This window comes from Clarias gariepinus, chromosome 21 (assembly GCF_024256425.1).
Source record: "Clarias gariepinus isolate MV-2021 ecotype Netherlands chromosome 21, CGAR_prim_01v2, whole genome shotgun sequence".
Lineage (NCBI taxonomy): Eukaryota > Metazoa > Chordata > Actinopteri > Siluriformes > Clariidae > Clarias > Clarias gariepinus.
The window spans coordinates 29,353,066-29,497,244 of NC_071120.1; the positions used below are offsets into that span (position 1 = coordinate 29,353,066).

Below are 144,179 nucleotides of genomic sequence, written 5' to 3' on the forward strand. Positions count from 1 at the left end.
TCGTTACTTTTTTACCATTTGTTCTACACATTAGATCTTATTTATTTTTGCCAGAGAAATTTAGCTGGTGGATCTACCAGATGATTGTTAGATGGACCAGATGACCACATACAAACTGGCTGCATAGCGGAAAAAAACCCTTCAGCCGTGGTAGACATTGAATGAAAGCAAACAATGGCGGATGCATCTGTCTCCAATGCTACAACAGAAGAGGATGAACACCCCTGGCCTTAAAGTATACAAAGCATATTTTACTTACAAACAGTGCAAGAGAACAGCTTCATACTGTCATCTTTGTCTGCCAAAACAAACAGACATTTTAGCATATAAAAACTCGACTTCTAACTGAGAGAACATGTCGCGGTTAGTTTACCTGTTTAATGTTGAAATGCTACCATAAATAATTAGCAAATATAAGTTTCTTACATTTGTTCTACTGAACAAAGTTTATGGTAAAGTGAGACCTCTGGTACAGTACATATGCTCTAATATTTTCTATCTTGCCCATTTGGAGGGCAACTGAATATACAGTATATCTTACACTAAAAAATAGTTTACAGCGTTCAAACATATATACTGTATGTTACCTACAGTAGGTATTTGTTTAAAAAGCTTTATGCAAAAATAAAGCTTGTGAAGTTGTGAAAAAAGTGAGATTGGGAAATTTGTTTATTGTTCCTTAATTTGCAATTTTGTTAAGGTGTTTATTTTAATTTATTTTTGTTACGTGGTGTGGTATGGAGAGTCACACCACAAGATGTTACAGTATCCCCAGGACCAACTGGCCCAGGTACGAGGAGTTCCGAGTGTAGCCCAATTGGGTAGCCCATGGGTACCCGCTTAGCCCCAGGGGCCCCAAAGTGGAAATTTGTTCCAATGTGAAATCCAATATGTCTAAGAGGTCCCAAGGGCCCTTGAGTACCAAAACTGTACCAGGGGCCCCAAACTGGAATTTAGTTTTTATGTAATATCTAGTATAACTCCCTTGACCAAAAAAGCTTTATAATGGCAATATAATATGTTTACTGTGGTCTGTGGCAGATGCTGAAGTGAGCTCAGTTGGTTATGGCCCCGGCTTTGGGGAGGTGCTATGGGTGTAGGATTCAGGATGCCATGGCATCCGTGAGCCTCCTGGATAAATCCATTCTTTGGAAAAAGCCGAGATTTTACGCTGAAGGGTTCCGCAATGAGTAGTCAGTCCAACTAGCATTGCTGTAACATTGCCGGGGCCCCAACGCTCGAAATTTATCACGGTGTGAAATTCAGTATGTCAGAGTCGAATAAGTAGATTCACGATGTAGTGCAAGGGCCCCTTTACTTGTAAAGTTTAATACTGTAATTTGCAATTACCAGATGTTTTAGAGGTGACTTCAAATAGACTTGACTGATGAAATATCATCCTCTTCACCTTAATGGTTCCATGAAATTTTTTAGTTTTTGATGAGTGACCTTCCAGGACACTTGCTGTTTCTGCGTTTACGAAGGTCTCCTGGATCTGAGAGGGGGAGAAAAAATCCAAAGAAGAGCTCAACATATTAGTTCTAGTTGCTAATATACTTCTAACTGGAGTAAACTAGGGTGTTCTTACACCAGTAGGGACGTAAACTGCGATCCTTTGATTCTGTGGCGAAAGATGAAAGAATTGTTTAAGCATTTTACTGTTTACACATTGATTCAAAGTACCTGGATTTGTGACATTTACTGTACATTGTTTATCACCAACAATGGCAAAGATACAAATTCTAAACAATATACATGTTTCAGTTTTAATTATTATTACTTTTTTTATACTGTACACACATCTCACTCACATACCTTGGGAGTTTTTAGAGTCCCCGGATTCACTGAAACAATTGCTGCATGCAGTTGGAGATGTGGGGCTGGTCTAGTCTTCTTACCCTGTCAAAATACGGCCCAGTTTTGTGTTTATTGTTAGGGTTAAATCAAACCGACAAATATGGACTGTACCTCTAAATTTACCAGCTCTTACCAAAATTAAAAATGACCCCCTTCAACTGAAACTCACCTTTCTTTGCAGGACTGGATTGTCAACCATTTTTTTCTCGTCCTCGAAATTTATCACGGTGTAGAGAATCTACATTGGAACTATTTGGCTCTCTTGCTTCTCCTCTTTCAAATCATTTTCTAAATAAGCTGGTGTGGGTTTCCCATCATCTTCACTGGAGCTCACTATCAGATAAAAAAAAAGTTAAAATGCATTTTGCTAATTTTGGATGAAAAGATTTAGTAACATTTTGTATAGCACTTATAAATATGTAAAAATATGTCAGGAGCGAAGATCGTGGACTGTGGGGATGGATCCAGATGCAGGCCGTGAGCCCCTTTAGAGCTCCTGTTATGCCGCAGTTGTGAAAGCAAAGGCGTAGGAGTCGAGCAGCGAAATCCATAGCGTTGCAGTAGTGCTGAGGCATGAGACTGACCCGTAGTTGTGAAAGCGGAAGCATTTGATCCGAGCTGTGTAGTCCGTCCATGATGTAATAGTGCAGAGATGTTAAACTGAGCCATGGTCGTGAAAGCGGAAGCGTTAAATCTGAGAAATCTATAATGGGAAATGAGAAAACAAAGCGAGCAGTGTACACTCACCCCTGAAAAGACAAGGGTTTCTGGGGGGCAATGGGAAGTCAGGGTCTGCCCACTTTCGAGATGCCCCGCCAGCCTACTCCTGAGATCCAGCTAAAAGCTTTTATATATATGCTATTGTTTTTAAAAGTGATTGTGCTCTTTTTTTTTTAGATGTTTCTCTGTCAATGGCTAATTTTACTTTCATCACTGGAACCACACAATTTAAGACATGTTTTTTATTCACATCAGTAAGAACAGTAAGATCTTTCGGAAAGACAAAATAGAACCTGGGTCCTACCTGGCAAGTTTGGTGGCCCACTTTGAACACTCACCCCTGAAAGGACAAGGGTTTCTGGGGGAAAATGGGGAGTCAGGGTCTGCCCACTCCTGAGATGCCCCGCCAGCCTAGTCCTGAGATCCAGTTAAAAGCTTTTAAATGCAGCAACTTTAATATCTGCTATTGTTTTTAAAAGTTTAAAAGCTCCTTTTTACATGTCTCTCTGGCGATGGATAATTTTGCTCCCAAACATACATCAGCTAATGTGCATGGTATGGGAGTAATTTTTATTTGATTTAATTTAATTTTACTTACTTTTGGGGGGTAAAAGGTACCTCATCGGGAAATAATCGGGATGTGCGTGCAAAGCTAAGACACGGGCCTCTTGGTGTGCTCTTGCATAGGAAACCAGAGCTTTACATTGGGGCACCTTCATTGTGAGCTGAAGAGGGCCCCTAATGGGGAACAGATGTTGCAGAGTTGTATAGCGAACTGTATATATAGTGGAAGAAACGAATAAGAGAGTTAGTTACTCCGACTAGCTCGGCCGTTATTGCATGATAAATAAAGGTCGTAATTGTTAACTACTTATTCACTGGCTTTTATAGTTAAGGGACTCAAGTTTAAAAGTGGGGTGTTTGAATTATCATATACTGAGCTGTTGGTCTCAATGAACTGCTAAAACTTGAAGTCATATTTAAGGCCTTTGCGATTGTGCAAGAAAGACCAACAAAGGATAATTTTAACTTTATAACTTTAAAAGACCCTTTTACCATTTAACCAGGATATTTATAAATATCTGTTATGAATGTATGCAAGACCCAATATGGTCAAAGCCAACTTGCCCAGACCCATATTGGAAGACCCAATATGTATTTCCTCAGATACTGGGTCAGACCCAACATCTCAGTATAAAACTCAACATCTCAGTATGAAAAACCCAACATGTCCATATTGAGATACTGGATCAGACCTAACATCTCAGTATAAAATCCAACATTTCAAATTCAAATTCAAATTCAAATTTTATTTGTCACATACACAGTACGATATGCAGTGAAATGCTTATACGACTGCTAGTGACCTTAAAGGAAAAGAATAGTAAAAGCTTATACATAAGAAATAATAGGAATGAAGGAAATACTTTAAAAAATAAAATTGACTAGTAAAATATGCTGTACAAAGTAAAATAATAAATAAAAGAAATACTTTAAAAATAAAATTAACTAGTAAAATATGCTGTACAAAGTAAAATATACTGTAATAAGAGAAATACGTTGGAAAATAAGATTATCTCATCTCAGTATGAAAAACCCAACATGTCCGTTAATGGCCCTTTAACCATTTAAGCAGGATAATTATAAATATTTCTTATGAATGTATGCAAGACCCAATATGGTCAAAGCCAACTTGCCCCGACCCATATTGCAAGACCCAATATGTATTTCCTCAGATACTGGGTCAGACCCAACAACTCAGTATAAAAACTCAACATCTGGGGCCAGGGGGTAGCTCAGTGATTAAGGCTCAGTGATTAAGGCATTGGACTACGGTTCGGAAGATCCCAAGTTCAAACCCCACAACCACCAAGTTGCCACCGTTGGGCCCTTGAGCAAGTCAAAGGTCAGACCCAACATCTCAGTATAAAACCCAACATGTCTGTATTGAGATACTGGGTCAGACCCAACAGCTCAGTATAAAACTCATAATGACAATACAAGAGCACATCCATGATCTGTGTCTGACGCCGAATCGAGCATCCTTGGTTTGGGGCCTCTACAAGCCACACCGGCTTCAGTCTAAGAATCAGGATTCTAGATGGCATATTTTTTGTATGAAATGTTGTCTGTATATTTGGAGTAACAAAATAATTTCTCCCTGAGATTATTAAAGCATTTCTGATTCTAAATCTTTAGCAAGTCTAGCAAGTGTGTTTTTAGTATCATTCTAGTATCACTATCACTCATTTAAATTGAAAGCTTTTTATATGTGTTAATACCTTTTGTACCCTTCTGTCATTGTATTCATCATTTTTATTGTTAACAAACAAACCACATTCATTCCCCACACTTTTGAAAAGCTTGCTACGCCCCTGCTCATTTGTAAGTCACTGCTGGTGTAAAATAAAAATCTCTGTTTTATCCCGTTTGTCTTATGTTTCCTTCCTTCACAGAATCCTGTTGACCAGGTCTTGAAATTTTAATTTACTTGAGTTGGATCAACTTAACTTACAACAAAAAAAATTGTTGTACCAACCCTATTCATTTATGTTAACAGTATTAAATTATGTTGGACGCAGCTGTAGTAAATAAGTTAAATAAACCTAATAAAATTAATTTGACTGAACCTAAGAACATTAAGTTGGGCCAACAAAATTGCTTAATGCTAAAAGAAAGCCATTAAATCAGGTGTAAATTCTTTCCATAATTTAATTATGTTTATTCAACGAGTTATTTTTTTGAGCTTTTTAAAAAGGACAGTGTTAGAAATCGTCACTGGTTATGGGTCATTTGGACAATGAATGGCAATGGTGTACAGGACAAAGTAAAAATCCTGCAACAATGCACAACACAAAAGCTGGCAGATGCTGAATCTGTTCCTACTGATGATTCAAGATTCAAAATTCAAAGAAATGTATTAATCCCAGAGGGAAATTGCTCTTGGTTATACAGTTGCTCAGCTTAATTTATTGGAAAGCAAGGAAAGTTAGATTAGGAAAAAAATATATATTGTAGCGTTTTTACATCGGAAAGAATGCTGGAGAGACGAGTGAGCTTATTTGCTGCCCAATGCAATGGCTGGGAGTACTTTATTAGGCACACAGCAGGTATGGCATGAGCAGCACCTTCACTCAGGAACCTACATCCAATTCAGCTTCAGCCTGAACCAGAGCACATTTCACACGTCACACCCCCACACACACAAACAGGGCCGAAGCCACTAACCAAAACACCTTTCCCCAACATGGTGAACACACCGACATCCCCGCAAGGCATGCTGGTCGTCAGCCGCCGCCCCGCCCACGCCACACTGCCCCCACCCGAGCTGTGACCGTCCCTGGTCACCATGACGAACTTTGTTTTGGAGGCGTGGAGGCGGTCGGCGCTGGCGGTGGGAACGCCGGCGTCCTTTGGCAGGTGAGGGATCAACGCGAATATTATCCTGAGGCGGTCCGGCCTCCACAGAGTTCGATGTTTCCTCGGCGTGCGGCTGGTAAGGCGCAAGACGGTCCTGGTGAAGCACACTCGTGCCCGCCCCGCCAACCGCACCCGGTAGAAAACATCGGAGAGCCGAGCAATTACCGTGCCGGGGCCCACCCAGTGAGACACATGCCCGGCCGAAAGCCCCCTCTTCCTTCCGGAGGAACACACCCATACCTGCTCTCCAGCAGCAAAATCTCGCCCCCGGCTGGGAGTGTCCACGCCCATACGCTCCATAGGTGCCCCCACCCGAAAGTCTTGCAGCGGTGCCCGCGAGCGCTGGGTGGGGCCCGTCTGCTTGGCGATGGGCGGATCACGGTTCAGCTGTGACACCGGCGAAGCCACTGCGGGTGACGCAGTAACTCGGCTGCACGCTGGCTCAGACGGCTGATCACCTGAGGCTGAGAGCCTGGAGGACTGCACAGGGAGAACGTTCAGCGTCGAGGGTTCTACGTCGCGACGGCGCTCCACGAGCGCCCACAGTAAGACGCCATCCAGCACACAGTCGACGCAAAGCCCAGCGCGGCTTCCCAAGCGTCCTCCCGGCGCTAGTTTAGCGGCTGCTGGTGTACGCTGTCCCGTGCCTCGGCCTCGCCGCGAAACGTTGGAGAGTTGCTCGTTGCCTAGCCCGACGGGTAGCCCTGTCCCCGGCTAGGTTCACGAACCGAGCGCCACTGAGCTGCGGGGCTACCGCCGATATGGGCTCAGCGCGCTCGGCCTCGCGCAGCGGCAGGTCGCTTTGCCGGCTAACGCCGCACGGAGCTGTATCTTGCTCCGCCGCTTGCACAGCGCCAGCCTCCGCCCTGAGATCCAGCGCCGAGATTTTCTTCTTGCCGCTCTGCGTTGGTTGACATGGTGTGCTTGCGCTAGCTCCGTCAAGAAAGCGATTCTTCTGCGCGAGTAGTCGCTCCGCTACTCGGCGGCCCGCTTGGATTTTCAGAAGGTCCTCCGTTGTGCGCTCGAACCCGTTACTCTCCATCCCACTTCTGACACCAATGTAGCGTTTTTACGCCGGAAAGAATGCTGGAGAGACGAGTGAGCTTATTTGCTGCCCAATGCAAAGGCTGGGAGTACTTTATTAGGCACACAGCAGGTATGGCATGAGCAGCACCTTCACTCAGGAACCTACATCCAATTCAGCTTCAGCCTGAACCAGAGCACATTTCACATTTCACACGTCACACCCCCACACACACAAGCAGGGCCGAAGCCACTAACCAAAACACCTTTCCCCAATATGGTGAACACACCGACATCCCCGCAAGGCATGCTGGTTGTCAGCCGCTGCCCCGCCCACGCCACAATATATTAGACAGGAAAATAAAATTAAAGAAATAAAAATGTAAAAAATAAAGAAAAAAAAACAATAAATAGAAGTAAAATAAAATAGAATTAGCTCTGGCATATAATTTAGATACATATTGCACTAGAACTGTAGTGTAAGTAAAAAGAAGTATTGCACAGGTATATTTATATTTAAGTAATTATAATCGGATATTGCACTAACATTGCACATAGAGCGTGAACAGAAGTGTCAAAGTGTAAAATGTTATTAACCAGTACAACATTAATGTTATTAATGTTATATGATGACACACATGTTTCATAAACACAGACATTGGACAGTGAATTGAAGGAGGAAAATAAGACATGGCCATCATCAGAGAGTACAGCCACAAGCCCCAGATACAAGAGACTCCAATAATAAACACACAGAAGAGAAAAGTTCTCATAAAACAGAACAGTCACTTTATCATGTAGAAGAGTCATCTTCACACACCCAACCGACAGTGAGGTGGAAGACACTTCTTGCAGTAAAAGACTGGCTTCATCTGATGCAGAAATTAATACTTTTCCTAAGCAACACACCACTGACAGTGACGTTGAGCCAAAGAAAAAGAAATCTGAAATTGAAGCAAAAGAAGAAAAAGAAACCAATGGGACTGAGAAATGGAGGAAGATGCCTTACAAATTTATGATTACATTGGACATAAATAAATGGAAAGAAATTGAACCAGAGAAAGGTTCGACTAAACTTAAACAGCCACTTAAACAGCTTCAGAGGGAAAAATCCTTGCTGCAAACTTAAGCTTTCAAATATCAACATGTTAAGCTTGATAATAGCAGAAAAAAACATTCACATTATTTATTTATCTATGGAGTCTGCACATTACCTTCATGCACGGCAAAATACACTTTTCAGATGACAGAGAAACCCAGCATTAAGAGGAAAATCTAAATTACAGTCATCCAAAGAGGAAAGATTGAACACAAAATAAGACAAAAAAAATTTAGACCAGCAACAAACTTATGACGTGGGAAAATTGCACTGTCAGTGCAAAATGGAGTTAGCCAAGAGTACTATCGACGGTTAAAACACACTCCTGCAGCTGAGCTCTAAGCTGGAAACATCACTAGGAGCTTGAAACAAGACTAAGTCATCAGTTATCAAGTGAAAAAGGAATCTCGTCTTCACAATGACATCCTCATCCTGTGCCTGACACAGAACATTCTGAGAGAATGTGACAACAGATTTTATCGTATGCCTGGGTACATACAGCACTTTCAAGTTGACCCCTTTGGAGTTCATTTGTATACAGAAACTGGAATCAGCATCTTGGTTCAACATCTGCGTCGAAAGGGTCCAGTGAGTTTATCTAGATGCAAGAGGAAATGTTGTCACAAAAATACCTGTGTCCTTTACTATTCTCTGACTCTACCAGGAATGGGTCATAACTTACCACCACTTCCAAGTGAAATGCTAACAAATGAACAGTCTATTCCATCCATCACAAACTGGATCATGAAGTTCTTACTCCAGGTTTCACAAATACACAAGGCAACAAATCCATAAAATAGAAACAGACTACAGCTGGGCATTAATGCAAAGTGTCCTCATTGGACTCAACAAAGAACGTGTTGTTAGTTACCTGGAAAGAGCCTTTGACATCTTCAGGAGAAAAAACTAACTTGGAAAGAAATGAGAAATGAGGAAGGTGGATAGAAGCTTCACAGTTCTCCACCTTTGTTCAGCTCATATATTAAAAGCAATTGTACTGGTCAATGGAAGGAAAACAAATGACAAATGACTGAAGCAGTTCATCATTCTCCACACATCACTTACTCACCTGGACACTAGGAAAGGGAATTATGTTAAAATGCTCTTTATCTACTACAGCTCTGCATTCAATACCATAATTCCCTCCACACTCACCACCAAGCTGGAGCACCTGGGACTCAGCTCATCAATGTGTCAGTGGATCTCCAATTTTCTGACTGGCAGACCACAGGCAGTAAGGATGGGCGGTCATGTCTCAGCCTCCCTCACTCTCAGCACTGGAGCCCCCCAGGGTTGTGTTCTGTGCCCCCTGTTGTACTCTTTGTACACCCACGACTGTGTGGCCACTACCAACTCCACCGCCATTATCAAGTTTGCTGACGACACTGTCGTGGTGGGCCTGATCACCAACAATGATGAGTCGGCCTACCTAGAGGAGATTGTAAATCTGGAGAACTGGTGCCAGAGGAACAATCTCCTCCTGAACGTCAGCAAGACAAAGGAGCTGATAGTGGACTTTAGTACAAAGCAGGAGAGGAACTACCAGACCCCCATCATCAACAGGAGCCCAGTGGAGAGAGTGGACAGCTTCCCATACCTCGGTGTTCACATCACGCAGGACCTGTCATGGTCGTGTCACATCAACACCATGGTGAAAAAGGCCCGGCAGCGTCTCTACCACCTCAGACGCTTGAGAGACTTTAGACTGCCCTCTTAGGTGCTCAGGAAATTCTACTCCTGTACCATAGAGAGCATTCTGACTGGAAACAGCACCATGCAGGACAGACGAGCTCTACAGAGGGTGGTGCGATCAGCCGAGCGCATCATCCGCACTGAGCTCCCTGACCTGCACTTGATCTACAGCAAGCGGTGCTGGACCAAGGCCAGGAAGATCGTGAAGGTCCTCAGCCATCCCAACAATGGACTGTTCTCTTTGTTGCGGTCTTGGAAGCGATTCCGGTCCCTAAAGGGCAACACAGAGAGACTGAGGAGGAGCTTCTTCCCGCAGGCGATAAGGTCTCTCAATCACACCACACAGGAGTAATATCTTTTAAACATTGACATTAACTAAACAATCATGGACACATTCATGCAATACATATTTACATATCTAAATCTATTGCACAAGTCACTTTTATAAGTCACTTTATACAATACATGTTTATATCTGCCATTGCACATGACACTTTGCCACTTTAAAACATTTTAATGCCACTCTAAAACATTTTAGAAATTTTTATATATATTCCCCCCCATATTCCTATATTTTGTAATATTTTTATCATGCCCTTATTTGTACAGTTTGTTTATTTTACTAGTTACATTTATTTTCTTTTATATTTCATTTCTTTTTATTAATATTTATTCCTTATATATAGTTTTTATTTGCTTTTTAAGGTCACCGGCGGTCGTACAAGCATTTCACTGCATATCGTACTGTGTATGACTGTGTATGTGACAAATAAAAATTTAATTTGATTTTCGCATTTGCAAGGCTGCAGAACACCGCATCACTTGGAGCAGCAATTAACATTTTCAGACCACTGTGCACAGTTTTGTTAGCAACCCACCTTACAAAGAATCTTGAAGCTCTTTAAGGATCATTGGAAAATCAGCCCAAGAAAATTGTGAAGATTTGGAGAAAATCAGGGTGTGTGTGCTCTATCTGAAACAGATAATCTAAAATCATTTTTTGTGTGTCATGAACACACAATTCTGAGCAGATCTCCATTCTCCATTTTTTTTTTTCAAAAAGGCAGTTGATGAAATCAAGGAAGCTCAGACATTTGCACTAGATCACTATAGGTTTATAGAGGCTGACCCATGCTTTTGCTCTGCAATTGTGAATTCTGTCGTTTCACACTATATGGGAATCATCCCCTTGTGGAGCGGCATGAAATTTGCGGAGATATGCAATTGATGTAGAGGAGACTGTTGAAGAACCATTAATGACAAGGGACACAACCTGCCATGTTGAAAACTGGTTTGGCATTGTCAAACAACAGATAATATTAAAAGAAAGACGATTAAGACCTGGAAATTTTGTTTAAAAGTTGTATCGTTCTATTCTAGGACGGTACAATAAACATATCCTCCAGTAGAATCTGACTGAAGAGTTAATATTAAAGCCCCTTCAGCCAAGACACATCAGTCAGTCTCAGGAGGGATGGTCAAAAAGAGATGTCACAAAACCTCAACATTCAAAATCAAGGTATTTCATAGCTCCATATCATGTTCCTTCTCCATAAGAGCAAAAGGCTGAAAAGTAAGTTATAATTGTTGTCATTGTAGGTAAAGCCTGGTCAGAAGGACTCAACGGCCAAAAGTATTGTCACAGTAGGAGATAGATGGAGTCACACTATTTAACTGCAACAAATAATTGATTTTACATGGTTAGGTATCTGTAGGTGGACTTACTTTGGAGATCTAAACCTACTGAAGTGATTGTCGCAGTTCTGAAATCAGGCGACCAGAAAATGAAATTTAACCTGAGACATAGTGAATTTATGACTTTGAGGCCACATGTGTGGCTAACCGGAGAGGTGAATTCCTGTGAAATACTCAAGAACTTTTTTCCATCCACTTTTAGATAGTTCTGCTCCATAATTACATTTTACATGTTTAAAAAAAGACAACACTGCTAAAAAAAGGATTCTGAAAGATACAACATTAAGTATTTTAAAAAATCTCAGTTTTCAAGCTCAATTAGGTTTGATTTTTATATTTCCCCAACTAAGGACATTGAATGTTACATCAGGAATGCTCAACACTAAGGATAAAGGTGGAAGAATAAACCAACTTAACCACCACAGCTTGAGTTGAATTTTGCATGGCTCAAGGGAACAGATGGCCCGACAAGGTTTCCCCTAAGTAAGTATTTAGGTGCATAACACATACTTTCTGCTTTACTAAATTCCTGTTTTGTTATTGGTTGCCAAAATTATGATTATCAGATTTCATCTGTAAACTTTGATGCCTATGATGGAATAATTGGAGCTCTAAATATTCAAAATATAAACTGGAAGTTTGTGGTGAGTGAAAACGTTGGATCATTTTAATCAAAGATTATCTATTTGAAGTGTTTTACAATTAACGCATATACTGTACATTATTTAGACCTAAATCATGGCCTCCAACATTAAAATTAGTGTTTGTCATTATACACCATGTGTCGAGTTATCTGAGAATTTGCACATCAGCCTCTGATTCAAACTCGAAAAAAGCCATAGTCAACTACAGGGCACATGGAATCAACTCTGGAATCACTTTTAATTCTTGTGTCTGACAGATTTGCAAGTTACACAATAATCATTCAAAGTGGATTCAACTAAGTGAGAGAAGAGCGAGGTCGATAACCTTAAATGAAAGCCAGAAAAGGGGTACCTCACTATCCCTGATAAATAACAGTTACATAACTACTTCTAAAAAACAGCAGTTAAATAAAATGTAAATAAACACAACAGAATTATTTAACTAAGCTTCCAACACAACTAACTAACACATGCTATTCTATTAACCCTTTAAACGACATGTAATACACAACATATTACATTTTTTGTGAATACATTTAAACTTAAACAACAATCACAGCATGACGTAAGTTACTACAGCACTAAAGTATAGTGAATAAATTAAATATCAAGTAACTCAGTCAAGATTCAAGTGATCAGTCCTTTGTATAAGTAAAGAGCGGTATTATCATACCATCAGTGTGTCTGAGATGAGCAGCAGCCGATGCTCTTCCCTGTCTCACATGTTACTGACTGCAGTCTCTTACACGCAAGTTTTTATACACAGACCCTATACTGTTACACCATAGTTACACATCTCCTCTTATACTGAACTTCCAGTCTTGCATAATATTATGCACATTAATCCCTGCTATCCGTTATCTCCCAGATGAGGATGGGTTCCCTGTTGAGTCTGGTTCCTCTCAAGGTTTCTTCCTATTACCATCTCAGGGAGTTTTTCCTTGCCACTGTTGCCGTCGTCCTCAGCTTGTTCATCAGGGACAATCATATCACTTTTAATTCATACACATTCTCATTTTATACAAACTTAATTCTTTTGATTGTGTAAATCTGCTTTGTGACAATGTAAAGGCGCTATACAAATAAAATTGAATTGAAATACCATTTTTACCATTTGTAGGGCATTCAGACTTATAAAGGGAGGAATAAAATGATTTAAAAACTGCACTGATCTTTATGGGATTAGCAGTAATAATAAAAGTAATTTTTAATTTGTGGTATTAGGCGTGAAGCAGCCTGGCGTTTTAGCTGATGTGCTAACAAGGTACTTGATTTATCACCATATTCATAAGTAACAAATATTAGTAGAAGTGAGGTGAGAAGGCGTTGAAGAGGATGAAGAGTGGAAAGGCTGTTGGTCCTAATGACATACCTGTGGAGGTATAAAGGTGTGGAGGTGCTTAGGAGAGGTGGCCATAGAGTTTCTGACTAGTTTGTTTAACAAGATCTTGGATAGTGAGAGGATTCCAGAGGAATGGAGGAGAAGTGTATTGGTGCCAATTTTTAAGAACAAGGGAGATGTGCAAAGCTGTGGCAATTATAGAGGTATAAAGCTAATGAGCCAGACAATTAAGCTGTGGGAAAGAGTGGTGGAAGCTAGGTTAAGGGCAGAGGTGGGCATTTGTGAGCAGCAATATGGTTTTATGCCTAGAAAGAGTACATCAGATGCAGTATTTGCTTTGAGGATGCTGGCGGAGAAGTACAGAGAATGTAACAGGGAGTTGCATTGTGTCTTTGAAGATTTAGAGAAAGGGTATTGATTTTAAGTAGTTCTGGAGATAAAGTCAGAGAGGCCAGATTGAGGTGGTTTGGACATTGAGAATGAGAGATTGGGAATATATCGGTAGAAGGATGCTGAGGTTGGAACTGCCTGGCAGGAAGTCTAGAGGAAGACCAAAGAGGAGATTTATGGATGCAGTGAGAGAGGACATGAAGTTAGTTGGTGTGAGAGAAGAGGATGAAGAGGATAGGGTTAGATGGAGGCAAATGATTAGTTGGGGCGACCCCTGAAAGGGAACAACCGAAAGACAAAGAAGAAGAAGCAGAATCTCTATGTCTACAAGGCCATTATGTAATATGAAATCAACACATTTTGGAGATGGCAGACTTGGACTAGATGCGATTCAAAACTGGATCAGAAACAATTGAAATCTACTATTAGCTAAACTTGGGCCTACATAGAAATTAACCATTTATCTAGAAAGATTTAAAATGATAAAGATTCGAAGTTTTTTCCCCATCATTAAAGCGTAATTACATCTAAATAGCTCTTTATGTTTATTCAGCGGTATGTTGATATCACGTCCCATGTTGCTTAATGCACTGTATAGTATTGACTCTCCCTCGGTTACTAAATGACCAAAACAAGCTCTGTTTCATATCCCACACACAGCGCTCGGCCAGTGCTCACACATCGAGCTCACTGACAGGACTCGCCTTCAGTTCGGACCAGAGTTCTTACAGCGGTGCGACCTGTTTTTGTCCGGTTTTTACACACGACGCGCACGAAATGCGCAGTCCGCCGGCTCGAGCTGCAGGCGCGCGGCGCACGTTTATGGCTACTGCGCGAGAGAGCGGCTGTCTAACTGACCGTGTCGGGCCTCGGAAGAAAGAGGAAAGGGCTTTCTCACTAAACGTGTGCTTGAACGCTTGAGATCTGCAGTCAGGACTCGGATATTCGCAGAGAAATGTCCGGAGAAAACACACTCGCTATCGTGTGACGGAAGCGCAGTCATTCAGCGGCTGCCTGGTTGAGTCTACACCGCTCTCATGTGTGCTTTAAGATCAGAGGGGAGGGAGGTTTCAGTGTTTTACTGCGCGCTCAGGGTTACACTCGTTTATTCTTCTTAGATCCCTGAGAGAGAGAGAGAGATGGCAGAAGTGGCTCCCGCGCCCGCCGCCGCGCCGGCCAAAGCGCCCAAGAAGAAAGCAGCTTCGCTGCCAAAGAGAGCCGGGCCTAGCGTCGGCGAGCTGATCGTCAAAGCGGTTTCCGCGTCCAAGGAAAGGAATGGCGTGTCTCTCGCTGCCGTGAAGAAAGCTCTGGCTGCCGGTGGATACGACGTGGAGAAGAACAAGTCCCGCGTCAAGCTCGCCGTCAACAATCTGGTGAAAAAAGCGGTCTTGGTTCAAACCAAAGGCACCGGCGCGTCTGGCTCTTTCAAGCTGAACAAGAAGCAGACCGAAGCTAAGAAACCCGCGTCCAAAGCGAAGAAGCCGGCCGCCAAAAAGTCCGCGGCGGCGAAGAAGCCCAAGAAGGTAGCGGCCAAGAAACCCGCCGCCGCCGCCAAGAAGTCTCCTAAGAAGGCAAAGAAACCCGCCGCTGCCGCCAAGAAAGTCACCAAGAGCCCCAAGAAGGCGAAAAAGTTGGCGACCCCCAAAAAGGCAGCGAAGAGCCCCAAGAAGGCGAAGACAGTTAAGCCCAAGACTGCCAAGCCCAAAGCATCCAAGGCTGCCAAGCCTAAAGCGCCCAGGGCAAAAAAGGCAGCTCCTAAAAAGAAGTAAACATGTTAAGTTTATTTCTTTCATATTCCCCCTAAACGGCTCTTTTAAGAGCCACCCACGTTGTCATTTAATGAGCAATAATCCACTTTTTTTTGTCAAACTACATGAATAGAATAACCACATAATTAATACTATAAGATTCTAAGGAATCCTGTTATTTTAAGACTTTTCTGAAGTATACACTTTAGTTATGTAAAAGTATATGGAAATGCATGCATGTAAACCGGAGGTATAACAGGCTTTTAATAATGCGTGTGAAAAAGCAAAGGACTGTAAACAAAACATTAGGAGATTCGGTTGTGTGGGACACACTCTCCTTGTAGATGTGGGCTCTGAAATATAACAATTGTTGATTTTCGCTTGCAAGTTTGACATTTTTTTTTCCAAACCTTTGTTCTCTGAATGAAATGATCGTTGTGGATGTTGTTGTGTATTGTGACTGTCATTGTAATCACCAATGTCTTTTCTCAATGAAAAAAAAAAAAAATTTTTAAAAGCATCGAAACTATTTCTGCTATCTTGTGATGAGACAGGGGGCGGGGTTGGAGAGAATTCGACGGCGTGTTAGTGATTGGCGGGTTTGTCACAAAGATTGTAGCCAATGAGGATGCAGCAGTTTAGACTATATTAGAGAGCGTTAGAGAATGCTTGCTTACATTTTCGGTTCTCTTTGAACACGTTGTCGTAGTGAATCATGTCTGGAAGAGGTAAGACCGGTGGAAAGGCTCGTGCTAAGGCCAAGACTCGCTCATCCAGAGCCGGACTGCAGTTCCCCGTGGGCCGAGTCCACAGGCTTCTCCGTAAAGGGAACTACGCTGAGCGCGTTGGTGCCGGCGCTCCGGTCTACTTGGCCGCTGTGCTGGAGTATCTGACTGCTGAGATCCTGGAGTTGGCTGGTAACGCCGCCCGCGACAATAAGAAGACCCGTATCATCCCCCGGCACCTGCAGTTGGCCGTGCGTAACGATGAGGAGCTGAACAAACTGCTCGGCGGAGTGACCATCGCTCAGGGTGGTGTGCTGCCCAACATCCAGGCTGTGCTTCTGCCCAAGAAGACCGAGAAGCCGGCCAAGGCCAAGTAATTTCACCCACTGCTGCGTTTCAGTATCCAAAGGCTCTTTTAAGAGCCACCCACTTCCCCCTTAAAAGTGCCTTTTTCTGATCAGTTCAGAAGCACTATATTTATTTGTCACAGTCATACACAGTACGATATGCAGTGAAATGCTTGGACAACTGCTCGTGACCTAAGAATATGAAATAAATATGAAAAGTAAAATAGAGGGTAAGATTAACTAGGCAAGAATAAAATTAAAAAAATACAAATAAAAGTTAAAAAAATAAAAGCTACACAAAAATACACAATTTAGAAAAAAGATAAAATATGCGGAGAATGCAAAAATACACAGAAAATATATGAAGAATAACTACTAGCATCGGTAATTCTACAATATAATTTCAGTCAATTGAATCGTTTTAGTTAAATATATGAATGTTTTTATCTTTCAAGTCTATTTTAGTTGAGCGGGAATAGAGTGGAACCAATGTTCTCCAGTCAGGGCTTAATTGTGTGCCACACTATATACTTGTCCATGGGAGAGTTGTGTTCGGCAGACAGTAATATTTTGAGCTACAGTGTTGTGCAGAAATGTTTTTCTGGAGACTTTTATGGAATGAATACATGTAAAGATTTAGTTCTTTATTTCCCTTCGAGTTCTTCCGACCAGTGAGGTATGTGATGTTTTACTTAATGTTTAAAGTTACCGAATGCTAGCGGTCCTTACACAAGAGGAATCTGATGGTCAGCAACGACAAAAGGCCTCATGGGGCTTTTAGAATGAGAATAAAATGTGCATGAAATTCGCTACCATGTTTTAACGTTGCATTATAAATGTGATTATTTTGAGATGTATATGTACAAAACAATGTATAACCTTGTAAATAAAATTCGTACATTTTGATTTAAAACGCAAGCAGCGCGCTCGGTTTTGCATAAAGATAATGAGGGAGTTTCAAACCGAGTCGGTGGGAGGGTTAGGGTTAGCAGCTAGCCCCTAGTTAGCAGTAACCCCTAGTTAGCAGCCAATAAAAGAGGAGCCTCGTCACGTTACGGAGTGACGTAACGCGTTGGGACCAGGGACAGGCGGCGCTTTCAAGACGCCCAATCAGCGCAGCCAAGCGTTAGGCTGTAAATAGACCGCGTTACTCGTGTCACTCATTCTGTTTTACTTTGAAGAAGCACAAGCAGCTTGTAAGCGATGGCAAGAACCAAGCAGACCGCGCGTAAATCCACCGGCGGTAAGGCGCCTAGGAAGCAGCTCGCCACTAAAGCTGCCCGTAAGAGCGCGCCGGCTACCGGCGGAGTGAAGAAGCCTCACCGCTACAGGCCCGGCACTGTGGCTCTGAGGGAGATTCGCCGTTATCAGAAGTCTACCGAGCTGCTCATCCGTAAGCTGCCGTTCCAGCGCCTGGTGAGAGAAATCGCTCAGGACTTTAAGACCGACCTGCGCTTTCAGAGCTCGGCTGTCATGGCCCTGCAGGAGGCGAGCGAGGCCTATCTGGTCGGTCTGTTCGAAGACACCAACCTGTGCGCTATTCACGCCAAGAGAGTGACCATCATGCCCAAGGACATTCAGCTGGCCCGCCGTATTCGCGGAGAGCGCGCTTAAGCATTAAACTCCTTCTAATCTACACAAAGGCTCTTTTAAGAGCCACCTCATTATTTCAGAAAAGTCAGCATGTTTCCATATTTTTAATAGGGTTGCGTTTTTCACATTTTTGTACACAAACTGACTGCAGTAAAAAGCTTTCACAATACATTATGTATCTATGATAATTGCCATTTAAAAAGTTTTATAAAGTGATAAAAGGTTCCGGAAGTCAAGTTTATAATAAGCGATTATTAAGACTTAATGCTTGTGTATAGATTCATTTGGTGGTCTGGTATTACACAATTTAAATGAAGTCTTATGTTTTCTTAAAAACATAACATAAAAGCAAGTATGCGTTTCATATCACGCCTTGTTTTGTGTGTTTTGTTATAAACCTTCTTAGTGAAATATAAAAGTGTAGCATCACATTAAGTGATTTTGACACTGACTTGTCACTCTTATGTTAACGGGTCGGTTTTGACCCGTGTCTTTAATCAGCCATATTAGCCTCAAAACAGATATTTCTCATCCAATTTTTTTCCTTACCTCTTGGTTACTTTGTTACACTTCCTTGTCCATTAAAAGAATGTTTTAAATGTTTTTGCTGTGACCTCATGAGCTTTTACTTTAACAGCATACCTCACGTTTCCAATAAAAAAAAAATTAAATGAACCTCAAGAGAATTATTTAAATAAATAAAAGGTTGTTATGGTATCTGACTATTGCTGAGGGGTATTGGAACACATTAGTGATGGGTCGTTCATGAACGTTTTGTTCTTTTTGATTGAATCTTTAATATGACTCAGATTTAACATACTTGTTCATGACCCAGATAAAATCATGGATATTCTGAAAAAGTTGGACACTGTATTCAAACCAGGAATCATTGAAGAAGCCATGGGCTTGACTTTAACTCCTGCTGTGCGTTCCCTCATCTCATCAGCAAGAAAACAGACAATCGGTAAAGACTATTGCAGTAACTTTCCGTACACTATTACTTTATTATATGGGATAAGATTTTAGTATTTTTTAGACTTATGTAGCAACAAATTTACATGATGGGTCATTAATTCATCTTTGTTATTGTCAGAATGGGATAGTGACCTGGCCACTCTGCTTTTGCTCATTCATCTCTTTCCACCTCAACCGGGAGGCAAGAGAGCTGGCAAAATCAGTGCTGCTGATCGCCTTGTGTATCATGTGTGTAAACTGTTTTTGTAGATTCCATGTTCTTATAGGCTTAATTGATTAATGTAATGCCTGTTTATCTGGTTTCTTTATAGTCTTGTAACAGCATTGATGAACATGTTCAGCAAAGAGAAGGACAGCAGCCATCCCTCCTTGCTGTAGGGAGAAGCCAAGACCAGATTGACAACTTTTACGTAGTCCTAGACAAAAATCTCATGCCTGGTGGGGTGGTTTCCTCAGTGCATTCGACGAGCTTTTCAAAGCTCACTTCGTTTTTTAATTTAACATATGACAATGCACTCATGAACTTCTACACCTTCATTCAAACATCCATCTACAAAATTGATGTAGGCAAGACGAGAGAGTCCCAAAGAGTAAAAGAGCTTCGCGCTAAACTACTGAATGACTAATATTTGTAAAGCAGCTGAGAATGCCATCTTGTTCTAAATGCAAAGCATTATATGCATCTAGTCGGTCACTAATTTCACATTAAGGTTCGAGCATGCCTTTTATCCCACTGTAAAATTTAAGTTAATTTGTGGACAAGAAACATGTATGAAACAATTTAGCACTTATTCTGGATTTAGAAAACATTTAGACACTAGTCATCCATCCCAGTACATCTGTGAAAGCACTGTGAATGAAAATAGACCTTTATCTTTTAAAGACAATACATCAGAGACACAATGTACTTTAAGTGATGAGTCTGTATTAGATACTAAGAATCTTGAAAACAGTGGGTCTAGTTTTTCACCAGGTTATGTAAAAAGCATATGTGCAGATATTGTTGCAAAACTACAAGGAAGTGGTGCTTCCACTAATGTAGTATCATCACTTGTTTGTGATTTAGAGGAATTGGTAAACGAGATACACTCTAAGATTCAGCACAGAGTTTTCTGCTTTTCCTGTGATTCTTTAAAGTCAGAAATAGAACACTGTTTAAATGATTTTGAAAACCCATTTGCTTCTTTCAATACAGAGTCTAAAAGAAATAGATACTTTATTGAAAAATAGGGAATTGTTGAACCCGTTGAAATAGTTTTAGGTGTTAGGTATGATAGTAGATGGGACAAAGGAACGGCTACTTATTGCCAGCAGGCGTCGCATCGATTCCAAATTTATACAAAGACTTCAGGGATGGAAGTTATTGTAAAACCCACCCACTGTTCTCTCGATGCACAGATTATTTACAAATTCAGCTTTATTATGTTTTGGCTCAAAACATGGAATTCACAAAGTAGAATGTCTGTATTTTGTTTTGCGAAATTTACCCCCACAGTTTAATTCGTCAGTACTTAACATTCATTCTCGATTGATTCTCGAGCCCTTGCTTTTGGGCCTTAAAACTCTTGACAGTGAAGGAGTGCATTTGCCTAGATCATCTGAAATAACATATGGAACAATATGTCAAATTACAGGCAATAATTTGGGACTTACCTTGAGAACTTGAGAATACCATTCTTGGCTTTACAGAGTCCTTCAGTAGCCACTATTTTTGTCGATTGTGTTTGATAAGTTAATGCTCAAGATGTATTTTGCGAGGATGATCACAGGGTCATAATGCAGGATGAACAAAGTTTCCAAATGCATTGTGAAACTCTTCAATCAGACCCACAGCTTAACAATGTTTATGGGGTCAAAAGAAATTCAACATTAACCACTTTACAGTTTTTTCATGTGTGCAACAATTTTTCCTTTGACATCATGCATGATGTCCTTGAAGGAGTGGCTCAATATGAGCTCAAGTTGTTGTTTGTCTATTTGACTGAACATTGTCTTTCAAAGCAAGAGCTTCTTTTACGTATCAATTCATATGACAATTCTTACATGGAATGTAAAAATCGTCCTAAAGTAAACCACACTGGAAACAGTTTGGGTTTGAATTTAATTTAAACTCTATGCCTTGTACGGAACAGCCCCTTACTGTTTGGGGATGTTGTTCCATTTTCAAATCAAAACTGGAACTCGCTGCTTCTTTTGTTACAAACGATGAACATTATTTTTTCACCAAGCATTACTTATGGAATGACTGCAGTACTTAAGCACTTAATTCATGAACACCATCAACTTTTTAAAATATTGTACCCAGACCGAAATTTAATACCCAAACATAATTTCATGAAACATTACCCATCATGCATTAGGAAAATTTTTCCTCTTTTGCACACTTGGGGTATAAAAAATGTTTGAAGCAAAGCATAAGGATTTCAAAAACTCTAGCCAAAACTATTCTATCATTGGGACACATCATTGGGTATCATTGGGACACATTGACGTTCCAACACAAAGAATATGGTACAATGTCTTTGTTTTGAAGAGTCTGGTGTTGTTGATGAACTGGTTATGTCTCTTTTAATTCCACAGAATGAAAATGTCTGTTGCACTAATTGGGTTAAAATTGATGGTGCAGAACATCGAATCGGTCTTATTTTTGTAATGAGATTCAGCACGAGCTTCCAGTCTTTTCCACACAAATTTTGTTGATGCATGATAGCATGTATTTTCTGGTGAATACTCTGGTAACACTTTCTTTCAATGAGCATTACCATGCCTTTACTCTATGTGATGGAGAAGAGAAAGAAACTGTCATTGAGTTGCAAAGTTTACGTTTTTATAAACCGTTCAATTTTCAGTGTTCATATGGACCAGATGACAGCATGTACAGTATGTGGTGCTTCTCCACTGTTCGATTTAGACTTTTATACTGGATTAGTCTGTGTGTAATTACAGGCAGTAAGTTATTTTTAGGTTATCAGTTTAAGTTGTATTTAGTCTAATGCAACATTTTGTGTTCTGTGGACAGTTGCATAATAATTCTGCTGTGATGAGGCTTGTTTTAAAAGCCCAGATTATTATTTTTTTTGCTCAATAAAAAAAGTAAAATGCGTCTAGATTTGATTTATTACGCTTAACACAAGACAAATTTACCTTCTTTTTTTTTTTTTGGTCCAGAAACGTTACTAAAATGTCACCTTATTGGACTTAAAATTTTCATTCCATTGGATGCAGGCCCAAATGTCAACACTGTTCTGAGTTTGCATTCATCCTTCATATGTATGATGAACCCATAATCAGTGTTAAATCGGCACCATTCAGGGTTTTTTATTCACTCTTTGTAGATATGAATCAAACTTGTATGGTGTTGAAACAACACTAATTAGAGTTAAGTATTTACTCTCCTGACTAACCGTTTCACCTTTAGTAAGAGTTAAAACAACACTATTGAGAGTTTTTTTCCTTAACACTAACAGAGTAGATTGAACAACACTGAGATAGAGTTAAATTCCTTACACTGCAATAGGAGTTAAATTAACACTGGCTAGAGACTGCAAAATTGTTAATTTTAACACTTACAGAGTTTATTCACCACTGGTGAATAGTGTATAGAGCTATTTAGCTGTCCTGGTAGTTAAAGATTTAACCATAGACTGTAAGCTAATGCATTGGTAGAGTTGAGTTTGCTAAACAACCGATTTGCACGAACAGAAGTTATTAGCAAATCGCATATGTGTCAAAAACAATTGTCTTGTATTTTACATGTGATCTACGGAGAAGTTTAATGTACAGTGAACTTTAAAATGAAACTTGGCGGACGCGAGCTGAGCGGCGCGTTGTGACAAATGGCAATACAACCCACAATCTGTGTGAATAAATAATTGTGCTATCTGAATTATAAATACAAGGTTCCTAATTAGAACACTTAAAGCCTCGTATGTCATATTTACGAACCTGAAATGATTGATACCCGAGCCCTGAGATGGGTCGGCTTTAATTTAAAATGTGACGGAGAAAGCCCTCTTAATTCTATTAAAATCTGTTTAAAAACAGTGTCAGCAGAGATTTGTCACTGTTGTGATGTCATTATACATCATGTTCTTAATATTTTGTTATTAGCTATGTAAATTATTAGCCAGAAAAAAATTATTAACGTTTAATAGTTTTTAACTTTTTTTAAGAAATGTTCTACAAAAATTCCATACATTAATGATTTTTCGTCTATATTTCTAGTCAATCCAAATGAATTCATCTTGTGCCATATCTCAGCTGAGTGGTGACAGTCTATTAGTAAGTGTTCAATCGACTCATTATCAGAACAGTTTTTAACAGGACATGTTTCGAACGTAACATTACAATTCAATTTGGCAACACAGCGTACAGCTAGATGACCAACACTGATGAGCCACAACACATCCCTCATGGTCTCACTGATGTTCTTTGTTTGCAATTTTTTATGTGCTCTAGACTTTCATTTGTCATGAGATTTTTTTCCGGCGATGCTGTACAGGTTAAGCAGTATAGAGAACGAATGACTGAATGATAACTTCCCCTGGACTAGGTTGAAAGTGTACACAGATGTTTGTGTTGATCAGATGAACAGGAGGCTTAGCTGCAGTGCTGCTCTAGGTGCCCTAAAGTTATAGTGGACTTGGAAAAGGCACCTAAAGACCACTGATATGCTCCCTGTAATCCCTGCTTTGTTTCTGTGGTCTATATCAGTGTTTACCCTTACACTAATGATGTATGATTAATTGGGCATAAAATATAATCGCTCATTTTATATATTTTTATGGGGGGAAAAAAGTACTTCTCCTTGTACCATCATTACCGTAGAAAGGTATTAAAAATATTATATTACTTGACGTTTGGTATTAGTCCCGCCCCCTCGCCTGGTCTCAAGTAGGTCCTCTGTAGACGAATAAACACGTGATAGCTGCACCGTGAATATCATTCAGCGGTTTAATTCCGTGAAAGCAGCACGATGTCAGGAAGAGGCAAAGGCGGGAAAGGACTCGGGAAGGGAGGCGCTAAGCGTCACCGTAAAGTTCTCCGCGATAACATCCAAGGGATCACCAAGCCCGCTATTCGCCGTCTGGCGCGCCGTGGCGGAGTGAAGCGTATTTCCGGTCTGATCTACGAGGAGACTCGCGGTGTACTCAAGGTGTTTTTGGAGAATGTCATCCGCGACGCCGTCACTTACACCGAGCATGCTAAGAGAAAGACCGTCACCGCCATGGATGTGGTGTACGCGCTGAAACGCCAGGGCCGCACTCTGTATGGCTTCGGCGGTTAAACACGCTAACGACGCAAACACAACGGCTCTTTTAAGAGCCACCCACATCTCCGGCAAAAGACTTTTTATTTCCGTATGTGTGTAAAAGTGAAGTATTTAAGATGTTTAAAAGCCTCATGATATTTATATAAAACGTCTCTATGCAGCGGACGAGCGAATTTGATGTTTATCAGTTAGATATTTACAGCAAATCGGTTAACATTGTTAGTTGGAAGACGATGTGTTGGAGTCTTCAGCTTGTAGGAATAATTAGAAAGCCGTTTTAAAAGCCTTCGAATGCATTTAAAACACCAAAAGACAAAGTATTTAAAGTTTAAATGGTACACACTCTACTTATAAATGTGGACTCTTTTAAACGTTAACGATACAAAGTGGATTTTTTTTTTTTTAATAGTTAAACGATAACGTTTATATACAAATTATATTTACATGGCTTTTCTGATGGTTGAACACGTAATCTACTTACTTTCTGGATGCAATTATTGTAAATATCCTTATTTACTTATTTATTGTAAAAACAATAAATTAACCCGCGACTCTAAAACGGCGGGAAGGGAAGCGAAGCGGAGGGGGGAGGAGTAACAGGAAGAGACTGGTGTGGTAGGAGGTCCCTCACGTGTAGAGGTTTTAAATATAGACCAATCAAAATCCGTTCTTGGCTTGTGCTTAATTAAAATGTGACCTGTACATAAAGGGCCCTCGAGGCAGAGCTGTTCATTCTTCTCTTAGTTTCATCGAGAAATAACAGCACCATGCCTGAGCCTGCCAAGACCGCCCCCAAGAAGGGCTCGAAGAAAGCCGTGACCAAGACCGCCGGCAAAGGAGGCAAGAAGCGCAGAAAGTCCAGGAAGGAGAGCTACGCCATCTACGTGTACAAAGTCCTGAAGCAGGTTCACCCCGACACCGGCATTTCGTCCAAGGCGATGGGGATCATGAATTCGTTCGTCAACGACATCTTCGAGCGCATTGCAGGTGAGTCCTCTCGTCTGGCTCACTACAACAAACGCTCCACCATCACTTCCAGGGAGATCCAGACCGCCGTGCGCCTGTTGCTGCCCGGTGAGTTGGCCAAGCACGCCGTGTCCGAGGGCACCAAGGCCGTGACTAAATACACCAGCTCCAAGTAAAGCGCGTCAACGCCGCCTTCATCAACACAACGGCTCTTTTAAGAGCCACCCATGTTGTCCCTCAAAGAGTGATCTCCCCCCCCCCCCCCTCCCCGGCCACTGAACGTGCGTGTGGTAGAAAAGTTGTCACTCGTTTCAAGCTTTCTTTATGATAACACGTTCAAAGCGGTTTCATAGCAGCTTTTAGTGAAGAAAATATTTTGTAGTTTCACTTTTCAATCAAAATTGGTTCATAATGAAAAGGGAGACATTCATAATTGTTCTCATAATCAAATGAAAAAGGAGTGACATTTCCATTTTTCAATTCTGTGCACATATTTATAAACCAAAATAAAAAAATTTCAGACACTCTTTTAAAATTAGAATTGATTTTCTTTTCTCGTTTATCTTTGAATAAAGAAAGTTCTACAGTTTGAAATGAAAAAAAAAAAAACAGCTGGATTTTCGTTCCCTAAAACCGGAAGAATCTCTCCTTCTGTTGTTAGTGGCAACGTGTCGTCTTCTTGGCGCTACTACATTCACCTGGATGACACAAAACATGAACCACTACATAGTTTTTAGGAATAATAAGAGTGTCATTTAGGGGCGGGGACATGCCGGCTGAAAACTTAAGTTGAATATTTCAGGTAAGAAACGTTTGTTTTTTTAAACGTAACTTTAATATTTACCATGTCATTTTAATTAACGTCAGTTACCGCCAACAAAATGTTACCCGTTAACTTAAATTTTGCTGCTAATTCCAAGTTATCCTTAGCTAGGGTGCAACTTTAATTTGACAGCTTCGTTCACATTTGGTAATTAATGGTAGTCTTTATGTAACTTTAAGTACATGGGCATGGCTAGACCTTCTTTATTGGAGCACATGCCCCAGTCAAATCCCCAACCTGAAATTTAACAAGCTCCTGTATTTAGCAGTGGATTAATTTAGGTTGATAACAGGAATACGTTTTTTTAAAGGTACGATGTCTACGAGACGCAGTTTAATCACGGTGCCTCTAACCATGTATCAGCCCTAATCAACTATCGGGATTGCTGGAAATGAACAATGCCGATGATCTTATTTCGACTCAAGCCATCTTCACTCATGTAATTGAACATCAGAACATGTTTTAGTTCATACAGCACATTAGAACATTTCAAATATTCGACAGACGTTCTAGAGAAAAATAAATAGTTGTAACATGAGTTCTCGGGTGGGTGGGCGCTCTGTGCACCAGTATAGCGCTATGTCTAGAACCGCCCCAGGTTAAGAATGTAACGTGTATATTTGAGTTCTCATAAGGTGATAAGTTATTTACTTTCGTTATAAATGTTACATCTGCACAATATTATGTCATTTAGGTGAGTAAAATGACTCAATGCTTTTTTTCCTACTTTCTCAACCAGATTTCAGCTAACACTGTTTATCTCACTGATGATTCAAATGTGGCCCTGTTCCCTGGAGGAGTCTCTGCTCGGCATGTTTTTATAGTGTTGGGGTTGTACGCATTTTCGTACACATTGACTGCAGTGAAAAGTTTACAGGATAATCATGTATTTATATAATGTTTGACCACATATATTTCAAAAATTTACAAGCTCACTCACTTTTTCTCCCTCTCTCTCTCACACACACACTTGATGTAGGAAAATGATTCCTGGAATATGGCCATGCCATCAGGGAAGATGCTGGATTGAAATTGTAAATGCTTTCATTTTATTTTGAGGTTTATTTCTTTTCTAGGTTTGAATAATGCATTAAAGCGTTCTTAACCCAGACCAGGAATTAAAATTTTAGAAAAGCTAGCCTTGACAACAGAGTTATTCTTAGGTTTCTGGCAATTGGTTTTAGGCCTACATAAAATTTAAGGGAATTAGTCTCAGGGAAAGGGTCAGCACAGGCTCCACTAAATTGTGACAAAAAAGAGGCCGCCACAACGTAAAAATTAGTAACAATTATTACAATAACAAGTAACAATTTGCACAGCTTTTTAAAATTTACTCCATGCCGATGTCAACTTGTAACATGTCCCCAGTCCAAATCTTAAGGTAACTCAACTTGTAATTCAAATATGCAAGTAGTATTGGTTGTAGGTAAAGTAGCTGTAATTTAAAACAATATTACTTTAATATAACTTCTCTGAGGTTGACAACTTTCCATCGACTCAAAAAGTTAAGTCTCCCATTGATGTAGTTTGTTAAAGTGATTTTCTAAAGTTTTTCCAATTAAAACAAATTGGCCTAACAATACTCAGACAATTAAAACATACAGACTGTCATTTTTTTATATATAGTGTGCGTGTGTATAAATAACTGACAGTCGTCAATAATGAACACTATTAAATAAGTCCACTATTCTGTAACTGTGCTGCTTTGCAATATGAGCGTCAGTTAGACATTTGTCCACTAGATGGCAGTACAATGAGCTCTTAAATGAAGCTTCATGAAATGAACCTTTTGGTGAGATTTTCGGCTGGAAAACCTCGACACCTAAATGAGGCATCATCCCACCATCGTTACTACACAGATTTTATACATAAAATGATATCAGCAATCATGTCTTCCTGTGGATAATCCTCTTCTTTCCCTCAAACAGAATATAGTTATCCAACAGCTGACAAATGTGACAAGCAAGCATACCGTAAGCCAAAGAAATAAAAAAGAAAAATACAATGTTAAGGGTCTGTGTATATTTTGGTATTTGAAATTATCATTTAAAGAAGAAAACAAAAAAAAAGGAAAATACACTCTTATTTAACTTGTAATTAAAATAAAACAATAATGGAAAATTGTCCATTTTTCCTTTTGTGCATCAGAAAGGAATAATGCAAGAAAACAAAAACCAGAAACAAATCGTTATTTAATTAGTAAAAAGCTGGAAGTGGAAGAGGTGTGCATCACCTGGCGTCTCCCCCGCAGGCTCGTGCAGCTAACACCAGTCCGGCTGGTAGTGAAAAGTCATGGCTTTAGAACTTTATTTAGACATAATTTTAGAAATGGCAAGACAAGGTTTGTCATCTAAATTTTTGTCTAAACACTTGTCACTGGAATTCGGAGAAGCCAGAGGGTTTTCCGCAAGAAACATTAGAAAATTTTGTGCTGAGAATGTCCCAGGCTGTTGTCGCCTGTCTGACACACACTTTAGAGGTGGCAAAGGCTGTAAACGAGGTAAGACATGTTTGTTGAAAATGTGTGCGCGCACGCTTGTGTTGCGACTGTTGTTTCAGTTTTTATACTGTTCCAAGTAATTAATGATATTAGCACAGTGTCTTCAAGTTTAACATTTTGTACTGAAAGTGACTTATTATTTATTTATTTATTTACTGGTGGGGTCAACACATGCTGCAGAAGGACAAATTTGGTCAGTTTTAAAAAAGGTGCATCGGCCGTATCATGAAGCAAGACGCCAAGTAAGTTATCTTGCTCGTCTTCCTTTAGATATGTTTGATCAAATGTGTTGATTTCATACGTAAGGCCTGTAATAGTCAGTGGTACATGACGTGCTTATAACCTTCAATGACGAAAACATGCCAATAATAGGCTACACTGTAGAAATGCTGATAAACTGATACAGTACGTGTCATTCAGTACAGTCCAGATTATAAGTAGTATTTTAATATTGTGGCTAATGAAAGTGCAACTTGTTGAGTCACTATAAACCAGACATTTCTAATATATAATGAGTCCACATTATGTGAGATGTTTAAACAGTAAACAGCACTTTACTGAAAAACCTGATACCAGAAATACCAGAAGATTTTTATATTGTTATTTTAACTTTTATAAGTCCAATTTTATTTACAGTATATAGAGCAAGATGTCAGTTTGCAGATAGCCTTTTACTACTGGTAATATAAAAAAAATCCCTACTTTCAGTTAAATTTAGGCACTTGGCAGACATTTACAATATTTCATTACACATCTGAGGGTTAACTGCTGCTAGTGGCAACCTGGTGGTTGTGGGGTTTGACCTGGGATCTTCCGTAGTCCAATGCCTTAACAACTGAGCTACCCCTGGCCCTCACTGGCCCTCACACCATCTATTCAATCAGGAAAGACTGCCTTATCTACAGACTTCATCTACAAGGGTAATATTTCTGTACTACTAACAAAAGAAACTGAAATTCTCTCAAATCTATACTTGTAAATAATTCAGACCGTGTTTATTTTTTTTAATCAGAACTACACATCTGAACGGCTTTGGCCTGAGATCAACAATCGTGTCAACTTTCCCTTGAAAACAGCCCTTCTCCAGCTGATGGACCAAGAGAAGATTTATATGGAGGACAGCCTTGTAAGATACTGTGTGTCCAACCTGACTTGTAGGCTGTGTCACATTGGTCTTACAAGCGTGGCATAAGTTTATATATATATATATATATATATATATATATATATATATATATATATATATATATATATATATATACACGTCTTTGCTGGTCAGTTGTCCATGAATAATATATACAGTGCTGTAAAAAGTATTTGCCCCATTTCCCCATTGGATGTGGCAAGTGAAATTAAACTCACCTTTTCAAAAATTGGGACAAATACTTCTTCACAGCATTGTACTCCAAAGAGTATTGATAAAAAAAAGACAAGAAATACAAAATGTGTACTAAAAGGATAAATTTTCACTTGATTCAACTAAACAAAATTCAAATGTGCAACAATGAGTCTCTAAACTGAAACTGATAAATAAAGAACCCCACTGTTGAAAGATTTAATTTGTCATGAATTCAATAAATAAAGTTATTAATTGAATGATTTTACAAATGTAGGAAATAATTTAAATCTGCTTAGATGGATTAAAGCAGTGGTTTCCACCCTTGGTCCTTGAGGATTTCCTGTCCTGCACATTTTCATATTTTCCCTGCTCCCAACACACCTGGTTCAAGTGATCAGGTAACTAACAGCATTCCCTGAAAAGAAATGTGTGATAGAGCAAAAAAACCCCACTAAAATGCATTGAGCAGGGGGTAGGCAGTAGTGAAGAAAAAATAAGTCCTTTTTCCACTGCATATTACTGGCTCAACTCTACTTACAATTATGTTTTTTCTTCATAGCAAAACCAATTGGAATCCCGCCATCACATGCAGCATCACCATGACTATCAATCTAGTAAGTGGATACCATCGATTATCTGCCGCAGAACCAGTAACACTTCGAGAAGTGTTGTTTCAAGTAGAGCTGCACTATTTGGAGAGGGCTATAGTATCCCACTTTTGTACACACTTCTACAAACCACACTGCAAAATGTTTCCTTGATGGTCTGTATCCTGGGGCAGAGAGAAAGACTCTCTGGGTAACGGAAAGATCAGTGAGCTCTTTGATTGCTGCTGTAATAGCTGGCAGATTTTGAGATGCCATCACCAACTCTTCTATTTTGTCACTGACTTCTCCCAAGCCAGCTGTATCATCCTCTTTACGGCTGCTACAACAAAACATGAATGTTTGAATGCAAACCTCAATCTCTTCCTCTTTGTTTCCCTGGAGGCTATTAAAGTCTTGTTCTGGTACAGCAAGACTTTTTCGAGCATTTTGTTTCCAGTATTGTGACCCTAAGAATGAAATGAAGATGTATGTACTGACAATTAAAAAAAGGTGAACTGTTTACAAGCAAATGCCTAAAACAAGGCTTACAGTATGTCACAGGTGTTACACCATCTTTTTGTAACAACCTATGTAATATTTTTTTATTTATTTAAATAAAGGTTTCTGTGACTCGCCTGTTGTACCTTCTGACTCCAAAATGGCATTGCCCTGGGCATCTGTCAAAATTATAGGGTTGTACTTGCCAATGGCAATCCTGGCATCCTATTATTCCCTGAAGGGACGCTTCACCCTCCAGATACAAACCACCACCATTCTACTGGGAATCAACCTCCCACCAACCACCTCAGCAAGGTAAACTGATCTGAAAGACAAAACATGATTTAACAATTATTGGGAGGTTTTGTTATTCTTTCTAACTATTCACATTAGCTATCCATGTGTTGGCCTAGAGATTATTTATGGCCTGTTTTAGTTTTTTCTATTAACTAAATTACAAAAACATTGAAAAGAACAATACTCCTACCTCTGAAATGTTTTGGTGGCCGTGGAGGGGCCAGTAACCCCGCTGTGAAGCAGAACCAGCAAAAGCCGCTGCTGGTGTACGAATAAATGCAAAGCGCTGGCTGGTAGAGCCTACTGGGCTTGAATCCATGTGTTCGCCATGGACCTCATAGTGACCCTTAGGTGTAAGGTCTAATGTACTGAAAACAGCAGAGACTCCTCCAGGGAACAGGGCCACATTTGAATCATCAGTGAGATAAACAGTGTTAGCTGAAATCTGGTTGAGAAAGTAAGAAAAAAAGCATTGAGTCATTTTACTCACCTAAATGACATAATATTGTGCAGATGTAACATTTATTACGAAAGTAAATAACTTATCACCTTATGAGAACTCAAATATACACGTTACATTCTTAACCTGGGGCGGTTCTAGACATAGCGCTATACTGGTGCACAGAGCGCCCACCCACCCGAGAACTCATGTTACAACTATTTATTTTTCTCTAGAACGTCTGTCGAATATTTGAAATGTTCTAATGTGCTGTATGAACTAAAACATGTTCTGATGTTCAATTACATGAGTGAAGATGGCTTGAGTCGAAATAAGATCATCGGCATTGTTCATTTCCAGCAATCCCGATAGTTGATTAGGGCTGATACATGGTTAGAGGCACCGTGATTAAACTGCGTCTCGTAGACATCGTACCTTTAAAAAAAACGTATTCCTGTTATCAACCTAAATTAATCCACTGCTAAATACAGGAGCTTGTTAAATTTCAGGTTGGGGATTTGACTGGGGCATGTGCTCCAATAAAGAAGGTCTAGCCATGCCCATGTACTTAAAGTTACATAAAGACTACCATTAATTACCAAATGTGAACGAAGCTGTCAAATTAAAGTTTGCACCCTAGCTAAGGATAACTTGGAATTAGCAGCAAAATTTAAGTTAACGGGTAACATTTTGTTGGCGGTAACTGACGTTAATTAAAATGACATGGTAAATATTAAAGTTACGTTTAAAAAAACAAACGTTTCTTACCTGAAATATTCAACTTAAGTTTTCAGCCGGCATGTCCCCGTCCCTAAATGACACTCTTATTATTCCTAAAAACTATGTAGTGGTTCATGTTTTGTGTCATCCAGGTGAATGTAGTAGCGCCAAGAAGACGACACGTTGCCACTAACAACAGAAGGAGAGATGCTTCCGGTTTTAGGGAACGAAAATCCAGCTGTTTTTTTTTTTTTTTTTCTCATTTCAAACTGTAGAACTTTCTTTATTCAAAGATAAACGAGAAAAGAAAATCAAGTCTAATTTTAAGAGTGTCTGACATTTTTTTATTTTGGTTTATAAATATGTGCACACAATTGAAAAATGGAAATGTCACTCCTTTTTCATTTGATTATGAGAACAATTATGAATGTCTCCCTTTTCATTATGAACCAATTTTGATTGAAAAGTGAAACTACAAAATATTTTCTTCACTAAAAGCTGCTATGAAACCGCTTTGAACGTGTTATCATAAAGAAAGTTTGAAACGAGTGATAACTTTTCTACCACACACACGTTCAGTGGCCGGGGAAGGGGGGGAGATCACTCTTTGAGGGACAACATGGGTGGCTCTTAAAAGAGCCGTTGTGTTGATGAAGGCGGCGGTGACGCGCTTTACTTGGAGCTGGTGTATTTAGTCACGGCCTTGGTGCCCTCGGACACGGCGTGCTTGGCCAACTCACCGGGCAGCAACAGGCGCACGGCGGTCTGGATCTCCCTGGAAGTGATGGTGGAGCGTTTGTTGTAGTGAGCCAGACGAGAGGACTCACCTGCAATGCGCTCGAAGATGTCGTTGACGAACGAATTCATGATCCCCATCGCCTTGGACGAAATGCCGGTGTCGGGGTGAACCTGCTTCAGGACTTTGTACACGTAGATGGCGTAGCTCTCCTTCCTGGACTTTCTGCGCTTCTTGCCTCCTTTGCCGGCGGTCTTGGTCACGGCTTTCTTCGAGCCCTTCTTGGGGGCGGTCTTGGCAGGCTCAGGCATGGTGCTGTTATTTCTCGATGAGACTAAGAGAAGAATGAACTGCTCTGCCTCGAGGGCCCTTTATGTACAGGTCACATTTTAATTAAGCACAAGCCAAGAACGGATTTTGATTGGTCTATATTTAAAACCTCTACACGTGAGGGACCTCCTACCACACCAGTCTCTTCCTGTTACTCCTCCCCCCTCCGCTTCGCTTCGTGTCCCTTCCCGCCGTTTTAGAGTCGCGGGTTAATTTATTGTTTTTACAATAAATAAGTAAATAAGGATATTTACAATAATTGCATCCAGAAAGTAAGTAGATTACGTGTTCAACCATCAGAAAAGCCATGTAAATATAATTTGTATATAAACGTTATCGTTTAACTATTTAAAAAAAATCCACTTTGTATCGTTAAGAGTCCACATTTATAAGTAGAGTGTGTACCATTTAAACTTTAAATACTTTGTCTTTTGGTGTTTTAAATGCATTCGAAGGCTTTTAAAACGGTTTTCTAATTATTCCTACAAGCTGAAGACTCCAACACATCGTCTTCCAACTAACAATGTTAACCGATTTACTGTAAATATCTAACTGATAAACATCAAATTCGCTCGTCCGCTGCATAGAGACGTTTTATATAAATATCATGAGGCTTTTAAACATGTTAAATACTTCACTTTTACACACATACGGAAATAAAAACTCTTTTGCTGGAGATGTGGGTGGCTCTTAAAAGAGCCGTTGTGTTTGCGTCGTTAGCGTGTTTAACCGCCGAAGCCATACAGAGTGCGGCCCTGGCGTTTCAGCGCGTACACCACATCCATGGCGGTGACGGTCTTTCTCTTAGCATGCTCGGTGTAAGTGACGGCGTCGCGGATGACATTCTCCAAAAACACCTTGAGTACACCGCGAGTCTCCTCGTAGATCAGACCGGAAATACGCTTCACTCCGCCACGGCGCGCCAGACGGCGAATAGCGGGCTTGGTGATTCCCTGGATGTTATCGCGGAGAACTTTACGGTGACGCTTTGCGCCTCCCTTCCCGAGTCCTTTCCCGCCTTTGCCTCTTCCTGACATCGTGCTGCTTTCACGGAATTAAACCGCTGAATGATATTCACGGTGCAGCTATCACGTGTTTATTCGTCTACAGAGGACCTACTTGAGACCAGGCGAGGGGGCGGGACTAATACCAAACGTCAAGTAATATAATATTTTTAATACCTTTCTACGGTAATGATGGTACAAGGAGAAGCACTTTTTTCCCCCCATAAAAATATATAAAATGAGCGATTATATTTTATGCCCAATTAATCATACATCATTAGTGTAAGGGTAAACACTGATATAGACCACAGAAACAAAGCAGGGATTACAGGGAGCATATCAGTGGTCTTTAGGTGCCTTTTCCAAGTCCACTATAACTTTAGGGCACCTAGAGCAGCACTGCAGCTAAGGCTCCTGTTCATCTGATCAACACAAACATCTGTGTACACTTTCAACCTAGTCCAGGGGAAGTTATCATTCAGTCATTCGTTCTCTATACTGCTTAACCTGTACAGCATCGCCGGAAAAAAATCTCATGACAAATGAAAGTCTAGAGCACATAAAAAATTGCAAACAAAGAACATCAGTGAGACCATGAGGGATGTGTTGTGGCTCATCAGTGTTGGTCATCTAGCTGTACGCTGTGTTGCCAAATTGAATTGTAATGTTACGTTCGAAACATGTCCTGTTAAAAACTGTTCTGATAATGAGTCGATTGAACACTTACTAATAGACTGTCACCACTCAGCTGAGATATGGCACAAGATGAATTCATTTGGATTGACTAGAAATATAGACGAAAAATCATTAATGTATGGAATTTTTGTAGAACATTTCTTAAAAAAAGTTAAAAACTATTAAACGTTAATAATTTTTTTCTGGCTAATAATTTACATAGCTAATAACAAAATATTAAGAACATGATGTATAATGACATCACAACAGTGACAAATCTCTGCTGACACTGTTTTTAAACAGATTTTAATAGAATTAAGAGGGCTTTCTCCGTCACATTTTAAATTAAAGCCGACCCATCTCAGGGCTCGGGTATCAATCATTTCAGGTTCGTAAATATGACATACGAGGCTTTAAGTGTTCTAATTAGGAACCTTGTATTTATAATTCAGATAGCACAATTATTTATTCACACAGATTGTGGGTTGTATTGCCATTTGTCACAACGCGCCGCTCAGCTCGCGTCCGCCAAGTTTCATTTTAAAGTTTACTGTACATTAAACTTCTCCGTAGATCACATGTAAAATACAAGACAATTGTTTTTGACACATATGCGATTTGCTAATAACTTCTGTTCGTGCAAATCGGTTGTTTAGCAAACTCAACTCTACCAACGCATTAGCTTACAGTCTATGATTAAATCTTTAACTATCAGGACAGCTAAATAGCTCTATACACTATTCACCAGTGGTGAATAAACTCTGTAAGTGTTAAAATTAACAATTTTGCAGTCTCTAGCCAGTGTTAATTTAACTCCTATTGCAGTGTAAGGAATTTAACTCTATCTCAGTGTTGTTCAATCTACTCTGTTAGTGTTAAGGAAAAAAACTCTCAATAGTGTTGTTTTAACTCTTACTAAAGGTGAAACGGTTAGTCAGGAGAGTAAATACTTAACTCTAATTAGTGTTGTTTCAACACCATACAAGTTTGATTCATATCTACAAAGAGTGAATAAAAAACCCTGAATGGTGCCGATTTAACACTGATTATGGGTTCATCATACATATGAAGGATGAATGCAAACTCAGAACAGTGTTGACATTTGGGCCTGCATCCAATGGAATGAAAATTTTAAGTCCAATAAGGTGACATTTTAGTAACGTTTCTGGACCAAAAAAAAAAAAAGAAGGTAAATTTGTCTCGTGTTAAGCGTAATAAATCAAATCTAGACGCATTTTACTTTTTTTATTGAGCAAAAAAAATAATAATCTGGGCTTTTAAAACAAGCCTCATCACAGCAGAATTATTATGCAACTGTCCACAGAACACAAAATGTTGCATTTGACTAAATACAACTTAAACTGATAACCTAAAAATAACTTACTGCCTGTAATTACACACAGACTAATCCAGTATAAAAGTCTAAATCGAACAGTGGAGAAGCACCACATACTGTACATGCTGTCATCTGGTCCATATGAACACTGAAAATTGAACGGTTTATAAAAACGTAAACTTTGCAACTCAATGACAGTTTCTTTCTCTTCTCCATCACATAGAGTAAAGGCATGGTAATGCTCATTGAAAGAAAGTGTTACCAGAGTATTCACCAGAAAATACATGCTATCATGCATCAACAAAATTTGTGTGGAAAAGACTGGAAGCTCGTGCTGAATCTCATTACAAAAATAAGACCGATTCGATGTTCTGCACCATCAATTTTAACCCAATTAGTGCAACAGACATTTTCATTCTGTGGAATTAAAAGAGACATAACCAGTTCATCAACAACACCAGACTCTTCAAAACAAAGACATTGTACCATATTCTTTGTGTTGGAACGTCAATGTGTCCCAATGATACCCAATGATGTGTCCCAATGATAGAATAGTTTTGGCTAGAGTTTTTGAAATCCTTATGCTTTGCTTCAAGCATTTTTTATACTCCAAGTGTGCAAAAGAGGAAAAATTTTCCTAATGCATGATGGGTAATGTTTCATGAAATTATGTTTGGGTATTAAATTTCGGTCTGGGTACAATATTTTAAAAAGTTGATGGTGTTCATGAATTAAGTGCTTAAGTACTGCAGTCATTCCATAAGTAATGCTTGGTGAAAAAATAATGTTCATCGTTTGTAACAAAAGAAGCAGCGAGTTCCAGTTTTGATTTGAAAATGGAACAACATCCCCAAACAGTAAGGGGCTGTTCCGTACAAGGCATAGAGTTTAAATTAAATTCAAACCCAAACTGTTTCCAGTGTGGTTTACTTTAGGACGATTTTTACATTCCATGTAAGAATTGTCATATGAATTGATACGTAAAAGAAGCTCTTGCTTTGAAAGACAATGTTCAGTCAAATAGACAAACAACAACTTGAGCTCATATTGAGCCACTCCTTCAAGGACATCATGCATGATGTCAAAGGAAAAATTGTTGCACACATGAAAAAACTGTAAAGTGGTTAATGTTGAATTTCTTTTGACCCCATAAACATTGTTAAGCTGTGGGTCTGATTGAAGAGTTTCACAATGCATTTGGAAACTTTGTTCATCCTGCATTATGACCCTGTGATCATCCTCGCAAAATACATCTTGAGCATTAACTTATCAAACACAATCGACAAAAATAGTGGCTACTGAAGGACTCTGTAAAGCCAAGAATGGTATTCTCAAGTTCTCAAGGTAAGTCCCAAATTATTGCCTGTAATTTGACATATTGTTCCATATGTTATTTCAGATGATCTAGGCAAATGCACTCCTTCACTGTCAAGAGTTTTAAGGCCCAAAAGCAAGGGCTCGAGAATCAATCGAGAATGAATGTTAAGTACTGACGAATTAAACTGTGGGGGTAAATTTCGCAAAACAAAATACAGACATTCTACTTTGTGAATTCCATGTTTTGAGCCAAAACATAATAAAGCTGAATTTGTAAATAATCTGTGCATCGAGAGAACAGTGGGTGGGTTTTACAATAACTTCCATCCCTGAAGTCTTTGTATAAATTTGGAATCGATGCGACGCCTGCTGGCAATAAGTAGCCGTTCCTTTGTCCCATCTACTATCATACCTAACACCTAAAACTATTTCAACGGGTTCAACAATTCCCTATTTTTCAATAAAGTATCTATTTCTTTTAGACTCTGTATTGAAAGAAGCAAATGGGTTTTCAAAATCATTTAAACAGTGTTCTATTTCTGACTTTAAAGAATCACAGGAAAAGCAGAAAACTCTGTGCTGAATCTTAGAGTGTATCTCGTTTACCAATTCCTCTAAATCACAAACAAGTGATGATACTACATTAGTGGAAGCACCACTTCCTTGTAGTTTTGCAACAATATCTGCACATATGCTTTTTACATAACCTGGTGAAAAACTAGACCCACTGTTTTCAAGATTCTTAGTATCTAATACAGACTCATCACTTAAAGTACATTGTGTCTCTGATGTATTGTCTTTAAAAGATAAAGGTCTATTTTCATTCACAGTGCTTTCACAGATGTACTGGGATGGATGACTAGTGTCTAAATGTTTTCTAAATCCAGAATAAGTGCTAAATTGTTTCATACATGTTTCTTGTCCACAAATTAACTTAAATTTTACAGTGGGATAAAAGGCATGCTCGAACCTTAATGTGAAATTAGTGACCGACTAGATGCATATAATGCTTTGCATTTAGAACAAGATGGCATTCTCAGCTGCTTTACAAATATTAGTCATTCAGTAGTTTAGCGCGAAGCTCTTTTACTCTTTGGGACTCTCTCGTCTTGCCTACATCAATTTTGTAGATGGATGTTTGAATGAAGGTGTAGAAGTTCATGAGTGCATTGTCATATGTTAAATTAAAAAACGAAGTGAGCTTTGAAAAGCTCGTCGAATGCACTGAGGAAACCACCCCACCAGGCATGAGATTTTTGTCAAGGACTACGTAAAAGTTGTCAATCTGGTCTTGGCTTCTCCCTACAGCAAGGAGGGATGGCTGCCGTCCTTCTCTTTGCTGAACATGTTCATCAATGCTGTTACAAGACTATAAAGAAACCAGATAAACAGGCATTACATTAATCAATTAAGCCTATAAGAACATGGAATCTACAAAAACAGTTTACACACATGATACACAAGGCGATCAGCAGCACTGATTTTGCCAGCTCTCTTGCCTCCCGGTTGAGGTGGAAAGAGATGAATGAGCAAAAGCAGAGTGGCCAGGTCACTATCCCATTCTGACAATAACAAAGATGAATTAATGACCCATCATGTAAATTTGTTGCTACATAAGTCTAAAAAATACTAAAATCTTATCCCATATAATAAAGTAATAGTGTACGGAAAGTTACTGCAATAGTCTTTACCGATTGTCTGTTTTCTTGCTGATGAGATGAGGGAACGCACAGCAGGAGTTAAAGTCAAGCCCATGGCTTCTTCAATGATTCCTGGTTTGAATACAGTGTCCAACTTTTTCAGAATATCCATGGTTTTATCTGGGTCATGAACAAGTATGTTAAATCTGAGTCATATTAAAGATTAAATCAAAAAGAACAAAACGTTCATGAACGACCCATCACTAATGTGTTCCAATACCCCTCAGTAATAGTCAGATACCATAACAACCTTTTATTTATTTAAATAATTCTCTTGAGGTTCATTTAATTTTTTTTTTATTGGAAACGTGAGGTATGCTGTTAAAGTAAAAGCTCATGAGGGCACAGCAAAAACATTTAAAACATTATTTTAATGGACAAGGAAGTGTAACAAAGTAACCAAGAGGTAAGGAAAGAAATTGGACGAGAAATATCTGTTTGAGGGTAATATGGCTGATTAAAGACACGGGTCAAAACCGACCCGTTAACATAAGAGTGACAAGTCAGTGTCAAAATCACTTAATGTGATGCTACACTTTTATATTTCACTGAGAAGGTTTATAACAAAACACACAAAACAAGGCGTGATATGAAACGCATACTTGCTTTTATGTTATGTTTTTAAGAAAACATAAGACTTCATTTAAATTGTGTAATACCAGACCACCAAATGAATCTATACACAAGCATTAAGTCTTAATAATCGCTTATTATAAACTTGACTTCCGGAACCTTTTATCACTTTATAAAACTTTTTAAATGGCAATTATCATAGATACATAATGTATTGTGAAAGCTTTTTACTGCAGTCAGTTTGTGTACAAAAATGTGAAAAACGCAACCCTATTAAAAATATGGAAACATGCTGACTTTTCTGAAATAATGAGGTGGCTCTTAAAAGAGCCTTTGTGTAGATTAGAAGGAGTTTAATGCTTAAGCGCGCTCTCCGCGAATACGGCGGGCCAGCTGAATGTCCTTGGGCATGATGGTCACTCTCTTGGCGTGAATAGCGCACAGGTTGGTGTCTTCGAACAGACCGACCAGATAGGCCTCGCTCGCCTCCTGCAGGGCCATGACAGCCGAGCTCTGAAAGCGCAGGTCGGTCTTAAAGTCCTGAGCGATTTCTCTCACCAGACGCTGGAACGGCAGCTTACGGATGAGCAGTTCGGTAGACTTCTGATAACGGCGAATCTCCCTCAGAGCCACAGTGCCGGGCCTGTAACGGTGAGGCTTCTTCACTCCGCCGGTAGCCGGCGCGCTCTTACGGGCAGCTTTAGTGGCGAGCTGCTTCCTAGGCGCCTTACCGCCGGTGGATTTACGCGCGGTCTGCTTGGTTCTTGCCATCGCTTACAAGCTGCTTGTGCTTCTTCAAAGTAAAACAGAATGAATGACATGAGTAACGCGGTCTATTTACAGCCTAACGCTTGGCTGCGCTGATTGGGCGTCTTGAAAGCGCCGCCTGTCATTGGTCCCAACGCGTTACGTCACTCCGTAACGTGACGAGGCTCCTCTTTTATTGGCTGCTAACTAGGGGTTACTGCTAACTAGGGCCTAGCTGCTAACCCTAACCCTCCCACCGACTCGGTTTGAAACTCCCTCATTATCTTTATGCAAAACCGAGCGCGCTGCTTGCGTTTTAAATCAAAATGTACGAATTTTATTTACAAGGTTATACATTGTTTTGTACATATACATCTCAAAATAATCACATTTATAATGCAACGTTAAAACATGGTAGCGAATTTCATGCACATTTTATTCTCATTCTAAAAGCCCCATGAGGCCTTTTGTCGTTGCTGACCATCAGATTCCTCTTGTGTAAGGACCGCTAGCATTCGGTAACTTTAAACATAAAGTAAAACATCACATACCTCACTGGTCGGAAGAACTCGAAGGGAAATAAAGAACTAAATCTTTACATGTATTCATTCCATAAAAGTCTCCAGAAAAACATTTCTGCACAACACTGTAGCTCAAAATATTACTGTCTGCCGAACACAACTCTCACATGGACAAGTATATAGTGTGGCACACAATTAAGCCCTGACTGGAGAACATTGGTTCCACTCTATTCCCGCTCAACTAAAATAGACTTGAAAGATAAAAACATTCATATATTTAACTAAAACGATTCAATTGACTGAAATTATATTGTAGAATTACTGATGCTAGTAGTTATTCTTCATATATTTTCTGTGTATTTTTGCATTCTCCGCATATTTTATCTTTTTTCTAAATTGTGTATTTTTGTGTACAGTTTTTATTTTTTTAACTTTTATTTGTATTTTTTTATTTTATTCTTCCCTAGTTAATCTTACCCTCTATTTTACTTTTCATATTTATTTCATATTCTTAGGTCACGAGCAGTTGTCCAAGCATTTCACTGCATATCGTACTGTGTATGACTGTGACAAATAAATATAGTGCTTCTGAACTGATCAGAAAAAGGCACTTTTAAGGGGGAAGTGGGTGGCTCTTAAAAGAGCCTTTGGATACTGAAACGCAGCAGTGGGTGAAATTACTTGGCCTTGGCCGGCTTCTCGGTCTTCTTGGGCAGAAGCACAGCCTGGATGTTAGGCAGCACACCACCCTGAGCGATGGTCACTCCGCCGAGCAATTTGTTCAGCTCCTCATCGTTACGCACGGCCAACTGCAGGTGCCGGGGGATGATACGGGTCTTCTTATTGTCGCGGGCGGCGTTACCAGCCAACTCCAGGATCTCAGCAGTCAGATACTCCAGCACAGCGGCCAAGTAGACCGGAGCGCCGGCACCAACGCGCTCAGCGTAGTTCCCTTTACGGAGAAGCCTGTGGACTCGGCCCACGGGGAACTGCAGTCCGGCTCTGGATGAGCGAGTCTTGGCCTTAGCACGAGCCTTTCCACCGGTCTTACCTCTTCCTGACATGATTCACTACGACAACGTGTTCAAAGAGAACCGAAAATGTAGGCAAGCATTCTCTAACGCTCTCTAATATAGTCTAAACTGCTGCATCCTCATTGGCTACAATCTTTGTGACAAACCCGCCAATCACTAACACGCCGTCGAATTCTCTCCAACCCCGCCCCCTGTCTCATCACAAGATAGCAGAAATAGTTTCGATGCTTTTTAAAATATATTTTTTTTTTCATTGAGAAAAGACATTGGTGATTACAATGACAGTCACAATACACAACAACATCCACAACGATCATTTCATTCAGAGAACAAAGGTTTGGAAAAAAAAAATGTCAAACTTGCAAGCGAAAATCAACAATTGTTATATTTCAGAGCCCACATCTACAAGGAGAGTGTGTCCCACACAACCGAATCTCCTAATGTTTTGTTTACAGTCCTTTGCTTTTTCACACGCATTATTAAAAGCCTGTTATACCTCCGGTTTACATGCATGCATTTCCATATACTTTTACATAACTAAAGTGTATACTTCAGAAAAGTCTTAAAATAACAGGATTCCTTAGAATCTTATAGTATTAATTATGTGGTTATTCTATTCATGTAGTTTGACAAAAAAAAGTGGATTATTGCTCATTAAATGACAACGTGGGTGGCTCTTAAAAGAGCCGTTTAGGGGGAATATGAAAGAAATAAACTTAACATGTTTACTTCTTTTTAGGAGCTGCCTTTTTTGCCCTGGGCGCTTTAGGCTTGGCAGCCTTGGATGCTTTGGGCTTGGCAGTCTTGGGCTTAACTGTCTTCGCCTTCTTGGGGCTCTTCGCTGCCTTTTTGGGGGTCGCCAACTTTTTCGCCTTCTTGGGGCTCTTGGTGACTTTCTTGGCGGCAGCGGCGGGTTTCTTTGCCTTCTTAGGAGACTTCTTGGCGGCGGCGGCGGGTTTCTTGGCCGCTACCTTCTTGGGCTTCTTCGCCGCCGCGGGCTTTTTGGCGGCCGGCTTCTTCGCTTTGGACGCGGGTTTTTTAGCTTCGGTCTGCTTCTTGTTCAGCTTGAAAGAGCCAGACGCGCCGGTGCCTTTGGTCTGAACCAAGACCGCTTTTTTCACCAGATTGTTGACGGCGAGCTTGACGCGGGACTTGTTCTTCTCCACGTCGTATCCACCGGCAGCCAGAGCTTTCTTCACGGCAGCGAGAGACACGCCATTCCTTTCCTTGGACGCGGAAACCGCTTTGACGATCAGCTCGCCGACGCTAGGCCCGGCTCTCTTTGGCAGCGAAGCTGCTTTCTTCTTGGGCGCTTTGGCCGGCGCGGCGGCGGGCGCGGGAGCCACTTCTGCCATCTCTCTCTCTCTCTCAGGGATCTAAGAAGAATAAACGAGTGTAACCCTGAGCGCGCAGTAAAACACTGAAACCTCCCTCCCCTCTGATCTTAAAGCACACATGAGAGCGGTGTAGACTCAACCAGGCAGCCGCTGAATGACTGCGCTTCCGTCACACGATAGCGAGTGTGTTTTCTCCGGACATTTCTCTGCGAATATCCGAGTCCTGACTGCAGATCTCAAGCGTTCAAGCACACGTTTAGTGAGAAAGCCCTTTCCTCTTTCTTCCGAGGCCCGACACGGTCAGTTAGACAGCCGCTCTCTCGCGCAGTAGCCATAAACGTGCGCCGCGCGCCTGCAGCTCGAGCCAGCGGACTGCGCATTTCGTGCGCGTCGTGTGTAAAAACCGGACAAAAACAGGTCGCACCGCTGTAAGAACTCTGGTCCGAACTGAAGGCGAGTCCTGTCAGTGAGCTCGATGTGTGAGCACTGGCCGAGCGCTGTGTGTAGGATATGAAACGGAGCTTGTTTTGGTCATTTAGTAACCGAGGGAGAGTCAATACTATACAGTGCATTAAGCAACATGGGACGTGATATCAACATACCGCTGAATAAACATAAAGAGATATTTAGATGTAATTACGCTATAATGATGGGGAAAAAACTAAAAAAGATTTAAACTGATGCCCTGATCACTGCTCCCTATTTCATTGACAGGCAGAATGATCACAGTTATGATATCTATTTTGCTAAGGTTTTTATTTTATGCCAAAATGTCCCATTGTTTATCCCAAAATCTTTCTTTAATTTGTGTTTAAATGTCACTGTTACTCTTCTCCATTAACAGTTTTGTCAATACAGTATTGCACTCCATCTTGTAGATCATCCTGAAAACCTAACATTTAATTTTTTGCCAAATATGTATCATATATTTTATACATGGTTGGTCAATGTATGTCCCATAAATATTCACCTCTAGGGTTTTTCTTTCTCCTCTATGATGATAATAATTGCTCTGTACACTCTTGTAAGCTGGCGACTTAAGTAACTTACGTCCGTGCATAATTTTTGTTTTATTTAAACTGTGGGATCTTTATTTCCCCTTTGTTTTTGTTTTTTTGTTTTTTTTCTTTTTACCTTAGGTTCACTCTCTGAGTCAAGGTCAAAGGTACTGTGAAAGCGTCTTTTGCCTCAGTTAGTTTATATTGCTATGTTAGGATGGAGACTCGATTTGTGTTATGAAACAGAGCTTGTTTTGGCCTGTGTAAAGCACAGCTTAGGGAGAAAGGTTTTGAGAGAGAGAGTGTGTGTGTGTGTTTGTGTGTGTGTGTGTCAGGTGTGGGGGGAGGTTTTGCTTATTTGTTAGACCCTGTAAGTGCAAGAATAAAATGCTAACCGCTAAGCCACGAGCGGCCTAATTAGTGGTGCTTGCAAAGCATCACTATTGTTCTCTTGCAGGCTTATTATTATTTTTCTTATTATTCTTCTTCTTCCGTATGAAAGTTCGGAGTGACTAGTCCCGCACCGTTTGTCGTAGACCCCTGAGTGAGGTGTCAAATCGTGCGGCTTATACGGGAATGGGGTGCTATGACTTTTCTAAGGGGTAAAAAATCCCATTGACTTAACATTGAGACCAACTTTGACGGATTGTAGCGCAGAGAGTGAATTTTGTAGAGACGCCACATTTACCACCTTTGAAGAGGTTTGCAGCCTTTGTCAGAAGATACCATGCCCAAGGGTATAAGTTTTACCCCCGGGGCAAGAGAGGTCCCCAAAGTTGCCCCATAGAATTTGAATGGGGATTTTGGCGATTTATTATATATATTATGCAGGAAATTAGACATAAACTATACATAGTGTATTGCACATTTCCAGAGGCTGTATTGCACACATTGTATATTCGACCTATAGGGTTATATAATCATATTATTGAGAGGATTATATATATGTAACAGTGCAAGTGCAACGAAGTATTTTGAATATGGTTGCTTTACGTCTCAAGAAGCTTCAAGGTGCTTCATGTTGTCTCGGTAGGAAAGAGAGCAGATACAAACTGTTGACTTGAGATTCAGACTGTGTTCCATAAGGATAGAAAAAGAGACATTTAACCTGACAGAAAGTGTTTGTGTGTGTGTGTGTGTGTGTGTGTGTGTGAGAGAGAGAGAGAGAGAGAGAGAGAGAGAGAGTCAGCAGAGTGAGCAGCAAAAATATCAGCTCCTGAACAAACATAAAATTTTAGTTTCAAGTAGAAAATAAAAAAATATCAACTTAAAGCTAAACAACCTAAGGTATGGAGTGATATCCCGGACGATATTCAAAAGGAATTACAATTTGCATTTGCACTTGCGTTCTCATATGTGGACATAATTTAAATGCAATTGCAAACTTTGCATTACCATTTGCTTTTTCGACTTTGCGAGCGCACACTGACTGCCAAATTTCAAATGAAATCCATTAAAAGTCCATTTGCATTTGCCATGTCATATTTAAATAGCAAAATCAATGACCACATTTCCTTTTTTACTTTCTCTGCGTCGCGCGTCAAGCCCCCAAAACTCAAACGCAATCTCTAATCCATTTTCAATTGCATTTCCAACACGTTACACGGAAACCTGTCAATCAGCGTCAGGGGTGGGTCTATACTGTGGGGCGGGATTGTATGGGGAGTGACGTCACTCACAGTCTCCGACCAATAAGGGAGAAATTGAGCGATAGGGGTAAACTGCGGTATGGAGCGATATCCCGGACAGTATTCAAAAGAAATTGCATTTGCAAGTGTGCCATAACTCAAATGCAATTGCAAACTTTGCATTACCGTTTGCTGTTTTGCCTTCGTGAACGCACACTGACTGCCAAATTTCAAATAAAAAAGAAAAGTCCATTTGCATTTCCCATGTCTTACAAGTCATTTTTTATTTTTTTTATTTTTTATTTTTTACAAATCAAACAGGCTTTAAATGAACCAAAATAAAGTAGTACAAGTACATAAGACAGACACAACTGTAAGATATATACATAGTAGTTACCGAATTGGGTTACAAAATCAAGATAAAAAAAAATAAATAAATAAATAATGAAAATAAATAAATAAAATACATTTACATGACTTTGCAAAGGGGTTGTAAAATATTATAAATCATTAAACTCAGTAAAAAAATTAGCTAGTGTAAGAGCCTTATTACTCGAAAGGGTGCACAAAGATGAGGTAATAATTTTAAGATCATTTATGAAATGAGGAAAGGAAGGTGGAGTTTTCAAAAACCTACATTTGTGAATAAAAAATTTACCACAACAAAGAAGGTTGTTAACCAAAAAGTGTTGTGTACAATCTTTTTTAAACACTCCAAACTTAATTTGTTTATAATTTATAAGGTTAATCTGAATATTGACACAGGACATTCTATTTTCTAAATGAGACCAAAACAGCTTTGAATGAATACAGTTGAAGAAAATGTGCTCAGTAGTTTCAATATTACTTTCACAAAATTGACAAGAATTTTCTTCAATATTAAATATTGCACTCTAAAAAATGATTCTGTGGCCTTGTAAATTTCACAGTTATAAAAAAGTTATGTTACCTTAATAAAATCTCTAAAAGTCACATACATGATTGTTTGAGTTAGACAAATCAAAATAAATGCCTAAAAAAACAATTATTAATTTTGTCTTAAATTTACACTATAATTTAAGTTTACTTCACTAGTAAAAATCAGTATTTGACTAACTGAATTATATTTTTAACATGCACTTAATATTTTTTGATACATTTAAATCAAAATATCTGTTAATGGAGTAATTGTACTGATTAGTTTCAAGAACTGCATAATATAAATTATTCCAACTCAATATTCTTTATTTTTAACAACAAAAACTGAATAATTGAGTAAATTGCCCTGTGCAAGTGCTCATGGGAAGTCTGGTGTAACATCAGAGACAAGAAGGCTGTGTGGATGTGAGAATGGACATGAAGCACCTGGAACACTCTGGAACATTCCTTACAAATCCTGGTGAGTAAACAGCTAACACAAGTTACTGTAATAATGACTCTGTCTGCCTGCACACACAACTTTATAGGGTGTGTGTTACTGTTCTAAATCCTGTCACAGCCGAGCTCCAGAGCTAACGATAGCTAGCAACAGGCCAGTCCTGGGGTTCAGTGTGATTTAGCTTGTTTGTTCCAACCACCAAACTGCTCAGCTAAAGCGGCGTTAATACAGACACTTAAACTCTGGTGTAAAAGGAGAGATTTAACACCGAGCAGCAGCGCGTGCATGTCCGGGTTTCTCGGTGTAACCGGCGGCGGTTGTGCCGCAATATTTGAATTTCTCCCGCCAAATGCGGTGATTTTGCGCAGCCTACCGCCATTGTGGAGAGGATATAAAACTAGCGTGTTCAAATAATTACCGCATGTGTACCGGTCCACCTCACACACTGAACCGCGAGTCTGCTCGTTTCACTCCGACACTCTAAGGAGGAAACGCGGACCAAATCCGGTTTAAACAGCAGAAATGAGGTGCAGTGTCCGGGTTCTGGCAGTGTTTTATCCGTTACTGTATATAAGTATTTTTAACATGATTAAACACTGAGCACGCAGCAGCAGATGTTATAAAATAAATGTGCTAAGTACTGTACTAGTAACTAAAGCTATGAAATATAAAGATTTAGTGAAAATACAACATTTCTCTCAGAATTACAATTGGGAGAAAGTAATATGAAATTAAAATATTGAAGTGAAACATTATGTACTGTATGTTCTGATATGTAAGTAAAAGAACCTAAAACTGATTGATTTTGTGTGTGTGTGTGTGTGTGTGTTTGTGTGAAACATGTTATGTATTTTCTATATCTCTTTCACAGCACCAACACCACTAATGAAGAGAAGTTGAATAGAGATAAAACAGGAGGTAAATGTCAACTTTTTAAAATGTTACAGAAGTATTAAATGTGTAACCATTGAATCAAAGATAGAAATAGACTATTAGTCCAAAAAGTATGTATTTAAACAGAAGTACTATTTTACCAGTCTGGTAGACTTTACAGTAACAGTCACACTTGTACTCACTTGTATACTATTGTTTCTTTTTTAGGTGCCAGCATTATGGGATGGCGGTGTAAGCTCTGCACATTTGTCGTATCATCAAAAGGAATTTCGATCATTACCGAGTGAAGCATGGTACTGTTGGTCATGGATATTTAGTGTCCTGTCTTCATTTAGACTGTCATTGCTTCTTTAAGACCTGAGAAGGTCTGCACACACATTTCTATGGATCCCACAGTTTGCAGGAAACTGAAGTGTGAAGGTGTGCAATCTTTCAGATGTAAAATGTGACTCATTAGATTCTAATACAAAAGTCTACTTTCCACATGTTAACTGTATAATACTTGTGGCAGGAGTATTGTTTCTACAACTGTTTACTAATAAGATAAATTCAGCTCTTTGTTTATGATCTTGTTACATGTCATTTGCAAAGTAAACCAGGTTGAGTTTAGACTTCATGTCTTGTCATATTTGGCAAATAAATGTTTAATTAAAATGAAAATGTGTGTATTGTTTCTTTTATTCAGTTAAAATATTTAGTAAATGTAGCACATTTGTTTATTAAATAATAGTATAATTTTAAGTATCTTCTACCTTCCATTTCAATTATATCTACTCAATTATTTTACTCATTTTCACTTTTCATTAACTTCTAATTTTCATTACATTTACTCAATTTTGTACATCATTGTACTAAATATAGTTATTCAGGTCTACTTAATTTTTTTACTGACATGTACTCAATTCATGAAGTATATTTTACATGATTTTTATATTTTTTTATATTTACTCAATATTTTTAAGTGTAAAAATGTTTCACCCAAAAAATTGAGTACAGCACAGTTTTATTTTTTAGAGTGTGACCTAAGGAATTCTTTTGATGGATATATATCATTCATTATTTTAAATTGAAGCTCTTTTACTTTTGGGAAAATTGGAAAAGAGAGGTAACTTATTCTTATCTCTTTTAAATCTGTAGAATCAAATTCCTTAAAAATATGGTGACGTCTAAATCGATTTGGGGAAAGTCTATTAATAAAAACACTTCTTAACAACAAGTTGGTACATTTTTGATCTCTAATAGAATAAGAACCCAAGCACAGAGATGGAAAAGAGAATGTCACAGAATAGTGAGACAGAATTCCTTTGAGAAATAATACCATACTTTTAGGGATGGCATTTACAACTGTATAAAACTCTTTAGGATGACATACAAATCCATGTTTCCGACAGAAGTCATTATAGCTGAGAATGTCACCATGGTTATCCATCATATCCAGTAAAGAAATAATATTATATTTAAACCAATTTTCATAAAATAAAGACTTATTGCGGTGTAAAATAAAACGGTTATTCCAAATACAAGTCTTGTGAGGACTGAAATTGTGAGAAAATGCTAGTTTGCAACACAGCAAAACCTGTTGATGAAAAAGAGACAATTTGAGAGGTAACTTGGACAATTCAAAATCACATTTGACTAAAAAATTGAGACCACCTACTTTCCCAAACACTGAAGATGATATTGTAAACCATATACTGTTTGTGTTGTTAAGAAATGATCTTAGCCACTGAGTTTTTAAAACATTGTTCAATATTTCCAAGTCAATAACATCCAGACCTCCTTCTTCATAACTACGAACCAAGTCATTTTTGTTTATATAGTGATGCTTATTCTTCCAGATAAAATTAAAGATTGTACTGTTATATTCCTTAAGTAAATGAAGAGGGATAGCTAGTGATGAGGCTGGGTAAACAAATCTAGAAAGGAATTCCATTTTAGTTAACAAAATTCTTCCAAAAATTGAGATATCTCTTTGTAACCAACTATTAAGAATTGATTTTGCTTTTAGAAATTTGTTTACAAAATTTTCCTGAATGTTATGATTATTATCTTTAGTAATAGTAATACCCAAGTATTTTACAGAGGTTTTAACTGGGATATTTCATAGGACATCTAATTCGCTGTTATGAATTGCAATTAATTCGCATTTGTTTATGTTTAAATGCAAACCAGAGGCATTGGAGAAGAGATTAACTAGTTTAATAGCTCTATCAACTTGATATTTATCCTTTAAAAAAAGAGTTGTATCGTCCGCCAATTGACTAATAGAAATCTGTCTTCCAAATACCGTGAGTTTATCAAAACTATTGTCATTAATAGTCAAAATAGTGAGCATCTCTACAGCCAAGATGAATAAGAAAGGGGAAATGGGACAGCCTTGCCTAATTCCTTGTGTAATATTAAATCTCTGAGAAGTCCCATGCGATAATGATATAGAGCTATTTATGTCTTTATATAGCATTTTAATTAAAGATATGAAATTGTTACCAAAGCCGTATTTACTAAGAGAATCAAATATGAATTTGTGTTCAATTGTGTCAAACGCTTTTTTTAAAATCCAAAAACAAAATGTAACCATCATCCTCAATCCATTCGTGATAGTCTAAAATATCTAAAACTAATCTGATATTATTATGTATTGATCTACCTTTCATAAATCCAGATTGTGATTCACTTATTATTTGGTCTAATCCTTCCTTTAGTCTATTGGCAAATATGTGAGCTAAAACCTTATAATCGCAGTTAAGAAGAGTGATGGGTCGAAGATTATCTATTTGTCAAGCATCCTTTCCTGGCTTGGGTATAAGAGTAATCAGTCCTTGCTTCATAGTTGAAGCAAGTATATTATTATGAAAACACTCAAGAAAAACATCAAACAATAGATCCCTCAAGTCTTCCCTAAAGAATTTATAAAATTCAGGGGTAAGCCCATCAGGGCCTGGAGATTTTCCTGAGGATAATTTGTCAATAGCTTTGTCAAGTTCTTCAATTTTAATGTCCGCCTCACACAAATCTCTAAAATGTTCGTCAATCTGTGGTATATTAGTATATATTCTGTCAAAAAAATTATTACAATCTGTTTCAGAGAAGGCTGAGCTGTATAAAGTGCTATAAAATTTAAAGATCTCAGAAGAAATTATTTTTGGGCAGTTATTTACATTTCCATTAACAAAAAGAGACTTTATAGCATTTTTTTCCTGTCGCCTTTTTCGAGTCTGCAAAAATAACTATTACTTTTTTCACCTTTCTCTATCCATCTTGCTCTGGATCTCACATAAGCTCCTTTGGCTTTTTGAATATACAAATTATCAATTTTGGATTGTAAAGATAAAATTTTAAGTCTGGTTTCATCATCCATGTCACTTTTGTTACATAGATTATTTAGTTCTCTAGATAATTCTTCCTCCAATTGCGCTCTAGCTTTACTTAAATTTTTGCTGAAATGTATAGAAAATTCCCGAATCTTGTGTTTTAGGTACTCCCATTTACTTGTAAATGAAAAGTGTTCTTTATCTAATTTTGCTCTATTTATCATTGCTCTAATTTGCGAACAAAACTCACTATGCTCTAATAAGTCAGAACTAAGTTTCCAGTAACCCTTGTTTCGCGATTCTCTTTTATTTGAGCAGAAAGACAAGGAGATACAGCAATGATCGGTTAAGGGTGCTGAAGAAATTGAGATGTCTTTGATAAATTCAGTCAAATCAGGGGAGGTTAACCAGTAATCAATCCTAGATTTGGAAATCCCATTTGGTTTGAACCAAGAGAATTGCCTTAGATTTGGATTCCCAGCCCTCCAAACATCCATTACGTTGTTATCTAAACAGAAGTTTAGAAAATGAAGGTTCGGGTGCGAATCACTAAATTTAGGTGGGCAACGGTCTAATGTCTCATCCATTACCATATTGAAATCTCCTCCCATAATAACATTGTCAGTTGGGTATAAACGTTTCAATTCAAATAAAAGATTAGAGATTTCAGCTAATAATTTGTTGTTAGGTTGAATACTGTTGTAGCCATACACAATAAATAAAATAAACAAAACATCACCAATGTTTAAAACAACTGAAATCCAATGACCGTTCGAGTCACTTTTTGACTTTAGTATTTTCCCAGGGAGGTTATTAAATAAAATAGCAACCCCTGCTGACTGTGCAGAGGCATGGCTGAAAACTACTTTGTCACCCCATTGGCTTGTCCAGAATTTAACATCATCAGGCTTTGAATGCGTTTCTTGTAATAATACACAGTGTGCACCTTTGTTTTTACAAAATAGAAAAAAGGCTTTTCTTTTGACAGAGTTACGGAGACCCCTTGCGTTTAAAGAAATACAAGATAAAGATGTCTTCACCGAGAACATCAACTTACTAAACTAAATAAAATAACGTATTATAATAAATGATCAAAAAATTTAAGTAAAAATGTCTAAAGAACACGTGAACAACGTCTGCCTTAAACAAAGCACTGTAACGAAATCCCGCTCAACAGCAAAACATGAAAGAACATCCCACTTACATCTCTCCGTCAAGGAAAGTAGATACAATTAAAGTTATCAGTTAACATTATTGGAGTCAGCTATTTTTGACGATCCGAGTGCCCTCAATATAGCCGTAAGGGCCGCGGTAGTACGCTTTCTTCCCCGCAGCTCTGGCCTCGCTGATCACCGGCCACAGCGCCGCACGAGCCTCTCGATCTCCCTTGGATAAGTCCTCAGTAAACTTTATCCCCTTGGTTTTACAGATGTCCGAAAATTTCGTGGAGCGCCAGAACTCATCTCTGTATTTCCTCATACAAAACTAAATGATCACCTGTCTGGATTTATCCTTTTGCCGTGGGCCAACGCGGTGGACTGTATCCACGATGTCATCAAGCTTGTGCCGCAGGTGAGGAGCTATTTCAGCTAACAATGAGATGACGTCTTCACGGATGGCTTCATCTGCAGCCTCCTTCATTCCAATCACTCGGAGGTTCCATCTTCTTTTGTAGCGTTCAAGCTCTGATGTACGAGTGGTCAGGTCTGCGTGTGATGCGAGAGTAGAGGTGAGTTGTTTATCAAACAGATTCATTTTGGCTTTACAGTCCTTAATTTCCGCCGCGTTGAATTCCACTGCCTTGGATAAGTTTACAATCATCAAACTATTCTCTGTGATCTTACTTTCAATACGACTCAGCTTCCCATCTTGCAAATCAAACCTGGCGACTAAAGCTTCCAGGAGAGCTGCATTGGAAATCTCAAGATCCTCATTACCTTTCAGTTTCTTAGTGGACATCTTAGTTGGAGTGTTTTGTATAGATGAGGGCTCTTTGCGTTTATCCTTGTGGTCGTCACGACCAATTTTCATGGCATATTCGTGTTCGGAATTAGTAGTCGAGGTTGTCATAGCTGTTGCCTTATTTCCTGGAATAACTATTTTTGGGTGGCTTGAAACTTTTTTTGATGACATAATATTGATCCTCTCCGACGAATCAATAGTAAAAGTAACAGTTGGGATGATAACAAATAAAATATAAAGGAAAAATTCAGAAATTGCTGAAGAGCCGAGAAAACTACATGTGCTTAGCTCGCCATCTTGTTGCCCCCTATCTTTACAAGTCATGAGACGGGATTGTGTGGGGAGTGACGTCACTTTTAGTCGCCGACCAAGAGGAGGGAATTTGAGCAATTTTTGTCACTGCAGTGACGTCACTCTCCACACAATCCCGCCCCACAGTATAGACCCGCCCCTGACGCTTCTTAAGTTCTCACTCACCTTCTGCTCAGGATGTAAAGCTTGTGCCATGGAGCTGATTGTTTACATCAGCGTGTTTAACGGTCTAAATGAGATGCTATCCCTTTTAATGACTGACATTTACACCCGGCTCTGCATTTTCCAACACTCCAATAATATTAGCACTGCTACAAAGCTATAAAGCTACTGCTTACTGCTCTAAACAGTAACATCCAATTAATTTCACATACACTATCTGGTATGTGTTGCAAATTCGCAATTATCACGCTATAATTCACTGTATATTCCATCATGATAAGTCCTGGAGCTGCACCGGCATGGTTCTGTGTTCACTGTGTTTCTGGGCTAGTGATGGATCGTTCATGAATGATTCGTTCTTTTTGAACGAGTCTTTAACATGTAAAACACAGACACTCATACCTCCGTAATAAACACGGAGATGTAAGTCCCATCCGAATGCATACATGAAATGACAGACGTCATTAAAAAAAAATTCAAACTCAAACGCCGTTTGAAAAACTAGTCCCGTCCGAATAGGGCTTAAGTCATTTAAAATATTCTTAGTTGTGTTTATGTCTTTGGCAGGCTAGTAATTTCACGCTTGGGAAACAGTAACCTGCTGACAAAGACAAAGTTTAAATAAACTATTTATGAACTAAAACGACAAAGAACTATGGACGAAATGTAAAAACAAACAAACAAACAAACATGATTTGAAATTATGATAAAATAGTAATTCAGGTTTTTTTTCCCGTAATTATATTATGAAATATCATTAACTGAATTGAAGGCTAAAGACCTTTGCTCTTCTGTTTTTTTTAAAGTAAATAATAATAATAATAATACAATAAATAAATAAATAAATAATAATAATAATAATAATATGGTTAGCTAATTAGCAGAAATGTCTAAAGAAGGAATAATGAGTTTTAGGCGGCACTTCATGTTTTGAATGGGTATTGCCTGCCATCTTGTGGCGAAGTTTAGTAAGTGTTTCCTTAAGCACTGTGATCTTGTAGCTCGAGTGTTGGAGGTTCAAACCCTGCTTCAGGTCTATGTGCGGGGAGTTTGCATATATTGCGTAGTCCCCCTGTGCTTGTCGGGTTTTCTCCTGGTATGAGCGTTTCATACCAAAATCGTTACCAAATTGCCCGTATTGTGTGAATATGTGTGTGTTTGTGCGCTCTTGCGGTTTTAATCAAACTTCATTTAAGAAAGGTTTTACACATCACACGACACATATACATGGTTACAAATGCTTTATTTTTACACTGTTAATTACACTGATATGTAACAATGTTTCAACATTTATGCCGTATATGCAAAATTATACAAAGTACTACAGATACTTATATTTCTATCAGGTCTCGCAGATACTTATTTGCAGTTTGGTTGTATGATTTTTTTGGTATAAAATATAATAACGCATTTTATATATCTTAGCCCCGCCTCCTCGCCTGGTCTCAAGTAGGTCCTCTGGAGGCGAATAAATACGTCATCGTTAAACTGTGGGTCACATTCTTTCATTTTACTTTGTAAGAGCAGTGCGATGTCAGGAAGAGGCAAAGGCGGAAAAGGACTCGGGAAGGGAGGCGCTAAGCGTCACCGTAAAGTTCTCCGCGATAACATCCAGGGAATCACCAAGCCCGCTATTCGCCGTCTGGCGCGTCGTGGCGGAGTGAAGCGTATTTCCGGTCTGATCTACGAGGAGACTCGCGGTGTACTCAAGGTGTTTTTGGAGAATGTCATCCGCGACGCCGTCACCTACACCGAGCATGCTAAGAGAAAGACCGTCACCGCCATGGATGTGGTGTACGCTCTGAAACGCCAGGGCCGCACTCTGTATGGCTTCGGCGGTTAAACACGCTAACGACGCAAACACAACGGCTCTTTTAAGAGCCACCCACATCTCCAGCAAAAGAGTTTTTATTTCCAGTTGTGTGTAACAATTTATTTTAAGCTTATTAAACATTGTTTAAAACTTTCATGACACTTGTATATCTGCGGGCAGTTAAAAAACAAGATTTAGACATTTAAAGTTAGGTTCTCTCTTACCCAGTCGGAAGACGATGTGTTGGAGTTCTCACCTTATCGAAATAAGCAGGGCACCGTTTTAAAAAGCCTTCGAATCCGTTTAAAGCATCACAAGACATGAACCGAGCATTTAAAGTTTGTTACACACACAAACACACACGCAAACTAGTTAAAAATGTGGACGCAAAAGGATAACGTTTATTTACAAATTATATGTACAGGATATCTTTTGATGGTCGAACACGTGATATACTTTTTTTCTGGATTAAATTATTGTAAATATCCTGGTTTATTCATTTATTTATTTATTATAAAAACAATAAATTAACCCGCGACTTTAAAAACGGCGGGAAGGGACACGAAGCGAAGCGGAGGGGGGAGGAGTAACAGGAAAAGACTGGTGTGGTAGGAGGTCCCTCACGTGTAGAGGTTTTAAATATAGACCAATCAAAATCCGTTCTTGGCTTGTGCTTAATTACAATGTGACCTGTACATAGAGGGCCCTCGAGGCGGAGCTGTTCATTTTTCTCTCAAACTCATCGAGAAATAACAGCACCATGCCTGAGCCTGCCAAGACCGCCCCCAAGAAGGGCTCGAAGAAAGCCGTGACCAAGACCGCCGGCAAAGGAGGCAAGAAGCGCAGAAAGTCCAGGAAGGAGAGCTACGCCATCTACGTGTACAAAGTCCTGAAGCAGGTTCACCCCGACACCGGCATTTCGTCCAAGGCGATGGGGATCATGAATTCGTTCGTCAACGACATCTTCGAGCGCATTGCCGGTGAGTCCTCTCGTCTGGCTCACTACAACAAACGCTCCACCATCACTTCCAGGGAGATCCAGACCGCCGTGCGCCTGTTGCTGCCCGGTGAGTTGGCCAAGCACGCCGTGTCCGAGGGCACCAAGGCTGTGACTAAATACACCAGCTCCAAGTAAAGCGCGTCACCGCCGCCTTCATCAACACAACGGCTCTTTTAAGAGCCACCCATGTTGTCCCTCAAAGAGTGACTTCCTGCCGTGTAAGTTTGTGTTTCAAAATAATTTTCTAGGAACCTCTTATAAATCATATATTATTTTTAAGCTGCTCTGTTCTAGATCAAGACAGTTTCTAGCTGTACACTAGTGATGGGGAAGTTTGAATCATTTTAGTGACTCGGTTCTTTGAATCTCGTTCATCAAAATGAACAAATCTTTTTTTTGAGTCATTTCGTTCTTTTGATCAGAAAAAATATATAAAATGCGACATTTTCAATAAACAGACCCCCAACACAACTTCATAAATTCAAATTTCAAATTTTATTTGTCACATACACAGCACAAAATGTAGTGAAATGCTTATACGACTGCCATTGGCCCTAAAAGAGGATTAAAGTTTACAAATAAGAAATAAATATGAATAAAAGATATATGATAGAAATTAAATAGAAAAATTAAATTAAACTAGGAAAAATAGAACTAAAAATAAAAATAGAAATGTGCTAGAAAAAATAGAACTAAAAATAAAAATAGAAATATGATGTACATAAAAATAGAAATATACTGTGCAAATTGAAATATACTGTACTGGGTGTGCAAATATGCATAGAACCAAAGTGTCTTTGTGCAGAGGGTATTAAAGTGTCTTTGTGCACTGGTCCAGGATGTAGACGTAAACATGTAGTGTAGTTGTGAAGGTAGGTGTGCAAAGTTATTAAAGTGTCTTTGTGCAATGGTCCAGGATGTAAACGTACAACATGTAGTGTAGATATGAAGGAAGGTGTGCGTGTCATTGTCCATAGTGTTCATGGATGTAAAAAGATTGATAGATTTGATCAATTATGAAAAGATGAGAGATTGCATCGTCCGTGGAACGGTTTGGACGATAAGCAAACTGTAGTGGGTCCAGTGTGTCTGGTAGTGAAGAGATGATGAAGTCTCTGATCAGGCGTTCAAAGCACTTCATCACTACTGCGGTGAGGGCTACAGGGCGATAGAACTCATTAAGAGAAGCAGGTTGAGGTTTCTTTGGGACAGGAACATTAATGGACTCTTTGAAGCTTGTGGGGATAACCGACTGAGATAAAGAGATGTTGAATATCTCAGTGAACACAGGTGCTAGCTGGTCTGCGCAGGCTCTGAGAATACGACCTGAGATGCCGTCTGGTCCTGCTGCTTTCCTGGTGTTCACTCTCTTGAAGGCTCTCCTCACGTCATACACAATTTTGCTATAGTCTCAGTAATTAAATATTACAATGCAACTAAAGACATATGATAAACAGAATAAGCAGCTCACCTGTCATATCTTCCGACCCGAACCATTCGTTCTTTTTTCACGTGACTACCATAGACGCTATGCAGTGCAGTACACAGGAAACAGTATTGAACGAACGGTTTTGCTAATGAGTCCTCGGCTCGAGTCGTTCGTTCTTTTGTCACATGACTCCCATAGACTCTATGCAGTACAGTATTGAACGAACGGTTCTACTAATGAGTCCCCGAGTCGTTCGTTCTTTTGTCACGTGACTCCCATAGACGCAATGCAGTGAAATAGATCAGGTTTTGTTTTTTATATTATTATATTATTATTTATCGTGGTCTAATAAAAAAGCATGCAATAAATTGACAGTAAATGTATCGAGTGTATGTTCTTGTCAATGATGTATACTTTTGCATTTAATAAAAATTATTATACAAATATAATGTACTCAGAAATTATTTTTGTATTTATTATTTATTTATTTTGGAAAATGTGTAAACATGTGCTTGGATTTAATATTAGGTGCAAATTAGTTGCAAATAATAATACTATTAATGACTAAACATTTACTTCATAACGTTTGCTTAATATTTTGTGAAACAAATAGTAAGGGACACAGTCATATAAAATTAAATAACAGATTTGAATACTTATCTACAAATTATTGGGTCAAACAAATGTCACCTAAATACTAATATAAAGTGTTGGGGTCAAACAAACTTCAGGGTGTATCCAGTAAATTTAACTGTCACTCAAAGCTATCTCCAAGGGAACCGCCACCCCTCCCCATCCATCCCCACACTTTTACACTAAATGAAGCACAAAGAAGGGAATCCTTAAAACCTGATTTGACAAGCTCAAGAGAATGGCCACAAGAAAAAGAAGTGACATTTGGACACATTTTCTGGCAACTTCAGCCACAGAGGGTAAGTGTAATTTATGCAAGAAGACTTTTTCCACCAAAGGAGGAAGTACTTCTAATTTAAGGAGAAAAATTATTAGAGAATAAAAAGCTGTTAGCACAACTAAGAACAAAGAGTGGCCCTTTTGCAGCTGGAACGGTTTCCAGCAGCATTGCTTCAGCCAGACCCTCAACTGACTCATCGACCACATCCACACCTGCCAATTTACCCGCAGCACCCACCACCATCCAAAAATCAGTTCGGGAACGGAGACCACATCTTCAAACCTCAATGGGCAGTTTCATAACAAGACCGATGGACCCATTAAGACAGAGCAAACTTGATGAGGCCTTGGTCAAAATGATTGCTCGTGACTTTCAACCATTTTCAGTTGTTGAGGATAAGGGCTTTAAAGAATTTTCAAATCTCCTGGACTCATCATACATTTTACCAAGTAGAAAAACATTGTCAAAAACCATACTGCCTAGGTTGTATGACAAGCTAAGGGCAGAAATAAAGGATAAAATCAAGGGTGCCTCTGCTGTATGTCTCACAACAGACTGCTGGACTTCTGTGAATGCCACAAGTTATATGGCTGTGACTTGTCATTTTATAGAGGATTTTCAGATGACATCCTATCTTTTAGACTGCTTTGTTTTGACAGAAAGACACACTGCCTCTCACCTGGCAAGAGAGCTGTCTAGAGTTACTAATGAATGGGATGTGGATAACAAAATTGTAGCTTGTGTAATTGACAATGCCAGCAATATTGTTTCAGCTCTGAGAGAACACCTCCACTGGGACCACATACCATGCTTTGCTCATATGTTAAACCTCATTGTCAAAGCTGCACTGAAGGAGGTCCAAAATGTACTGCAAAAGGTGAAATCTATTGTTGAATACTTCCACAGAAGCACAGTTGCTTTAGACAGACTCAAGGCCACACAGAAACAGATGGGACAGGAGCCGCTGCGTCTAAAACAGGAAGTATCCACGAGGTGGAATTCAACTTATTACATGTTGAAAAGGTTCACTTATCTGAAAGATCCAATCATCTCTACCCTGGCACTTACCAATGCTTCTTTGCCAACATTAACACCAGAGGAATGGGAAATGGCCAAAGAAATTACTGATATCATTAAGCCATTTGAGGAGGTCACCACTGAAGTGAGCAGAGAAAAGTAAGTAGTTTAACTTTTTTGCTTATCATTTATAATAAACAAAATTAAACTCTCTATTTTTATACAAGATTATATATTTTTATACTTACATTAAGCTAATCATATGTACAATATGTTTATTAAAAGCAAAAGATGGGGTTTTTATGTTTGACCAAACGCCTGTGCCATCGACATCTGTTACTACAAAGAACATGAACCATTGTAAATGTTCTGGTGAGATCCTGAAGAATCAAAGGAGAGGAAGATAGAGAGGTGTCCATCCAGAGACGAATCACAAGATGATGGCTTGAGTTGGGGGGGGGCGGGGACACAGAGAGATTCAAATTCAAATTTTCAAATTCAAATTTTATTTGTCACATACACAAACATACACAGTACGAAATGTAGTGAAATGCTTAAACGACTGCCATTGACCCTAAAAGAGAGTTAATTTTTACAAATAAGAAATAAATATGAATAAAAGAAATACGATAGAAATTAAATTACAAAATTAAATTAAACTAGGAAAAATAGAACTAAAAATAAAAATAGAAATGTGCTATGAAAAAATAGAACTAAAAATAGAAATAGGATGTACAAAATAGAAATATACTGTGCAAATTGAAATATACTTTACGGTGTGTGCAAATATGCATGGAACAAAGTGTCTTAGTGCAGAGGTTATTAAAGTGTCTTTGTGCACTGGTCCAGGATGTAAACGTAAAACTGTAAAATGTAGTGTAGTTGTGAAGGTAGGTGTGCAAAGTTATTAAAGTGTCTTTGTGCAATGGTCCAGGATGTAACGTACGACATGTAGTGTATATATGAAGGAAGGTGAGCGTGTAATTGTCCATAGTGTTCATGGATGTAAGAAGATTGATAGATTTGACCAATTATGAAAGTATTGTGTAGTTCTGCATAGTGGTGTGGTTGTGGTTGAGAGACCTTATCGCCTGCGGGAAGAAGCTCCTCCTCAGTCTCTCTGTATTGGCCTTCAAGGAGCGTAATCGCTTCCCAGACCGCAACAGAGTAAACAGTCCGTTATTGGGGTGGCTGAGGTCCTTCACGATCTTCCTGGCCTTGGTCAAGCACCGCTTGTTGTAGATCGAGTGCAGGTCAGGGAGCTCGATGCGGATGATGCGCTCAGCTGATCGCACCACCCTCTGTAGAGCTCGTCTGTCCTGCATGGTGCTGTTCCCGAACCAGGTCGTGATATTTCCCGTCAGGATGCTCTCGATGGTGCAGGAGTAGAAATTCCTGAGCACCTTGGAGGGCAGTCTAAAGTCTCTCAAGCGTCTGAGGTGGTAGAGACGCTGCCGGGCCTTTTTTACCACGGTGTTGATGTGACAGGACCATGCCAGGTCCTGCGTGATGTGAACACCGAGGTATCTGAAGCTGTCCACTCTCTCCACTGGGCTCCTGTTGATGACGGGGGTCTGGTAGTTCCTCACCTGCTTTGTACTAAAGTCCACTATCAGCTCCTTTGTCTTACTGACGTTCAGGAGGAGATTGTTTCTCTGGCACCAGTTCTCCAGATTTCCAACCTCCTCCAGGTAGGCCGTCTCATCATTGTTCGTGATCAGGCCCACCACAACAGTGTCGTCAGCAAACTTGATGATGGTGGTGGAGCTGGTAGTGGCCACGCAGTCGTGGGTGTACAGAGAGTACAGCAGGGGGCTCAGAACACAACCCTGGGGGGCTCCAGTGCTGAGAGTGAGAGGGGCTGAGACATGTCCGCCCATCCTTACTGCCTGTGGTCTGCCAGTTAGGAAGTTGGAGATCCACTGACACATAGATGAGCTGAGTCCCAGGTGCTCCAGCTTGGTGGTAAGTGTGGAGGGAATTATGGTATTAAATGCAGAACTGTAGTCGATGAAGAGCATTTTCACATAATTCCCCCTCCGAGTGTCCAGGTGAGTGAGAGATGTATGGAGGAGATGAGAGATTGCATCGTCCGTGGAACGGTTTGGACGATAAGCAAACTGTAGTGGGTCGAGTGTGTCTGGTAGTGAAGAGATGATGAAGTCTCTGACCAGGCGTTCAAAGCACTTCATCACTACTGAAGTGAGGGCTACAGGGCGATAGTCATTGAGTGAAGCAGGATGAGGTTTCTTTGGGACAGGAACAATGATGGACTCTTTGAAGCACGTGGGGATCACCGACTGAGATAAAGAGATGTTGAATATCTCAGTGAACACAGGTGCTAGCTGGTCTGCGCAGGCTCTGAGGAGACGGCCTGAGATGCCGTCTGGTCCTGCTGCTTTCCTGGTGTTCACTCTCTTGAAGGCTCTCCTCACGTCATGCTCGGTGATGATGAACGCGCTTCCGGTGCTGGCAGTGACTTCCTGTCTGCAGCCGTTAGCGCCGCTAGCATTAGCATCGCTAGCGTCCTTAGCTGCAGCCTCGAAGCGAGCATAGAAAGTGTTCAGCTCGTCTGCCAGAGACACGTCTGCGTTTATCATACCGGATGTTGGTGCTTTATAATCCGTTATTGTTCTTAATCCCTGCCACAGGCTCCTAGAGTCACTCTGTTGGAGTTGTGACTCTAGTTTTCTCCCGTAGCGCTGCTTCGCCTCTTTCACCGCCTTCCGGACGCTGTATGACGCAGCCTTGTATGGTTCCATGTCCCCCGACGCGAGTCCCGTGTTGTAGGCAGCGGTGCGAGATCTCAGAGCATCGCGGATGGTTTTATCCACCCACGGCTTCTGGTTGGGAAACGTTTTAATAGTCTTTTTTTCTACGGTATCGTCCGCTAATTTCCCGATGAATCCCACAACCGCTTCCGTAAACACGCTGACGTCACCATCGGAGCTGTTTCTGAACATGTCCCAGTCTGCGTCATCGAGTGCGTCCTGTAACGCGGCCACCGATTGGTCCGTCCAGCGCGCGACCTCCCTCTGAACCGGAACTTCCTGTTTCAGCCTTTGTTTGTATTTTGGCATGAGGAAGATGGCGGCGTGGTCGGATTTACCAAACGGTGGACAAGATTGTGCCTTGTAGCCGTCCTTGACCGTTGTATAGCAGTGGTCCAGTGTCCTTTCGCCCCTGGTGGGGCAGGTGATGTGCTGATAAAAGTTTGGCGCTGCGCGTTTGAGGTTGGCACTATTAAAGTCCCCCGCCACAATAAGCGCAGCGTCCCGGTGTTGTGTTTGTTGCTGTGTGAGTGCCTCATGCAGCTCGCATAAGGCAGTGTCCGTGTCCGCTTGTGGTGGAATATAAACGGCGCTGATTATGACCGATGTAAACTCCCGAGGAAGGTAAAAAGGACGACACATGATGGACAGTAGTTCCAGGTTTGGTGTGCAGGAGCGTGTGAGAGGAACAACGCTCGCGCTGTTGCACCAGCTGCTGTTCACCATTAAACACACGCCGCCTCCCCTTGACTTCCCCGAGTCCCGCGTCCTGTCCATGCGGTGAACCGAGAAGAACTCGGCCGGCTGGATGGCGTGGTCCGGCACCGCTGGGTTCAGCCATGTCTCGGTGAAGCAGAGGAGATTGCAGTCCCGAATGTCTCTCTGGAACTTTATCCTGGCCCTGAGGTCATCGAGCTTGTTTTCCAGTGACTGGACGTTGGCGAGCAGGATGCTAGGCAGAGGTGTGCGGTGTGCACGGGCTCTCAGCCTGTTCCTGACGCCGGCTCGTTTCCCTCGGGGCCGCCGCTTCGCGTCGCGTCCTTTGTTGTCCCTCAGGATCTCACTCGGCCAGCTCGGATCCGGAGTTAAAAACGTCGAATTGTGAGTACATTGTATACCAATAGAAACAAGAGTGTCTCTATCATAACTAATGTACCCCATGGTGGTAATTTTGCCGGTTTTAAAACGCTGTAAACTAACTTAAAGAACAAAAACAAAGAAAAGGTGGTCGGAGCAGTCGTGACGGCAGCCGACCTCACCGGCGCCATCTTGGAATACCCATGATAGAGAAAGACATGAACAGAAAATGCAAAGGTGAGCGTGGGAGCGTTTGCACCTTTAAGAACAGATGAAAGAAGAGACAGGAAGATGGCAGCAGGGAAGATTTACTACGTTATATCAGATCTATGAGCAGGAGAGTATAAATAACTCTTTTTATTTAAAATAATTATTACAAGTTATAAGAAATTATATTAAATATAATTGTTCATCTTTATAGGTTTGTGACTGCCTCCAAAGTCATTTTGATGACAAGAGGTCTTCAGAAGATTGTTGTCAGGTTTCAGAGAAATCCATCCTGTCTAGAACCTGTTAACAAATTAGTGGACACCCTCATGGCTGAAATGAACAGAAGGTTTGGCAAAGTTGAATTTATTGAGAAACTTGCTGATGCTACTTGCTTGAACCCAAGGTTCAAAAAGCAAGCCTTTGTCAACCAACAGGCTGCAGATGAGACAGGAAAGAGGATCACTACAGCTGCAGCACATGTTAACCCAACTCAGGGTGAAGAGGAGACTGCTCCAGATTATGCTGCGATTGTCACTGCAACAGCCATGTTTTGGGAGGACTTTGATGAAAGGGTAGCAAGCATGAGGCCAATTTCTGCCACCACGTCCCATACTGCAGATACAATGATGGAGATGCGGGCCTATCTTTTACCCCGCACATCAGACCCTCTGGCATGGTGGAGGAAGAGTTCCCCTGTTTACAAAAGCCTCTTTGAAGTAATGAAGGCTAGACTTTGTATTGTGGCTACATCTGTGCCATCTGAGAGAGTTTTTTCTAAGACAGGGCAGATTATCTCTGACAGAAAAAACAGACTGAGCCCATCCAAAGTCCAGGAGCTTGTTTTTCTCATTGCAAACTTGCTCTGAAGCAGGTCACAGTGTGTCTGTGTGTTTTGTGTGTTAATTTTTTCTAAAAACAATATTGATGTTAGGCTTTATATTGTAATATATTGATAACTATATGTTATTGTTGCGGCTCATATTGTAGTGTAAAGGGTGAAAACTTCCACTTGTTTATTTAAATTTTCCAATTTATTTTTATTTTTTATTTAAATTATTTAATTTTACAAAAAATAAAAGCAACAGTATAATACTTTCTTTGATGTTTATTTTATTTACTTAAATATAACTGCATAGCGTCTATGGGAGTCAAAAAAGAACGAACGACTCGGGGACTTGTTAGCAGAACCGTTCGTTCAATACTGTTTCCTGTATACTGCACTGCATAGAGTCTATGGGAGTTACGTGACAAAAGAAGGAACGACTCAGGACCAAAAAGACTCAAAGGTAATTACTCTATTCTGTTTCCTGTATATATTATATTATACTATATAACATATGGAGGTTTTGCGATGCTTTGTGCATGCGCGCCTAATAGAAAATGAACAAATCACTCTCCGGGACGACTCGTTCATCTGAGTCATGTTAAAGATTTGTTCAAAAAGAATGAATCGTTCATGAACGACTCATCACTACAGTACACAGCTATTCAGAACTAGCATGTAGAAGCTCTACAATAAAAGTCTGTTACTTTTTGTTGCAACAAATAAAACCATGAATCTCGGACGTCCAAAGGAATATCATTTAATGCAACATAAATACTAAGATTTGGATGGGCAATGGAAAACTTAAACTATATAAATATTTAGCTCCTGTTTTTTTCACATGTGTAAAGTGACTGGAATTTTTTAAATCCATTATAAACCCACTATAATACATTTTTATAATGTTCTATTAGACTTTTTTATTATTGACTTCAGCTCTTATAAACCTCACAATTTTGAGCTTGCATTTGCTGTGTACGTCCCGCAGACCTTATTTACTGGAGCTCATACCCCACATTTTTTTAGGGGAAAAAAGATTTTGATTATATGCTAAGATGAAGCATATTGTACTGCTTATCACAGAATACTTCAGTGAGATGTTTACCAAAATCACTTTTGGTTCCTGGGCACAAGTAACTGATAGGATTTGTTGAAAACAAAAGCCTAAATGTACAATGTATATGATTTTAAATAATCGTTATTATTATAATAGTAAGTTATCATTATTGATGACTGTAAGTTATTTATATGCGCACACACACACACACACACACACACACACACACACATATATATATATATATATAAAGGAAACGTCCCTTTTTCAGGACTGTGTATTTCAACAATAATATTGTAAAAATCCAAATAACTTTACAGATCTTCATTGTAAAGGGTTTAAACAATGTTTTTCATGCATGTTTAATTAACCATAATCAGTTAGTTAACATGCACCTGTGAAATGGTCGTTAAGACCTTAACAGCTTACAGAAAGTAGGCATTTAAGGTCACAGTTCTAAAAATGCAGGACACTAAAAAGACTTGTCTACCGACTGTGAAAAACACCCAAAGAAAGATGCCCAGGGTCCCTGCTCATCTACGTGAACGTGCATTAGGCATGCTGCAGGGAGGCACGAGGACTGCTGATGTGGCTAGGGCGATAAATCGCCATGTCCGCACCGTGAGGCGCCTAAGACGGCGCTACAGGTAGACAGGAAGGACAGCTGATTATCCTCGCACGTGTAACAACACCTGCACAGGATCAGTACATCCGAATATCTTACCTGCGTGACAGGTACAGGATGGCCACAACAACTGCCCGAGTCACACCAGGAACACACAATCCCTCCATCAGTGCTCAGACTGTCCGCAATAGGCAGTCCATGAGGAGGAAATGCACTGCAGTACTTCAAGCAGCTGGTGGCCACACCAGATACTGACTGGTACTTTTGATTTTGAGCCTTTCTTCATTCAGGGACACATTGGGAAACATTTTTAGTTTATCTCTTATGGTGTTGACTCTTTTAGTGTTCATACAAATTTACACATTAAGTTTACTGAAAGTAAAAACAGTTGAAAGTCAGAGGACTTTTCTTTTTTGCTGAGTATATATATATATATATATATATATATATATATACACACACTGTATATTCAGTTGTATTCAAAAGAATAGCAGTGTGTAGAAAAAAGTTTAAACCAACTTGCTTGAAAATGCTTGAAGTTTAATCTTTCTTGTGCATCTCTGAACTAATATTTAGTTGTATAACCTGCTTTCTGAGAACTGCTTCACATCTATGACAATTGTACTACACGCCACAACTCTCTGCATTTCTTGGTTTCGCTTCAGAAACAGCATTTTTACTGTCAGACCACAAGTTTTCTATTGGATTAGGGTCTGGCGATTGGGCTGCCACTCCAAAACGTTAATCTTGTTGGTCTGGAACCAAGATGCTGCTTGCTTACTGGTGTGTCTGGGGTCGCTGTCTTGTTGAAACACTCATTTCAAGGGCATTTCCTCTTCGGCATGATCCCTAAAATGTGATAAATAGGCTCAACATCATAGTACGAGAAGCTTCCCCACCCATATCATGATGCTTGTGCCTCCATGCTTCACTGTCTTCACAGTGTACTGCGGCTTGAATTCAATGTTTGGGGGGCTGACAAACTGTCTGCGGCCTCTAGACCCAAAAAGGACAATCTTGCTTTCATCAGTCCACAAAATATTGCACCATTTCTCTTTAGGCCAGTCAGTGTGTTCTTTGGTGAACTGTAAACTCTTCAGCACATGTCTTTTTTCAACAATGGGATATCTTACTGATAGCTTGGCTTCACATAGCTGTCTTCTAATAGTAACAGCACTCAAAGGTAACTTTAGGTGTTCTTTGACCTGCTGGAACTGATCATTGGCTGAGTCTTTGCCAATTTTAATTATTCTTTAATCTATTCGAATGGTAGTTTTCCATTTTCTTCCACATCTTTCTGGTTTTGATCTCCATTTTAAAGCATTTGATATCACTTTAGCAGAGCAGTCTATCATTTTCTGCACTTCAATCTTCAATCAACTTTTAAATCAACGCCGTCTGAAACAACCTGTTTTACTCTGATTTTTAGAGGGAAATGCACAGAACAACCTTTTCTGCATTTATCCTTAAATAAGGGAAACTTGTTTGACACCTGTTTTTCACAGAATGATTTACCTCCCCAATTGAACTCCACACTGCTATTATTTTGAACACAACTGTATATACAGGATCTATCTATCTATCTATCTATCTATCCATCTATCTCTCTCTCTCTCTCTCTCTCTCTCTATATATATATATATATATATATATATATATAATGTGTGTGTGATGTATGTAATGAATTAGTTTAGGCTGTTTCTACTTAAAAAGGTTTTTACTGCTAACTATTCAATTACATTTATTTACATAATCGTATTAGATTTGTTTATGCAGCAGCTTTAGGAGTGACGTTTGGTCAGATCTGTGCTCTAAACATTAAATTCCAAAAGGACTGGACGTACACTTATAAAGCCATCCGAACTATTATTATTGGACTTGAAGAGACGCACTCTTGTTGCCATAGCTTCTTTTTTTGTGACGGACACACAGACACTCTAGTCTTCAAAACATAGTGATTAGCATCTGTTGGTCTCCAGTCACGTGCAACAGTGAATCACTGTACTAACTAAAGGTCCACCATTTGATCATAGGATGGAATAGTGAGGGACATTTCTTAGATGGGTGCTCACTAACTAACAAATAAACAAAATCTCCCCCCACACCTGACACACACTCAAACACACACACACACACACTCTGTCTCTCTCAACCTGTCCCCCTAAGCTATGCTATACACAGGCCTAAACAAGCTCCGTTTCATATCCTACACACAGCGCTCGGCCAGTGCTCACACATCAAGCTCACTGACAGGACTCGCCTTCAGTTCGGACCAGAGTTCTTACAATGGTGCGACCTGTTTTTGTCTGGTTTTTACACACAACACACACATGAAATGCGCAGTTCGCCGGGTCGTGCTGCAGGCGCGCCGCACACTTTTATGGCTACTGCGCGAGAGTGCGGCTGTCTAACTGACCGTGTCAGGCCTCAAAAGAAAGCGGACAGGCCTTTCTCACTAAATGTGTGCTTGAACGCTTGAGATCTGCTGTCAGGACACGGATATTCGCAAAGAAATGTCCGGGGAAAACACACTCGTTATCGTGTGACGGAAGCGCAGCGTTGGCAAGCTGATCATCAAAGTGGTTTCCACGTCCAAGGAGAGGAGCGGCGTGTCTTTACCCGCCCTGAAGAAAGCTCTGGCTGCCGGTGGATACGATGTGGAGAAGAACAATTCCCGTGTCAAGCTCGCCGTCAACAATCTGGTGAAAAAAGCGGTCTTGGTTCAGACCAAAGGCACCGGCGCGTCTGGCTCTTTCAAGCTGAACAAGAAGTAGACCGAAGCCAAGAAAACCCCTCAGCGGCGAAGAAGCCCGCAGCGGCGAAGAACCCTAAGAAGGTAGCAAAAACCGCCGCCGCCGAGAAGTCTCCTAAGAAGGCAAAGAAACCTGCCGTTGCCGCCAAGAAAGTCACCAAGAGCCCCAAGAAGGCGAAAAAGCCCGTGACCCCCAAAAAGGCAGCGAAGAGCCCCAAGAAGGCGAAGACGGTTAAGCCCAAGACTGCCAAGCCCAAAGCATCCATGGCTGCCAAGCCTAAAGCGCCCAAGGCAAAAAAGGCAGCTTCTAAAAAGAAGTAAACATGTTAACTTTATTTCTTTTATATTTCTCCCCTAAACGGCTCTTTTAAGAGCCACCTACATTGTCATTTAATGAGCAATAATCCACTTTTTTGTCGAACTACATGAATAGAATAACCATGTTGTTTAATACTATAAGGTTCTAAGGAATCCTGTGATTTTAAGATTTTTCTGAAGTTTACACTTCAGTCTAGTCATGTAAAAGTATATTGAAATGCATGCAGGTAAACCGGAACTATAAAAGGTTTTTAATAATGCGTGTAAAAAAGCAAAGGACGATAAACAAAACATTAGAAGATTCTGTTTTGTGGGACACACTCTCCTTGTAGATGTGGAGTCTGTAAAATATAACAATTGTTCATTTTCGTTTGCAAGTTTGAAATTTTTTTTTCTAAACCTTTGTTCTCTGGATGAAATGATCGTTTTGGATATTGTTGTGTATTGTGACTGTCATTGTAATCATCTATGTCTTTTCTCAATGAAAAAAATATATTTTTTAAAAAGCATCAAAACTATTTCTGTTATCTTGTGACGAGACAGGGGCGGGGCTGGAGAGAATTCGATGGTATGTTAGTGATTGGTTGGTTTGTTACAACGATTGTAGCCAATGAGGATGCAGCAGTTTAGGCTATATTAGAGAGCGCTAGTGAGTATTTGCTTACATTTTCGCTTTTCTTTGAACACGTTAACGTAGTGAATCATGACTGGAACATGATCATCTTGTGATCATGTCACAAACATATATAAAACGTAAATGAATATGACATAAATATTTTGTAATTTTGTTATAATGTAATAAGAGGTTATAATGCAGATTAATAATTAATAATAATTAATAATTCCTTAATAATGCAGATACCAGCACGGAGTGTCTCAATACTAACATACAACAACATTGGATGCCTCAAAATGTTTTATTGAAATGATTTAATTGAAGTAAGGTCATTCTGTTTGGTGATGAACTTTTGTATGGAAATTGTAAATGCTTTTATTTTTCTTTTATTTTAAGGTTCTTTTCTCTTCAGGGTTTTAATAATGTGTAGAAAGGTTCTTAACCCAGATCCAGGAATAAACAAATTTCTTAACTGTTTTCTTTGCTTGATGCAGCCCAATAATTCGACACTTTGTCAATATAAAACAATTAAAAGTCCACCCTCATTGTATAAAATATGGAAGTGTGTATAAACATTTCGAGATCTTACTTTGTTAAAAATGGGTTGGCCTTGGACAAGAGCCTAAGATGAAAAAAGCTAGCTATGACCACAGAGTTAATTTGCTTATCGAGTTTAAAATCACTGTCCAATAAAACACCCAGGTTTCCATTAGTTTGTTTTACATAAAATTTAAGGGAATTACATAAAGTCTCAGGAAAAGGATCAACACAGGTTCCACTACATTGTGAAAAACAACATTGGTGGCTCAGAGGGCTAAGGCACTGAGTTACTGATCAGAAGATCGGCGGTTCAATCCCCAGCTCTGCCAGGTTGCCACTGTTGGACCCTTGAGCAAGGTCCTTAACCCTAACTGCTCCAGGAGCTATCATGGCTGACCCTGCACTCTGACCCAAGTTACGCTGGAATATGCGAAGAAGGAATTTCATTGTGCTGTAATGTTTATGTGACAAATAAAGGTTTAACTTAAGGTAAAAAAGGTACAATTACAAGTAACAATTTGCACAGCTCTTTTAAGTTCACTCAACTTTTAGAGAAATTTGCTGCCCAAAAAGGGACAGAACATGTACCCAGTCCAATTCTTATGTTGACTCAACTTGTAATTTGATTATGCAAGTAGGATTGGTTGTGGGAAAAGTTGGGTAGAGTAGCTGTACTTCAATATACTATTACTCAAGTAGAAGTAAGAAATAGTCAAAATATTACTGTATGAGTAAAAACAGTATTTCGTGGAAAAAAAATACTCGTACTGAGTAATGTCCGATTTATCTTCTTTTAGAAATTAATATTCTTATAATAGATATATATATATATGCCAATATTGCAACATTTAATGAAACAGCTAAATTTACAGCGGCATGTTTCCAGTTAGAAGTCATGTTTTTATATACTGAAGTGTGTGTGTTTTGGCAGATAGAGCTGTCACGAATGGGGTGTTGTGGCAGGTGTTGAACGCCGTGGGCGGAAGGAGCAGGCATAGAGGCAGAGGGGTGGTGTAACCAAAAAGAGTCTTTTAATGGTGGTGAAACACAAAGTATAAATAAAGACACAAAGTAACAAACAAACTCAAACAATACTTAACTCTGTGCTAACAGGGGCTCTCTGGCAAGACACAGACTGGAGGGACACCGAACACGCCCTGTGGCGAGACACAGGCAGAGGGGGACACGTAACACGCCCTGTGGCGAGACACAGGCAGAGGGGGACACGTAACACGCCCTGTGGCGAGACACAGGCAGAGGGGGACACGTAACACGCCCTGTGGCGAGACACAGGCAGAGGGGGACACGTAACACGCCCTGTGGTGAGACACAGGCAGAGGGGGACACGTAACACGCCCTGTGGCGAGACACAGGCAGAGGGGGACACGTAACGCCCTGTGGCGAGACACAGGCAGAGGGGGACACGTAACGCCCTGTGGCGAGACACAGGCAGAGGGGGACACGTAACACGCCCTGTGGCGAGACACAGGCAGAGGGGGACACGTAACACGCCCTGTGGCGAGACACAGGCAGGGGGACACTAGAGAGGAGGGAGACACTTAGAGACTAGAGACGAGAGACCAAGAGAGGGACGGGACGTGGGCTAAAGACATGGAAATCAGCTAGGCATGGCTTTTAGCTAAACATGGTTAAGCAGTGCTTAACCATGGCAGTTAGCTACACATACACCTAGCTAAGCATGTCTTTAGCCCCAACATGCACTAAGCTACACTTACCTAATAGCTTAACACACACTAGGGAATGGGGGCACAGAAACATAGACAGAGGATACCCAGTGGCTAGGCGAGGCAGCCCTCCAAGACTAAGCCAGGCGGCACTAACAAGCTAGTCGGTACTCCAAAGCTAGAAGGGGCAGCACTCTAAAGCTAGGCACACTGGGACACAAGGGGGAGAGGAAACAATTCAGTGTAGAACCGCCACTGCCTATTTTCCACCACATCACGTACTTCCCTGATCTCCATCTCCGCGCTTTGCTTTTATAATGTGGAGCAAGCCCGAGATCATATTAACGTAGAATTCATCATTCAAAGTTATTCATATCAGTGTATAGTAAGCGTAATTTGAAAAGTGCTATAACTCCACCTGCTACAGTTTCAGCCCAGTGGAACAATCTGACTACATGTGAAGTGCCATGAAAAAGTATTTGCCTCTTCCTATTTTTTTTCTTTGCATATTTGTCACACTTGTATAGGTGGAATTTCACCTAAACACTTTAGGTGAGAACGTATAGGTTAATATGTATAGGTGAGAACAGCTGATTCACACTTGGGGAGAGTGAATAATTTGCATTTGAATGTTGTCTGGCATTGTAAGCACACGCAGTGACACTAAAAGAACAATAGGATTAATAGGAATAGGAGGCACTAAAGAGGAGGATTTTAATTTAGACTATAAAAAAATTAACCTGCGTCTATTTTTAGGCGTGCCAGCTGCCACTTTTTAGTCTTATAATGCCCACATGACATGCTGGTACAGAGCTGGACATAGCTCATCCATGCCAATGATCTCGGGCTTTCACCCTGCGCTATAAAATACGAATACGACGGCCATCCGCGGACAGCAGCTCCTGTCTCCGTCCGCTTGCGCTTGCTCTTCTTTGAAGTATCTGGGCCGCGTTCCAATTGCCCCGTTTGCATGCCGCACTTCCGCGTTGTGTGCGCGCGTCTCATTCACACCGTGTAGTAAAATCCACTGTAAACCAACAAACCCCGAGTATTTTATAGCGCGGATTGGAAGCCCGTGATCTTTAGCAAGGAGAGCTCTTCTTCACTAATCGTGCCTAATTCTGCAGCCCTGCTTCTTCGCATATCTGAAGGAGAGGCCGCCTAACTAGTGAGCGAGGAGCGATATTGATTTGGGCGCACGCCGTGACAGGCTGAAGAAAAACTATTGTCCTCAAAAATGTAACAGATGAGGGCTCTGATTAATGTGCAAAAACTATATAATAAAACTATATAAGACTACATGCCTTTATAACACTCAACTTTTATTTAAGCGCACTCACAATAACGGAAAAACATGATTTTATAAATGTTTGAAAGCAAATAAGCTGCGCTCCTCTGTATTGTTTTTGGTGAACTTGAGCGCGTCAGAAAATGAACGCAAACGTTTTTATAAATGGTCAGAGTCAGTCAGCTTGCTGTTTTTCCCGACGCGTTCATAATCATTAGTCTACTTCTGCCGGTGCGCTCTGGAAAACTTTATGCATGCGGCTGAGCGCTGATTAAAACTATGGAGTAAATTAAAGAGGAGAATCACGATGCCGAATCGAAGTCCTGAGCCCAAACCTTATTTAAATTAAAATAACAAATATTATAAGTAAAAAACAATAGCCCACGTTTAGAAACCGTTTATAAATTCTTTCCGACATGAGTTGGCCCGGTGTTATGCGCAGAGCGCCAGGAGATTTCCTGAAGCTCCGAAATCACTGGGGCATTTTTTCTAAATAGATGCTATTGTTAATAACTGATGGAGGTTTGGGGCTGTATACACACACATTTTTGAGGGGTTTAAAACGAATTAGTCCGAGCAGACCTACATGAAAGGTGAGAAGTGAGTAACTGCGCGCGCTGTCGTGGTGTATATACTGTACAACAGACGTTTATCAACCTACATAAAAACGCTGCCTTTAAAAAACGCTTTATAAAAACGCTGCCTTTTGTAAAGTGAATGTACTTTACAAAAGACAAACTGCTTTATTTCAGTCATGAATTCACAATCACATCACATTCCAGCTATTATTTCCAGGCCGTGGTTAAATAATGTATGAAATAATTATTAAATGCTGGACACAAACAGCAAATATGATGATTATTATAAAATGCCAGAAGAAGCTCGTGGTCATAAAATAATATTTACTTAATAATATAATATATATAGTTCATTCATGTCTTCTGATGATGTCGACACGTTTTTTACGTTTTAAATAAGATATGTTGGCATATTCACGAATCAGGACATTCGCATAGTTAAGACTATCAGATAGCCTACTATCAGGAAATTAAATTAATTTCAACAACATGTAAACCGAGACATTGCCATGTCTTTCACTGTTTTGTCCCTGTTAAAACATTACAAAAAATATATAAGAAACTTATTAAGAATTTTAAAGCACGAATTTGGGCATCTCATTTCATCATTATGAAAAAAATATGATATTTTGCACATATACACACATTTATCATGAAAGATCTGTTGTAAAGCAAAATAAAATTCATGTTTGCTTCAGCATTGGGAACAATATTGTTTTAGACTAAGTAATTATACACAATTCTTCGTTGTACAGTACTTGGTCCGGCGTTTAAATAAAGTCCTTCCATGCGCCATCTGGCGGATATTCAGTGAAGCACAACACATTTATTTAAATTCCCGAATGTTGCTTACGGCAAGTCGCGGCGCGCCGCGCGCTAAATTGAGGCATCCCGCGGGAAAACACGCGCAGTCTTAATGACCACATTTGTATAGATTGATTGATGGCTACCTCGGTTCAGGTGTGCACTCGCATCACCTGACCGAGGTGCCTGCTGGGAAACTGAGTCGGCCAACAAAAACTACAAAATAAAAACAATGACCTCTAGTGGCGGACCCTTACAAGAGCAGACACTGCAGTATGAAGCTATTCTTTTGCGAGAGAAACATGCTTTGTATATGATGCCAGGGATGCCGTCTGACTACATGTGATTATGTTTGCTGCGGCTGATTGGTAAAACAGTCATTCAGTAGATCTACCGGCTGCATGTGAAGAATAAATGGTTAGAAAAGTAACGAGTTGAGTGGAGCCGAATGTAGCAGAGTGAGAGTAGTGTTTCTTCTTTACAAATCTACACAAGTAAAAGTAAAAAGTATGGTAGAGTAAAACTCCTCATAATGGTCAAAGTTTTATCCAAGTTTCTCAAGCAAATGTAACAGTAACTCATTACTACCCACCTTTGGTTGTGGGCTCAATTAATTATATTTCTCTGAGGTTGACAACTTTCCATCGACCCAAAAAGGTAAGTCTCCCATTGATGTACAGTAGTTAATAAATTGGAATGGTTATTACCTTAGCGCTCACTGCCGTGTAGAAACGTCAGCGGCCAAAAATAAATCAGTTGCATTTCAAAGTCATACGTAAAATAGTGACTGTTATATAGTGTATCTCTGTATCTTTTTATTGTTATTTAAGTTCTGGATTATTTTAGGTACTTTAAACACATTGTTGGGTTGCTCATGTTGGCTCATATGAGATGTAGTTTACAAATGAACACCTGGTTGGGTTATTTTGACCTAACAAATCAAATTCAAATCAAATTCAAATTTAAATTTTATTTGTCACATACACAGTCATACACAGTACGAAATGTAGTGAAATGCTTACACAACCGCCAGTGACCTTAAAAAGAGAATTAAAGCTTATAATAGTAATAAATATGAATAAAAGAAATATGATAGAAAATTTAAATGAATAAATAAAATAAATAAAATAAAATTTAACTAGGAAAAATAGAACTAAAAATAGAAACTGAAAATAGAAATGTACTGTACAAATAGAAATATAATGGTGTGCAAATATGCATAGAAAAAGTGACTTTGTGCCAAGGTTATTAAAGTGTCTTTGTGCAATGGTCCAGAATGTAAACGTGAACATGTAGTGTAGATGTGCGTGGAGTTGTCCATAGTGTCCATGTATGTATAAAGATTGATTGATTGATTGATTGTGAAAATTGTGAAAATATTGTGTTAATTCTGCATAGTGGTGTGGTTGAGAGACCTTATCGCCTGCGGGAAGAAGCTCCTCCTCAGTCTCTCTGTGTTGGCCCTCAGGGAGCGGAATCGCTTCCCAGACCGCAACAGAGTGAACAGTCCATTGTTGGGGTGGTTGAGGTCCTTCACGACCTTCCTGGCCTTGGTCCAGCACCGCTTGGTGTAGATTGAGTGCAGGTCAGGGAGCTCGGTGCGGATGATGCGCTCAGCGGATCGCACCACCCTCTGTAGAGCTCGTCTGTCCTGCATGGTGCTGTTCCCGAACCAGGTCGTGATGTTTCCCGTCAGGATGCTCTCTATGGTGCAGGAGTAGAAATTCCTGAGCACCTTGGAGGGCTGTCTAAAGTCTCTCAAGCGTCTGAGGTGGTACAGACGCTGCCGGGCCTTTTTTACCATGGTGTTGATGTGACAGGACCATGCCAGGTCCTGCGTGATGTGAACACCGAGGTATCTGAAGCTGTTCACTCTCTCCACTGGGCTCCTGTTGATGATGGGGGTCTGGTAGTTCCTCACCTGCTTTGTACTGAAGTCTACTATCAGCTCCTTTGTCTTGCTGACGTTCAGGAGGAGATTGTTTCTCTGGCACCAGTTCTCCAGATTTCCAACCTCCTCCAGGTAGGCCGTCTCATCGTTGTTGGTGATCAGGCCCACCACGACAGTGTCGTCAGCAAACTTGATGACGGTAGTGGAGTTGGTAGTGGCCACACAGTCATAGGTGTACAGAGAGTACAGCAGGGGGCTCAGAACACAACCCTGGGGGGCTCCAGTACTGAGAGTAATGGAGGCTGAGACATGTCCGCCCATCCTTACTGCCTGTGGTCTGCCAGTCAGAAAATTGGAGATCCACTGACACATGGATGAGCTGACTCCCAGGTGCTCCAGCTTGGTGGTAAGTGTGAAGGGAATTATGGTATTAAATGCAGAACTGTAGTCGTGAAAAGCATTTTCACATAATTCCCCCTCCGAGTGTCCAGGTGAGTGAGAGATGTATGGAGGAGATGTGAGATTGCATCGTCCGTGGAACGGTTTGGACGGTATGCAAACTGTAGTCGGTCCAGTGTGTCTGGTAGTGAAGAAATGATGAAGTCTCTGACCAGGCGTTCAAAGCACTTCATCACTACTGAAGTGAGAACTACAGGGCGATAGTCATTAAGAGAAGCAGGATGAGGTTTCTTTGGGACAGGAACAATAATGGACTCTTTGAAGCATGTGGGGATCACTGACTGAGATAAAGAGATGTTGAATATCTCAGTGAACACAGGTGCGAGCTGGTCTGCGCAGGCTCTGAGAATACGGCCTGAGATGCTGTCTGGTCCTGCTGCTTTCCTGGTGTTCACTCTCTTGAAGGCTCTCCTCACGTCGTGCTCTGTGATGATGAACGCGCTTCCGGCGCTGGCAGTGACTTCCTGTCTGCAGCCGTTAGCGCCGCTAGCAGTAGCATTGCTAGCGTCTTTAGCTGCAGCCTCGAAGCGAGCATAGAAAGTGTTCAGCTCGTCTGCCAAAGTTACGTCTGCGTTCGTCATACCGGTTGTTGGTGCTTTACTAATGTTTACTGTTGCAATTATTTTTTTACTAGATCTATTATTATTTTAAATAAAAGTGTTTTGCAAATCGTCTTTCATGTGCCTATTTCATTGTTTCAGGACTTTTGGTCCCATGGTCCTGAGGAGAGGAAATCCCATACATTTGTTATGGTCAGGTGTCCAGATACTTTTGTTTTTATTGGTGTATGTAATGTTTGCGTTGTATTTGTAGAATCGTTTGTCTGCTGCAGGTGTGTGTGTCGCCTAGGTTTAGTCTTGCACTACAGTGCTAGAGTTGTGGAGTGAACCATCTGAAATCTAATGAATAACTGAAGCAGTGAGCTGATGTGCAGCTGATTTTACGGTAAAGTAGGTGTGTAGTTTAAAAGATGTGTAAAGCGAGAATTGGGTCTGTGTGTATCACTCCAGTCTAAGCAGTGTGTCTTTGTAAACTTATGCTTCTTCTAGGTTAATCTTGCTGTAAAGGTTTCACATCGTTTGTGTTTTAAATAGCAGATGCTTTATGTGCTTGTAAAGAAAGTAGCTGTTGTGTGAGCCGGTGGGAATGCTGCCTGAGGAGCAACAGGCTGCGTGTGTGTATGCATGTGTGTATGAAACCTGCAGAAAGTTGGCAGTGTGTGAACTCATTTGTTAATCCACTCCGCTGTTGACTGCAGTGGATCTGTAACAATGAAAACAGGATGCTCAGGGTTACCCGTGGTTATACAGCGGTTATTCTTCTCCTGCTGCTGCAGGCTTAAAGCTCAAACCTGATGATCAATAAAGTGTGTGTGAGGGACAGACGTCTGCACTTTGATGAAGCAAGTGTGTTTACACTTGTATTTAAATGCAAGTAAGTGTTATAACGAGCTGAATAAAGTCTGTGTATGTGTATGGGTATGTGTTTTAATAAAGTTGGAGAGTAAGATGGAAATCTTTTACAAAAATACTAGTTTGTCCCAGTAGTGGGTGGGGCTTATTTTATCACTGCTTAGGATTACCGCCACACTTTGTGTACCTAGCTGTGCAGAAACCTGTGTACTTCACTGTTCATATTGTGTGCATAAATAAAACGTATTGTGTATTACCTTGTACGCGAGCACCCTTTGATTTACTGCTGCAACAAAATCTTGTGGATCTGAAGTCTAACCCGGAAGGATCAGAAAGACTTCTGTCAAGATTAAAGCCTTAATCTTATTTAGCAGGCTAGCTACCCGTGGTGTTTGTGCAAAGGGTTTTCCTCCATGGTTGAATCTTCAGGACTGAGGCTGCGTGATTTTTCAGAAGAAAAAAAAACTGCATCTTTAACATAATTTTGTCTTATAAACTATAAGAGAAAGAAGCAAAAAAAGCCACCAAAGTGCCCTGAAGTTGTTGCACTAAACGAGTTTGAATAGCATGTTAATTTCTTGTAGTATAGCTCATAGTCTTAGAAAAGGCCTAGTTAATCGGTGACAATCCAGAGCCCAGGCCAGGGAGCAGACAGACAGGCTAAACCAACCGTCTGCTAGCTGCATAGAGTCGTCACTCAGGGTTCACTCTATTGAGACTGTGTCTGTTCCCCGAGCTAAAAACAAATTTAGAAAGACTCAGAAAGTCTGTTTTAGTAATTTAATTAGCATAAAGACCACAAACTTGGATCAGACTGAATGCGCAGCCGGCACCTCTGATCTGAAGCTAGGACTGTTAAATATTAGATCTCTTGCATCTAAAGCAGTTATAGTTAATGAAATTATCACAGATCAGGAGTTTGATATACTCTGTTTAACAGAAACCTGGATTAAACAGGATGAGTATGTAGCTCTAAATGAAGCTAGTCCTCCTGGATACAGCTACATACACCAGCCTCGGTTAACTGGTAGAGGAGGAGGCGTCGCAGTTATTCACAATGATAATTTGACTATTGTACAAAAACACGGACACAAATTTAATTCATTTGAAATTCTTTATAGTAACATAAGTGTATTTAACTATATTAAGTCAGCTCAGTCGATCCCGCTAATTGTCATTTACAGACCTCCAGGGCCGTACTCGCAATTTCTTAGTGAATTTGCAGATTTCCTCTCAAACCTAGTCGTTTCTGTAGACAAAATGTTAATTGCTGGAGATTTTAATATTCATTTTGAAAACCCAGAAGACCCTCTGAGAACTGCATTTATGTCTATACTGGACTCGGTAGGAGTAAATCAGTGTGTAGTAGGACCCACTCATAAAGCAGGTCACACTTTAGATTTAATAATATTATTTGGATTAAGTATAAAAAATTTATTCACAATACCACTATCTGAAGTTATCTCAGATCACTATCTTGTCTCAATTCAAGTGTGTCACAATAATAATGTACACACAGCGCCGCGCTACCGTATAAAACGTACATTCACATCAACTACCAAACAGAGTTTTATCAGTAATCTCCCAGAGTTCCCAACTACGATTAGATCACCGTCTGACCCCACAGAACTCGATCAGGCGACTGAATATTTAGAGTCGACATTTCGCTATACCCTAGATAATGTAGCTCCAGTTAAGAGAAAAATTATTAGAGATAAAAAACTTGCTCCCTGGTATAACGATCACACGCGCACTCTAAAACAGACCGCTCGGAAATTAGAACGTAAATGGCGTCAAACTAAATTACTAGTATTTCAAATAGCATGGAAGGAGAGCATCCTGAACTATAGAAAAGCTCTTAGTGTAGCTAGATCAACATATCTCTCCACTCTTATAGAAAATAACAAAAATAATCCTAGATTCTTATTTAATGCTGTAGCCAAATTAACCAGAAATAAGACCACTGCAGAAATCTCTACAACAACATCATGCAATAGTGAGGACTTCATGAACTTTTTTAATAATAAAATTGTAAATATTAGGCATAAAATTGAGGTTTTGAAACCGAACAATGTAATTGATGCAGATGTTAATCTAGCCATGTCAGACCAGAACCTAGAATACTTTACTCCCCTTGAAGAGAATGAACTAATTTCACTCATCTCTTCTTCAAATTCATCAACCTGTATATTAGATCCTGTACCGACACATTTTCTTAAACAGATAGTACCAGCAATAATAGAACCCCTGTTGAGAATAATTAATTCTTCACTCAGCATTGGATATGTTCCAAAATCTTTTAAATTAGCAGTTATCAAACCAATAATTAAGAAACCTGACCTCGACCCCTGTCAGCTGTCCAGTTACAGACCAATATCAAACCTCCCCTTTATCTCTAAGATCCTGGAAAAGATAGTAGCGGAGCAGCTATGCTCATATATACATAGAAATGGCATACATGAACTGTATCAGTCAGGATTTAGGCCTCATCACAGTACAGAGACAGCGCTCGTTAAAGTAGTAAATGACATTCTATTGGCCTCTGATCAGGGTTGTGTAACTATGCTTGTATTACTTGACCTCAGTGCAGCTTTTGACACTGTTGATCACGCTATTCTTCTTCACAGATTAGAAAATGTAGTGGGAATTAAGGGTACAGCCCTCTCCTGGCTCAGATCCTATCTGACCCATCGTTATCAGTATGTAGACTTAAATGGTGATTATTCTGCATGTTCTCTAGTGGAGTTTGGCGTTCCGCAGGGTTCAGTTTTAGGTCCACTGCTTTTTTCCCTTTACATGCTTCCTCTGGGCAACATAATCCGTAAGCATGGTATTAGTTTTCATTGTTATGCTGACGATACACAGTTATATGTCTCAGCAAAACCTGATGAGAAAAAACAGCTTACTAAAATTGAGCAATGTGTGCAGGACATAAGAAATTGGATGCTAATTAACTTCCTTCTGCTAAATCCGGATAAGACAGAAGTTCTAGTCATAGGACCGCATACAGCTAGGAGTAAAATTTTAGATCACACCGTAACTTTAGATGGCCTTTCTGTTCCATCAAATGCAACAGTGAAAGACCTTGGTGTGATTATTGATTCCAGCCTTTCATTTGAAGCACATGTAGATAATATTACCAGGATAGCATTCTTTCACCTCAGAAATATTGCCAGAATAAGAAATTTATTGTCGCCAAACGACGCAGAAAAACTAGTTCATGCTTTTATCACCTCTAGGTTGGACTATTGTAATGCCTTACTGTCTGGTTGTTCAGCTAGATGCATAAATAAGCTTCAGCTAGTCCAGAATGCAGCAGCGAGAGTCCTCATCAGAACCAGAAGATATGAGCACATCACCCCTATCTTATCTTCACTCCATTGGCTCCCTGTGAAATTTCGCATTGATTTTAAAATACTACTCTTGACATATAAAGCATTAAATGGTCTCGCGCCGCAGTACCTGAGCGAAATGCTAGTGTCTTACGATCCGCCACGCCTACTTCGATCAAAGGATGCAGGCTGCTTGTCAGTACCGCGTATTATGAAAAATACAGCTGGGGGCAGAGCTTTTTCTTATAAAGCCCCAAAGTTATGGAATAGTCTTCCAAATAGTGTTCGGGACTCAGACACAGTCTCAGTGTTTAAGTCCAGGCTAAAAACCTATTTATTTAGCCAAGCATTTTTATAAATAGATTTGCCATAGGTAAAGGAGCAGATCTGGGGGACTCATGGACGTAGAGTATTATGGTGAACTGGTATGTTTGGATGCTGTCTTCCTCACTCTCATTGATCACTCAGGTTTGCTGACGGTGAGGTGATTGTTTGCTTTACATGTCAGGAAGCCCTCATGTTTGTGTTTCCTTCTGGCTCTCCCTTTTAGTTATGCTGTCATAGTTAGTCCTGCCGGAGTCTCTGCTTGCACTCTACAGTTAATATACATTCACATTATACATTGTGTGACTGTGACCATACCTAACTGCCATCTCTCCTCTTCTTCTCTTTCCCCCCCTCTTTCTTTTTCCTCTCTCCTCCTGTCCCCCCCTTTCACTCTTTCTCTCTCTCTCTGTCGAGCTACACATGTCGTTCCTGAGCTGCCAGTGATCCAGACTCCCTCTGCCCTCCGGACCTGTCTGACCCATCCTGGTGCCCCGCTTCTGGCTGAAGATCTCGTCACATGGATGCCCCGTGTGTCTCTCTGGGATGCGTCTGGTGTCTGGGAATGATTCTCTCCACCTAGAAAATGGTTCTGGCCTTGACTGGTGTTGGCAACTGTTTCTCTGGGGACTTGACAGTTCGATAGTTCATGACTGGAACTTCTTACAAGTCTACCTGGGTCTTCAATAACTACCTGGACTCCATATTAACATCAATTAACATCAGCTATTATAGCTGAACTGCCTCCCACCCTACTCACTGTATAAATGCAGATCATTTACTCTTTCTGTTTCACCCAAATGAGGATGGGTTCCCTGTTGAGTCTGGTTCCTCTCAAGGTTTCTTCCTATTACCATCTCAGGGAGTTTTTCCTTGCCACTGTCGCCCTCGGCTTGCTCACCAGGGACAAACTGACCATTTTGATTCATACAAATTCACATTTCATACAAACTTAAATAATTCTTTTGACTATGTAAAGCTGCTTTGCGGCAATGAAAATTGCTAAAAGCGCTATACAAATAAAATTGAATTGAATTGAATTGAATTAATAAAGCAATGAGCTAGGCTGCTAACTGTGATGCTATCTGTTTTCACCCAGATGAGGATGGGTTCCCTGTTGAGTCTGGTTCCTCTCAAGGTTTCTTCCTATTACCATCTCAGGGAGTTTTTCCTTGCCACTGTCGCCGTCGTCCTAGGCTTGCTCATCAGGGACAATCATATAATTTTGATTTATACACATTCACATTTCATACAAACTTAATTCTTTTGATTGTGTAAAGCTGCTTTGTGATGATGTAAATCGTTAAAAGCGCTATACAAATAAAATTGAATTGAATTGAATTTAATTTATAGGCCGTAATTGTCCTTAATCCCTGCCACAGGCTCCTAGAGTCACTCTGTTGCAGCTGTGACTCTAGTTTTCTCCCGTAGCGCTGCTTCGCCTCTTTCACCGCCTTCCGGACGCTGTATGACGCAGCCTTGTACGGTTCCATGTCCCCCGACGCGAGTCCCGTGTTGTAGGCAGCGGTGCGAGATCTCAGAGCGTCGCGGATGGTTTTATCCACCCACGGCTTCTGGTTGGGAAACGTTTTAATAGTCTTTTTTTCCACGGTATCACCCGCTAGTTTCCCGATGAATCCCACAACCGCTTCCGTAAACACACTGACGTCACCATCGGAACTGTTTCGGAACATGTCCCAGTCTGCGTCATCGAGTGCGTCCTGTAACACCGATTGGTCCGTCCAGCACGCGACCTCCCTCTGAACCGGAATTTCCTGTTTCAGCCTTTGTATTTTGGCATGAGGAAGATGGCGGCGTGGTCGGATTTACCAAACGGTGGACGAGATTGTGCCTTGTAGCCGTCCTTGACAGTTGTATAGCAGTGGTCCAGTGTCCTTTCGCCCCTGGTGGGGCAAGTGATATGCTGATAAAAGTTCGGTGTTGTGTCTGGTGCTGTGTGAGTGCCTCATGCAGCTCGCATAAGGCAGTGTCCATGTCCGCTTGTGGTGGATTATAAACGGAGCTAATTATGACCGATGTAAACTTCCGAGGTAGATAAAAAGGACGACACATGATGGACACTAGTTCCAGATTTGGTGTGCAGGAGTGTGTGAGAGGAACAACGCTCGTGCTGTTGCACCAGCTGCTGTTCACCATTAAGCACACGCCGCCTCCCCTTGACTTCCCTGAGTCCAGCGTTCTGTCCATGGGATGAACCGAGAAGAACTCGGCTACACATGACTGGTGAGCTATCGTTGCTAATGCTCCCGGGCTTGCACCCCGCGCTATAAAATACTCGAGGTTTGTTGGGTTACAATGGATTTTACTACACGCTGTGTATGCAACGCACGTGCAACAACGCGGAAGTGCGGCATGCAAGCAGGGCAAATGGAACGCGCCCCAGGGACTTCAAAGGAGCGAGAGGTGGGAGGGGCCGGTCCGACCATCCGCGGAGAGCAGAGTCAGCGCAAGCGGACGGATGGCCATTGCACTCACACCGCGTAGTAAAATCCACTTTAACCCAACAAACCCCAATCATCACCAGCCGTGCCTTATTCCGTCATGTCATGTGGGCATTATAAGATTTGTATTAAAAACTTCTAACTAAAAAGTGGCAGCTGGCACGCCTAAAAATAGATGCAGGTTAATTTTTTTATAGTGTAAATAAAAACCCTCCGATTTAATTTCCTATAGTCTAATCAGCGCTCAACCGCACGCATAGTTTTCCCGAGTGCGAGGAATTTTTTTGTGCTAAATAATGTTTATGAAGTATAATAATTCTTATTAATCCTGGGTTGTTCTTTTAGTGTCACTATAGTGCTTTACAATGCCAGACAACATTCAAATACAAATTATTCACCCTCCCCAGGTGTGAATCGGCTGTTCTCACCTATACATTCAGAGGAACTGAAATGCACTTCTCCCCACTTTAAAAACCTCTTGAATCTGAGGCTCTTCTGGAGACTTTCAGTGATTTAAATTTGTGTAATTTTAATCTCCTGGATTCTAGATTCTAAAGTTGACATTGTTACCTTTTTTAATCCTTGGAATGGAAGAACTTGAGATTTTCCTTATGATAGCGTAAATTGCATTGTTTTTAATCAGTCTATACACAATAATATTCTTTGGTATTTTTTTTTTTAAACGGGTATGGGGGCTATCTTGGTTTATTAATCTCCGTGCCTGGTTTAGGTTTAGTATTCAGTGCGCATCTGTTATATTACAACTATCATAACACTCAAATACCTTTTATTGGGGGTTAAGTGACTGATGTGCTTAACATTTTTCAGCTGAGCCTTTGTTTTACTGAAAACGACCGCGACACCCCTCTCTCTTTCTCACACACACACACAGAGCCGACCAAATCATTAGCACGTCCCTCCCCCAAACAGCACAGACATTTACTTTCTATCCATTTACTTACACCTGAACTAAGTTGTTTGAGTAACATGGGTCGAACCCGTTACAAATCATAACAGTCTACTGCATTTCATTCTTATAATAACGCAAAAACACAAGCGGGGCTGACTGACCGACATCTGCTGACGCAGTAGAACGTCCTAACACTGTTTTAATTTTATGGTCATTTATTTCAGTTAATAAATCTACTATAAATTTAAAGAACACAAGAAATAAGATGACACAAATCCCTACACGCTTTTTTTCTAATTACAAATGATAAAATCAAAAGGCTCACCGTGTTAACATTTATTGTGCTTAAATTTGATCCTAATAAGATTTGATTTAATTTAAACGTGGGCTATTGTTATTTACTTGCAATATTTGTTAATTTAATTTAAATGGGGTTTGGTCTCCGGAATGTTGAGCATCATGATCCTCTTCTTTACTTTCCTACGTAGAATCGCACGCATAAAGTTTTGTAAATTCTTTTAATGTTTAATAGTAAATAATGACCCCCGTTGCGCTGTACCTCCGCTGGGAAAACCTTATGAAATACAAGTTTAGGAAAATTATGATGATCTGCCACGGTGTGCGCGTGTGATGGGTGAGTGTTCAAATCTACTATAACTACTCCCTCACTCCGTAGGCTCCCTGAATAGGCGGCAAAGGGACAGAGCTGCCGATTCGTGCCGGCTGGCAATAATTAACGTTAATATGATCTCGGGCTTGCTCTGATTATAAAAGCAAGGCGCAGAGTTTTGTCTGAGGTCTGGAAAGTACGTGATGTAATGGAGAATATGAAAGAAGCATGTCAGTGGGGCGATGTGACGTGCCCCAGGAACTTTAAACAAGGACACTAGAATTCCGCCCTTTGATCTCCGCGCTGAGGACAGCGCGAGAAAGAGCTGCGCGAGCTCCCGCGGCATCTTCACTCCCGCACCGTGCCCGCCTTCACAGCCCCGCTGCCGAAGAGGAAAAGTGTGGTTAGGTTTTTGCGTCAGCGAGAACTCGCGCCAGCCATCGACAGCGGGAGAAGCGCCGTCACGAGGGAGCGTGCAGGAGCACTGCCTTCGCGTGCTCAGTTCTGCCACTCCGCGCACCAACACTTATCGTCAGCTGTGTGCCCGCATGCCAGTGTGGCACAGCCCCCGGAACTACACATGCACAACCTTTATTCCTTTCTTTCCATTCTCCCTCCTTCAACACTTTCCTTCCCCATTTTACCTAAATAAATTAGCCTTTTCCCCATAAGACCTCGCCTCGTGTCCGTGCTTTATGGTGCCGCCCGTGCAACATTGGTCGAACCCGTTACAGATCATAACAGTCTACTGCATTTCATTCTTATAATAACGCAAAAACACAAGCGGGGCTGAATAACCGACATCAGCTGACAATGTTATAATTTTATGGTTGTTTATTTTAGTTAATAAATCTACTATAAATTTAAAGAACACAAGATATAAGACGACACAAAACCCTACACACCCCAATTTTGCCTAGGTTAGATTGATGTAGCACCTCCCAATTGCATAATCTCTTCTTTTCCTTTTTTCCGTCTTATTTTTATTTAAGTCTGGACCTAAGAAGTCTTATGCTTTTCTTTTTTGGAGAAAGTTTGGTTTGTTCCTTTTTCTTGACCAGACCATTGACCACCGCTGGTGGCTTGGGTTTTGTTGAAGCCGCAATCAATTTTCTGAATTTTCCTCATCAAGATGTGTAAGTGTTATATTTAAATAATTATATTTAATCATTTTTATTATTCCCATCACAGTATATTTTGTCTTATTTATCTTTAACTGTCTGTTACATATATTTTTCCCATTTATAGAGATTATTTGTCTATAGCTTTGCTACCGTTCGGACGTTCCTGCTTACTGCTCTGCGCTTTGCTTGCTTTGCTCCCTATATCTGTACTTTTCTTTGATCTCTACCTCAGCAGATCAGCACAGTGCTTAAATAAAACATTTTTGGCACAAAAACTAAAATTAAAAACTTTTTGTGATTGGATGAAAAGGGGACTTCTTCCTCCCACTGCCAGCAGCTTACATTCCAGAGACGAGAAAACACAGCTGCCTACTTCAAACAGACGAGAAAGAAAATGCCTTTTGTGGAATCTACCTGCTGCATGACCTGCCAAACACTTTTACAAAGGATTGCAGTTCTTGAAACAAAGTTACTTGCTGGACTTCCAAAACAGGCAGAACAATCAGCAGATCGTCATCATGGACCACCTCAGCATACGGCTGGTGAGTCTCGTAAATCTAGCAGGTCTCAACAGTTTATACCAAGTGTAAATGAACATGTCGAAGCTGACCGACAGATTCATCGGTGGCACAAACAGGGAGCGAGACCCAAAGGCACTCGAGACATCAGATTGTCACGAGTATCTAACATTGCTGCAGTAGCATCCTCTTCCCCAGATATGGCTATAAAAAGAATTGCAAACACTGGTGTTTTGCCACCCCCTATTCATCTTGAAAACAGATTTAAAGTGTTAATGAATGTGGATGAGGAAAATGTGACTGAGTATAAATTGGATCAGCCAGCAACTAATGTCGCTACCAACAGGCGCTCAAAGTCGAGCAGACAGCGGCATTCAGCTCAGAGCAAAACCGAGGTTAAGACTCTGATAATCGGGGACTCAACTATCAGAAACATTAGCAGCAAAACAACAACATCATGCTGCTTTCCTCAAGCAACCGTCTCTGATGTGAACAGGGAACTTCGGAACATTCTGACGGAGTACGAGACTGCAAACAGAATCATTATCCACGTGGGGAAAAATGATATTCGGAAAGAGCAGTCGGAACTCCTAAAGAAGGATTTCAGTGAACTCTTTGAAACACTTCAAAGACTTAAAGTTCAGTCATTCATCAGTGGACCACTCCCAGCAAGGGGAACTAACATGTTCTCACGGTTACTTGGGCTGAACACATGGCTTCAAAAAACCTGCAATTCAAAAGGAGTCAATTTCATCGACAACTTTAATCTTTTCTGGGGCCATAGACAACTGTTTAAACTGGATGGTCTCCACCCAAACAAACTCGGTGCAAGGGTGCTAAAGGAAAATATCTATTTCTCCCTCCATCATCCTTCAGCAGAGAAAGGCACATGTACGCCTGGGCGAAGTATGAGTGACCACAGACAGTTATCGAGTCATCATGGGGTTAAAGAATCCCACAAGGACATTGATAACACCACGCAGCCAAAACAACCACTGCTCATGGACATCCCAGCTCAGTCCTGCCCACAGAGCTTATCACGGACAGACTGTGACATACCACAACAGCTTCAAGATAACCTTCTGGAAAACAGCCAGGAAATTCAAGACAATATTCTACAGCCACGGGAAACACCAGAACCAGAGCCCATCTCACCAGACACAATATCCCTCTCTCCAGCTTCTCCACTTCTAAGCTTCTCACAGAAAATGGAGGAACTGGTGTACACTGGGACCAAACTCTCCCACTCTTTTGCTGCAAGCCCCCAGATGCCAACTAAAAAACAGCGGGCTCCACAACCACCAAGGCCTATGGGCCCAGCTCGTCCTCCTCCTCCTGTGAGAGCTCTTCGACCGCTGCCACAGCGCCAAGGCTCGAACCCCCCTCCTCCATCTGGTCTAGGTGAAATAAAACAAACAGATAGCAACTCTCAGTGATGTGTGTCGGGTCCCCGCTACGATAGCAGAAACATTTACAAATGTTTACAGAACAAGCGGGAACCCAGTGTGCCTGTAGCTTTCTCTATCTCTGTTCTATCACGTGATAGAAAGCCCAAGGCCTTCTTAAGCCGTACAGCTGACCCATCTAATCTCCGACCTGTTATACATCAAACTAAGATTACTGTGGGGACAAAAAGTAATGCCATCAAGTTAGCACTTTTAAATATTCGCTCGCTAAAAAATAAATCATTTCTAATCAATGATTTGATCACCACGAACAAATTGGATTTTATGTTTTTTAATGAAACTTGGTTAGATGATAGCTGCAGTGCAACAGTCCTAAATGAAACAGCGCCTCCTAACTTTACTTTCATGAGTGTCTGCAGAACTGCTAGGAGAGGCGGAGGTGTAGCTGCTCTATTTAAGGATGTCTATCAATGCAAGCAAATGTCATTTGGTCAGTATTTATCTTTTGAATATCTAGGTATATTGCTGAAAGGTACCCCACGCATTCTGTTTATCATTATTTACAGACCTCCAAAATATTCTCCAGACTTTATTGAAGAGTTTACAGAACTGCTATCAATGATTTCCTCAGAGTTTGACTGTTTTGCCATAGCAGGGGACTTTAATTTTCACATTGATAATGTAGAAATCAATATTACAAAAAAAATGATAAGTGTTTTAAACACTTTTGATCTGATTCAGCATGTGCATGGGCCCACACATAATCGTGGACACACTCTAGACTTACTCATCAGTAAGGGTCTTAATATCTCATCCATTAATTTAAAGGACGTAGCACTATCTGATCATTTCTGTATTTTCTTTGATATATTGATCTCTGTTACCACCGAATCTAGATCTGTATCTATCAGAAAAAGATGCATTAATGAGAACACAAGTGCACTATTTATGAAGGCTATATCTTTAACACCAAGCATTTCTGCAGACTCTGTTGATCTTCTCCTTGATTCCTTTAACTCAAAAGTTAAGAATGTTATTGACGATATTGCTCCAGAAAAGGTCCGAAAGGCGGGCAGACAGAAATCACCATGGAGAAAATCAACAGCAGTTCAGAATATGAAAAGACAATGTCGAAAAGCTGAGCGGATGTGGCGGAAGACAAAACTTGAAATCCACTGTAGCATCTATAAAGACAGCCTTCGTGTTTTCAGTGTGGAACTAGCCAAAGCTAGACAGACCTATTTTTCAAACATTATAAACAGCAACATAAACAACACACGCACTCTTTTTGCTACTGTTGAGAGACTGACAAACCCACCAAGTCAGATTCCTATTGAAATGCTCTCTGACAGCAAATGCAATGAGTTTGCTTTCTTTTTCTCTGAGAAAATCAGTAATATTAGGAGGGCTATTAACACAACAAGTTGTACAGAGATCAGAAAAACTCAAACACAACCTCACAAAACAGTTACTATGTCTGTCTTTCAAGCAATTGATAGCAAAATCTTGAAAGAAACAGTGCAGCACCTCAAATCGTCAACCTGCGACCTTGACACACTTCCTACATCTTTTCTCAAAAGTGTGTTAAACTGTTTGGAAACAGATTTATTAGAAGTGGTGAACACTTCACTTCTCTCTGGGACTTTTCCAAACTCTCTGAAAACCGCAGTTGTTAAGCCACTTTTAAAAAAGAATAATCTTGATAACTCCGTATTAAATAACTACAGACCAATATCAAATCTTTCTTTTATAGGTAAGATTATTGAAAAGGTTGTCTTTCATCAGGTGAACAACCATTTAAACTCAAATGAATACCTAGACAGTTTTCAATCTGGTTTCCGAGCGCATCACAGTACAGAGACAGCGCTCCTAAAGATAATAAATGATATTCGTTTAAATTCTGATTCCGGCAAAATATCAGTGTTGGTACTGCTAGATCTTAGCGCTGCGTTTGACACTGTTGATCATAACATACTAATAGAAAGACTGGAAAACTGGGTCGGGCTTTCTGGCATGGTACTCAAATGGTTCAGGTCATACTTAGAAGGGAGAGGTTATTATGTGAGTATAGGAGAGCACAAGTCCAAGTGGACGTCCATGACATGCGGAGTCCCACAAGGCTCAATTCTTGCACCGCTCCTGTTTAGCCTATATATGCTCCCTCTAAGTCAGATAATGAGAAAGAACCAAATTGCCTATCACAGCTATGCTGATGATACCCAGCTTTACCTAGCCTTATCTCCAAATGATTTTAGCCCCATAGACTCCCTCTGCAAATGCATTGATGAAATTAACAGTTGGATGTGCCAGAATTTCCTTCAATTAAACAAGGAGAAAACTGAAGTCATTGCATTTGGAAACAAAGATGAAGCTCTGAAGGTGAATGCATACCTTCACTCTAGGGGTCAGATAACTAAAAATCAAGTCAAGAGTCTTGGGGTGATTCTGGAGACAGACCTTAGTTTCAGTAGTCGTGTCAAAGCTGTAACTAAATCAGCATACTATCATCTCAAAAACATTGCAAGAATTAGATGTTTTGTCTCAAATCAAGACTTGGAGAAACTAGTCCATGCCTTTATCACCAGCAGGGTGGATTATTGTAATGGTCTCCTCACCGGCCTTCCCAAGAAGACCATTAGACAGTTGCAGCTCATCCAGAATGCTGCTGCCAGGATTCTGACTAGAACCAGAAAATCTGATCACATCACACCAGTCCTCAGGTCCTTACACTGGCTTCCTGTAACATTTAGGATAGATTTTAAAGTACTTTTACTTGTTTATAAATCACTTAATGGCCTAGGACCTAAATACATTACAGATATGCTCACTGAATATAACCCTAACAGACCACTCAGATCGTTAGGTTCGTGTCAGTTAAAAATACCAAGGGTTCACACAAAACAAGGGGAGTCCGCCTTTAGCCACTATGCTGCCCGCAGTTGGAACCAGCTTCCAGAAGAGATCAGATGTGCTAAAACATTAGTCACATTTAAATCTAGACTCAAAACTCATCTGTTCAGCTGTGCATTTATTCAATGAGCACTGTGCTACGTCCGAACTGACTGTACTATCTTATGTTTATCTAATTTCTTAAACTGTTTTATTTTATTTTTTTTGAAATTATGTTTTTATTAGTTTTACCTAGCCTTTTATTTTTATTTTTATTAAATTTTAATTAGTTTAAAGTTTTGTTGCAAACTGCATTTATTTTTATTTAAATGAAATTTAAAAGTTTTTGTTAAAATGTCTTATTGCTATTATCTTTTATTTCATTTCATGTTTATTTTCTTCTTCTATGTAAAGCACTTTGAATTACCATTGTGTATGAAATGTGCTATACAAATAAACTTGCCTTGCCTTGCCTATTAGCACTTTAACATATGTCCTGGTTATTCATTTAGATTATACTTATAACTAATTAATTTAACAGATTATTTTAATGATTTTGCCCTTATATTTTAACTAAGATAAGTATTGAGATGATTTTAATCAGATTAAATCTGATTAAAGTATTGAGATGACTTCAATTAGATTAAATCAATCAATTTGTTTGTTAATAAAGTTTGTTAATATTTATTTTTTGTTTACCTATTACTATTCCCATATTATGTGGGAATATAAGGTTAGTTTAAGACAATCACAAGAATCTGATCATTGCATGATTATTTGTATTGCTAGTTTTGAACCTACACTACTAAACTCAAGATTACGTGATTACATGTATACATATATAGTAGATTATTATTGTTTATATTACAATATTAGTTCAATTTGGTAAAGTAACTATTAATTTTTTTAGTTGTGCATGTTGCAGTATGCTTTGTTTTGTTATATTTCTTTTAATATATGTGCAAAGTGCATTTGTTCAGATTTTTCTATTGGGCCCATTTTTACTAAAATTCTCTTTCTAGTTCTAGTTCGCAGATTGTAATTGCCGAGATTGAGGCCCTCTCTCCACCAAGACATCCCCCTAGTGCGACCTTACTACAGGTCCACCGGTGTTCCACCTTCCGGTGATATCACTCCTTCTTCTCCTCCATCTTCACCCAGCGTCGGCCTCAATCCCATTCTTTTGATGATGATACTGCTGAAGATCAGTGATTTAATTTAACTGATATACTTCTTTTTTTTCCCAATCTGATAAGTCTGATTTATGTTGTTTATCTGTTTTTTAAAGTAGAAGTCTGGTTCTTTGCAGTTTGTCCCAATTAAAGCAGAACCGAAAGTTTATTTTCATATTTTGGATCACTGCCTGCATTTTCTGTATTTTCCATTCCAATAAAGTTCCTTAATTTCTTGCACCCTGTGTGTACGGGTTGTTCTTGGGTCACACTTTGCATATTTTCTTAATTTATATTACCCAACCATCATTAACCATCTTAAGAGTAATCGTAGTGAATATTATTAGCATTATTATTACAGATTACAGGTTATTATTTTTCCTGATATTAGTTTTCTTATCTTATTGCTCTATTACCTAACCCTTGCCCTCTGCCTGCATGTCTTTCTCACTTCCTTAATTTGTCGTGCAGGCATACTGTGAGGATCAAAGCCTCTTGAACCAAGGCCTCCTGGGTATTTAGTACCTTCCACTCGACTACAATTATAGATCAATATTTTTTTTTCACACAGGCAATATCCTGTCTTGCCAGACATCGAGGGAAGAAGCGCCTTGAGTGCCTTATCCATCCCTGAATTGCACCCACATCAATCTCATCACATGCCTCTTCAAGGCCTGAACAAGAGGCATGCGAACAAAGGGCTGACGGTCGTATATCTTCCACCGCCATGCCGAAAAGAACTCTTCTATGGGGTTTAGAAATGGTGAGTATGGTGGGAGGTATTGCACGAGAAATGTTGGGTGGTCAGCAAACCAGTTTTGGACTGGGGCTGCACGATGGAAGCTGATGTTGTCCCATACTACAACGTACCGGTATCTTTGATGGTCTGCATCATTCATTCGCTCTGGTGGTATGAGAATGTTGTGAAGTCTGTCCAGAAATGTGAGAATATGGGCTGTGTTGTATGGTCCAAGTTTGGCATGACGGTAAAGGACACCATACTGGAGATGGCAGCGCACATTATGATGTTCCTACCACGTTGGCCAGGAACATCTTTGGCTCTGTGGCCAATAGCGTTTCTTCCCCTTCTTCTGGTCTTTGCTAGGTTGAACCCAGCCTCATCTATAAAGATGAACTCTTTATCTTTATAGAAAAAAATGTAAAAAAAAAAAAAATGTATTATAACTTAAACTAGTTTTAAAATTTAGAAAAATATTAAGCAAAGAAAACATTCTATATGACATTTAATAATCAGGATAGTGCCCTACTTTATTTACTTTATTCATCTTCTATACTTACTCACTTCACCGCCTGTGAAGTACCTGGAGGAAAGTAACTAAGCATGTCATGGAGAAGTGTATGGGCAGCCTGCATCTGAAAGAAGTCCTCATTTTTCTTGATGACCTAATTGTTTTTTCCAGCAGTCTGGAGGAACATGAGGAACGTCTCATGAGGGTCTTGAACAAATTAAAAGAATTTGGTCTAAAGTTGTCCCCAGACAAATGTCGTTTCTTTATGAAATCAGTAAAGTACCTTGGACATATTGTTTCAGATAATGGTGTAGAGACTGATTTACATTTACATTTAGGCATTTGGCAGACGCTCTTATCCAGAGCGACTTACATTTTTATCTCATTATACATCTGAGCAGTTGAGGGTTAAGGGCCTTGCTCAAGGGCCCAACAGTGGCAACTTGGTGGTTGTGGGGTTTGAACCTGGGATCTTCCGAACCGTAGTCCAATGCCTTAACCACTGAGCTACCCCTGACCCCACTAGGAGCTAGGACTGATCCTGATAAAATTGCAGCACTTACCACCTGGCCAAAACCTACTAACATCAGTGAGCTAAAATCTTTTCTAGGATTTACTGGATATTATCGTAGGTTTGTCAGAGACTACTCAAAGATCGCAAAGCCCTTAAATGCGCTGACTGCTGGTTACTGTCTATCTCAAAAGAAAAAGGGGTCTAAGTTTTTTTCAAACGTCGACTTTAAGAAGCCTTTTGGCGGCAAATGGACACCTGAGTGTGACGTTTCTTTTCAGACGTTAATTAAAAAACTCACCACCGCCCCAGTGTTGGGGTTTGCAAACCCAAATCTACCCTATATACTTCACACAGATGCCAGCCTACATGGTTTGGGTGCTGCCTTATATCAAGAACAAGAAGGCTATCTGAGGGTTATTGCATTTGCTAGCCAGGGGTTATCCAATTGTGAAAAGCGTTACCCCACACACAAGCTGGAGTTTTTGGCTTTGAAGTGGGCAATAACAGACAAGTTCTATGACTATTTGTACGGGGCAGAGTTTGTTGTCATGACAGACAACAACCCACTGACGTACATATTAACATCAGCCAAGCTTGATGCTGCTGGACACCGTTGGCTGGCAGCCTTATCAAATTTCAATTTCAGCCTTCAGTACAGAGCAGGGAAGAAAAATCAAGATGCCGACGGCCTTTCCCGGCGACCACACCATCCGTCAGATATAGATTCCAGTTCTAAGGCTGAGGATGACCGCATTAGTCAATTCATTTCTCAATTAATGGAAAAAGAGAGCACCACCTCATTTCCAAGTGAGGCGGTGAAAGCCATTTGCCAGAAACACCAGTTGTGTGAACTTGAGGCAGGCAAAGAGGAAGATCATTTATCTGCTGCTCTGGAATGTTTGGCCATGAATGCAGATGCCATTCCAGCAGGGTTCCTCCAGACAGATCTACTTCCTGGATTTAGCACTCTCCCTAGGATGTCTCCACAAGAGTGGGTAACAGAACAGTCACAGGACCCCACCCTAGGTAGAGTGATATAACTCTTGAATACTGGTAAGCGCCTCCCTTACCGTGTCAGATGCCATGAAACCCGTGAAGTTCAGTTATTACTCAGGGTAATGGATCAGCTTACCTTCATCGATGGAGTTCTATATAGGAAGCGCATGAACCAAGGGAAGTCTTCTTATCAACTTGTTCTTCCTCAGAAATATAGGGAAGTTGCATTGGAAGCCCTGCATGATTCGGTAGGACATGTGGAACAAAGAACATCTTAGTTATCACAGACCACTTTACTAAATACGCAGTGGCAGTCCCAACCACTGATCAGAGAGCCAAAACAGTTGCCAAAGCTTTGTGGGGAAATTTCTTAGTGCATTACGGGATTCCTGAGCGTTTGCACAGCGACCAAGGCCGTGACTTTGAATCTGCTGTGATAAAGGATCTTTGTCTCTTGTTAGGGATAAAGAAGACTCAAACTACTCCTTATCACCCACGTGGAAATCCCGTAGAACGTTTCAATCGCACCCTTCTTCAAATGCTTGGGACTTTACAGGAAGAAGACAAAGCAAGATGGCGTGACCATGTTCAACCACTGGTACATGCCTATAACTGTACCAGGAATGATACAACTGGGTTCTCCCCATATCAACTAATGTTTGGAAGACAGCCAAGCCTTCCTATAGATGTGGCTTTTGGTATCACACCAGAAAGGGAAAAGAGAATCACTCACACAGAGTATGTCAAAAAGCTGCAGGAAAGTTTGCAAGAGAGTTATAAAACAGCTATTGAACATAGTAAAAAGATGGGTCTTCGTAACAAGCAAAGGTATGATTTGAAGGTGAGAGAATCTACCTTGCATGTTGGGGATCGTGTCTTTGTAAAAAATGTGGGCATAAGAGGAAAGCATAAGATAGCTGATCGATGGAGCAACACCATTTACCAAGTGGTGAAACAGATAAATGAATCCCCAGTTTATGTGGTGAAGCCTTTTACAATGAGTGGTCCTGAAAAAACGCTCCATCGAGATTTGCTCCTACCCTGTGGATTTTTGACTCCCACCATGTCCGTTGATGAGGGTGACAAAGTAAAGAGAAAGGTAAAGGTTCCATGCCCTAGGAAAACAACTGTAGGCCCAAATGAATTAGCACAAGAACCAGTCTATGATCATGAGAGAGAGGTAGAATATAATTTCCCTCAGATCACACCAGATACATCATATCCCACCATAACGATTGTTCGAGATGTGACTTACGAAGAAGCTACAAATGGTTCTGCCAGTGGAATTGCATTAAATCCTGATGCAAGGCCATTTCAACCTTTAGGAGAGAATGGAGAGGGGCGCTTACCTGAGGAAGTCCAGTCTTCCCACCACTTACTAGAAGAGGCCCCGACAGAAGATGCCATGCCTGCAAAGTTTCTGGGAGAGATGATGAGGAACTCACCTGTTGAGGAGTCTGAATCAATTAATGGCAATGATGATTCTAATCAAGAGTTGGTTGTTAATGGTGCTGAACCACTTGAGGCAAAGGCGAACGAAGCAAGAGAAGATCGACAAAACATTGATGCTGTTAGTGTGGAGTATATTGAGAATGCAGACGAACCTGTTGAAGAGGTGTTTGGGCTCAGGCGTTCCATGCGACATAGGGAACAACCTGATAGACTGACCTATAAATCATTAGGTAGTCCCTTGGTATTAGTCATGCATTCCCTGTTAGATGGTCTAAGCCAAGCTTTTGCCCAAGCCCTTGAAGTCAGTACTTTTCCTGAAATTAGGGTGTTAGCTCAGGATACATCTGAACTCCTAAAAACTGCGCTACATGCAGAGGCGCATGCAGATTCAGGAGGGGAGGATGTAACCCCCTTAAGTTTTGCACTGTGACTTTAAGGGGTGGTGCAGTACCATGATTTGCACATTGGGGGCCGCTATGTCGATTTTCTGGTAGGGGAAGTGAAGAAGAAAAAAAAAAAGAAGGCACATGGTGCTTAGCTTTGCAAAAGAGGAGATTTTTTTGTTAGATGATTCTTGCTGTGTTTTTTTTGCAAATCGTTTGAAGAATGTTTATTGTTACAGGAGGAGTTCAACTCTGGTGAGCTGTTTAATTTTTTCCCTTGACCGAAATGCATTTAGTGGATATGTTTACTAAGTAATAGTCAACCAATTATGTATGTTGTGTATGAAAAAAAAACAGTCAGTGTAACGGTTAACCCCTAGAGGGCGCCAAAGCGCCTGGGTATGTTTTATGTTTGTAGTTTTGGTTAGTTGGACTTCAAGTCCCAGACTGCACCTCGGTCAGGTGACACAGACATTCACCTGAACCGAGGGAAAGTAATTAAAATAAGGATTATAAATAGCCTGACTGAACTTCAGTCAGGCATCTAGCTTTGGTTCAGATCGTATGGTTTATGTCGGTGTTTATTTAAGTGTTTTATGTGTTGTTTATATTTAATAAAAACCTTATTTGAACCGCCATCTCGCCTCCAGCAATTATGCCACACACGCGCCGATTGAGGAGCCCTGACAGAAAGCTAGACCTTAAAAATGGCATAGCGGAGGTCTCTCCCCTAGATTGTTTTTGGGGGGGAGCAATCACCATCTCGCCCGAGCTGGCCGAATGGATAACGGACAGCGAGGAGCAAGGAGAGAGGGAGCTGTTGCAGAGCTGGGAGGGCTGCAAGCTCGCCGAACCGGCGGACTGGCTGGGAAACAGCGAGGAGCAGCGAGAGACAGAGGCACGGCAAAGCTGGGAAGGCTGCAGGCTCGCCATCCGGCGGACGTCGTTTAGAGGTGAGGCAGCTGAGGGAAGCAGGTTCCCACGCTCCGACGAGGAAGTACGGGCCAGGGAGGTCGGGTACATCGGAGGCGAACGGGAACAAGAGCCCGAGGAGGAGCGATGTAAAAAGGAGGATGTGACCCGGGAACTGCTCAAGTTCTGGGCAAAAGTGAATGGGGAGCGCATTAGGGGCCTGCAAGAGCAGGTGGAACAGCTCCAACACCTGCTCATCCGACTCCACGAGAGCCAAGCAACAGGCTCTGAGCTTCCTCCTTCTCAGCCTCTCCTCGACAGTGAGGACGTCGCGCATCCTCCGCTGGACAGCGAGGATTTCGCGCTTCTTCCTCCTCCGCCGCCTCTCCTCGACAGCGAGGACTTCGCGCTTCTTCTTCCGCCGCCTCCCGGCTTCGAGGACATCATGCCAGCTCCTCAGCCTGGCCTCGGGGACGTCACGCTTCTTCCCCCGCCTCCCAGCTTCGAGGACATCATGCCAGCTCCTCAGCCTGGCCTCGGGGACGTCACGCTTCTTCCCCCGCCTCCCGGCTTCGAGGACATCATGCCAGCTCCTCAGCCGCCGCCGCCCAGCTCAGCGAGCGCCGCTCCAGCTCCGCCGCCGCCGCCCAGCTCAGCACACGCCGCTCCAGCTCCGCCGCCGCCGCCCAGCTCAGCGAGCGCTGCTCCAGCTCCGCCGCCGCCGCCCAGCTCAGCGCGCGCCGCTCCAGCTCCGCCGCCGCCGCCCAGCTCAGCGAGCGCCGCTCCAGCTCCGCCGCCGCCGCCCAGCTCAGCGAGCGCCGCTCCAGCTCCGCCGCCGCCGCCCAGCTCAGCGAGCGCCGCTCCAGCTCCGCCGCCGCCGCCCAGCTCAGCGAGCGCCGCTCCAGCTCCTCAGCCGCCGCCGAGCGTCGCTCCAGCTCCTCAGCCGCCGCCGAGCGTCGCTCCAGCTCCTCAGCCGCCGCCGAGCGTCGCTCCAGCTCCTCAGCCGCCGCCGAGCGTCGCTCCAGCTCCTCAGCCGCCGCCGAGCGTCGCTCCAGCTCTTAAGCCTTGCATGCGGGCGTGGATGACGCAGGCTTGCCAGCCCTGCTTGCAAGAGAGGATCGACCGCCTCGGTGTTGGGGGTCCGGACTGGGACCGCTGGGGGGGGAGTCCGGGTCCTCCGGGAACGCTCCGGAGGAGCGTTTTTTAGGGGGGGGTACTGTAACGGTTAACCCCTAGAGGGCGCCAAAGCGCCTGGGTATGTTTTATGTTTGTAGTTTTGGTTAGTTGGACTTCAAGTCCCAGACTGCACCTCGGTCAGGTGACACAGACATTCACCTGAACCGAGGGAAAGTAATTAAAATAAGGATTATAAATAGCCTGACTGAACTTCAGTCAGGCGTCTAGCTTTGGTTCAGATCGTATGGTTTATGTCGGTGTTTATTTAAGTGTTTTATGTGTTGTTTATATTTAATAAAAACCTTATTTGAACCGCCATCTCGCCTCCAGCAATTATGCCACACACGCGCCGATTGAGGAGCCCTGACAGTCAGAGTTAAAAGCTGATGACTGTTGTGAATAAATGTATACTTCTGTATAATTTGTACTCACAAACAAAGGTCGGGAAGGCTAATGGATTTAGATTTTGTCATATATATTTGATATTGTGCTCAGAAGCAAAATGTACATATATATATTATATATAATATAAATATAAATCTCTGTATTTTGGGTTTAAGAAGATTAACCTGCATGTTAACCCAGATTTAGCTGCACAATTGTACAGTATGTTTATTGTCACTGTTAAATGGTTAAGCTTATGTGTTGGTACATGTGACTGATGTTTTGCACTATGATAAATTTTTCTGATTTGTTCATAAAGTGGTGTTGTATACTAGGCTGGGATGGATCGGAGGAATATTTAATTGTGAATTGTGTTGCTTTATGTAGATTGGTTTTTTTCCCTTGCCGAGTCCGTCGTGTGATGTGATCAACTGTATAGTTGTGAACGATGGCGAGCCAGACCCAGTGAATTGGTGAAGATAGTCCTACTGCGGAGTCCAACCCCCGACCTATCCTATTGGAGGGATTCTTTGCAACTGCAGCTAAGCTGATATTTTACACTTTTACACTACCCGGGTAGTAGTAGAAAACAAGGCCTTTACATTTCACGGAAAAAAAAGGATTCCACCACACCAGCGAATAACACAAGGGACCCGGAAAACTTTTGGACATTTTCATTATTTGGTTGTTTTTTTTTCCTTTCTGAATTTAAATTGAATTGTCTTTATCACATTCATGTGTTGCCGAGCCACTTACACATTCCTCTCTTCAATTGAGAAATTTACCAATTGTGTAATAAAACAGGCTGTTACTAGTTTTATATAAGGAGGCCTACGGATTTATTTAAATTATCCTCCAGAGAGTCGAACCTAGCCCATAGCAATATTGATTTCAGTGTTATATTATCCATTATCGTAGTATTACCTGTTACAATAGGAAGAACATGCACACAGTGTGTATTCAGATCTGAGGTGGGAATCGAACCCCCGTCCCCACAGTGCTAACCCATGCAAGTGTAACAGTGTCAAATTTCCCCAAAGGAAAATAGCATGTTAAATTTATTATCTCTTCTCAAAAAGAGGATAACACTACAGAAACAATGGCATCTACATGGCAAATGTAAAAGGCAGTTTGTTCTGCTGCGTGAATACAATACAAACAGAAAAACAGGTTGACTCTGTTATTAAAGCAAATTAATACATTTTTATACTGTAAATACCATTCGACTTTCCACTCATGTTGTTAGTAATACATTTTTTAAAATACCTTTTACATTTTTTTTTTGTAAAGACTGAATAGAAAATGCTGACAAAAATGTCAACAGATGGAAAAGGTGCATTGAAAAGCAAGGAGATTATATGGAGCTTCTCAAGGATTGCATGATTCATGTTGTTTTAGTGGGAAAGAGAGCAGATACAAACTGCTGACTCGAGATTCAGACTGTGTTCCATGAGGAGAAAAAAAGAGACATTTAAACTGACAGTACAAGTGTTTGTGATAGTGTGTTTGTGTGTGTGTGTGTGAGAGAGAGAGAGAGAGAGAGAGAGAGAGAGAAAGAAAGAGAGTCAGCAGAGTGAGCAGCAAAAATGTTTTATTATATTTTAATAAACTATATGTTTCAAGTAGAGTATAAAAAGAAAGAAGATGATAACTTAAAGCTAAACAACCTGAGGACTCGCTGGACAAAAAAGAAAAAAAAAACGGCTTAGAACTTGGAGTGAATGCACTGTAAAAAAATCCTGAAGAGCTCTATGTGCAATCAAGAAAAAATCTACAGAATAAACATAATTAGAATCTGAAGTAAAATATCAGATAGCGTCATTGCACCTATCGTGCTGTACGGATGTGAGGTTTGGGGTCCACTCAGTACACATGACTACACTCACTAGAACTTCCAATTCTGTAGAAATCTCCTCAAAGTTTTATACTGATTATAGCCTTCCGAGAAATGAGCAAGAAAATTCTATAAACATCTTAAATTGAGTAATAAAAACACCATGCAGTACGAAGCACTGAGACCCCGAGAGCTCGGCCCTAAACCCAGTCCCCTCTGTCAGCTGGTCCTGAGACTCACTAACACACTAACCCCTAACACACTGCAGTCTCAGAGCAGCACTGCTCACCACAGTCTCATCACACACACACACACACACACACACACATCACTGATCAGATGAGGAGAGTGTATCTGGAGCACTGGGACAGTCAGACCCAAACCCAGTCCAGACTACACTGCTATTGGGCCCTAAAGAGAGAGAGGAGAAACCGGCAGAGTATCTCTTCACCGTTAGAGATATAAAGCAGAGACAGATCCTGAGCAGGTACAGGCCGACACAGGAGAACCTGGAGCACAGGGAGTGTGTGTGTGCTTAGTGTACGAGCGCTGAGGTTTAGACCGAGCTGCACTTCCTCCTCTACTGTCAAAAATACCAAATATAAGAAACACCTTCACTGAGGTCATCACACACAAAATCCCAAATTTTTACAAATTAATGGAAGGTGGAAAAATGGGAATAATTTTAGTAAAAGGCCGCACTGCTACCCTCGCTGTAAAAATATGTGTGAGAGTCTGAGAGACAGTGAGACACAGCGTACACACACCCTGAATATCTCTAACTAACTAAAGATTTTATATCTCCGTTGTTCAGGTAGTTGTTGTTGGTAATGTTGATTTTTTTTTTATCATAAACCTACTATATTTTTTCATATCTAATATGTTTATAATGTGTATAAATTTAGATTAATGTTATTTATAATGTAGTCAATGTTTTATAACTGCTTTTGCAACAACGTATAATTTTTGTTAACATTCATGCCAATAAACTCCTTCTAAAGTTGCAGTTATTTAAAGGAATCGATAAGATCAGCGAATATGCATCACATGCAAACTAAGCAAAACTGCTGCTATGAGTGAAAGGTTTTTTAGGATCACTTTATAATCCAAGTGTTTCCTCACCAGCGTGATGCTTCTATATGGACTGAATAAGAAATTGAGAAACCAGCAAAAACAAATGTGAAAACCATCTGAAATTCTAAATAGGTTTCCTTTTTTTTTGCGTAAGCTGGCTTTTGCCCCTCTTGTTGATGCGGTTAGATTCGGAGGCTGCTTTGCACTGGATTGCCCTCCTCACCCTGATACACCAGGTCCAGGTGCTGCCGAGCTAGCTAGGGATCCAAAATGGCGGCGCGGCAGTAGCACGCCGCGGCCGCTCCGAAGCCAAAATGGTGCTACGTTGTTTACGTTTTGTGTGTAGCGCAGGCCTCGAAGCCTCAGCGTTGCCTGATGCTGGAGGCCGGAGGAAGGGTCATCGGAAGCGGTGCGCAAGGAAGCGGAAGCGCGGCAAGCGGGTGGGAGTCTGTGCTAGGCTAAAAACAAACCCTAGCCAGCCGGCTCTCCCGTCCATCATCTTATCTAACGTCTGCTCCCTGGACAATAAACTGGACTACATCCGACTCCAGCAGGCTACACAGTGTGAGGTTAGAGACTGCTGTGTCTTTGTTTTCACGGAGACATGGCTTAGCGACAGAGTACCTGATGCCGCTATTCAGCTAGATGGTCTAGCCTTGTTTCGTGCCGGCAGAAATGCAGCTCTGTGCGGTAAGACTCGCGGTGGCGGCTTGTGCATTTACATCAACACGAAATGGTGCAAGAACTCTGTGCTAGTTTATAGTTATTGTTCATCGCTAGTGGAGTTTGTGACTGTTAGATGCAGACCTTTTTATTTACCACGGAAATTCACCACTGTTTTCATTATTGGAGTGTACATTCCACCTAGCGCTAATGCTAGGGAAGTGCTATGGGAACTGTATACAAAGTTCAGTGAACTGCAAAATACACACCCCGATCGACTGTTTATTGTTGCTGGAGATTTCAACCATGCAAATCTCAAGTCAGTGCTTCCTAGATTCCATCAGTATGTGGACTTGGCAACAAGAGGGGAAAACATGCTGGATCTTGTTTACACAAACATCCCCGGTGCATATCAGGCAGAGCCCCGCCCACACCTCGGCTACTCAGACCACATCTCTCGTCAGGCGCTCAAATCCGGTTCTAAAGCAGGTGAAAACCTGGCCAGCAGAAGCCATCTCTGCTCTTCAGGACTGTTTTGAGAGCACTAAGTGGAACATGTTTCACTAGCCCTAGGATAAATGCGAAAGTGCACCCCCCGGGTTAGGTTAGGGTAAAATAATCCGCTGCCCCGGGAAGAACCCGGAACCAGCGTTGTGCACGGGCCAGCCACTCAGGCCTCATTTTCAGCCTCCTCCACTATGACGGTCGACCGGTGTCGCCTGTTTAAATTTTAAGAGCTAAAGACTTTGCTTTTAGCTAAGTTGTTGTAAAGACCCTCCATGAGCCGAGATACCCGCTTAAGGGTTAAAATTTAAATCAGGGCCTGGGGGTTGAGATTCGGGGTCATTTCTAGTAAAAGTTAAGCCATTGTACGACGAAGGCTAACAACCGTGTAATAACCTATGTTAGTGTAAATGCCTGTGGCTTTAAGGCCAAACATGGGCACCGAGTAAGGTAAGGGTTGTGGAAAATAGGTAGGGTAAAAGACAATAAGGGTAACGGTCCCGGGACAGGGTCCAAGGCAAGGAACTTTGGGGTTAGGATAGGTTTGGGGAGAGGTTGGGAAGACTCGGTTCCCTGCAGACCTGGAATCTAAAGTTAAAGGTCAAAGGTCAAATAAGTTTAAGGTTAATGTTAAATCTTAAAACATTATATTTCAAGCTAATAGGGTTCTAAGAGTTTAGGGTTAAAACTAACGGTTATGCTAAGAGTTAAGGTTAAGGCTTAGGGTTCGAAACTGATGGTTATATTTAGGGTTAAAGGTTTAGGCATAGAGTTCTTAATAAGCAGCTTAAGACACTGACGGTTATGTTTAGGTTCAGGGAGAGGAAACGCATTAAATCCTACTTAAGGTTAAGGGTATGAGCTAAGGTTAAAGTTCCCTTTAACCCAACGATATCCTAAATTGTGAGACACGTCATCAGTAGTAAACCAAAGAGTCACAGGGTGTTTCGGCCTTTCATTACTATACACCCTCATCCATGGCGGCCAGCCGTAGGTGGATCAGTCCTCGGCTCGTGTCGCATAGCCAATTAAAAAAATGATTTATGTTTATTTATTTATTGATTTAAAATTTTAATTTTAATAAATAAACCTTTTTAAAGTCCTATTTAGAATACTGGTGTCATGAATGGGGTGTTGTGGCAGGTGTTGAACGCCGTGGGCGGAAGGAGCAGGCATAAAGGCAGAGGGGTGGTGTAACCCAAAAGAGTCTTTTAAATAATAGTTACACACAAAGTATAAATAAAAAGACAAACAAAGGAACAAACAAACTCAAACCATACTTAACTTTGTGCTAACAGGGGCTCTCTGGCAAGACACAGACAGGGGAACAAACACACGCCCTGTGGCGAGACACAGGCAGGGGAAGACACTAAACACGTCCTGTGGCGAGACACAGGCAGGGGGAGACACTAAACACGTCCTGTGGCGAGACACGGGCAGGGGGAGACACTAAACACGTCCTGTGGCGAGACACAGGCAGGGGGAGACACTAAACACGTCCTGTGGCGAGACACAGGCAGGGGGAGACACTAAACACGTCCTGTGGCGAGACACAGGCAGGGGGAGACACTAAACACGTCCTGTGGCGAGACACAGGCAGGGGGAGACACTAAACACGCCCTGTGGCGAGACACAGGCAGGGGGAGACACTAAACACGCCCTGTGGCGAGACACAGGCAGGGGGAGACACTAAACACGCCCTGTGGCGAGACACAGGCAGGGGGAGACACTAAACACGCCCTGTGGCGAGACACAGGCAGGGGGACAAACACATAACAGGACATAAACGTGGCGTGGAGCTGAAACTGGACATTAGAGAGGACGGGAGACACTAGAGAGGACGGGAGACACTAGAGAGGACGGGAGACACGTAAAGACGAGACGAGAGACCAAGAGAGGGACAGGACAAGGGCTAAAGACATGGCAATCAGCTAGGCATGGCTTTTAGCTAAACATGGTTAAGCATTGCTTAACCATGGCAGTTAGCTACACATACACCTAGCTAAGCATGTCTTTAGCCCCAACATGCACTAAGCTATACTTACCTAATAGCTTAAACACACTAGGGAATAGGGGCACAGAAACACAGACAAAGGATACCCAGTGGCTAGGCGAGGCAGCCCTCCAAGACTAAGCGAGGCGGCACTCACAAGCTAGTCGTTACTCCCCAGTCAGGAGGGACAGCACTCTAAAACTAGGCGCACTGGGACAATAGGGGGAGAGGAAACACAGGACAAGGGATACCCAGTGGCTAGGCCAGGCGACACGCAAAGGCTAGGCCAGGCGACACGCAAAGGCTAGGCCAGGCGACACGCAAAGGCTAGGCCAGGCGACACGCAAAGGCTAAGCTCACTGGGCAACTAGGGAGGTAGGAAACACAGGATAGCTAGAGACACAGAGGGGCTATGGCTAGAAGCATGCTAGTACTGTAACTGTACTATAAACTCAACATAGCATTTAGCTAATCATGCTCCTAGCCACACATACACCTAACTGCTTACCTGCTCTAGCTAACCACACGAACACAGGAGGACAGGACTGAATCAGCTCCACAAACACAGACACACAAAACATACACAGAGACATTGCCAATAAGAGAGCCCAAGTCAACACAACTAAAATCAAAGTACAAATTAAACAGATAACAAAACAAACCAAAAGTGCCCACATAACTGACAGTGGTATTACCAAAAATGCTCGACCCAGTTTCCCAGTCTAAACAGCTATTTATAGATTGATTGATGGCTACCTCGGTTCAGGTGTGCACTGCATCACCTGACCGAGGTGCCTGCTGGGAAACTGAGTCGGCCAACAAAAACTACAAAATAAAAACAGTGACCTCTAGTGGAGGACCCTTACAGTACCCCCCCCCTTAAACCGCTCCTCCGGAGCGCTATTGGTGGTCCCAAGGCACTTCCCTGGTGTCCCTTCACCCGACCCCGACGGGCTAGCTCCCGTAGTCAACTGTGTGGCGGAGGAAGCACCGGATCGCTGTTGTAGGCCAGGCGGAGGGGGCAGCACTGTATTGCTCTGAGAAGTAGAGCCCCTGAAGACAGTGCTGTGTTGTCCCCCAATCCGGGCGGACGATGCAGTACTGGCTTTTCCTCCGCCGTGCAGCGGTGGGTGCCCGACATCGATGCCGGGTGCTGGACGCTGTGCTGGGGTGTCGCTCCGAAGGCGGTGAGCCTTGAATAAGGGCTACTGGACGAAGGTGGGGGCCTCCACATGAGGCCTGCTGGTGTTGCTGGGACCTCCTCGAGGCGCTCGGCGGGTGCTGCAGCTGGGACCTCCCCGTTAGCCGCGAAGGGTGCTGCAGCGGTGGCCTCCCCGTGAGGCGCGAAGCGTGCTGCAGCGGTGGCCTCCCCGTGAGGCTCGAAGCGTGCTGCAGCGGTGGCCTCCCCGTGAGGCTCGAACGCTCAAAGGCTAGGCTAGGGGACGCTCAAAGGCTAGGCTAGGGGACGCTCAAAGGCTAGGCTAGGGGACGCTCAAAGGCTAGGCTAGGGGACGCTCAAAGGCTAAGCTCACTGGGCAACTAGGGAGGTAGGAAACACAGGATAGCTAGAGACACAGAGGGGCTATGGCTAGAAGCATGCTAGTACTGTAACTGTACTATAAACTCAACATAGCATTTAGCTAATCATGCTCCTAGCCACACATACACCTAACTGCTTACCTGCTCTAGCTAACCACACGAACACAGGAGGACAGGACTGAATCAGCTCCACAAACACAGACACACAAAACATACACAGAGACATTGCCAATAAGAGAGCCCAAGTCAACACAACTAAAATCAAAGTACAAATTAAACAGATAACAAAACAAACCAAAAGTGCCCACATAACTGACAGTGGTATTACCAAAAATGCTCGACCCAGTTTCCCAGTCTAAACAGCTATTTATAGATTGATTGATGGCTACCTCGGTTCAGGTGTGCACTGCATCACCTGACCGAGGTGCCTGCTGGGAAACTGAGTCGGCCAACAAAAACTACAAAATAAAAACAGTGACCTCTAGTGGAGGACCCTTACAACTGGTATAATTAAAGACTATAGAACTAAGGTTTAAATGTATTGCAATTATGCTAATACAACCTGAACCATCATGCAATCACTTTAAAATATTTTTTGTTTATTTGAAAATGATTTAAAGAAATGAACTTTAATAAAGTCCTATTTATGATACCAATGTAATTAAAGATTAGGTTTAAATTCACTGCAATGATCCTAATACAGCCTAAATCATCATACAGTAACACTCCTAAATATACCAAATACAGTGAAGACTGGTAGAAGACCATGACTCACCTCTCTGCCAAAGGCCCTTTTGTTAACACCGCAAGGTTTCCGGAACCATTTGGGCAGAGTGCTGCACCGGGAAGCGAGTGGAGACCGTCTCATCCCAGCGGATGACCCCGAAAATCAGATCAACAACCTTCTACTGGAATGGACTCCTGAGGAAAATTCTATCAGAATGACAGTAAAATCCCCAGCCAAGTAAAGCCTTAATGGAAGGCCAATCCAGGTTCCTAATCGGCATATTTTTCACACTGATGGTAGATTAAATATTTTTGTGGTATTATTCAGTTATTTATTGTTTCCATTCAGTGTGTCACAAAGATCACGTTGCAAAAAATGGCACGATTCTATCTTTTGTGGTTTAGGAGTTATTTGTTAAAACATACTCCAGATTTAGGTTGCCCATGATGCTTAGGGGCACAGTCAGTTACGGAACGCCAATAGGGTAAAAAATCTTCTAGTTTAAAATATCTAATAAATGTCTTTAATTTAATGTTTAGGCCACAGTTGCAGCCTAAATATTTTATATTAGAGTGGATCACAGTTGCAATCCCCCTCATTTATATAATTAGCAAGTTTATACCTATTTAAAAATAAAAGAATATGATTTTGTAATTATTTCAATCTAAAGTCTAATAACCTATAATACATTCCACATTTAAAAATCAATATTTCAGATCGCTGCTAAAGTAAGAATTATATATTTTTTTATATTTTTTAATTAAACTATCTACTAAACGTCTCTAATTTGTGATTCAGGCCACAGTTGCAGCCCAAATATTTTATATCAGAGTGAATTACAGTTGCAATCACCTCTGTTTCCCTACTCAGCGATGTTTAACCTATTTAATAAATAAATGACATCAAGTATTAAGATTATACAAAGGCCTAATAACCTACGACGCATGTTAAATCACTCATGCCTGAGCTTTAACGCTCTGAGTGGGACAGATTGGACCTGCAGGCGCCTATTTAGGGGTCCCGGAGGGCCGACGGGGATCAATTAAGGATGCCCCAGGACAGCATTGGGCGACAGGCTGAGGCACGCAACCAGAGCCTAAGCTAAGAGATCGCCTATCGGCTCGGGGTGGACTGGACCTCCGAGGATGGCATGAGATCGCGGGTCGTGATCGGCCTACCCGTTCCTTCCGAGGGTGGCACGGACCCCTACACTAGATTCGGGCTAATCCCAAATCATGCTCCAGAGCACGCCAACTGAACCTTGACGCCGTATGCGCTTACGCCCGAGGTCTAACGTCCCGTCCTATCTCCCCTGCCGACGCATTCGAGCCCGTTTGTTCGGCCGCCCTAAACAACGGATCACCCGTGTCTCTCAGTCCAATCATCACAGCATGTGCTTGTGGATAAGCAGCAGAACTGTTGTCCCCAGCTAATAGGGTGCCTAGGTGGGTATCTATATTAAAATGGTATTATCTTTTATATAGTGAGGTTAACAATTAAAATGTTTTAACCTCTACCCACTAGGACATGGAGATAGCTTCCAACAAGGTGACCGAGGGCGGCACTGGCTGGGTTAGGTTAGGGTAAAATAATCCGCTGCCCCGGGAAGAACCCGGAACCAGCGTTGTGCACGGGCCAGCCACTCAGGCCTCATTTTCAGCCTCCTCCACTATAACGGTCGACCGGTGTCGCCTGTTTAAATTTTAAGAGCTAAAGACTTTGCTTTTAGCTAAATTGTTGTAAAGACCCTCCATGAGCCGAGATACCCGCTTAAGGGTTAAAATTTAAATCAGGGCCTGGGGGTTGAGATTCGGGGTCATTTCTAGTTAAAGTTAGGCCATTGTACGACGAAGGCTAACGACCGTGTAATAACCTATGTTAGTGTAAATGCCTGTGACTTTAAGGTCAAACATGGGCACCGAGTAAGGTAAGGGTTGTGGAAAATAGGTAGGGTTAAAGACAATAAGGGTAACGGTCCCGGGACAGGGTCCAAGGCAAGGAACTTTGGGGTTAGGATAGGTTTGGGGAGAGGTTGGGAAGATTCGGTTCCCTGCAGGCCTAAAACCTAAAGTTAAAGGTCAGAGGTCAAATACATTTAAGGTTAATGTTAAGACTTAAAACATTATAGTTGAAGCTAATAGGGTTCTAAGAGTTTAGGGTTAAAACTAACGGTTATGCTAAGAGTTAAGGTTTAGGCCTAGGGTTCGAAACTGACGGTTATATTTAGGGTTAAAGGTTTAGGCTTAGAGTTCTTAATAAGCAGCTGAAGACACTGACGGTTATGTTTAGGTTCAGGGAGAGGAAACGCATTAAATCCTACTTAAGGTTAAGGGTATGAGCTAAGATTAAAGTTCCCTTTAACCCAACGATATCCTAAATTGTGAGACACGTCATCAGTAGTAAACCATAGAGTCACAGGGTGTTTCGGCCTTTCATTACTATACACCCTCATCCATGGCGGCCAGCCGTAGGTGGATCAGTCCTCGGCTCGTGTCCCATAGCCAATTGAAAAAATGATTTATGTTTATTTATTTAATGATTTAAAATTTTAATTTTAATAAATAAACCTTTTTAAAGTCCTATTTAGAATACTGGTATAATTAAAGACTATAAAACTAAGGTTTAAATGTATTGCAATTATGCTAATACAACCTGAACCATCATGCAATCACTTTAAAATATTTTTTGTTTATTTGAAAATGATTTAAAGAAATGAACTTTAATAAAGTCCTATTTATGATACCAATGTAATTAAAGATTAGGTTTAAATTCACTGCAATGATCCTAATACAGCCTAAACCATCATACAGTAACACTCCTAAATATACCAAACACAGTGAAGACTGGTAGAAGACCATGACTCACCTCTCTGCCAAAGGCCCTTTTGTTAACACCGCAAGGTTTCCGGAACCATTTGGGCAGAGTGCTGCACCGGGAAGCGAGTGGAGACCGTCTCATCCCAGCGGATGACCCCGAAAATCAGATCAACAACCTTCTACTGGAATGGCCTCCTGAGGAAAATTCTATCAGAATGATAGTAAAATCCCCAGCCAAGTAAAGCCTTAATGGAAGGCCAATCCAGGTTCTTAATCGGCATATTTTTCACACTGATGGTAGATTAAATATTTTTTTGGTATTATTCAGTTATTTATTGTTTCCATTCAGTGTGTCACAAAGATCACGTTGCCAAAAACGGCACGATTCTATCTTTTGTGGTTTAGGAGTTATTTGTTAAAATATACTCCAGATTTAGGTGGCCCATGATGCTTAGGGGCACAGTCGGTTACGGAACGCCAATAGGGTGAAAAATCTTATAGTTTAAAATATCTAATAAATATCTTTAATTTAATGTTTAGGCCACAGTTGCAGCCTAAATATTTTATATCAGAGTGGATCACAGTTGCAATCACCCTCATTTATGTAATTAACAAGTTTATACCTATTTAAAAATAATAGAATATGATTTTGTAATTATTTCAATCTAAAGTCTAATAACAAATGATACATTTCCCATTTAAAAATCAATATTTCAGATCGCTGCTAAAGTAAGAATTATATATTTTTAGATTTTTTAATTAAAATATCTACTAAACGTCTCTAATTTGTGATTCAGGCCACAGTTGCAGCCCAAATATTTTATATCAGAGTGAATACAGTTGCAATCACCTCTGTTTCCCTACTCAGCGATGTTTAGCCTATTTAATAAATAAATAACATCAAGTATTAAGATTATACACAGGCCTAATAACCTACGACGCATGTTAAATCACTCATGCCTGAGCTTTAACGCTCTGAGTGGGACAGATTGGACCTGCAGGCGCCTATTTAGGGGTCCCGGAGGGCCGACGGGGATCAATTAAGGATGCCCCAGGACAGCATTAGGCGACAGGCTGAGGCACGCAACCAGAGCCTAAGCTAAGAGATCGCCTATCGGCTCGGGGTGGACTGGACCTCCGAGGATGGCATGAGATCGCGGGTCGTGATCGGCCTACCCGTTCCTTCCGAGGGTGGCACGGACCCCTACACTAGATTCGGGCTAATCCCAAATCATGCTCCAGAGCACGCCAACTGAACCTTGACGCCGTATGCGCTTACGCCCGAGGTCTAACGTCCCGTCCTATCTCCCCTGCCGACGCATTCGAGCCCGTTTGTTCGGCCGCCCTAAACAACGGATCACCCGTGTCTCTCAGTCCAATCATCACAGCATGTGCTTGTGGATAAGCAGCAGAACTGTTGTCCCCAGCTAATAGGGTGCCTAGGTGGGTATCTATATTAAAATGGTATTATCTTTTATATAGTGAGGTTAACAATTAAGATAATGTTTTAACCTCTACCCACTAGGACATGGAGATAGCTTCCAACAAGGTGACCGAGGGCGGCACTGGCTGGGTTAGGTTAGGGTAAAATAATCCGCTGCCCCGGGAAGAACCTGGAACCAGCGTTGTGCACGGGCCAGCCACTCAGGCCTCATTTTCAGCCTTCTCCACTATGACGGTCGACCGGTGTCGCCTGTTTAAATTTTAAGAGCTAAAGACTTTGCTTTTAGCTAAATTGTTGTACAGACCCTCCATGAGCCGAGATACCCGCTTAAGGGTTAAAATTTAAATCAGGGCCTGGGGGTTGAGATTCGGGGTCATTTCTAGTTAAAGTTAGGCCATTGTACGACGAAGGCTAACGACCGTGTAATAACCTATGTTAGTGTAAATGCCTGTGACTTTAAGGTCAAACATGGGCACCGAGTAAGGTAAGGGTTATGGAAAATAGGTAGGGTTAAAGACAATAAGGGTAACGGTCCCGGGACAGGGTCCAAGGCAAGGAACTTTGGGGTTAGGATAGGTTTGGGGAGAGGTTGGGAAGACTCGGTTCCCTGCAGACCTAAAATCTAAAGTTAAAGGTCAGAGGTCAAATACATTTAAGGTTAATGTTAAGACTTAAAACATTATATTAAAAGCTAATAGGGTTTTAAGAGTTTAGGGTTAAAACTAACGGTTATGCTAAGAGTTAAGGTTTTAGGCCTAGGGTTCGAAACTGACGGTTATATTTAGGGTTAAAGGTTTAGGCTTAGAGTTCTTAATAAGCAGCTGAAGACACTGACGGTTATGTTTAGGTTCAGGGAGAGGAAACGCATTAAATCCTACTTAAGGTTAAGGGTATGAGCTAAGATTAAAGTTCCCTTTAACCCAACGATATCCTAAATTGTGAGACACGTCATCAGTAGTAAACCATAGAGTCACAGGGTGTTTCGGCCTTTCATTACTATACACCCTCATCCATGGCGGCCAGCCGTAGGTGGATCAGTCCTCGGCTCGTGTCCCATAGCCAATTGAAAAAATATTTCATGTTTATTTATTTATTGATTTAAAATTTTAATTTTAATAAATAACCTTTTTAAAGTCCTATTTAAAATACTGGTATAATTGAAGACTATAGAACTAAGGTTTAAATGTATTGAAATTATGCTAATACAACCTGAACCATCATACAATCACTTTAAAATATTTTTTATTTATTTGAAAATGATTTTAAGAAATGAACTTTAATAAAGTCCTAATTATGGTACCAATGTAATTAAAGATTAGGTTTAAATTCACTGCAATGATCCTAATACAGCCTAAACCATCATACAGTAACACTCCTAAATATACCAAATACAGTGAAGACTGGTAGAAGACCATGACTCACCTCTCTGCCAAAGGCCCTTTTGTTAACACCGCAAGGTTTCCGGAACCATTTGGGCAGAGTGCTGCACCGGGAAGCGAGTGGAGACCGTCTCATCCCAGCGGATGACCCCGAAAATCAGATCAACAACCTTCTACTGGAATGGCCTCCTGAGGAAAATTCTATCAGAATGATAGTAAAATCCCCAGCCAAGTAAAGCCTTAATGGAAGGCCAATCCAGGTTCTTAATCGGCATATTTTTCACACTGATGGTAGATTAAATATTTTTTTGGTATTATTCAGTTATTTATTGTTTCCATTCAGTGTGTCACAAAGATCACGTTGCCAAAAACGGCACGATTCTATCTTTTGTGGTTTAGGAGTTATTTGTTAAAATATACTCCAGATTTAGGTGGCCCATGATGCTTAGGGGCACAGTCGGTTACGGAACGCCAATAGGGTGAAAAATCTTATAGTTTAAAATATCTAATAAATATCTTTAATTTAATGTTTAGGCCACAGTTGCAGCCTAAATATTTTATATCAGAGTGGATCACAGTTGCAATCACCCTCATTTATGTAATTAACAAGTTTATACCTATTTAAAAATAATAGAATATGATTTTGTAATTATTTCAATCTAAAGTCTAATAACAAATGATACATTTCCCATTTAAAAATCAATATTTCAGATCGCTGCTAAAGTAAGAATTATATATTTTTAGATTTTTTAATTAAAATATCTACTAAACGTCTCTAATTTGTGATTCAGGCCACAGTTGCAGCCCAAATATTTTATATCAGAGTGAATACAGTTGCAATCACCTCTGTTTCCCTACTCAGCGATGTTTAGCCTATTTAATAAATAAATAACATCAAGTATTAAGATTATACACAGGCCTAATAACCTACGACGCATGTTAAATCACTCATGCCTGAGCTTTAACGCTCTGAGTGGGACAGATTGGACCTGCAGGCGCCTATTTAGGGGTCCCGGAGGGCCGACGGGGATCAATTAAGGATGCCCCAGGACAGCATTAGGCGACAGGCTGAGGCACGCAACCAGAGCCTAAGCTAAGAGATCGCCTATCGGCTCGGGGTGGACTGGACCTCCGAGGATGGCATGAGATCGCGGGTCGTGATCGGCCTACCCGTTCCTTCCGAGGGTGGCACGGACCCCTACACTAGATTCGGGCTAATCCCAAATCATGCTCCAGAGCACGCCAACTGAACCTTGACGCCGTATGCGCTTACGCCCGAGGTCTAACGTCCCGTCCTATCTCCCCTGCCGACGCATTCGAGCCCGTTTGTTCGGCCGCCCTAAACAACGGATCACCCGTGTCTCTCAGTCCAATCATCACAGCATGTGCTTGTGGATAAGCAGCAGAACTGTTGTCCCCAGCTAATAGGGTGCCTAGGTGGGTATCTATATTAAAATGGTATTATCTTTTATATAGTGAGGTTAACAATTAAGATAATGTTTTAACCTCTACCCACTAGGACATGGAGATAGCTTCCAACAAGGTGACCGAGGGCGGCACTGGCTGGGTTAGGTTAGGGTAAAATAATCCGCTGCCCCGGGAAGAACCTGGAACCAGCGTTGTGCACGGGCCAGCCACTCAGGCCTCATTTTCAGCCTTCTCCACTATGACGGTCGACCGGTGTCGCCTGTTTAAATTTTAAGAGCTAAAGACTTTGCTTTTAGCTAAATTGTTGTACAGACCCTCCATGAGCCGAGATACCCGCTTAAGGGTTAAAATTTAAATCAGGGCCTGGGGGTTGAGATTCGGGGTCATTTCTAGTTAAAGTTAGGCCATTGTACGACGAAGGCTAACGACCGTGTAATAACCTATGTTAGTGTAAATGCCTGTGACTTTAAGGTCAAACATGGGCACCGAGTAAGGTAAGGGTTATGGAAAATAGGTAGGGTTAAAGACAATAAGGGTAACGGTCCCGGGACAGGGTCCAAGGCAAGGAACTTTGGGGTTAGGATAGGTTTGGGGAGAGGTTGGGAAGACTCGGTTCCCTGCAGACCTAAAATCTAAAGTTAAAGGTCAGAGGTCAAATACATTTAAGGTTAATGTTAAGACTTAAAACATTATATTAAAAGCTAATAGGGTTTTAAGAGTTTAGGGTTAAAACTAACGGTTAGGGTTAGGGTTAGGGTTAGGGTTAGGGGAAATATCAACTTAATTGGAGCCTTAGCCCCTTAAAGCACTGGCACACTGTTTGTTTTTAGTTAAAAATAGATGAACTTAAGAAGAAATAAAAAGTAAAAGCTTTCATAAAAATGGATAAAGGATTAAAATAAACTTAAAAAAATAAGATAACAAATATATCCTTAAGAAAATAATAATACAAGATTAAAATAAAATAAAATAAAATGATTTTAAACAAGATAAATCAAAAGAACTTCTGAAAGTCTCTTTTGTTAAAAATTTATTTACTAAAAATTCAAAAGAAAATGGTGGATGAATAAAATCATATTTAAAAGAAGAAATAAGAAAAAGCTGTCCCCATCAGAAATGATATATGAGAATAAAAAAATATAGTAAAAGATGTATAATAAAAGCTAAAAGATCTACACCCCTGAAACAGCATTAAAAACAATGGAAGCCATTCTCAGAAATCCCTGAGTTGGAAAAAAGTACTTTATTTAAAACAGTTATGTTCACATGTTCACCAGTCAAGTTTGGAGGAACAGGAAGCCCAAAAAGGGATTTTTTCTTTTAATGGCATAAAGATGGTTTTTAGAGAATCTACTAAAATCTCAAGCGGGTCCACACATCGAGTAGGGCAGAGGCTGAGTTTGTCCCAGAAAGTTAAGACTGATTACGGTGGTATGCATACTTGGAGGAATCAGAAGGGAAGCAGAAAAGAAAAAAGAAGGAAAGAAAATAAAGGAAAAAATGTAAAATCAAAGTTTGAAACTATAGAAATTGGGGATAAAACTTGGGACCCTAGGGTTAGGGAAAAATAGGGTTGGGGTAGTTAGGGTTAGGTTGAATTTAGGGTTCATAGGGTTAGGTTTAGGAGTAAAGGTATTTAAGGTAAGGGTAAATAAGGCTAGGGTTTGGTTAAGGTTAGGGTTAGGATTAGGAGTAGGTTAGGGTTAGGGGTAGGTTAAGGTTGGGTTTAGGGGTAGGTTAAGGTTAGGTTTAGGGGTAGGGTTGTGGTTTGGGTTGGGGTTAGGAGTAGGTTAAGGTTAGGTTTAGGGGTAGGTTAAAGGTTAGAAGCTGAAGATGAATTGCAAGTTGGGTTCCAAACGGAATTTAGATGAAAGTTTAGTTCAGAAAAGTAAGAAAGTTAAGAGTCACTGCAGTTATAGAGTCCATTATGTTAAATATAAACTTTATTATTTATTCATTATTTGATAAAAAAAGACACACAACACAAAAAAAAAAAAAAAAAAAAAAAAAAATAAATTGTCAACCATAATAATTTTAATTAAATTAATCAATAAGTGAAAAAATAAGTGCTATAAGTATAAGTGCAAAACATGTCAAAAAAATCACACTATAAGTGTCAATATCAGTGAAATTATCACTACAAGCATGCATGAATCAAAATAAAGAATCAAAACAAAGAGTAAATGTTTGGAAAAGGGGAATGTTTAAGTGCAATAAGACAAATTTACTTTGCAATTTCAAAACTTTAAGTGCTAAGTGGTTTCACTCACAAATCAACCAATAATAAGTGCTTGTGCAAATACAAAATCACTCCTCACACTAGTGAAAAAAAAAAAAAAAAAAAAAAAAAAAAAAATAGAGAAAAGAGAGAGAAAATTATTTACATAAGTGCCAATAGGTCTAAGAGGATGTTAAATGTAATAACAAATATTTATATAATATATTATATATGATAAATGTACTGCATAGACAAAAGCCCTAAGAAGAGCATATACAAAGAATCCTACTTTCCTTCTAAAACCTCCATTTCAATACAGTCACAATTTAGGGTTTCAAGCCTCGTCCCGTCTCATGTTGAAACCCGCTGGATGTTCAGTTCCGAGTTCTCTTATCCAAAATGCCTCCCTTCTCCTCCTTTGGTGCGTTTCCCAAACCAAATTGGCTTCCAACCCTGAGATTCTGAGAGTGTGCAATCCAACCAATCTAAAATGTGTGGCAAGATGTGTGTTGACTGTAGTGTTTTGAAAAGTGTAAAGGTGTTGTTTTAACCTGCATTCAATGTTGTGTTTGGTTTCTCCAACGTATTGTTTGTTACAGTGTGTGCATGTAATGATATATACCACATTCCGTGACTGACTATTTATGTTGTCTGAACTGAAGTAATATTTGTTTCCTGTCCGTAATTGATTAAATGGCTGAAAGAGTGTGTCCATTCCCTGTTGCGTTTTGTGATGTGCGGTTGTTAAATCTGCCCTGACCAAAAGATCCCGAATGTTCTTATTCTTCCTGTACGCTGAAAGGATTTTGAAAGGTTGTAATGTTGTACATCTTTTTTGTGATTTAAAAAATAATTTCTTTAATCTGTTGTTTAAGGTCTTTGAAACTGTAGAATATGTGGTTACGATAGGGATGACAGCCTTGTGGTCTGGCCCACGACCTTTGGTGTTGTCTTGTAACTCTCTAAGTGTGTTGGATTTAATCGATCTAAGAGATCTCTTAGAATAACCACGTTGTCTAAGAGATCTAAACAAGGTCTGAATAGCCTCCTGAACATGTTGTTCAAAAGAACAGATCCTATGAAACCGGATGATTTGTGATTTTACAATACCGTTGAAGGTGTGTTTCGGATGAAAACTAGTTTTGTGTAAAAGTGCATGTGAGTCTGTAGGTTTAAAGAAGACCTTTGTATATAATGTCTTTGAATTGTTGATTGTTGGTCTAGTGAAGACCGTAGTGTCCAGAAAATTAATACTAGACGGATGAATAGTAGCCTGGATCTTTATGTGTTCATGATGTGTGTTTGCCAACTGAATGAAAGTATTGAATTGTTGTTGGTCGTGTTGCCAGACCCCAAAGATGTCATCCAAATATCGCACATAGATGACCGGCAGGCAAGGGCACTTTTGAAAAAGTGTCTCTTCCCACTCTGCCATGTAAATGTTTGCATAAGCGGGAGCAAATTTCTTGCCCATTGCGGTTCCCTGTACCTGCAAATACATTTGTGAATTAAAACTGAAATCATTTCTAGTGAGGTTTATTTCCAACAGTTGTAGAATTTCTGTGTCGGGTCTGTTAATGTCGGGGTATTTATTAAAACAATTTGCTACCGCTTGCAAACCTGTCTTGGTATGTATGTTGGTGTATAAACTAACTATATCAATTGTGAACAGGAATGCATCGTTCGGGAATGTTTTATTTTGGATTTTGGTAATGAAATCATATGTATCTTTTAAATAACTGGTATGTCTAGTAGAAATTGGATTGAGATAATGGTCAATATACTGTGCCACATTATAGGTTTCACTTCCGCAATCAGACACTATTGGGCGTCCCTGGGGGACTTGGGAGGGGACTGTCCACGTCTCCGGATCCTTATGGATCTTGGGCAAAAGATAAAATTTGCGAGGTCTAGGTGGATTCGGGCCCATCAAGAAATAAAATTGTTTAGTATTAATAAAACCTGACTGTTTTAAATTTTGCAGAATGGTTTTAACCTTAATTTGTGTTTCTAGCTGTAAAGAGTGGGGTAATAAAACATAATGATTGGTATTATTCAACTGTCTGTGTGCTTCTGTTAGATACTGTTGTTTGTCCAGTATGACAATGGCTGAGCCCTTATCTGCCGGTTTAATAACTATATCCGAATTCCTACGTAGTTCTGTAAGGGCTTTACGTTCGGAATCGGTCAAATTGTCTATTTGGCTATTGTCAAATTGTGAAAGTTGATTGATCGTATTGTTGTTGAAGTTGATGAGCTGTGCAATTGCTGGATCTATCTGATCTATATCCGGTTCCCAAGTCGATTTCCCTACAAATTGCATGCGTTCTGTGGTGTCGGTCTTGTATTTAAAATAATCTAATAGCTTCAGTTGTCTATTGTAGGCCTGGACATCCCTACCCAGTTCCCCCCAATTGATGGCCCTCGGTGTCGGGACGAAAGTGAGACCCCTATTTAGCAACTGGGTTTGTGGCTCCGTAAGCCTAAATGTTTTGGAGAGGTTAACTATATTGGTGTGCTCGTCTGTTTTGTTTCCGTCGCACGTCACCAATTTTAAAAGTTTAACTGGTCGCACCAGTACTCAAACATTTGTGTTGCCGTCTCTGCTGTCCAATGAACTGGATCTCTTGGGTCTACACGAAATCTAAGCGGATGTAATTCCTGTAATGGGTTTGGATGTGCAAGTATGAATTTATTAAGTTTCCTAAGATTTTCCTGATGCCGTTTCAATAAAAGATCTGAAAAATTTAACAAAGGGGTGTAGATCGTAGCATTGGGGAACGCTGTTGCGGCTGCTCTCCACAATTCCTGCAGCTGTTTTTTACTCGTGTTCTCAAAGTGTTGATCCTTATTGTTTATTCCTAATGATAAAACCACTTTCTGTGTATCGGGGTTAGGGTCTGTTTGTTTTAAAATTTTGGCTATATGTAAAAAGTTTGCGCCCGGGTAACTGTCTACTTGAATTTGTTCATCCGTAAAATGGGGGATTCTCGAAAGATTAGAGTCCCCGATGAACAAGATTGGTTTTTTAGCCTTGGGTTAGGGTTAGGGTTAGGGTTAGGGTTAGGGTTAGGTTAGGGTAAAAAGACGTAGCTCTGGCGTAAACCCAGAGACCCACGTGGTGCACGGGCCTGCAACTCAGGCCTCATCTCCAGCGCTCTCCATACAAACGATCGACGGATATGGCGCCTGATAGATTGAAGTAGGCTAACGATCGTGTTTTGGGCTAGGCTGGGGAGAAATTAATTACCGAGCACTCCTACCCCAGATAGGGTAAAATAAGTCTTAAGGGATAGTGCCCGTAGAACGGTTTGAGGTCAGATACACCTAGGGTTATAAGAACATAGGGTTGTGCTGATCTAGGGTTCTAGAACTTAAATTTAAAACTAACGGTTATGTTTAGGTTTAAAAATTTAGGTTTAGAGGTTAAAACTAATGGTTATGTTTAGGTTTAAAATTTTAGGTTAAGAGGTTAAAACTAACGGTTATGTTTAGGTTTAAAATTTTAGGTTAAGAGGTTAAAACTAACGGTTATATTTTGAGTTCAGGGATAAGAGACGGAATAAATCCTATTTAAGGTTAAGGGTGTGAGCTAAGATTAAAATTCCCTTTAACCCAACGATATCCTAAATTGTGAGACACGTCATCAGTAGTAAACCATAGAATCACAGGGTGTTTCGGCCTTCAATTACTATACACCCTCCTCCATGGCGGCCCGCCGTAGGTGGATCAGTCCCCGGCTCGTGTCCCATAGCCAATTGAATGAGTAATTTATGTTTATTTATTTATTAGTTTAGAATATTAATTCAAACAAATGACCCTTTTAAAGTCCTATTTATAATAGTGGTTGTAATTAAAGCCTATAGAGCTAAGGTTTAAATTTATTGAAAAAATCCTAGTAAATCTGAGATACACACACTCTAAAGTATTATCTATTGATTGATTAAACATTTAAATTAATTAAATAAACCTTTTTAAAGTCCTATTTATAATACTGATGTTATTGAAGTCTATAGAACTAAGGTTTGAATTTATTGAAATTATATTAATACCACCTGAACCATTCTACAATCACTCTAAAATATTACTTATTTGTTTAAAATATTAATTTAAGCAAATAAACCCTTTTTTAAAAGTCCTATTTATAATACTGATGTAAATTAAGACTATAGAGCTAAGGTTTAAATTAACTAACATTTTTTCTAATACAGTCATAACCCTCTTTCTATGCTCAATACAGTGAAGACTGGTAGATAACCAAGACTCACCTCTCTGCCAATGGCCCTTGTGTTAGCACCGCAAGGTTTCCGGAACCAATTGGACAGAGTGTTGCACCATCAGTGTAGACCATCTGATCCCAGCGGATGACCCCAGATCGGGTCAAGAGACTTCTAATGGGTAGGTCTCCTGAGGAAAATCTTATCCAAACGACAGTAGAATCCCCAGCCAAGTAAAGTCTTAGTGGGAGGCCAACCCAGGTCCTTAGTAGGCTTATTTTTCACACTGATGGTAGATTTTAAATTTTTATTGTATTATTCAGTTATTTATTGTTTACATTCAGTGTGTCTCAAACATCACGTCGCAAAAAACGGCACGACTCTATCTTTTGTAGTTTAGGAGTTATTTCTTACAATGCACTCCAGATTTAAGTTGCCCATGATGCTTTGGGCCGCAGTCGGTTGTGGAACGCCAATAGGATAAAAAATCTCTAATACACGGAACGCCAATGAGATGAAAAACTAAAATCTTATAGTTTAAAATATCTAATAAATGTCTCTAAATTAATATTTGGGCCACAGTTGCAGTCCAAACATTTTGTATAAGGATGGATCACAGTTGCAATCATCCTCATAAATCTAATTATCAATCTTTAACCTATTTTATAATAAATGAATCAGACTTTGTAGTTATTTTAGGAGCAAAGTCTGATATACTATGACGCAGTGTACCTAATAATTAGAATTTTATCGCTTCTAATGTAAAAATTTACTGTTTTAAGTTAAATTATATAATAAACGTCTCTAATTAGTGGTTTGGGCCAAAGTTTCAGCCAAAACATTTTGTATCAGGGTGGATCACAGTTGCAATCTCCCTAATATCCTAGTGAGCGATGTTTGACCTATTTAGTGAATGAATTGAATCAAATATTGTAAATGATTTTTAGGCCTAATAACCTACGACGCATATTCTATCATTCTTGCCTGAGCTGTAACGCTCTGAAAGAAGCAAGCTTGGACCAGCAGACGCCTATCTTAGGGCGTCGTGAGGCAGACAGCGATCAACAGAAGGTTGCTCGAGGACAGCATAAACCAGAGTCAGGACACGCAGTCTGAGCCTAAGCTAAAGAGTGCCCTCCGTCTCGGGGTGGCCCAAACCTCCGAGGGTGACATGAAGTATTGGGTCGTTTTAGGCCTCAGCCCTCCTTTTGGTCCTTGAGGGTGCCTTGACCCCTAATCTAGATCCTGGCTATTCCAGATCGTGCTCTAGACGCATGCCCAACGACCCCTTGTGTGGCAATGCACTTATGCCTCCGACAGCTTCCCCCCATATCTCTTAGCGTGCCGCCGCCTACGAGCCTTTATTTTCGGTCGTCCTAAGCAATGGATCTCCCGTGCCTTTCGGTCCAAACATTACAGTACGTGCTCATGTATGAGCTTCGATACTGTTGCCCCCAATTACTAGGGTGCCTGAGTGGGTGTCTAGATTGCATTTAAATGAATATTAGTTAATACAGAAGGTTAATGTTATTTTATGCATGTTGTATATAAAAGGAGGTTAACAGTTAGACTTTTTTAACCTCTGCCCACCAGGTTAAGATCAACCGTGGAGGTGGCCGGAGACAAGGTGACCGAGGGCGGCACTGGCCGGTTAGGTTAGGGTAAAAAGACGTAGCTCTGGCGTAAACCCAGAGACCCACGTGGTGCACGGGCCTGCAACTCAGGCCTCATCTCCAGCGCTCTCCATACAAACGATCGACGGATATGGCGCCTGATAGATTGAAGTAGGCTAACGATCGTGTTTTGGGCTAGGCTGGGGAGAAATTAATTACCGAGCACTCCTACCCCAGATAGGGTAAAATAAGTCTTAAGGGATAGTGCCCGTAGAACGGTTTGAGGTCAGATACACCTAGGGTTATAAGAACATAGGGTTGTGCTGATCTAGGGTTCTAGAACTTAAATTTAAAACTAACGGTTATGTTTAGGTTTAAAAATTTAGGTTTAGAGGTTAAAACTAATGGTTATGTTTAGGTTTAAAATTTTAGGTTAAGAGGTTAAAACTAACGGTTATGTTTAGGTTTAAAATTTTAGGTTAAGAGGTTAAAACTAACGGTTATATTTTGAGTTCAGGGATAAGAGACGGAATAAATCCTATTTAAGGTTAAGGGTGTGAGCTAAGATTAAAATTCCCTTTAACCCAACGATATCCTAAATTGTGAGACACGTCATCAGTAGTAAACCATAGAATCACAGGGTGTTTCGGCCTTCAATTACTATACACCCTCCTCCATGGCGGCCCGCCGTAGGTGGATCAGTCCCCGGCTCGTGTCCCATAGCCAATTGAATGAGTAATTTATGTTTATTTATTTATTAGTTTAGAATATTAATTCAAACAAATGACCCTTTTAAAGTCCTATTTATAATAGTGGTTGTAATTAAAGCCTATAGAGCTAAGGTTTAAATTTATTGAAAAAATCCTAGTAAATCTGAGATACACACACTCTAAAGTATTATCTATTGATTGATTAAACATTTAAATTAATTAAATAAACCTTTTTAAAGTCCTATTTATAATACTGATGTTATTGAAGTCTATAGAACTAAGGTTTGAATTTATTGAAATTATATTAATACCACCTGAACCATTCTACAATCACTCTAAAATATTACTTATTTGTTTAAAATATTAATTTAAGCAAATAAACCCTTTTTTAAAAGTCCTATTTATAATACTGATGTAAATTAAGACTATAGAGCTAAGGTTTAAATTAACTAACATTTTTTCTAATACAGTCATAACCCTCTTTCTATGCTCAATACAGTGAAGACTGGTAGATAACCAAGACTCACCTCTCTGCCAATGGCCCTTGTGTTAGCACCGCAAGGTTTCCGGAACCAATTGGACAGAGTGTTGCACCATCAGTGTAGACCATCTGATCCCAGCGGATGACCCCAGATCGGGTCAAGAGACTTCTAATGGGTAGGTCTCCTGAGGAAAATCTTATCCAAACGACAGTAGAATCCCCAGCCAAGTAAAGTCTTAGTGGGAGGCCAACCCAGGTCCTTAGTAGGCTTATTTTTCACACTGATGGTAGATTTTAAATTTTTATTGTATTATTCAGTTATTTATTGTTTACATTCAGTGTGTCTCAAACATCACGTCGCAAAAAACGGCACGACTCTATCTTTTGTAGTTTAGGAGTTATTTCTTACAATGCACTCCAGATTTAAGTTGCCCATGATGCTTTGGGCCGCAGTCGGTTGTGGAACGCCAATAGGATAAAAAATCTCTAATACACGGAACGCCAATGAGATGAAAAACTAAAATCTTATAGTTTAAAATATCTAATAAATGTCTCTAAATTAATATTTGGGCCACAGTTGCAGTCCAAACATTTTGTATAAGGATGGATCACAGTTGCAATCATCCTCATAAATCTAATTATCAATCTTTAACCTATTTTATAATAAATGAATCAGACTTTGTAGTTATTTTAGGAGCAAAGTCTGATATACTATGACGCAGTGTACCTAATAATTAGAATTTTATCGCTTCTAATGTAAAAATTTACTGTTTTAAGTTAAATTATATAATAAACGTCTCTAATTAGTGGTTTGGGCCAAAGTTTCAGCCAAAACATTTTGTATCAGGGTGGATCACAGTTGCAATCTCCCTAATATCCTAGTGAGCGATGTTTGACCTATTTAGTGAATGAATTGAATCAAATATTGTAAATGATTTTTAGGCCTAATAACCTACGACGCATATTCTATCATTCTTGCCTGAGCTGTAACGCTCTGAAAGAAGCAAGCTTGGACCAGCAGACGCCTATCTTAGGGCGTCGTGAGGCAGACAGCGATCAACAGAAGGTTGCTCGAGGACAGCATAAACCAGAGTCAGGACACGCAGTCTGAGCCTAAGCTAAAGAGTGCCCTCCGTCTCGGGGTGGCCCAAACCTCCGAGGGTGACATGAAGTATTGGGTCGTTTTAGGCCTCAGCCCTCCTTTTGGTCCTTGAGGGTGCCTTGACCCCTAATCTAGATCCTGGCTATTCCAGATCGTGCTCTAGACGCATGCCCAACGACCCCTTGTGTGGCAATGCACTTACGCCTCCGACAGCTTCCCCCCATATCTCTTAGCGTGCCGCCGCCTACGAGCCTTTATTTTCGGTCGTCCTAAGCAATGGATCTCCCGTGCCTTTCGGTCCAAACATTACAGTACGTGCTCATGTATGAGCTTCGATACTGTTGCCCCCAATTACTAGGGTGCCTGAGTGGGTGTCTAGATTGCATTTAAATGAATATTAGTTAATACAGAAGGTTAATGTTATTTTATGCATGTTGTATATAAAAGGAGGTTAACAGTTAGACTTTTTTAACCTCTGCCCACCAGGTTAAGATCAACCGTGGAGGTGGCCGGAGACAAGGTGACCGAGGGCGGCACTGGCCGGTTAGGTTAGGGTAAAAAGACGTAGCTCTGGCGTAAACCCAGAGACCCACGTGGTGCACGGGCCTGCAACTCAGGCCTCATCTCCAGCGCTCTCCATACAAACGATCGACGGATATGGCGCCTGATAGATTGAAGTAGGCTAACGATCGTGTTTTGGGCTAGGCTGGGGAGAAATTAATTACCGAGCACTCCTACCCCAGATAGGGTAAAATAAGTCTTAAGGGATAGTGCCCGTAGAACGGTTTGAGGTCAGATACACCTAGGGTTATAAGAACATAGGGTTGTGCTGATCTAGGGTTCTAGAACTTAAATTTAAAACTAACGGTTATGTTTAGGTTTAAAAATTTAGGTTTAGAGGTTAAAACTAATGGTTATGTTTAGGTTTAAAATTTTAGGTTAAGAGGTTAAAACTAACGGTTATGTTTAGGTTTAAAATTTTAGGTTAAGAGGTTAAAACTAACGGTTATATTTTGAGTTCAGGGATAAGAGACGGAATAAATCCTATTTAAGGTTAAGGGTGTGAGCTAAGATTAAAATTCCCTTTAACCCAACGATATCCTAAATTGTGAGACACGTCATCAGTAGTAAACCATAGAATCACAGGGTGTTTCGGCCTTCAATTACTATACACCCTCCTCCATGGCGGCCCGCCGTAGGTGGATCAGTCCCCGGCTCGTGTCCCATAGCCAATTGAATGAGTAATTTATGTTTATTTATTTATTAGTTTAGAATATTAATTCAAACAAATGACCCTTTTAAAGTCCTATTTATAATAGTGGTTGTAATTAAAGCCTATAGAGCTAAGGTTTAAATTTATTGAAAAAATCCTAGTAAATCTGAGATACACACACTCTAAAGTATTATCTATTGATTGATTAAACATTTAAATTAATTAAATAAACCTTTTTAAAGTCCTATTTATAATACTGATGTTATTGAAGTCTATAGAACTAAGGTTTGAATTTATTGAAATTATATTAATACCACCTGAACCATTCTACAATCACTCTAAAATATTACTTATTTGTTTAAAATATTAATTTAAGCAAATAAACCCTTTTTTAAAAGTCCTATTTATAATACTGATGTAAATTAAGACTATAGAGCTAAGGTTTAAATTAACTAACATTTTTTCTAATACAGTCATAACCCTCTTTCTATGCTCAATACAGTGAAGACTGGTAGATAACCAAGACTCACCTCTCTGCCAATGGCCCTTGTGTTAGCACCGCAAGGTTTCCGGAACCAATTGGACAGAGTGTTGCACCATCAGTGTAGACCATCTGATCCCAGCGGATGACCCCAGATCGGGTCAAGAGACTTCTAATGGGTAGGTCTCCTGAGGAAAATCTTATCCAAACGACAGTAGAATCCCCAGCCAAGTAAAGTCTTAGTGGGAGGCCAACCCAGGTCCTTAGTAGGCTTATTTTTCACACTGATGGTAGATTTTAAATTTTTATTGTATTATTCAGTTATTTATTGTTTACATTCAGTGTGTCTCAAACATCACGTCGCAAAAAACGGCACGACTCTATCTTTTGTAGTTTAGGAGTTATTTCTTACAATGCACTCCAGATTTAAGTTGCCCATGATGCTTTGGGCCGCAGTCGGTTGTGGAACGCCAATAGGATAAAAAATCTCTAATACACGGAACGCCAATGAGATGAAAAACTAAAATCTTATAGTTTAAAATATCTAATAAATGTCTCTAAATTAATATTTGGGCCACAGTTGCAGTCCAAACATTTTGTATAAGGATGGATCACAGTTGCAATCATCCTCATAAATCTAATTATCAATCTTTAACCTATTTTATAATAAATGAATCAGACTTTGTAGTTATTTTAGGAGCAAAGTCTGATATACTATGACGCAGTGTACCTAATAATTAGAATTTTATCGCTTCTAATGTAAAAATTTACTGTTTTAAGTTAAATTATATAATAAACGTCTCTAATTAGTGGTTTGGGCCAAAGTTTCAGCCAAAACATTTTGTATCAGGGTGGATCACAGTTGCAATCTCCCTAATATCCTAGTGAGCGATGTTTGACCTATTTAGTGAATGAATTGAATCAAATATTGTAAATGATTTTTAGGCCTAATAACCTACGACGCATATTCTATCATTCTTGCCTGAGCTGTAACGCTCTGAAAGAAGCAAGCTTGGACCAGCAGACGCCTATCTTAGGGCGTCGTGAGGCAGACAGCGATCAACAGAAGGTTGCTCGAGGACAGCATAAACCAGAGTCAGGACACGCAGTCTGAGCCTAAGCTAAAGAGTGCCCTCCGTCTCGGGGTGGCCCAAACCTCCGAGGGTGACATGAAGTATTGGGTCGTTTTAGGCCTCAGCCCTCCTTTTGGTCCTTGAGGGTGCCTTGACCCCTAATCTAGATCCTGGCTATTCCAGATCGTGCTCTAGACGCATGCCCAACGACCCCTTGTGTGGCAATGCACTTACGCCTCCGACAGCTTCCCCCCATATCTCTTAGCGTGCCGCCGCCTACGAGCCTTTATTTTCGGTCGTCCTAAGCAATGGATCTCCCGTGCCTTTCGGTCCAAACATTACAGTACGTGCTCATGTATGAGCTTCGATACTGTTGCCCCCAATTACTAGGGTGCCTGAGTGGGTGTCTAGATTGCATTTAAATGAATATTAGTTAATACAGAAGGTTAATGTTATTTTATGCATGTTGTATATAAAAGGAGGTTAACAGTTAGACTTTTTTAACCTCTGCCCACCAGGTTAAGATCAACCGTGGAGGTGGCCGGAGACAAGGTGACCGAGGGCGGCACTGGCCGGTTAGGTTAGGGTAAAAAGACGTAGCTCTGGCGTAAACCCAGAGACCCACGTGGTGCACGGGCCTGCAACTCAGGCCTCATCTCCAGCGCTCTCCATACAAACGATCGACGGATATGGCGCCTGATAGATTGAAGTAGGCTAACGATCGTGTTTTGGGCTAGGCTGGGGAGAAATTAATTACCGAGCACTCCTACCCCAGATAGGGTAAAATAAGTCTTAAGGGATAGTGCCCGTAGAACGGTTTGAGGTCAGATACACCTAGGGTTATAAGAACATAGGGTTGTGCTGATCTAGGGTTCTAGAACTTAAATTTAAAACTAACGGTTATGTTTAGGTTTAAAAATTTAGGTTTAGAGGTTAAAACTAATGGTTATGTTTAGGTTTAAAATTTTAGGTTAAGAGGTTAAAACTAACGGTTATGTTTAGGTTTAAAATTTTAGGTTAAGAGGTTAAAACTAACGGTTATATTTTGAGTTCAGGGATAAGAGACGGAATAAATCCTATTTAAGGTTAAGGGTGTGAGCTAAGATTAAAATTCCCTTTAACCCAACGATATCCTAAATTGTGAGACACGTCATCAGTAGTAAACCATAGAATCACAGGGTGTTTCGGCCTTCAATTACTATACACCCTCCTCCATGGCGGCCCGCCGTAGGTGGATCAGTCCCCGGCTCGTGTCCCATAGCCAATTGAATGAGTAATTTATGTTTATTTATTTATTAGTTTAGAATATTAATTCAAACAAATGACCCTTTTAAAGTCCTATTTATAATAGTGGTTGTAATTAAAGCCTATAGAGCTAAGGTTTAAATTTATTGAAAAAATCCTAGTAAATCTGAGATACACACACTCTAAAGTATTATCTATTGATTGATTAAACATTTAAATTAATTAAATAAACCTTTTTAAAGTCCTATTTATAATACTGATGTTATTGAAGTCTATAGAACTAAGGTTTGAATTTATTGAAATTATATTAATACCACCTGAACCATTCTACAATCACTCTAAAATATTACTTATTTGTTTAAAATATTAATTTAAGCAAATAAACCCTTTTTTAAAAGTCCTATTTATAATACTGATGTAAATTAAGACTATAGAGCTAAGGTTTAAATTAACTAACATTTTTTCTAATACAGTCATAACCCTCTTTCTATGCTCAATACAGTGAAGACTGGTAGATAACCAAGACTCACCTCTCTGCCAATGGCCCTTGTGTTAGCACCGCAAGGTTTCCGGAACCAATTGGACAGAGTGTTGCACCATCAGTGTAGACCATCTGATCCCAGCGGATGACCCCAGATCGGGTCAAGAGACTTCTAATGGGTAGGTCTCCTGAGGAAAATCTTATCCAAACGACAGTAGAATCCCCAGCCAAGTAAAGTCTTAGTGGGAGGCCAACCCAGGTCCTTAGTAGGCTTATTTTTCACACTGATGGTAGATTTTAAATTTTTATTGTATTATTCAGTTATTTATTGTTTACATTCAGTGTGTCTCAAACATCACGTCGCAAAAAACGGCACGACTCTATCTTTTGTAGTTTAGGAGTTATTTCTTACAATGCACTCCAGATTTAAGTTGCCCATGATGCTTTGGGCCGCAGTCGGTTGTGGAACGCCAATAGGATAAAAAATCTCTAATACACGGAACGCCAATGAGATGAAAAACTAAAATCTTATAGTTTAAAATATCTAATAAATGTCTCTAAATTAATATTTGGGCCACAGTTGCAGTCCAAACATTTTGTATAAGGATGGATCACAGTTGCAATCATCCTCATAAATCTAATTATCAATCTTTAACCTATTTTATAATAAATGAATCAGACTTTGTAGTTATTTTAGGAGCAAAGTCTGATATACTATGACGCAGTGTACCTAATAATTAGAATTTTATCGCTTCTAATGTAAAAATTTACTGTTTTAAGTTAAATTATATAATAAACGTCTCTAATTAGTGGTTTGGGCCAAAGTTTCAGCCAAAACATTTTGTATCAGGGTGGATCACAGTTGCAATCTCCCTAATATCCTAGTGAGCGATGTTTGACCTATTTAGTGAATGAATTGAATCAAATATTGTAAATGATTTTTAGGCCTAATAACCTACGACGCATATTCTATCATTCTTGCCTGAGCTGTAACGCTCTGAAAGAAGCAAGCTTGGACCAGCAGACGCCTATCTTAGGGCGTCGTGAGGCAGACAGCGATCAACAGAAGGTTGCTCGAGGACAGCATAAACCAGAGTCAGGACACGCAGTCTGAGCCTAAGCTAAAGAGTGCCCTCCGTCTCGGGGTGGCCCAAACCTCCGAGGGTGACATGAAGTATTGGGTCGTTTTAGGCCTCAGCCCTCCTTTTGGTCCTTGAGGGTGCCTTGACCCCTAATCTAGATCCTGGCTATTCCAGATCGTGCTCTAGACGCATGCCCAACGACCCCTTGTGTGGCAATGCACTTACGCCTCCGACAGCTTCCCCCCATATCTCTTAGCGTGCCGCCGCCTACGAGCCTTTATTTTCGGTCGTCCTAAGCAATGGATCTCCCGTGCCTTTCGGTCCAAACATTACAGTACGTGCTCATGTATGAGCTTCGATACTGTTGCCCCCAATTACTAGGGTGCCTGAGTGGGTGTCTAGATTGCATTTAAATGAATATTAGTTAATACAGAAGGTTAATGTTATTTTATGCATGTTGTATATAAAAGGAGGTTAACAGTTAGACTTTTTTAACCTCTGCCCACCAGGTTAAGATCAACCGTGGAGGTGGCCGGAGACAAGGTGACCGAGGGCGGCACTGGCCGGTTAGGTTAGGGTAAAAAGACGTAGCTCTGGCGTAAACCCAGAGACCCACGTGGTGCACGGGCCTGCAACTCAGGCCTCATCTCCAGCGCTCTCCATACAAACGATCGACGGATATGGCGCCTGATAGATTGAAGTAGGCTAACGATCGTGTTTTGGGCTAGGCTGGGGAGAAATTAATTACCGAGCACTCCTACCCCAGATAGGGTAAAATAAGTCTTAAGGGATAGTGCCCGTAGAACGGTTTGAGGTCAGATACACCTAGGGTTATAAGAACATAGGGTTGTGCTGATCTAGGGTTCTAGAACTTAAATTTAAAACTAACGGTTATGTTTAGGTTTAAAAATTTAGGTTTAGAGGTTAAAACTAATGGTTATGTTTAGGTTTAAAATTTTAGGTTAAGAGGTTAAAACTAACGGTTATGTTTAGGTTTAAAATTTTAGGTTAAGAGGTTAAAACTAACGGTTATATTTTGAGTTCAGGGATAAGAGACGGAATAAATCCTATTTAAGGTTAAGGGTGTGAGCTAAGATTAAAATTCCCTTTAACCCAACGATATCCTAAATTGTGAGACACGTCATCAGTAGTAAACCATAGAATCACAGGGTGTTTCGGCCTTCAATTACTATACACCCTCCTCCATGGCGGCCCGCCGTAGGTGGATCAGTCCCCGGCTCGTGTCCCATAGCCAATTGAATGAGTAATTTATGTTTATTTATTTATTAGTTTAGAATATTAATTCAAACAAATGACCCTTTTAAAGTCCTATTTATAATAGTGGTTGTAATTAAAGCCTATAGAGCTAAGGTTTAAATTTATTGAAAAAATCCTAGTAAATCTGAGATACACACACTCTAAAGTATTATCTATTGATTGATTAAACATTTAAATTAATTAAATAAACCTTTTTAAAGTCCTATTTATAATACTGATGTTATTGAAGTCTATAGAACTAAGGTTTGAATTTATTGAAATTATATTAATACCACCTGAACCATTCTACAATCACTCTAAAATATTACTTATTTGTTTAAAATATTAATTTAAGCAAATAAACCCTTTTTTAAAAGTCCTATTTATAATACTGATGTAAATTAAGACTATAGAGCTAAGGTTTAAATTAACTAACATTTTTTCTAATACAGTCATAACCCTCTTTCTATGCTCAATACAGTGAAGACTGGTAGATAACCAAGACTCACCTCTCTGCCAATGGCCCTTGTGTTAGCACCGCAAGGTTTCCGGAACCAATTGGACAGAGTGTTGCACCATCAGTGTAGACCATCTGATCCCAGCGGATGACCCCAGATCGGGTCAAGAGACTTCTAATGGGTAGGTCTCCTGAGGAAAATCTTATCCAAACGACAGTAGAATCCCCAGCCAAGTAAAGTCTTAGTGGGAGGCCAACCCAGGTCCTTAGTAGGCTTATTTTTCACACTGATGGTAGATTTTAAATTTTTATTGTATTATTCAGTTATTTATTGTTTACATTCAGTGTGTCTCAAACATCACGTCGCAAAAAACGGCACGACTCTATCTTTTGTAGTTTAGGAGTTATTTCTTACAATGCACTCCAGATTTAAGTTGCCCATGATGCTTTGGGCCGCAGTCGGTTGTGGAACGCCAATAGGATAAAAAATCTCTAATACACGGAACGCCAATGAGATGAAAAACTAAAATCTTATAGTTTAAAATATCTAATAAATGTCTCTAAATTAATATTTGGGCCACAGTTGCAGTCCAAACATTTTGTATAAGGATGGATCACAGTTGCAATCATCCTCATAAATCTAATTATCAATCTTTAACCTATTTTATAATAAATGAATCAGACTTTGTAGTTATTTTAGGAGCAAAGTCTGATATACTATGACGCAGTGTACCTAATAATTAGAATTTTATCGCTTCTAATGTAAAAATTTACTGTTTTAAGTTAAATTATATAATAAACGTCTCTAATTAGTGGTTTGGGCCAAAGTTTCAGCCAAAACATTTTGTATCAGGGTGGATCACAGTTGCAATCTCCCTAATATCCTAGTGAGCGATGTTTGACCTATTTAGTGAATGAATTGAATCAAATATTGTAAATGATTTTTAGGCCTAATAACCTACGACGCATATTCTATCATTCTTGCCTGAGCTGTAACGCTCTGAAAGAAGCAAGCTTGGACCAGCAGACGCCTATCTTAGGGCGTCGTGAGGCAGACAGCGATCAACAGAAGGTTGCTCGAGGACAGCATAAACCAGAGTCAGGACACGCAGTCTGAGCCTAAGCTAAAGAGTGCCCTCCGTCTCGGGGTGGCCCAAACCTCCGAGGGTGACATGAAGTATTGGGTCGTTTTAGGCCTCAGCCCTCCTTTTGGTCCTTGAGGGTGCCTTGACCCCTAATCTAGATCCTGGCTATTCCAGATCGTGCTCTAGACGCATGCCCAACGACCCCTTGTGTGGCAATGCACTTATGCCTCCGACAGCTTCCCCCCATATCTCTTAGCGTGCCGCCGCCTACGAGCCTTTATTTTCGGTCGTCCTAAGCAATGGATCTCCCGTGCCTTTCGGTCCAAACATTACAGTACGTGCTCATGTATGAGCTTCGATACTGTTGCCCCCAATTACTAGGGTGCCTGAGTGGGTGTCTAGATTGCATTTAAATGAATATTAGTTAATACAGAAGGTTAATGTTATTTTATGCATGTTGTATATAAAAGGAGGTTAACAGTTAGACTTTTTTAACCTCTGCCCACCAGGTTAAGATCAACCGTGGAGGTGGCCGGAGACAAGGTGACCGAGGGCGGCACTGGCCGGTTAGGTTAGGGTAAAAAGACGTAGCTCTGGCGTAAACCCAGAGACCCACGTGGTGCACGGGCCTGCAACTCAGGCCTCATCTCCAGCGCTCTCCATACAAACGATCGACGGATATGGCGCCTGATAGATTGAAGTAGGCTAACGATCGTGTTTTGGGCTAGGCTGGGGAGAAATTAATTACCGAGCACTCCTACCCCAGATAGGGTAAAATAAGTCTTAAGGGATAGTGCCCGTAGAACGGTTTGAGGTCAGATACACCTAGGGTTATAAGAACATAGGGTTGTGCTGATCTAGGGTTAGGGTTAGGGTTAGGGTTAGGGTTAGGGGAAAGAACCGTGGCTTCAGGGTTCCGCACGGGCTCCGAGTGAGGTTAAGGTTAGGGAAAGGGGATTAGGGTAATGACATAGTGGGGTTAGGATTGGGTTTTGGGGATAGGGTAGGGAGACTCGGGTTCATGCAGGCCCATAACCAACGTTATGCACGGGCCTACCACGACATCATCAGTCCCAGACCCCTTCAATCTCCCTTTTTAGCTCTGAAATATATCCCTCCCCTTGGTTACACTATGAGCTCTTTATTTTGCAAGTCTTTTAGCGCTACGTTTCGGTTTTTATTAACCTTCATCAGGCACAGACTTGCTTTAGGATTTGGAATTTCAGTTTTACATGGTAGTTTTGCACAATCACTCTCTTATATTGTTACTCCTGGCTGTCTTGAAGCTATAATGATGAAAACTCTGGTGAATGACCAGTTTAAATGGATAGGCTCCGCCCCTTGTTCAAAAAATGCTCCTCAGAAAATACAGCCAAGTTAAAATTAATTACTGTTTCTCCCTTTTACATGAATTTATTTTCCTTATTTCCTTATTATTTAGCTTCAGAAAATTTTTTAAGTGTACCAGGTAATTTTTAGATTTCCTCCTCTATTTTTCTCAAGATTTCTTTAGTATTTCTCACCATATTTATTAGGTTTTCTTATGTTTTTCCATAATTTTTGTAACTCTTTTTCCTTTTTTCCAGGAATTATGATCCCCCAACAGGCACACACAGCAGGTAAGTATTTTTCTCAACTTCTCTTTAATGTTTTTCCTTCTTTTTCATGACTCTTTGTTCTTTTCTCAGGTTTCTTATGGTGTTTTTTCTCCTATTTTTGTCCAGGTTTTTGTGATTATTGTTTTGATGGGAGTTTCCCCTTTTGGTAATTGTGGTTTTGATGTGTAAGTATTGTTATTTCATTGCTTTGTTGTATTTTCCAGGTTTTGTGATTATTGTTTTGATGGGAATCTTAGCCGCTGTCTCTCACACAGCACCTGTCTCTCTCTCGGCAGCTGTCTCTCACACAGCAACTGTCTCTCACACAGTCCTGTCTCTCACACAGTACCTTTCTCGGCAGCCGTCTCTCACACAGCAACTGTCTCTCACACAGTCCTGTCCCCCATACAGTACCTGTCTCTCATACAGTACCTGTCTCTCACACAGCATCTGTTTCTCTCCTCATGATGTTTTCCTTCTTTCTGTGGCTTAGTTTTCCCCTTTTGGTAATTGTGGTAAGCAGGTAAGTGTTTCAAGTATTTTATTTCATTTCTTTGTAGTATTTTCCTGGTTTTGTGATTATTGTTTTGATGGGAAGTTGTCCCCTTATGGTAATTGTGATAGCAGGTAAGTGTTTACTTTACCCTTTCTTTGGTGTAAGTATTTTATTTCATTTCTTTGTGGTATTTTGTTTATTTTTTCAGGCTATTGGGAGGCGAAGAAAAGGTCCAAAGTCCAATTCAGTCGGGTGGCACTGGCTGGATAGGGTTGGGGGAAAGAACCGTGGCTTCAGGGTTCCGCACGGGCTCCGAGTGAGGTTAAGGTTAGGGAAAGGGGATTAGGGTAATGACATAGTGGGGTTAGGATTGGGTTTTGGGGATAGGGTAGGGAGACTCGGGTTCATGCAGGCCCATAACCAACGTTATGCACGGGCCTACCACGACATCATCAGTCCCAGACCCCTTCAATCTCCCTTTTTAGCTCTGAAATATATCCCTCCCCTTGGTTACACTATGAGCTCTTTATTTTGCAAGTCTTTTAGCGCTACGTTTCGGTTTTTATTAACCTTCATCAGGCACAGACTTGCTTTAGGATTTGGAATTTCAGTTTTACATGGTAGTTTTGCACAATCACTCTCTTATATTGTTACTCCTGGCTGTCTTGAAGCTATAATGATGAAAACTCTGGTGAATGACCAGTTTAAATGGATAGGCTCCGCCCCTTGTTCAAAAAATGCTCCTCAGAAAATACAGCCAAGTTAAAATTAATTACTGTTTCTCCCTTTTACATGAATTTATTTTCCTTATTTCCTTATTATTTAGCTTCAGAAAATTTTTTAAGTGTACCAGGTAATTTTTAGATTTCCTCCTCTATTTTTCTCAAGATTTCTTTAGTATTTCTCACCATATTTATTAGGTTTTCTTATGTTTTTCCATAATTTTTGTAACTCTTTTTCCTTTTTTCCAGGAATTATGATCCCCCAACAGGGTTAGGGTTAGGGTTAGGGTTAGGGTTAGGGTAAAAAGACGTAGCTCTGGCGTAAACCCAGAGACCCACGTGGTGCACGGGCCTGCAACTCAGGCCTCATCTCCAGCGCTCTCCATACAAACGATCGACGGATATGGCGCCTGATAGATTGAAGTAGGCTAACGATCGTGTTTTGGGCTAGGCTGGGGAGAAATTAATTACCGAGCACTCCTACCCCAGATAGGGTAAAATAAGTCTTAAGGGATAGTGCCCGTAGAACGGTTTGAGGTCAAATACACCTAGGGTTATAAAAACATAGGGTTGTGCTGATCTAGGGTTCTAGAACTTGAATTTAAAACTAACGGTTATGTTTAGGTTTAAAATTTTAGGATAAGAGGTTAAAACTAACGGTTATGTTTAGGTTTAAAATTTTAGGTTAAGAGGTTAAAACTAACGGTCATATTTTGAGTTCAGGGATAAGAGACGTAATAAATCCTATTTAAGGTTAAGGGTGTGAGCTAAGATTAAAATTCCCTTTAACCCAACGATATCCTAAATTGTGAGACACGTCATCAGTAGTAAACCATAGAATCACAGGGTGTTTCGGCCTTCAATTACTATACACCCTCCTCCATGGCGGCCCGCCGTAGGTGGATCAGTCCCCGGCTCGTGTCCCATAGCCAATTGAATGAGTAATTTATGTTTATTTATTTTTAAGTTTAGAATATTAATTCAAACAAATGACCCTTTTAAAGTCCTATTTATAATAGTGGTTGTAATTAAAGTCTATAGAGCTAAGGTTTAAATTTATTGAAAAGAACCTAGTAAATCTAAGATACACACACTCTAAAGTATTATTTATTTATTGATTTAACATTTAAATTAATTAAATAAACCTTTTTAAAGTCCTATTTATAATACTGATGTTATTGAAGTCTATAGAACTAAGGTTTGAATTTATTGAAATTATATTAATACCACCTGAACCATCCTACAATCACTCTAAAATATTACTTATTTGTTTAAAATATTAATTTAAGTAAATAAACTCTTTTTAAAGTCCTATTTATAATACTGATGTAATTTAAGACTATAGAGCTAAGGTTTAAATTAACTAACATTTTTTCTAATACAGTCATAACCCTCTTTCTATGCTCAATACAGTGAAGACTGGTAGATAACCAAGACTCACCTCTCTGCCAATGGCCCTTGTGTTAGCACCGCAAGGTTTCCGGAACCAATTGGACAGAGTGTTGCACCATCAGTGTAGACCATCTGATCCCAGCGGATGACCCCAGATCGGGTCAAGAGACTTCTAATGGGTAGGTCTCCTGAGGAAAATCTTATCCAAACGACAGTAGAATCCCCAGCCAAGTAAAGTCTTAGTGGGAGGCCAACCCAGGTCCTTAGTAGGCTTATTTTTCACACTGATGGTAGATTTTAAATTTTTATTGTATTATTCAGTTATTTATTGTTTACATTCAGTGTGTCTCAAACATCACGTCGCAAAAAACGGCACGACTCTATCTTTTGTAGTTTAGGAGTTATTTCTTAAAATGCACTCCAGATTTAAGTTGCCCATGATGCTTTGGGCCGCAGTCGGTTGTGGAACGCCAATAGGATAAAAAATCTCTAATACACGGAACGCCAATAAGATGAAAAACTAAAATCTTATAGTTTAAAATATCTAGTAAATGTCTCTAAATTAATATTTGGGCCACAGTTGCAGTCCAAACATTTTGTATAAGGATGGATCACAGTTGCAATCATCCTCATAAATCTAATTATCAATCTTTGACCTATTTTATAATAAATGAATCAGACTTTGTAGTTATTTTTAGAGCAAAGTCTGATATACTATGGCGCAGTGTACCTAATAATTAGAATTTTATCGCTTCTAATGTAAAAATTTACTGTTTTAAGTTAAATTATATAATAAACGTCTCTAATTAGTGGTTTGGGCCAAAGTTTCAGCCAAAACATTTTGTATCAGGGTGGATCACAGTTGCAATCTCCCTAATATCCTAGTAAGCGATGTTTGACCTATTTAGTGAATGAATTGAATCAAATATTGTAAATGATTTTTAGGCCTAATAACCTACGACGCATATTCTATCATTCTTGCCTGAGCTGTAACGCTCTGAAAGAAGCAAGCTTGGACCAGCAGACGCCTATCTTAGGGCGTCGTGAGGCAGACAGCGATCAACAGAAGGTTGCTCGAGGACAGCATAAACCAGAGTCAGGACACGCAGTCTGAGCCTAAGCTAAAGAGTGCCCTCCGTCTCGGGGTGGCCCAAACCTCCGAGGGTGACATGAAGTATTGGGTCGTTTTAGGCCTCAGCCCTCCTTTTGGTCCTTGAGGGTGCCTTGACCCCTAATCTAGATCCTGGCTATTCCAGATCGTGCTCTAGACGCATGCCCAACGACCCCTTGTGTGGCAATGCACTTACGCCTCCGACAGCTTCCCCCCATATCTCTTAGCGTGCCGCCGCCTACGAGCCTTTATTTTCAGTCGTCCTAAGCAATGGATCTCCCGTGCCTTTCGGTCCAAACATTACAGTACGTGCTCATGTATGAGCTTCGATACTGTTGCCCCCAATTACTAGGGTGCCTGAGTGGGTGTCTAGATTGCATTTAAATGAATATTAGTTAATACAGAAGGTTAATGTTATTTTATGCATGTTGTATATAAAAGGAGGTTAACAGTTAGACTTTTTTAACCTCTGCCCACCAGGTTAAGATCAACCGTGGAGGTGGCCGGAGACAAGGTGACCGAGGGCGGCACTGGCCGGTTAGGTTAGGGTAAAAAGACGTAGCTCTGGCGTAAACCCAGAGACCCACGTGGTGCACGGGCCTGCAACTCAGGCCTCATCTCCAGCGCTCTCCATACAAACGATCGACGGATATGGCGCCTGATAGATTGAAGTAGGCTAACGATCGTGTTTTGGGCTAGGCTGGGGAGAAATTAATTACCGAGCACTCCTACCCCAGATAGGGTAAAATAAGTCTTAAGGGATAGTGCCCGTAGAACGGTTTGAGGTCAAATACACCTAGGGTTATAAAAACATAGGGTTGTGCTGATCTAGGGTTCTAGAACTTGAATTTAAAACTAACGGTTATGTTTAGGTTTAAAATTTTAGGATAAGAGGTTAAAACTAACGGTTATGTTTAGGTTTAAAATTTTAGGTTAAGAGGTTAAAACTAACGGTCATATTTTGAGTTCAGGGATAAGAGACGTAATAAATCCTATTTAAGGTTAAGGGTGTGAGCTAAGATTAAAATTCCCTTTAACCCAACGATATCCTAAATTGTGAGACACGTCATCAGTAGTAAACCATAGAATCACAGGGTGTTTCGGCCTTCAATTACTATACACCCTCCTCCATGGCGGCCCGCCGTAGGTGGATCAGTCCCCGGCTCGTGTCCCATAGCCAATTGAATGAGTAATTTATGTTTATTTATTTTTAAGTTTAGAATATTAATTCAAACAAATGACCCTTTTAAAGTCCTATTTATAATAGTGGTTGTAATTAAAGTCTATAGAGCTAAGGTTTAAATTTATTGAAAAGAACCTAGTAAATCTAAGATACACACACTCTAAAGTATTATTTATTTATTGATTTAACATTTAAATTAATTAAATAAACCTTTTTAAAGTCCTATTTATAATACTGATGTTATTGAAGTCTATAGAACTAAGGTTTGAATTTATTGAAATTATATTAATACCACCTGAACCATCCTACAATCACTCTAAAATATTACTTATTTGTTTAAAATATTAATTTAAGTAAATAAACTCTTTTTAAAGTCCTATTTATAATACTGATGTAATTTAAGACTATAGAGCTAAGGTTTAAATTAACTAACATTTTTTCTAATACAGTCATAACCCTCTTTCTATGCTCAATACAGTGAAGACTGGTAGATAACCAAGACTCACCTCTCTGCCAATGGCCCTTGTGTTAGCACCGCAAGGTTTCCGGAACCAATTGGACAGAGTGTTGCACCATCAGTGTAGACCATCTGATCCCAGCGGATGACCCCAGATCGGGTCAAGAGACTTCTAATGGGTAGGTCTCCTGAGGAAAATCTTATCCAAACGACAGTAGAATCCCCAGCCAAGTAAAGTCTTAGTGGGAGGCCAACCCAGGTCCTTAGTAGGCTTATTTTTCACACTGATGGTAGATTTTAAATTTTTATTGTATTATTCAGTTATTTATTGTTTACATTCAGTGTGTCTCAAACATCACGTCGCAAAAAACGGCACGACTCTATCTTTTGTAGTTTAGGAGTTATTTCTTAAAATGCACTCCAGATTTAAGTTGCCCATGATGCTTTGGGCCGCAGTCGGTTGTGGAACGCCAATAGGATAAAAAATCTCTAATACACGGAACGCCAATAAGATGAAAAACTAAAATCTTATAGTTTAAAATATCTAGTAAATGTCTCTAAATTAATATTTGGGCCACAGTTGCAGTCCAAACATTTTGTATAAGGATGGATCACAGTTGCAATCATCCTCATAAATCTAATTATCAATCTTTGACCTATTTTATAATAAATGAATCAGACTTTGTAGTTATTTTTAGAGCAAAGTCTGATATACTATGGCGCAGTGTACCTAATAATTAGAATTTTATCGCTTCTAATGTAAAAATTTACTGTTTTAAGTTAAATTATATAATAAACGTCTCTAATTAGTGGTTTGGGCCAAAGTTTCAGCCAAAACATTTTGTATCAGGGTGGATCACAGTTGCAATCTCCCTAATATCCTAGTAAGCGATGTTTGACCTATTTAGTGAATGAATTGAATCAAATATTGTAAATGATTTTTAGGCCTAATAACCTACGACGCATATTCTATCATTCTTGCCTGAGCTGTAACGCTCTGAAAGAAGCAAGCTTGGACCAGCAGACGCCTATCTTAGGGCGTCGTGAGGCAGACAGCGATCAACAGAAGGTTGCTCGAGGACAGCATAAACCAGAGTCAGGACACGCAGTCTGAGCCTAAGCTAAAGAGTGCCCTCCGTCTCGGGGTGGCCCAAACCTCCGAGGGTGACATGAAGTATTGGGTCGTTTTAGGCCTCAGCCCTCCTTTTGGTCCTTGAGGGTGCCTTGACCCCTAATCTAGATCCTGGCTATTCCAGATCGTGCTCTAGACGCATGCCCAACGACCCCTTGTGTGGCAATGCACTTACGCCTCCGACAGCTTCCCCCCATATCTCTTAGCGTGCCGCCGCCTACGAGCCTTTATTTTCAGTCGTCCTAAGCAATGGATCTCCCGTGCCTTTCGGTCCAAACATTACAGTACGTGCTCATGTATGAGCTTCGATACTGTTGCCCCCAATTACTAGGGTGCCTGAGTGGGTGTCTAGATTGCATTTAAATGAATATTAGTTAATACAGAAGGTTAATGTTATTTTATGCATGTTGTATATAAAAGGAGGTTAACAGTTAG

The 144,179-nt window shown here is 40.6% G+C and overlaps 9 protein-coding genes and 2 pseudogenes across 9 annotated transcripts; 7 read left to right on the forward strand and 4 right to left on the reverse strand.

Annotated features, from left to right (window-relative positions):
- The first annotated feature begins 15,021 nt into the window (after positions 1 to 15,021).
- On the forward strand, positions 15,022 to 16,027 carry LOC128509742 (histone H1-like). The gene has a single exon (XM_053481577.1). The coding sequence runs from the start codon at positions 15,022 to 15,024 to the stop codon at positions 15,649 to 15,651; it is 630 nt and encodes a 209-aa protein (XP_053337552.1). The 3' UTR covers positions 15,652 to 16,027.
- A 303-nt stretch (positions 16,028 to 16,330) lies between these two features.
- On the forward strand, positions 16,331 to 16,775 carry LOC128509743 (histone H2A-like). Its single transcript, XM_053481578.1, has one exon. The coding sequence runs from the start codon at positions 16,346 to 16,348 to the stop codon at positions 16,730 to 16,732; it is 387 nt and encodes a 128-aa protein (XP_053337553.1). The 5' UTR covers positions 16,331 to 16,345; the 3' UTR covers positions 16,733 to 16,775.
- A 1,115-nt stretch (positions 16,776 to 17,890) lies between these two features.
- Positions 17,891 to 24,557, forward strand: LOC128509744 (histone H3-like; annotated as a pseudogene).
- Positions 24,558 to 24,697: 140 nt separating this feature from the next.
- On the forward strand, positions 24,698 to 25,749 carry LOC128509093 (histone H2B-like). The gene is made up of 2 exons (XM_053480660.1): positions 24,698 to 24,729; positions 25,252 to 25,749. Exons 1-2 carry the CDS (start codon positions 24,698 to 24,700, stop codon positions 25,682 to 25,684), a joined length of 465 nt encoding a protein of 154 aa, XP_053336635.1. The 3' UTR covers positions 25,685 to 25,749.
- A 7,562-nt stretch (positions 25,750 to 33,311) lies between these two features.
- LOC128509094 (histone H2B-like) lies at positions 33,312 to 34,362 on the reverse strand. Its single transcript, XM_053480661.1, has 2 exons — positions 34,331 to 34,362; positions 33,312 to 33,816 (listed from the first exon to the last, which is right to left on the reverse strand). The coding sequence occupies exons 1-2, from the start codon at positions 34,360 to 34,362 to the stop codon at positions 33,384 to 33,386; spliced, it is 465 nt and encodes a 154-aa protein (XP_053336636.1). The 3' UTR covers positions 33,312 to 33,383.
- A 140-nt stretch (positions 34,363 to 34,502) lies between these two features.
- LOC128509594 (histone H3-like) lies at positions 34,503 to 41,168 on the reverse strand (annotated as a pseudogene).
- Positions 41,169 to 42,327: 1,159 nt separating this feature from the next.
- On the reverse strand, positions 42,328 to 42,714 carry LOC128509595 (histone H2A-like). Its single transcript, XM_053481382.1, has one exon. It carries the CDS (start codon positions 42,712 to 42,714, stop codon positions 42,328 to 42,330), a length of 387 nt encoding a protein of 128 aa, XP_053337357.1.
- Positions 42,715 to 43,037: 323 nt separating this feature from the next.
- Positions 43,038 to 44,039, reverse strand: LOC128509593 (histone H1-like). The gene has a single exon (XM_053481381.1). It carries the CDS (start codon positions 44,037 to 44,039, stop codon positions 43,410 to 43,412), a length of 630 nt encoding a protein of 209 aa, XP_053337356.1. The 3' UTR covers positions 43,038 to 43,409.
- A 10,905-nt stretch (positions 44,040 to 54,944) lies between these two features.
- Positions 54,945 to 56,488, forward strand: LOC128509095 (histone H4-like). Its single transcript, XM_053480663.1, has 2 exons — positions 54,945 to 54,971; positions 56,099 to 56,488. The coding sequence occupies exons 1-2, from the start codon at positions 54,945 to 54,947 to the stop codon at positions 56,486 to 56,488; spliced, it is 417 nt and encodes a 138-aa protein (XP_053336638.1).
- A 290-nt stretch (positions 56,489 to 56,778) lies between these two features.
- Positions 56,779 to 57,666, forward strand: LOC128509097 (histone H2B-like). Its single transcript, XM_053480664.1, has 2 exons — positions 56,779 to 56,796; positions 57,159 to 57,666. The coding sequence occupies exons 1-2, from the start codon at positions 56,779 to 56,781 to the stop codon at positions 57,591 to 57,593; spliced, it is 453 nt and encodes a 150-aa protein (XP_053336639.1). The 3' UTR covers positions 57,594 to 57,666.
- Positions 57,667 to 65,201: 7,535 nt separating this feature from the next.
- On the forward strand, positions 65,202 to 70,453 carry LOC128509098 (histone H1-like). Its single transcript, XM_053480665.1, has 3 exons — positions 65,202 to 65,447; positions 69,933 to 70,113; positions 70,179 to 70,453. The coding sequence occupies exons 1-3, from the start codon at positions 65,202 to 65,204 to the stop codon at positions 70,451 to 70,453; spliced, it is 702 nt and encodes a 233-aa protein (XP_053336640.1).
- Positions 70,454 to 144,179: the final 73,726 nt, after the last annotated feature.

What these genes read in the sequence shown, in the direction of transcription:
- LOC128509742 (XM_053481577.1), top strand. Translation starts at nt 15,022, where the DNA reads ATGGCAGAAGTGGCTCCCGCGCCCGCCGCCGCGCCGGCCAAAGCGCCC.
- LOC128509743 (XM_053481578.1), top strand. Translation starts at nt 16,346, where the DNA reads ATGTCTGGAAGAGGTAAGACCGGTGGAAAGGCTCGTGCTAAGGCCAAG.
- LOC128509093 (XM_053480660.1), top strand. Translation starts at nt 24,698, where the DNA reads ATGCAGCGGACGAGCGAATTTGATGTTTATCA. An exon ending in AGCGAATTTGATGTTTATCA is followed by an intron (nt 24,730 to 25,251) that starts GTTAGATATTTA and finishes CTGTACATAAAG; the next exon opens with GGCCCTCGAGGCAGAGCTGT.
- LOC128509094 (XM_053480661.1), bottom strand. Translation starts at nt 34,362, where the DNA reads ATGCAGCGGACGAGCGAATTTGATGTTTATCA. An exon ending in AGCGAATTTGATGTTTATCA is followed by an intron (nt 33,817 to 34,330) that starts GTTAGATATTTA and finishes CTGTACATAAAG; the next exon opens with GGCCCTCGAGGCAGAGCAGT.
- LOC128509595 (XM_053481382.1), bottom strand. Translation starts at nt 42,714, where the DNA reads ATGTCAGGAAGAGGTAAGACCGGTGGAAAGGCTCGTGCTAAGGCCAAG.
- LOC128509593 (XM_053481381.1), bottom strand. Translation starts at nt 44,039, where the DNA reads ATGGCAGAAGTGGCTCCCGCGCCCGCCGCCGCGCCGGCCAAAGCGCCC.
- LOC128509095 (XM_053480663.1), top strand. Translation starts at nt 54,945, where the DNA reads ATGGTTCTGTGTTCACTGTGTTTCTGG. An exon ending in TGTGTTCACTGTGTTTCTGG is followed by an intron (nt 54,972 to 56,098) that starts GCTAGTGATGGA and finishes GGTCTCAAGTAG; the next exon opens with GTCCTCTGGAGGCGAATAAA.
- LOC128509098 (XM_053480665.1), top strand. Translation starts at nt 65,202, where the DNA reads ATGGCTGAAATGAACAGAAGGTTTGGCAAAGTTGAATTTATTGAGAAA. An exon ending in GGGAGGACTTTGATGAAAGG is followed by an intron (nt 65,448 to 69,932) that starts GTAGCAAGCATG and finishes GTGTGACGGAAG; the next exon opens with CGCAGCGTTGGCAAGCTGAT. An exon ending in GGTCTTGGTTCAGACCAAAG is followed by an intron (nt 70,114 to 70,178) that starts GCACCGGCGCGT and finishes AAAACCCCTCAG; the next exon opens with CGGCGAAGAAGCCCGCAGCG.